The sequence below is a fragment of the Macaca nemestrina genome, chromosome 5, assembly GCF_043159975.1.
Source record: "Macaca nemestrina isolate mMacNem1 chromosome 5, mMacNem.hap1, whole genome shotgun sequence".
Classification (NCBI taxonomy): Eukaryota; Metazoa; Chordata; class Mammalia; order Primates; family Cercopithecidae; genus Macaca; species Macaca nemestrina.
In genome coordinates, this window is record NC_092129.1 from 181,220,217 (window position 1) to 181,362,111 (window position 141,895).

The 141,895-nt window shown below is 45.9% G+C and overlaps 3 protein-coding genes and 1 long non-coding RNA gene across 19 annotated transcripts; 2 read left to right on the plus strand and 2 right to left on the minus strand.

Moving 5' to 3' along the window:
• Positions 1-1,276: 1,276 nt before the first annotated feature.
• LOC105487313 (N-ribosyldihydronicotinamide:quinone dehydrogenase 2) lies at positions 1,277-20,826 on the minus strand. 6 transcript variants are annotated; one of them, XM_071097721.1, is made up of 8 exons: positions 20,634-20,788; positions 18,260-18,377; positions 14,966-15,065; positions 13,026-13,117; positions 7,410-7,540; positions 4,798-4,911; positions 3,480-3,581; positions 1,277-1,559 (listed from the first exon to the last, which is right to left on the minus strand). In XM_071097721.1, exons 4-8 carry the CDS (start codon positions 13,030-13,032, stop codon positions 1,383-1,385), a joined length of 531 nt encoding a protein of 176 aa, XP_070953822.1. In that variant the 5' UTR covers positions 13,033-13,117; positions 14,966-15,065; positions 18,260-18,377; positions 20,634-20,788; the 3' UTR covers positions 1,277-1,382. The 6 variants fall into 6 exon arrangements, with proteins under 6 accessions (XP_070953822.1, XP_070953817.1, XP_070953820.1 ...); XM_071097716.1 differs by lacking the exon at positions 14,966-15,065 and adding an exon at positions 10,196-10,360 and having other exon boundaries at positions 20,634-20,786; XM_071097719.1 differs by lacking the exons at positions 14,966-15,065; positions 18,260-18,377 and adding an exon at positions 10,196-10,360 and having other exon boundaries at positions 20,634-20,826.
• A 14,970-nt stretch (positions 20,827-35,796) lies between these two features.
• On the plus strand, positions 35,797-72,625 carry LOC105487418 (serpin family B member 6). Of its 10 annotated transcripts, none has more exons than XM_071097723.1 (8): positions 57,485-57,586; positions 59,613-59,727; positions 60,653-60,827; positions 64,345-64,491; positions 65,296-65,413; positions 66,813-66,955; positions 71,717-71,872; positions 72,088-72,625. In XM_071097723.1, exons 3-8 carry the CDS (start codon positions 60,663-60,665, stop codon positions 72,487-72,489), a joined length of 1,131 nt encoding a protein of 376 aa, XP_070953824.1. In that variant the 5' UTR covers positions 57,485-57,586; positions 59,613-59,727; positions 60,653-60,662; the 3' UTR covers positions 72,490-72,625. The 10 variants fall into 10 exon arrangements, with proteins under 10 accessions (XP_070953830.1, XP_070953829.1, XP_070953832.1 ...); XM_071097725.1 differs by lacking the exon at positions 57,485-57,586 and adding an exon at positions 57,775-57,883; XM_071097724.1 differs by lacking the exon at positions 57,485-57,586 and adding an exon at positions 57,905-58,014.
• A 1,322-nt stretch (positions 72,626-73,947) lies between these two features.
• On the minus strand, positions 73,948-75,183 carry LOC105487312 (uncharacterized). The gene is made up of 3 exons (XR_011624127.1): positions 75,058-75,183; positions 74,483-74,591; positions 73,948-74,237 (listed from the first exon to the last, which is right to left on the minus strand). It is a non-coding gene; the product is annotated as an uncharacterized lncRNA (long non-coding RNA).
• A 33,026-nt stretch (positions 75,184-108,209) lies between these two features.
• LOC105487311 (serpin family B member 9) lies at positions 108,210-126,492 on the plus strand. Of its 2 annotated transcripts, none has more exons than XM_011750758.3 (7): positions 108,210-108,328; positions 111,430-111,607; positions 115,863-116,000; positions 117,315-117,432; positions 119,221-119,363; positions 120,756-120,911; positions 122,143-126,492. In XM_011750758.3, the coding sequence occupies exons 2-7, from the start codon at positions 111,440-111,442 to the stop codon at positions 122,548-122,550; spliced, it is 1,131 nt and encodes a 376-aa protein (XP_011749060.1). In that variant the 5' UTR covers positions 108,210-108,328; positions 111,430-111,439; the 3' UTR covers positions 122,551-126,492. The 2 variants fall into 2 exon arrangements, with proteins under 2 accessions (XP_011749060.1, XP_011749061.1); XM_011750759.3 differs by having other exon boundaries at positions 108,258-108,332.
• Positions 126,493-141,895: the final 15,403 nt, after the last annotated feature.

A 141,895-nucleotide genomic window follows, 5' to 3' on the forward strand; every position in this document is an offset into this window, starting at 1 on the left:
CCCAGCTGGGGCAACAGAGTGAGACCTCACCTATAAAAATAATAAAATAAATCTTAAATAAATGTTAATAAATAAAATATGGCATCATAATCTTAGGGGACCACTGTCACACGTGCAGTCCATCACTGATCAAAACATCATGCAACACATAACTACATGTGTTAATTGGCTGTTCAATTGAAACTTCATAGTCATAATGTAAATTTAAAAAACAAGAAGAAGAAGAAAATTAAGAAACAGGCCCAAACATGGCAATAAAACAATAGCTATGAATAGATTAAACTTTTCTATGAAAAAATAGAAACTCTCAAGTTCAGTCATAAAATAAAAAAACTAGCAAATCCAGCTCTATGCTCAGAGAATTACCAGAAAATAAAATTACATGAAGCTTGAATATAGGGAGATGGAAAGATATTAGACAAATATTAAAGAAAATCTGGGTCAGGTGTGGTGGCTCACACCTGTAATCCCAGCATTTTGGGAAGCCCAGGTGGGAGGATTACTTGAGGCAAGGGTTTTGAGACCAGCCTGGGCAACACAGTGAAACTCTTGTCTCTTTGAAAAAGAAAGAAAAGAAAAGAAAGAAAAGAAAATCTCAGTGCCTGATGGTCAGAATAGAATTCAACATAACAAGCTCATTATTAAAATATTTGATCTGGCTGTATAAAATTCAGAAGACACTCATTCATGTACTTCATTAAATATTTCTAGTTTGCTAAAAATAGAATTACCCTTCAGCAATCCCATTACTGGGTATCTACCAAAAGGAAAAAAAAAATCATTCTACAAAACGACGCCTGCCCTTTATGTTCATCACAGCACTATTTACAGTAGCAAAGACATGGAATCAACCCAGGTGCCCATCAACAGTGGACTGGATAAAGAAAGTGTGGTACACAGACACCATGGAATACTAGGCAGCCATAAAAAAACACGAAATCCTGTCCTTTGCAGTAACGTGGGTGCAGCTGGAGGCCATTATCCCAAGCGATTTAACACAGAAATAAAACCAAATTCCCCATGTTCTAATGTGTAAGTGAGAACTAAACATTGGGTACACAGGGGATCAATAGACACTGGGAATCCAAAAGCGGGAAGGGAGGAAAGGAAGTGTTGAAAAACTATTGGGAACTATGCTCATTATTTGGGTGATGAGATCAATAGAAGCCCAAACCCCAGCGCCACACAATATTCCCCTGAAACAGTACCGCCCATGTACTCCTTAAAGCTAAAATTAAAGACAAACAAACAAACAAAATAGAAAGAAAAAAGTATCTCCAGGTAGCTATGTTGTAATTTTATTTCATGACAGCACCGTCTTCTCTTTGCCTGCGCCTGGATCTCCTAGTGTGCTGCTTACGTGATGCCCACGTGCCACAGAGTTATTGCCCGAAGTACCAGGGGGCCGTGCAGGGGATGGGCTCCTCCTTCCAGATGGTCTGCAGCCTCTGGGACCATGCAGCCACCATCTCCTTTCTTTCTTCTTCGGATGCAATTTCAGGAGCAAAATTGATCTGAGGGGCAAGGACTTTAAATCCACAGAAGTGTAATGTGCCGTGCTAAAGCCACAGGGGAGGAAAAGAACTCATTAGAAACTACACCTGTTACATACCATTCAGTTAAATGATGTAAGGGGGGAAATGGTGTGAAACAAACCTTCAAAAAATCATGAAACAACCTTAATGTTACAAGGCAAGTGAAAGCTAAACTTCCCTATGGCTTTAGGATGCAAGCCTTGCATAAGAGCAGTGAAGAAGCTGGGGCAGCTGGAATTTCCAAGTTCTATTTTTATAACTGCAATTAACCTACAATCCTTGCAACTGATTCAGACACCAAACATGATAGTTCTGCTTGATTGGGCAAATTATGGTACATTCACACTATAGATTATTCCAGAATGAGGTTATTCTAGCTGTAATGTGTACCATGGAAGTTTGTTCAAGATATCTGTTAAATGAAAACAACAACGAATTTTAAGCAGTATTTACGATATACCATAAGAGCAGTAAACGTAATAAACCTATAATAAAAATTATGTATGTGAGAAAATATATAGGCCTTAAGAAAATAAATCAAATGATTTAAAGTGATTCTTTCTGAGGTGGGGGGATTAAAGGGACTTTCTCTTTTTATATTTCATATTGTCTCTTTTTGTTTGTTTGTTTGCCATAAAATGTACTTCTGCAAACTGAAAAAAAAGTAAGGATTTTTTTTTAAAAGCAAGAAGAATTTGAACTTGGCTAATGACACATAAGAGACCCGTTCGCCTGTGAAGAAGCAAGGTCAGGCTTGTAAATTATGATTTCCTTCAGTAGACTGTAAGTAATTGGAACCACATACTTTCTCCTTTCAAAGAGGATCACTTTTTTTTCTAAAAATATCACACTCAGCCCTCTGCATTACGTCCTTTAAAACCCACACCCTCACCTAGGCCTGCCCTGTCAGGTGAGGAGTGAGAGGCCCACACACCACTTTTTACATTTTTTTTCCCCTCAGGCAACATGATTTTATTTATTTATTTATTTTATGACTCAGCATGAGAGTTTCCATTTTTTCATAGAAAAGTTTAATCTTTTCATAGCTATTGTTTTATTGCCATGTTTGGGCCTGTTTCTTAATTTTCTTCTTTGTCTTGTTTTTTAAATTGACTATGAAGTTTTAATTGAACAGCCAATTAACACATGTAGTTATGCGTTGCATGATGTTTTGATCAGTGATGGACTGCATGTGCGATAGTGGTCCCCTAAGATTATAATGCCATATTTTATTTATTAACATTTATTTAAGATTTATTTTATTATTTTTATAGATGAGGTCTCACTCTGTTGCCCCAGCTGGGTGCAGTGGCATGATCGTAGCTCACTGGGCTCAAGTGATCCTCCTGCCTCAGCCTCCCTAGTAACTGGTACTACAGGCACATGCCACCATGCCTGGGAGGTGGGTGTGGGCTGGCTCCATAGGCCCCTTGCCCGTATGGGGGTTGGCATGGCCAGCAGAGGCCAGCATGCGGCCATCAGAATGTAGGGCCTGGGGCACCACTTGCCAGGGTGCAAGGGCAGTGCTGCTGTCACCAAGCACTGGCAGAGCATGTGGACAGCTTCACCCGCACGGATCACAACACGCGCAGGGCCACCTGGGGGCTTCTCTGCTGACCAAGAGCAGACATCAGGCTAAGCAGGCTTGGCTTAGCTTCTGCCCAAACTATATCAAAAGCTGTCATTAGGGCACATTTTCCCTATCAGTCAAGCTTTTCAAATCTGTCAAGTAAAACATTTTTAAAAGGGTCAAAATGTTATAATTTTCTGTATCCAGGGGAGTCCAAATGGTGTGGGGCATCACGCTTCCATCCCATCTCATCTCACCCCTCGGGGAGCTGAGGGCATGTATGTGTGTGCATGCGTGTGTGTGTATAGATGTGTGCATCTGTGTCTGTGTGTGCGTGTGCCAACTAGCAAGGGATCCACTTGCAGCTGGTCTACCTGGAGTGGCCACAGGAAGTATCGAAAATCCCCATTGACTCCCGTCTTCGTGTACATTTCGGCCGTGCCTCCTGTGGTTACGGAAAGGAGCGCTAGTTTACCCTGCAAGGGAGAAAGCAGATGCATTTGTGTGGACTCCAGAAGAGGAAGGAAATGTTACTGAGCCTCCAGCACACGGGCTTAGCACAGCCAGCAGGGAACATGCGTGTGGGCACCCTCCACTCCCATCCATAGGTGACAGTGACATCCCAACAGGAGGAGGAGACAATCCAAGTGAATGGACCAAGCCAACACAGAAGCTCTAACATGCCCAGGTTGCTGGTGGAAACCAGGTTTCCATGACGCCATGTGTGATGGATACAGCCAAGGCACTGACCATAGGACAAGGTTCCCAGCACACAGGGCCGCTCAGTAAGTGGTAGCACCATTCGTGGTCCAAGACACATCTTGGTTACTCAGTATGTTTCCCTTACATGCATTTATTTTCTGAAGATTTTAGAATTTAAAAATCATTCCTTTTTTTTTTTCTTTGAGAGGGAGTCTCACTCTGTCACCCAGGCTAGAGTGCAATGATGTGATCTCGGCTCACTGCAAGCTCCACCTCCCAGGTTCAAGACAGTCTCCTGCCTCGGCCTCCCAAGTAGCTGGGACTATAGGCACCTACCACCATGCCTGGCTAATTTTTGTGTTTTTAGTAGAGACAGGGTTCCATGTTGGCCAGCCTGGTCTCGAACTCCTGGCCTCAAGTGATCCACCCTCCTTGGCCTTTCAAATTGCTGGGATTACAGGTGTGAGCCACTGCACCCGGCCTTAAAAATCATTCTTTTAGTAAGAATTCATAGCTACCACGTGTTGCACATCTACCAGGTTCCAAGCTCTCCTCACCCTGCCATGTGGGTGTCACAGGACCTTGGTCTCACAGCAGGCACATGATGCTCAGGGGAGTGAACGTGTGCCAGGCCAGGGCTGGACTCTGCACCAAGAAGGAGGTACTCCCTCTGGAGCCAGGGCTGACCGCTGGGTTGCCCACATAAGGTTGCCCAGGTCCCCCGTCACCTGACACCTGGCCCACTCCCTTGTTTGCCATGTGCGTGGTATGCTGTGGATGTGTCTGCAGCCCCACGAGATAAAAAGCTCCACGACTTCAGACATGACGCCATGCGCACTGCGTGCAGCACATGGTGCTTTGTACATAGTGGGAGCTCAATGAATATTTGCTAAGAAAAGAAAGCAAACTAGAAATATAACTTGATAGAAGATGCATCCCTCCGTCCCCTCACTCCAACTATCCACAGCGATCCTTTTCCAAGAGCCGTACCTGGAGCAAACCAGAATCGTAGAATCCTGGGATGTCGAAGGCAAAGCCCCGGCACAGCACCCTATCCATCCAGCCCTTCAGGATGGCCGGCACGCTGAACCAGTACAGCGGGAACTGTGGGCGACAACACCAAAGAGAAACTGAGGCTGCGGCTCACCTCAGGTTTCCTAGTTTAGTCTATCTGGTGATTTGGAATGAAGCCCACAGCCCTCCTCTTCCCTGGCAGCTGGGCAGGTGAGGGTAACCCATGTGGTCAGCTCTGAAAGGTGCAGTGGGGACGTGAGACGGGAAGGGGATGACAGTGGTCCTTGTTGCTGTTACAGGTAGCTCTGCATCCCCCAGTGATGACAGCCCCTGATGCTGGCTCCGGGCAGGCAGGGAGGGGACGAGGAGCTCTGCATGACGCTGGCATTGGAGCAGCAGTCTCTGACTAAGCCAATCGAAAAGAATGGTGGGGAAAAGCATGCCCTTTCCCCTGCCTGGGGCATGTTGTTAGCATCTGGGAGTCGGACTGAGTTAGGTGCTAGCAGCTACGGATTTTGACACCAACTAAAGTCATTTTGACACCAACTAAAGTCATATGTTTGTATTCCATAGACCAGCAGTAAGATCTCCCTATCCCATAGATGCCCTAACATTACATCCAGTGTTGCCGCCTGGGAAGGGAAATAAACATAGGCAATCATCTGTTATCAAAGGTGGAAGCCAATGTCTCGTGTGCTTTCAATAGAAAACTCACGACTTGGCATTGAAACCCAGGCTCCACAACCTGCTGTTGTGTGACATTGGCAAGTTACTTGACCTCCTTGTGCCTCCTTTTTCCTGATTGATCAAATAGGGCTACTAATAGTTCACAGCTCACAGCATTCTGGTGAGGATTTGAGGACACACCACAGTGCCCCAAACAGAATAAAAGCTCAGTGAGTGGTGGGCTCTGATATTAGTGGTGTAGTAGTGATGAATGACATTTTTATTAATGTTGAATAAAAAAATAACTTATAATGCAGACCCTCTGGACAAAGTATCAGAAAAAAAGAGAAGGTAGGGAAATGGAGTGAAATGAAGTGAAATAAAACAAAGGCCATTATAGAAAGGCCAGGTCTTAGCCTACCCAGCCACCGGGTTATGGGAGTGGAGTGGGAGCGAGGAGGAGAAGCGGGCTCCATGTGGCCGGCCGACCCGAGGGGGACAGGAGAAGCAGGGCAGAGAGCTCAGTGTGGTTCTGCTGGGACCACGTGCCCCAGGATACAGGCCCGTCGTACTGGCATGGTATTAAAGCACAGATGGTAAACTGCATGGTCACCCAGGCCTGAGGACTATGAGTCCACCCACCTGTAATTAGGACGAAGAATATCCTGCACTTTGGCCAGATTAGCAGCTCACGGTCACTGAGTAAAGAAAGGGCTGGTGTCAGGAAAGGGTGCACAGAGGCAAGCCTGGGTAGGGATGAGGCAGCCCTCTTCCCGCACATGCAGGTTGCTTTTCTGAAGGCTTGGGAACCTCATCATTCTGGACATGTGGTTTTGTCTGGAAAGTGGTCACATGCCCCTTATCCCCTGCCTTGCACTCACATGGTGGGTTCATGAGAACAGTGCTCTCGTTCTCCCACCTATTCCCCATCCTCAAGCAGGGTTGGAAAACAGACACGATCTGAACCAGTCAGATCCCATGCTTGGAAATTCTGGATCTAGGGGATCCAGTCCCTGGCATGCAGTGAGAGAGAACAGAGCCAAGAGGCAGAAAAGAGCAGATGGAAATCCAAGGATGAGAGCAGCTACAGCTCTGCCCTTGGGATCCAGGAGGCCCAAGTGACCAGAGCCCTTATAATAGATTCCCCTTTCTTTCTAGTTGGACAGGAATTTCTGTCAACCCAACCATACCCTCAAAGCTCATGTGTGTACTCTGCTGCCAGGCTTCCACAGTCACAGCCATGCCTGCACACCTTCCTTGCAGGGTGGGAAGTGGCCTGATAAGTGAGCACTCCTGGAGGCCATTTTGTGGGGCCAGTTCACTCTGCAGTGGCATCACCTCCTTCTGAACACATACAGGAAGGTGGCTGGGTTGGGGGTGAAGCAACCACTGAGAGGATAGAAAGCAGAGATGTTCCTCTTAATGATCAGGATATTTAAGTCAGGCTATTTAAGGAGATGCATTTGGCCTGATTTACCCTGATAAACATTTGTGCATAGAAATGTGGTTCTCAAGCAGCCCCAGAATGTTTCAGGGCAGGAACTGGAAGAGAAGGGAAGCAATGAGACTGGCAGGTTTCAGATGATTCTTGGACCACTGGGCTAATGGAAAGATCCTTCATTCCTATTTACATGGCAGTCGGGATTTGGAGTGAGTGATATTGGCTACATGGATATCTTTACCCCATTAGGTAAAGTGTTAAAAGTAGTGTTACAACTAGGTAAAGTGTTTAAAGTAGTGTTGTAACTAGGTGAAGTGTTGTAACTAGGTGTTGTAACTAGGTTATAATATTTGCTCAGTAAGTGTGCAACTGTGCTAAAAGCATTGATGCCACTTCTAGAAGCAGCACAAAACTCAATATTCAGAAAGAGTTTGTACATAAGATGAATCTGATTCAATATATTAATTGGAGGAAAACAAACCTGAAATATCACTAGGTCAGCCTCCCGAACCTTTTTCTGCTCATCAGTGATGTCGCTAGCCAGAGACTTTTGCTTGTAGGCTTCGTAGGTTTCCACTCCGTAATTGAAAACCTCAGGATTAGAAAGAGCAGCTGTGGGGGAAGAGACCAAACATTCTCACTTCTAGGTGGGCATCCACAGCCCATCCCAACCATCCCAGTAGCACTGTGTATACTGGACTCCTCAGAGCAAGTCAAAGACTTGCTGCAACCTGACCAGAAGCTGCACCCCGGGTCCAAGCTAGGGAAAGAGAAGCAGTCTGGGAGGGCCACTGACTGAGCTCTTCCTACCTAGCAGGTGCTGTGCTCTACACACATCACCTTTCTTCATAACAACTGGTGAATCTGGTGTATTTCTCAATTTACCGGAGAGCAAACTGAGACCTAAGAGAGGCTGGATGTCCTGTTCAATGCCAAGCAGGTCTAAAAAAATAACTCTACACTTTAATTTCATGCTCACCTCCACATTTTTTAGTATTTGTGTCTCGATTTACGTATTTTATATTGTGTATCTCTAACTCTTAACAGGTCACCGTAGTGATTATTGTTTTTGATAGCTTTGTCTGTTAGACTTAATACTAGCAATGAGTGGATTGCACACAACCTAATAGTATTAGAGTGTTCTGTGTACTTACTTTTACTAGTGGGTTTTACATCTTCAAATGTTTTCTTTTTGCGCATTAGTGTTTTTCTTTCATATTGAATTCCCTTTAGTATTTCTTATAAGGTGGGTCTGGTGGTGGCGAATTCTCTCAGTTTTTCTTTGTTTGGGAAAGACTTTCTCTCTCTTTCAGAGTTGAAGGCTAGATTTTCTGGGTACAGTATTCTTGGTTGACAGTTTTGTTCTTTCAGCACTTTGAAAATGTCCCACTCCCTCCTGGCCTGTATGTTTTCTGTTGAGAAGTCTGTTGCCAGATGAACTGGAGCTCCTTTATATGTTATTTGCTTTTAGGATCCTCTTTTTGTTCTTGGCCTTTGAGAGTTTAATAATTATATGCCTTGGGGTAGTCCTATTTGAGTCAAATCTGTTTATTCTATGACCAGGATATTTGTCTCTTTCTCAAGTTTCGGAAAATTTTCTGTTATTATTTCTTTGGATAAGCTTGCTATGCCTTGCTCTTGCTCTTGCTCAGCTCCCTCTTAGGCACCAATCGTTCTTCGATTTGGTCTTTTGAGGTAATTTTCTATATTTTATAGGAAATCTCCATACCTTTTTCTTTTTTATCCTCTGTGTATTTTCAAATTGCCTGTCTTTGAGCTCACTGATTTTTTCTTCTGCTTCATCCATTCTGCTGTTGAGAGCCTCTAACGAATTTTTCAGCAAATGTATTTCTAGTTTCAAGATTTCTGTTTGATTTTTTAAAAATTATTTCAATCTTTTTGTTCAATTTAGCTGATACATTTCTGAATTGCTTTTCTCTGTCATCCTGAAGATTACTGAATTTCCTTAAAAGTGCTATTTTGAATTCTTGGTCAGAGAGCCCAAACAGTCCCATCTCGTTAGATTCAGTCACTGGTTCCTTGCTCTGTCTATGTGGAGAGGTTATGGTTCCCTGTTTACTGTTATTTCTTGTGGATGACTTCTATTTATTTCAGTCTTCTATGTCTGACTTGTTTTCATTTTTATTACATATATTTGCTTAGAAAGTCTTTGCAATTTTCGCCGGGCGCGGTGGCTCACGCCTGTAATCCCAGCGCTTTGGGAGGCCGAGGCGGGCGGATCACAAGGTCAGGAGATCGAGACCACTGTGAAACCCCGTCTCTACTAAAAATACAAAAAATTAGCCGGGCGCGGTTGTGGGCGCCTGTAGTCCCAGCTACTCGGGAGGCTGAGGCAGGAGAATGGCGTGAACCCGGGAGGCAAAGCTTGCAGTGAGCCGAGATCGCGCCACTGCACTCCAGCCTGGGCGACAGAGCGAGACTCCGTCTCAAAAAAAAAAAAAAAAAAAAAGAAAGTCTTTGCAATTTTCTTATTAAATTTCTTTTTTTTTTTTTCCTCTACTAAGTCATTGCCTCCTTTTTGGCACTAGATAGTGGTTTATACCTGGGTTTGCCTCTGCTCTAGTAACTGTTCTGAGTAATGCCAGTCCTGAATATGAGAGGTTCCAAAGGGGATAGCATGGTAGTGTGGGAAGGCTGGCTAACAGTTCATGCCCAGGAAACCTGCTGAATGTACCTCCACAGTGTGGTGCTGCTGAACAGCCACTCTGGTTTGGCATCTCCTCTGGCTAATTTACAGATGAGAGTTTCCAGGGCTGGGGACGATACTCCCATCTCCCTCCTTTGTCTCCGGCTGTTGTCAGGGATATTTCTTCCTTTAGGCACTCCTGATGTTTCCCGTGGGTTGAGGCAGGAACAGGTCTCCTTCCTGCCTGTTTCTGGGAATCCCAGAAAATTGGGAAGCTGATTGTCCACCTTGATCTCTTTTTCCAGTGTAGAACCTCTGATGTGGGAGGAAATTTCCCACACAGTTGGTGCTGGGTAGTTTGTGAGGAGGGGTGTTGTGGATATAATAGTCCAATCTCTTACTGTCTGCTTGCAGTTTTTTCACTTATGTGGTCTTGGGAACTACTTCATCCTCATATTTGACTTCTGGGATATTGCTGGTGATCATCTCAGTGCTATCTATTTGTTTTTGGAAAGTGAAGCTAGCTTGCTTCTATAATGCCATTTTGCAACTGGAAGTCAACATGAAGTAAAAAACATAAAGATGGTTTTTACAAATAGAGCATTTATCCCATGACTCACCAGTGATATCTTTCCTTGTGGCCCTCGGCTCAAAGTTCATGGCGTATAAATCAGACACTGTGACCGTGCAGCCCTGCCTGCTCAGTTCATCTACAGCCACATTCTTCAAGGATCCGTTGAAAGACCTGGGTTCCTCGTGCGCATAGACAATGAGTACTTTCTTCCCTAAATCAGGGTAAGAAACAGTTCCTCTTGAAGAACAACCTCTCTCTGTTAAATTCAGTGGAGACTAAGATGCAAATTGAACATTTAGGTGTGTCATAGTAATTGAAGCTAAGAAATAGCAAATTTTCTTTTCTTTCTCTCTCGCTTTTTTTTTTTTGAGACAGTCTCGCTCTATCACCCAGGCTGGAAATGCAGTGGCATGATCTCAGCTCATTGCGACCTCTGCCTCCCAGGTTCAAGCGATTCTCATGCCTCAGTCTCCCGAGTAGCTGGGACTACAGGTGTGTGCCACTACGCCCAGCTAATTTTTTGTATTTTTAGTGGAGATAGGGTTTTGTGATGTTGGCCAGACTGGTCTTGAACTCCTGGCCTCAAGTGATCCACCTGCCTTGGCCTCCCAAAGTGCTGGGATTACAGGCATGAGCCACCGCACTTGGCCAGAAACACCAAACTTCCTTTTCTTTTCTTTCTTTTTTTTTTTTTTTTGAAACAGAGTTTCGCTCTTGTTGCCCAGGCTGGAGTGCAATGGCACGATCTCAGCTCACTGCAATCTCTGCCTCCCAGGTTCAAGCAATTCTCCTACCTCAGCCTACTGAGTAGCTGGGATTACAGGCATGCACCACCAAGCCTGGGTAATTTTTTGTATTTTTAGTAGAGACAGTTTCTCCATGTTGGTCAGGCTGGTCTCGAACTCCCAACCTCAGGTGATCTGCCCACCTCGGCCTCCCAAAGTGCTGGGATTACAGGCATGAGCCCCCGCACCTGGCCCCAGAAATACACTTTCTAATAGGTAGCAGTTTTAAAGTAATGGGCATTTAAAAATCCAGTTATTCATAGCTCAACATCACTTGAGATTACCAATATACAAAAATACAATGGGTCAAATTATATCTCCTCAAAAATACCACCACTAAATCTTCTAAAAGACCAACTTAATTTGATTGTGCTCTATAAGAAGGTTTAGACCAGCTCCCTAACATCAAAATAAAGAACAGCTGGAATTAATCTTCCATGCTAACCCACATTTACACATATCAGCTACAGGCACCTTTCGGTGTGGCATGGTTCTGCGTCCATCTCCCCCGGTCCATCAAAATCTGACACCTAAACAAAACATGAGGAATCAGACCCGCTGGTCTCGCGGGAAGGCAGGGCCACATGGAGCCCATCTTTCATGGTGATGCTGATAACAAAGAGGACTCTAGGAATAGAATCAGGCCTTCCCGGCACTGGCTGTATCGTTCACACCAATACTGCTTCTGGAGCAGTATTTTCCTCATTGTTAAGAGTCTCCAGGATTATATACTGACTTCCTCTGGGAGGCAGCCTGGTGATTTGCTTAATTAAATTTACCCTGGTAACCTTTAAGAGGATGTTAAACTCTTGATTTAAATTTTTCATAATGAGATTTAAGGAGAAAATACACATATCAGTTTGAAGCAACGGGTTTCAGGGCATTGAGCTGGCCGCAAAGGTTGAATTCTGTAAGTCAGATTAATGGTTAACATTTTAATTTCACTTTCTCAGACTCTTATTTCAATAAAGGAACTATACTCAGGGGCTTCACAGGAGAATAGATGCACATGAAATACCTACACCAGTGGTTCTCAACTGGGGGCAGTGTTGTGCCTGCCAGGGGACATTTCTCAATGCCTGGAGACATTTTGGTTTGTCACAGTTAGTGGGGGAGGGGTGCTATTGGCATCTGGTGGGCAGAGGCCAGGGATGGTGCTAAACATGGTGCACAGGATAACCCCCCAAAACATAGGATTATCTGGCCCAAAATGTCGGTAGCGCCAAGGTCGAAAATCCTAATCTACACTATAATGTATAGTATAAGGTGAATCCGTGTGTTCTAACATGAAAGGCTCTCCATGTTATAGCGTTAGGTGAAATTAAAAAGTTGCAAGATGGTTTGTTCGTGTATATGTGCATGATAAGCAGTTGCAAAAGTAAAGATAGAATCCTACTGAATTTTTACCCAAGGTGCCTCCTGGGGTTCATTCACTTGAGCCCCTGCTATGGCCCAGGGATAATTACAGGGCCTGGAGGCACAGCCAAGACAGGATAGGCAGGGCCCCACTTTTGAGGAACTTACATTCTGAAGGCAGTCGAAAGGAACAAGAAAACAAGTGAGAAAATAGAAAACAAAATAATTCCAGACAGTTTATACACTTCCATGTGGCTTGGATTTTTTATGACAATGTATTCAATTTCTGATTAAGAGTCTAACTCCTGAGCCGGGCGCGGTGGCTCACGCCTGTAATCCCAGCACTTTGGGAGGCCGAGGCGGGCGGATCACGAGGTCAGGAGATAGAGACCATCCTGGCTAACACGGTGAAACCCCGTCTCTACTAAAAATACAAAAAAATTAGCCGGGCGCAGTGGCAGGCGCCTGTAGTCCCAGCTACTGGGAAGGCTGAGGCAGGAGAAAGGCGTGAACCCGGGAGGCGGCGCTTGCAGTGAGCTAAGATCGTACCACTGCACTCCAGCCTGGGCGACAGAGCAAGACTCCGTCAAAAAAAAAGAGTCTAACTCCTACTTGGAAGGTCAGTGTGGGAGGGTCACTTGAGCTCAGGAGTTTGAGACCAGCCTGGGCAATACAACAAAATCCCGTCTCAAAAAAAAACAAAAAAGGTCTTACTCCACAACAGTGAATCATTACCTGCCATGGCGTAAGAAGATGGATTCTTTCCCTCTGATTTGGTGGGTGGCTGGGGCTTTCATGTACAGTCTCTCTTCCGCGAGCCCAGATGTCTGAAAGACAAAATGAATCCAGAGGAGGTGGGGAGAGGTACAGGTGAGGTCGGCTGTACCACATCCAGGCGTCACTGCTGCTCCCTGACAGACATGCAAACACATCAGAGAAAGCCCTCTCAAGAGAGGCCAGGAATCTTCTGGAGACTTAGGACTCAGAGGACAAGCCATGCAGGATGTCAGAACCCACTTTTTTTCTTTTTTGAGAGGACTCCGAAACTTCCATCCAGACAGTCATACAGCAAAGGACCTAGGAAATGAGCCACGGTAGGAAGCAGGAGTTGAGCTCCTTGGCCTTCCTGCCTTCCCCAGTTTTCCCTTCAGATCAAGCAGAAGGCTGGGGGATCAGCGAACCGCCACACGGGCAGCCTGCACTCCTCGGCTGGTGCCAGACACCGGTGGGTCAGCAGTGGCAATTATTGGCCCTTCCCCTCACTTGAAAATAACGGGAGTTGGCTTAGACCCAGGCTCTAACCAGAAGTCTCAGAGATTCTCCAGGGATGCAGTGGAGGCCAGAGGAGACCCCCACGTCCGACAGACTTGGTGCAATTTCCAGCTCTGCCCGTTGTAGCTGTGGGCCCTGCAGCACATCCCTCCACCGCTCTGTGCTTCAACTTCCTCATCAACAAAGTCACAGCACGGCCCAGAAGAGTGAGGGAGAGACAGTTGCAACGTGCGGTGGCTGGCACACAATGGGGCTACGGAAAAATGTGAGCTCTCCCCAGGGGGGCCTTTGGCCTCACCCCCTCCTGGCCATCTCTGAAATTCTGGCTTCCTTCTGGGAGAGACAAGGAACCTCCAACAAACCCACTCTCCCTACCAGAAAAAACAGCTCAGATAAAACTTAACAACAAAAAAGCAAACAACTCAGTGCAAAAATGGGCAGAGGGCTTGCATAGACCTTTCTCCAAAGAAGATGTATGAGTGGCCAGTAAGCCATGAAAAGATACTTAGCATCACTAATCATTAGGGAAATGCAAATCAAAACCACAATGAGATCCCATCTCACACCCGTTCGAAAGGCTATTACTACCAAAAAACCAGAAAATAGCACGTGTGGGTGAGGAGGCAGAGAAATTGGAACCCTGTGCACCGCTGGGGAAAGGTCGAGTGCTGCAGCTGCTGTGGAGCTGCTGTGACCCCAAAAATTACAATTAGTAAGTTAGAATTAACATGTGACTCAGCAATTCCATTTGTTACTCTGAACCCAAAAAACTGAAAACAGGGTCTTGAAAACCACTTGCCCACCCATGTTCAAAGCAGCATTTTCCACAACAGCTAAAACATGGAAGCAACCCGAGTGTCTATCAGGACATGAATGAAAACAGCCAGAAAACTCTACCCTTAAAAGTGGTTAAAATGAGGTCAGGCACCGTGACTCACACCTGTAATCCCAGCACTTTGGGAGGCCGAGGCAGGTGGATCACCTGAGGTCAGGAGTTCGAGACCAGCCTGGCCAACATGCCGAAACCAAAAATACAAAAATTAGCTGGGTGTGTTGGTGTGCACCTGCGATCCCAGCTACTCAGAAAGCTGAGACAGAGCGAGACTCTATCAAAAAAAAAAAAAAAAAAAAAAAGCAGTTAAAATGGTAAATTTTATGTAAGATGTTCTTTACCACAGTAGGAAAAAATGGGATAAAAAACGAAACAATGCAGAGAGTGTGACTAGGGCTTAGTGTGAGGACACGCATCCTGCGTATTGTGTCCAAATGACAATGTGAACCTATCAGTGTGTCTTCACAGCAAAACAAAAAGCACAGAGACACACAGAAGTGGTGCTTGTCCACACCAGGACTAGAATCTTGAGCAGGGCCTGAATGAGCATCTTCCAGGGCCTGCTCTCTACCTCCAGCTATCCAGGAGCGCAGGCATAGGGCTGGGGTCTGCAAAATACTGCAAGAAGTGAGGTGGGTGCAGAGGAGTGGGCTCCACCCAGGCCAGGTGCCCTGTGGACATAGAGGAAAAGAAGTTACATCATTATGGCTGAAGCTGAGTTGGGGGCAGGCATGAGACTTAACAGAGTGGGGCACTGTCACCCCTCAAGGAGTCAGACAGCTCTGATCACTCCAAATACCCAAAGGTGAGTTCAAACCCTTCCCCGTTTTCTTGACTTCACTGGACAGCTGGGAACCTGCATCTTTGGTGACTGAACATCCTCACTCTGGTTCCCTAAGGACAGACTCTGAATTGATTCCAGGAATCCATGCGTCCAGGGAAACACTACACTTCCTAGGCTGCCTTGCAGTTGAGATGGCCAGTGAGGTGTCAGCAGAAGTGACAGGCAGGGCTTCCGGGAAATACCCTCAAGAAGCTAACTCAGCTGGGGCTGGGAGGTGTGGAGCTAGTTCCCTCCAGCTTTGTCCCTGGCTCTCTTCCCAGCTGGACTGTGGGTCGTCCTGGGGATGGAGGCTATGCACCAAGGACAGGGAGCAGAAATATCAAAGAAACCTGGATTTCTGAGGCTTTCTTGGGGCTGCAAGATGGTGGTGGTTTGTCAACTGCAGATATTTGTGTTTATGTATTTTCCACGCAGGAACTTCTACAATGGCACTGAGTCTGTAGGGAGGGCTATGGCCTGTCAGTCTGAAACTGCATAAGGGCTCTGGGCACTGGCTTTGTGTCCAAGCACCGCGCTGTGTTTAAGGCAATCACAGCACCGGAGAATGTGGGAGAGGTCACATTCATCCATTCAAAGTGCAGGGAGGTTCCTATTCTGACACCAGCAACACTTACAAGAATGAACTTAAAGCTGGGCAGTGAGGAAGGAAAGGAAAAAGAAAGTTTATGAATACAGGTGGTATTGTTTGAACCGGTCAGTTGCACTGTAAATCACAATAAAATATCACTAAAACAGAAGAGTTGGCCTCCCTGAGGATGAGGCCTTTGGGTCTCTAGGCATTTGCCAGCTCTCCTAGCCTGGGGCAGGGGCACCTGCACAGCCCTCTGCTTTCCCTAGAATTACCAGCAGCGAGCATACGTCAGGGAGACACAGCTGTCTTAGCACTGAGGCTGAAACCCTGGATGTTCTTGGGAGGGCACTGATTGTGAAGAACAAGCTACTTTCTAGTCTCTCGAGGTCACTCCTCAAAGCCTCCCGATGAGGCAAGTTTATAAGATCCACGCTCCCGGAGCCAGCAGTGACACCCACGCTTGGCAGTGAGAAGTAGGACTGTAACTTACAGGGTGAGCCAAAATGGCAGGTCAGGAAAGGGATTATCTTAAAGGAAAACGAGAGGAGAGTGAATGACCTCATCATTAGCTGGGAGGCTCAGGAGTGCCCTGGTAGACAGTCACTGCCTGGAGGTGACTTTGTAGAAAGCAAACTTTGGCTGTCACAGCGCACAGGGAGGCCTGGCACAGCCTAGGGAAGCAGAAGTCTGGTCGGTGAGGCCGAGGAGGAGGGGCTTTCTCCTGACCCCACGGGCGTGGCTTGACCAGGCAGCTCAGGGGTTGGCCACCTTCTCAGGTTGCTCTCAATCTATCCGGAACCTGGAGAGAAGGCGGCTGCCCCTGGCGCACACGGTGGAGGGACCCTGAGGCCAGCAGGGAGCAGGTCTAAGGTGAGGCAGGTGTTCTCAGGTTAAAAACAGGGGAAGAATCTGAAGGATAATTACGGACAGGCCCCCAGGAGGAAAGGTCAAGGTGGAGGCGAAACTGAGATTGGAAGGTGAGTATGGAGCCCGGAGTCACAGAGGTTCCGGAGCAGGTGACGGTTTCTGAGAAGCTCCAGGCTCTTCAGGAGTTCTGTGAAAGCCTCTGGAGTTGGCCGGGCGCGGTGGCTCAAGCCTGTAATCCCAGCACTTTGGGAGGCCGAGACGGGCGGATCACGAGGTCAGAAGATCAAGACCATCCTGGCTAACACGGTGAAACCCCGTCTCTACTAAAAAATACAAAACACTAGCCGCCGGGCGTGGTGGCGGGCGCCTGGAGTCCCAGCTACTCGGGAGGCTGAGGCAGGAGAATGGCGTGAACCCGGGAGGCGGAGCTTGCAATGAGCTGAGATCCGGCCACTGCACTCCAGCCTGGGCGACAGAGCGAGACTCCGTCTCAAAAAAAAAAAAAAAAAAAAAAAAAAAGAAAGCCTCTGGAGTTGACTCTGTTACTAGCAGTGACAGTTCCTAACCCATACACACGTTCGTTCAGTTGGACCCCTCCTGGCAGAAGGGCTCACCTCTGGGCAGGTGCTGGGGCCACAAGACAGATAAGAAGGGAACTTTGTACTTTTTGGGCAGAGGGCAGGGGTGGGCAAGAAACAATAAACAAGCCAGCAAAGAAAGTGCCACAGAATTCCAGGTGGCGGTTAAGTACCAGAACCGTGGTACCTAATAGAGATAAGCAAATAAAGTACTCTAATGGACCAAACAGCAGGGGAATGTTTGCTATTTTAGATAAGTGGTCCAGGAAGGTGTCTCAGAGCAGGGACCGGTGACCTGGAACCAGCCACGCAAAGATCTATAAACAAAAGTCCAGGTAGATGGGATAGTAAGTTCGGGCCTGAGATGGGTGCTGGTTTCAGGTTCAGGAAACAGCAAAAAAGTCTGAGCTAGGCTCAGTGGCCTATGCCTGTAATCCCAGCACTCTGGGAGGCTGAGGCAGGAGATCACTTGAGCCTAGGAATTTGAGACCAGCCTGGGCAACATAGTGAGATCCCATCTCTACCAAAGATTTAAAAAAATTAGCCAGGTGTGGTGGCACATGCCTGTAGTCCCAGCTGCTCAGGGGGCTGAGGTTAGAGGATTGCTGCACTCCAGCCTGGGTGACAGAGTGAGACTCTGTTTCAAGAAAAAACAGAAAGTAAAAGAAAAAAAAAAAAAGCCTGTTTGGCTGAACTATGGTTAAAAAAAAAAAAGAGTTGGGTGGTGGTAGATGCAGTCAAGGAGGCGGGAGGGGTCTGACCCCTCCTAGGGTAGGGGTGAGATTTTATTCTAAGCCTGACAGAAAGACCTTGGAGCCTCTTAAGCTAGAGAGTAATATGGAATGATGGCCAGTTGTGGTGGCTCACACCTGTAATCCCAGCATTTTGAGGGGCCAACATGGGGCGATCACCTGAAGTCAGGAGTTTGAAACCAGCCTGGTCAATGTGGCAAAACCCCATCTCTACTAAAAAATACAAAAATTAGCCAGGTATGGTGGCACGTACCTGTAGTCCCAGCTACTTGGGTGGCTGAGTCAGGAGAATTGCTTGAATCTGGGAGGTGGAGGTTGCAGTGAGCCAAGATTCTGCCATTGCACTCCAGCCTGGGCAACAGAGCAAGACTCTGTCTCAAAAAAGAAAAAAAAAAGAGTGATACGAAATGATTTACCTTTGTAAACGTTGCCGGTGTTTCTGCAGCCTGGGGGAACACCTTATCCTGATTCCCAAAGTGATTGCCCAAAGACATGTTGTTTGTATGAAATGCTTCATTTTCCCTCTTCTAGACAGCGCATCCATTCTTCAGTGTCCCCAGCTCACCACACCCTATTGTATTCCTTGGCCCAGTTTACATGTTTACATCATATGCCTGGTGGCATGTGAGTCTGTGACTTCTGTCTCCATCCCCCTAGTGGTTAAGAATAAGAATCTGAGGTCCAAGAGCACTCAGCTCTATTTGAGTGACTCAGCTCTATTTTCTATACTATTTGAATTAGTAGAGAAAGACTCCAACCCAGGCTCTTGACTTGCAGTGCGTCACTGTTCACTTCACCCCAGGCACTTCCCTTGGCACCCCATCCACAGCAGTGACAGTTCTCTCCCTTGTTATAAACTATGCACCTACCCAGGCCTACAGGAGAAAAGAGCCATGTGCTTATTAAACTGTACATACCAGGTCAAATGGGCTCTGATATTTTTGATGTGTACGTTATTTGATTTTAATCAGCATGCAGAAGTTATTTTGTAATGTTTTCACTTTATTTCCTGTGCCTCTTTCCATGTGGACAAGTCCCCCTGCTGGGCATTCTAACAGACAACACTTCACAGTGTATTCAGTGTGTATTCATGCTGTAGCTAAACCATTGCCTGCATACCCTTGTGTGCCCATCTTCCTATTTCTGGGACCTTAGGTTATTTCCATTTTTTTCCCAGCCCTATAAACAGCACAGCTAGAAGTGTTTATTATCTAATACACATTCCTTTTCATGTATTTCTTTGGCTGAGATCTTCGGAGATTAAACGTTAAACTGATTTATTTTTTCACAGATTAAAGGTTAAAGAAGCTGATTTTTGGCCGGGCGTAATGGTTCATGCCTGTAATCCCAGCACTTTGGAAGGCGGAGGCAGGCGGATCACTAGTCAGGAGTTTGAGACCTGCCTGGCGAACATGGTGAAACCCCATTTCTACTAAAAATACAAAAAATTAACCGAGCGTGGTGGCGAACACCTGTAATCCCAGCTACTCAGGAGGCTGAGGTAGGAGAATAGCTTGAACCTGGGAGGCGGAGATTGCAGTGAGCTGAGATTGCGCCATTACACTCCAGCTTGGGCAACAAGAGCGAAACTCCGTCTCATAAAAAAAAAAAAAAGAAAAAGAAAGAAAAATGAGTTCAAGACCCGCCTGGCCAACATGGCGAAACCCCTGCCTCTACTAAAAATACAAAAATTAGCTGGGCATGGTGACGGGCGCCTGTAATCCCAGCTACTCGGGAGGCCGAGGCGGGAGAATCGCTTGAACCCGGAAAGCAGAGGTTGCAGTGAGTGGAGATTGCCCCACTGCACTCCAGCCTGGGCAACAGAGTGAGACCCTTCTCAAAAAAAAAAAACAAAAAAAAAAAACAGGGCCGGGCGCGGTGGCTCACACCTGTAATCCCAGCACTTTGGGAGGCCGAGGCGGGCAGATCACGAGGTCAGGAGTTTGAGACCAGCCTGACCAACATGAAACCCGACTCTGCTAAAAATACAAAAAATTAGCCAGGTGTGGTGGTGCGTGCCTGTAATCCCAGCTACTCAGGAGGCTGAGACGGAAGAATTGCTTGAACCCGGGAGGCGGAGGTTGTAGTGAACCGAAATCGTGCCACTGCACTCCAGCCTGGGCAACAGAGCAAGACTCCATCTCAAAAAAAAAAAAAAAAAAAAAAAAAAAAGCTTATTTATTTTTTTTCAGAGAGATTATAGGTTAGAGAAGCTGATTTTTTTTTCCCCAGACTGCCACAATATCCTTGACAAAGGCAGAGCAAAACAGTGGTTCACCTGCACCTTCAGGGCAGCGCTGGGCAACGCACGGGCCTAAACCCCGGTACCCGCTTTACAGACTGACCTCGGGCCCGCTGATTCCTACTTGTACTGTGACTATGATACCAGCACCCGCTCCATAGGGTTGACGGCAGATTCAACCAGACGATTGGACACCGGGGCCCTGCGTGCGGGCGCGTTCAGTTACAGCCAAGTACGATCCTATGTTCAGAATGGTTCCTGGCCTGGGCGCGATGACCCACAGGGCCATATGTCCGGCCAGGTGAAATCCCAGGGAGCGTTCTGGCCCTCCAGTCCGGGAACTGTCCCTCCCAAGTCCCCCGGTCCCCGACCGGGGATCACTCACCCTCCGACCAGCGCACGCCCCAGTAGGAGCCTCAGGGCTGGGACCCGCGTCTCCCCAAGGACCGCTCTCGGAGTTGCCCCAGGTTCCGCCCGCACAGGGCCGCGCACTCGCAGACGCCTGGCGGGCGGAAGCGCTGCGACTGCGCCCTCGGGGACCAGGGACACGCGCCAACCCAAGCAGCCCAGAACCCGCCCCGAGACGCGGGACTGCAGGCGTCTTTCCGCAGCACGCCTGCTGCACTGAGGCCCCGCCCACTCCCGGTCCCGCCCATGATCCGCGCCCCGCCCCTCCCCCGCCCACACCCCATAGCACCGCCCACACCCCGCCCCCACAGCACCGCCCACGCCCCGCCCCATAGCACCGCCCACACCCGCCCCGGAGCCCCACCCACACCCGCCCCGGCGGTGCACCGCCTCGCTCCACGCCCTCCCACGCCCAGGCCCCGCCTCCACGCCGGCGTCCCGCCCCACCCACACCTCGCCCCGGCCCCTAAGCTCTGTCCACTCCCCGCCCCTGAGGTCCGCGCGGGGCCTCGCCCCGCGATCCAGGATTGAGGAGGACCCTACTGGCTTCCAGGGAGGTGGAAACTGAATTGATAGAAATCCAGCGCGGGGACGCTGTGCCGAGAAGAGGGACGCCCCTGCCCTGCGCCTCCCGCTCCCCATCCCTGGCAGGTATCCCGGTTACACAATGAGGGTCTGTGGTGCAAAAGAAAGAATGAGCCACTGATACACTCATCAGCTTGCTCGGATCTCCCAGGGAGTTAGGCTGGTGAGAGAAACCAGTCCCAAAGGTCACTCACCGACGGCGCCGCTGGTGTACTGGTATTATGCAAGATGCTCCCCCAAAGGTCACACACGGATGGTTCATTTCTCCAAAAAACAGAGGAGAGAAATGCAGGACTTATTAGCGGTACCCAGGAGTTAGGGAGGCGGGTGCGTGTGGCTATAAAAACGCAACCCAGGGGTTGCCTGTGAAGGAATCTGTGTCCCGCGGAATGCAACACGCCGTTGGGATACTGGACCGTCCTTTGTGAGATGTCACCATCGGGAGAAACCGGATAAAGGGCGCATGGCTCCACAGAAAAAGTTCAATTAAAGGAAATTGGTTTAAGGCCAAAGAAAGGCCTAGAAAATGGGAAGTCTTGGAACCAGAGCCAGTGGGGGGTTGGGGGCGGTGTTGGGGAACAGTTTGGGCCGATTGTCTTTCTCCAGCGCTTGCTGGATTCTGCCACCCCATTTGGCAGCCACCTGCCACTGTGACCTCTCCAAGTCCCTTCTCCAAACTCTATACCTTGATTTCTGGTGTCCTAGAAATAGAGACCAGAAACATTGATGTCCCACTCCAACAATAGAGCAGAAGGAAGGAAGGTTTCCCCTGTGTTTAGAATGTTCCTAATGAAAATAACTGCAACTGTTGATTGCACTTCCTGAGAGTCGTTGGGACTTTCCCTCTCATATACTTACTGGTTCATTCGTTCGTTCATTTTGCTTTAACTCACAGTGGAACTGCCCATCCTAAGGTGTAGTGCTGGCATTGGTCTATGTATTGATGATGTTCTCCTTGTCTTCAGAGGTGAGAATGTGCCCTCTCTCTGAGATGCCCTCTTGCCCCTAAGCTCCCCAGCGGGGAACAGGCTGCCTTGTCTCGTGAGTCCAGATCCTGGGAGCAGCTTTCATTTACGAATGCAACGGCAGGTCCTGGGAGCATTGGCGCCTGCGCGCCCATCATGCGAGTCTGTGACGCAACGTCACCACCTTGTGGCAGCGAGGAGAGATCACAACGTGGACTGAGCAAGCTGCTCCCTGCTTGGGGTTGGAAGCTGGACTGTCCTAGTTCCCTGGGTCTTTTGAATAGTGTAAGTTGAACGGTGGTAGATTCCAGGACAGTTCAGGAGGAGCCCATCGTCAAAAGGAAAATAACAGGACTTCCTGCTAATCTGGTATTGGAGCTGAGCAATTACTGCAAACAAATGAGATGTGACCATAATTGCATCCTGAGTTTAAGGAGGAGGTCATGCTACTAAAACGAGATAGTCAGCTCCAACGACGAACATCATATCTGGGTGTTTCCAGATTCTCACTTTTCATTTAATCCCCAGCCTTAGTGGAATGCAAGAGTCGGAGTCGGCATTCTGGGCAGGGAGGCAGCTGAGGCACGTACACATCTCTTCTTCCCAACACCCCATGTTTCTAATTCTGGATAAAATGGACCATAATGGTGCTAAGGTAAGGCTAAACTAGCTGAGCCACCTCCTGAAGAGGTCATTGCTTTTGTTTTTATTTAATGAAATTTATTTTCCTTCTCTACCAGCATCCCCATCCCTTTGGAAAACTGCTTCTTCATAACAACATAAAGGTTTTTGGATTTTTTGTTTTGGTTTGTGGGTAGCAAAATCTGTATAACATGGAATTTACTATTTTCACCATTTTAAGTGTACAGTTCAGTGACATTAATTACCTTCAGAGTGCTGTGCAACTATTACAACTATTTATTTCCAAAGCGTTTTCATCATCCCAAATAGAAACACTCGGGTCGGGCGCCATGGCTCATGCTTGTAATCCCAGCACTTTCGGAGGCAGAGGTGGGCAGATCACTTGAGGTCAAAAGTTTGAGACCAGCCTGGCCAACATGGTGAAACCCCGTCTCTACTAAAAATAAAAAAATTTGCCAGGTGGTGTACACCTGTAATCCCAGCTACTCAGGAGGCTGAGGCAGGAGAATTGCTTGAACCCAGGAGGTGGAGGCTGCAGTGAGCTGAGATCGTGCCACTGCACTCCAGCCTGAATGACAGAGACCCTGTCTCAAACAAAAACAAAAACAGGCCGGGTGCGGTGGCTCCCACCTGTAATCCCAGCACTCTGGGAGGCCGAGGCGGGCGGATCGCGAGGTCAGGAGATCGAAACCATCCTGGCTAACATGGTGAAACCCCGTCTCTACTAAAAATACAAAAAAAATTAGCTGGGCGTGGTGGCGGGCGCCTGTAATCCCAGCCACTCGGGAGGCTGAGGCAGGAGAATGGTGTGAACCCAGGAGGTGGAGCTTGCAGTGAGCGGAGATGGTGCCACTGCACTCCAGCCTGGGAGACAGAGCAAGACTCCGTCTCACCAGAAAACAAAAACAAAAACAAACAGAAACACTGCACTTATTGGATAATAAATCCCCATTCTGCCCTCCTTCCACTCCTGGTAGCCTCTAATCTACTTTCTGTCTCCATGAATTTGTCTATTGCATATATTTCTTATAAGTGGAATCCTACAAGATGTGGCCTTTTCACTCCACTTATTTCCCTCAAAAACCTTGTTGCTGAGTTTCATCCATGTTGTAGCATGTATCAGAAGTTCATTGCTTTTTATGGCTGAATAATAGAAAAATGTGTATACCACGTGGCCAACATGGGGAAACCCAGTCTCTACTAAAAACACAAAAATTAGCCGGGTGTGGTGGCGGGCACCTGTAATCCCAGCTACTCGGGAGGCTGAGGCAGGAGAATTGCTTGAACTCGGGAGGCGGAGGTTGCAGTGAGCTGAGATCGTGTCATTGCACTCAAGCCTGGGCAACAAGAGCAAGACTCTGTCTCAAAAAAAAAAAAAAAAAAAAGGAAAGAGAAAGGAAGGAAGGAAAAAAGGAAGGAAGGAGAGAAAGAAAGAAAGAAGCAACGAAGGAAGGAAGGAAAGAAGAAAGAAAGGAGAGAAAGAAAGAGAGAAAGAGAGAGAGCGAGAGAAAGAAAGCAAGCAAAGAAAGAAAGAAAGAAAGAAAGAAAGAAAGAAAGAAAGAAAGAAAGAAAGAAAGAAAGAAAGAAAGAAAGAAAGAAAGAAGCAACGAAGGAAGGAAGGAAGGAAGCAACGAAGGAAGGAAGGAGGGAAGGAAGGAAGGAAGGAGTATATACCAGGCATTGTTTATCCATTTATCCACTCATCTGTTGTTTGACTATTGTGAATAATATTGCAATGATTATCGGTGTACGAGTATCTGTTTCAGTCCCCGTGTTCAGTAATTTTGGTTATACACCTTGGAGTGGAATTGTTGGTATTACAACAATTCTATGGTCATTCTATGTTTAGCTTTCTGAGGAACAGCCAAACTCTTTTCCACAGTGTCTACACCATTTCACATTTTCACCAACAATGTACGCAGGTTCCAACTTCTCTACATTCTCACGCACATTTGTTATGTTTCTTTTCTTCCCTCTAAATTATAGCCATCCTTGCTAGTGGGAAGTGGTATCTCATTGTGGTTTTGATTTGCATTTCCCTAAGGACTAATGACTTTGAGCATCTTTTCAGGTGCTTACTGGCCATTTGTATACCTTTCTTAGAGAAATGTCTATTCAAGTCCTTTGCTGACCATTTAATTGGGTTGTTTGTCTATTTGTTGTTGAGGTGTAGGTTTTTCGTTTGTTTTTTGAGACAGAGTTTCACTCTTGTTGCCCAGGCTGGAGTGCAGCAGCTTGATCTCCACTCACTGCAACCTCTGCCTCCCGGGTCCAAGTGATTCTTGTGCCTTAGCGTCCAGAGTAGCTGGGATTACAGGAATGCGCCGCCACACCTGGCTAAGTTTGTATTTTTGTATTTTTTAGGGACAAGGTTTCTCCATGTTGGTCAGGCTGGTCTCAAACTTCCAACCTTAGGTGATCCACCCACCTCGGCCTCCCACCACGCCCGGCTGAGTTGTAGGTATTCTTTGTATATTCCGGATGTTATCAGATACAGGATTTGCAAATATTTTCTCCCATTCTGTAGGTTGTCTTTCACTTTCTTGAAAATGTCCTTTGATATAAAAGTTTCACATTTTTTATGAACTCCAATTTACCTATTTTTTGTTGTTTCTTCCTGGGCTTTTAGTGTCTTGTGTAAGAACCCATTGCCAAACACAAGATCATGAAGATTTACTCTTACGTTTTCCTCTATATGACTTTAGTTGTTATATTTAGGTTGTGAATTATTTTTCACATATGCTGTGAAGTAGAGCCCAACTTTAGTCTTGCATGTGGAAATCCATTTCTCTCACAGCATATATTAAAGAAACTATTATTTCATCAATGAATGGACTTGGCACTCTTGTCAAAAATTCATTGGCCACAGAGGTATGGATTTATTGAGGATCCCTTGTACATCTCTTGCGGCTTTCAAGATTCTCCCTATGTCTTATACAGGCATATCTGCCTTATTCTACTTCTCCTTATAGGACTTCCAAAGATGTTGCATTTTTTTACAAATTGAAGGTCTGTGGCAATCCTGTGTCAAGCAAGTCTATCTATATGTGATCAATATTATTATCAATTATTATATTGTGAGTCCTCAGAAAGGTTACATAATCTGTTGACACCTCTAGCATGGGGTGGTGACACATATAACAGATACTGACACCCTGTCTGTCACCGAACTGTGTGTGGATTGATCAAAGCAATCCTTGAGTGAGTCTAGTTTCCCCTCTGGTAAGACCTACCTAAATGGAGAAAAAATATTTTCTCAGCATTTACATTAATCTAGATTTAGATATAGTTGTCCTCCTGTATTTGTGTGTTCCATATCTGCTGATTTCTGTTGATTCAACCAACCTCCAATGGAATATATTTGAAAAAAAAAAAAAAAAGCAAAACAACAATAGAAAAATACAAATAAAAAAATACAGTGTACCAACTATTTATATAGCATTTACATTGTATTAGATGTGTGAGATTACAATGGAATCTAGAGATTATTTACAGTATATGGGAGGATGTGCAAAGGTTATGTGTCAATACTATGCCATTTTCTATCAGGGATTTGAGCATCTGTGGATTTTGATGTATGTGAGGGGTCCTGGTCCCAGTCCTCCATGAATACCCAGGATTGACTACATATTTTTGGATGTTAAACCACCTTGCAGAACTTAAAAAAAAGTTATCAAGTAAACAATCTTCAGGTGAAATAGTCCATATCAGTACCATCCTTCAAGTATTAGTTGTTTATCAGTCAGATTACTAGTAAGACTGACATAACTTTGATCAGACCATGTTTCTGAACAATTCATATGCCTAAACTGAACATTAGTTTCTCGTTCTCATGCAACACAGAGCCTGTTTTTCTTTGCACATTGTCTGATTTTCATATGTGCTTGACACAAGTTCCTATGGCTTTACTAGTGTGTAGGATTTTCAACTGTATCACAGGACTTGGGAATATGGAGAGAATGGCAGGGCACAGTGGCTCACGCTTGTAATCCTAGCACTTTGGGAGGCCAAGGCGGGCGAATCACGCGGTCAGGAGATCGAGACCATCCTGGCTAACACAGTGAAACCCCGTCTCTACTAAAAATACAAAAAAAATTAGTCAGGCGTTGTATCGGGCGCCTGTAGTCCCAGCTACTGGGGAGGCTGAGGCAGGAGAATGGCATGAACCCGGGAGGCAGAGCTTGCAGTGAGCCGAGATCGCACCAGTGCACTCCAGCCTGGGCCACAGAGTGAGACTGTGTCTCAAAAAATAAAAAATAAAAAAAAAGAAAGAAAATGGAGAGAATGGAAAATGTAAGAAGGAGTGTAGACACTAAAATCTTAGACTCAATACCCTTATAACACATGGCCTTCTTCTAAGGAGGGTAGGTTCCTGTCTTAGTCTGTTTTGTGTTGCTGTAAAGGAATACCTGAGCCTAAGTAATTTATAAAGAAAAAAGGTTTATTTGGCTAATGGCTCTGAATGGTTGGAACGTTCAAGGTTGGGCATCTGCATCTGGTAAGGGCCTCAGATGCAGATGCCCTACTCATGGTGAAAAGCGAAGGAGAACTGGAGTGTGCAGAGATTACATGGCAAGACAGTAAGCAAGAGAGAAAGGAGGGAAGTCCAGGATTGTTTCTAACAACCAGCTCTGGAAGAAATCACTCACCCCTGAGGGAGGGCATTCATCTATTCATAAGGATCTGGCCCTGCAACCTACTCACCTCCCATTAAGCCCCACTCCAACACTGGTGATCAAATTTCAACTTGAGGTCAGGCTTGGTGGTGCTCACCTGTAGTCCCAGCTACTCCAGAGGCTTAGGTGGGAGGCTTGCTTGAGCCCAGGAGTTCAAGGCTACAGTGAGTCATGATCACACCACAGCACTCCAGCCTGGGTAACAGAGCAAGGCCCTGTCTCTATGAAAACAAGAAAAAAGATGAAACAAATTTCAACATGAGGTTTGGAAGGAACAAACATCTAAATCACAGTAGTTCCTGACCTGAAGCTATTGTCATGTTATTGATGTATATAATTTAGAAATATGTCACTAACAGTCAATACTTAGGTCTAGAAAACTCTTAAAGTGGCCAAAGCAAGTGCTTTGAAACCAAAGTGGCATTAAAAAAATAAAAAATAAAAAAATCTACTGTTTTTCTTAGAAAGTCTTGAAACAATGAGCTATAGAGATCCTGTCTTATCTATACAGCTAGAGAGCATAACAAATTTTACTTTTATCACAAATAAATTTTGTCTTAATATGACTTTTATTTATATTTATCTTTTTACATTTCAAAAACACTATGTTATTCATTTGAATGACTTATAATTCTTGAGTTACCTGGACACTGTATTGTCATTGTCAGTTATTATATTTCGCATGCATTACTTAGTAAAGAAAAATTTTTACCAAGGCCTGATTTCTCAGGCATATTGATATAACATATAATTAAAGGTGTTGTTGATAAACAAGAAGTTTCTCAAGAATATTATTTGTTTGTTCATAAATTACTACGGTAAAATTAAATCCCTCTTTTCTGCTGACTATTTTTAAAATACTTAGGCTGATATTAATGAAAAAACTGTGAAACCCAAATGAAGCCTGGAGTTAATAGTAATGTACCAGTGTTGGGATCTTAGTTTCCACAAATGTATCTATTTTACTTTAATATCTTTAAGATGCAGAGCACTCCCACAATGATTAGGAGACACACAGGATAGAAATAGTTTATTACTCACAGGTCCGGGGGTACATGGCATACTTGGAGGCCACATTCACGGAAATCGGGGAGTGCAGGCAGAGAGACCAAGAGAGCAACCCATGGGCCAACACCTTTATTGGGTCCAGGGTGCTATCCCAACAGGTTTCCCATGGGGAGTTTTATTTGGTCGTTTACAGCAAGCAGGCATGAGTTCCAGGAGGCTGCACAGTGACTGAGTTGTGGGCCCTCCGTCATATCTGCACATTCTACATGGGGTGTGAGGGTCAGTGTGGCCAATAGGTTGTATGCAGCTGTGCCATAGGGAAGTGGTCAACAGGAGGTAGTTGTATGAGGCAGATATCTGGATCTACCACGTAAAAGAAATGGGAGAAGGTGGAGAACCAGCAACTTTGTCCAGGGTGATTGAGCCTTGATTTTGGTATGGGAAAGTCCAATGTATATTCAAAATGGATGGGGAGGCAACCTGACATAAGAATTCACAACACTACCATGGTAATATGTTACCATTGGGGAAACTGCGTTAGGGGTATATGGTAACTACCTGTATTATCCAACTTTTCTGTGAATCTAAAGTTATTCCAAAGTAAAAAAAAAAAATTGTATTAAAAATAACTATTATAGGGCTGGGCGTGGTGGCTCACGCCTGTAATCCCAGCACTTTGGGAGGCCGAGGCGTGCGGATCACAAGGTCAGGAGATCAAGACCATCCTGGCAGTGAAACCCCGTCTCTACTAAAAATATAAAACATTAGCCGGGCGTGGTGGCGGCGCCTGTAGTCCCAGCTGCTCGGAAGGCTGAGGCAGGAGAATGGCGTGAACCCAGGAGGCGGAGCTTTCAGTGAGCCAAGATTGTGCCACTGCGCTCCAGCCTGGACAACAGAGACTCCGTCTCAAAAAAAAAAAATAATAATAATAATAATAATAACTATTATAAATAAAAGTTTAGTGACACTAAAATCCCTGCTTTAAAATATCTTGTGAGCTAGCAGAGTACATTTCTAACTTATATATGCTGTTAACTATGAGAAGATCTCCCCCAAAATCATGTTTTTCTAATTTCTTATAAAAATACAAATACAAACCTGCTTATTGACTGCATCTCATTAGCTGTTATTCTTTTGGACTGATTGAATTATTCTAAGTTGCTTTTCCAGTTTCATCTAATAAAAAGAAAGATTGGATCAGACATGAACGGTGTATAAATTAGTACAAGAAAATCTCTTTTCTGAATCAAATATTGATCCTACAGTTTAGGATTTTATTTATTTGTTTAATTTATTTTGAGACAGGGTCTCATTCTGTTGTCCAGGCTGGAGTGCAGGAGCGCCGTATCTCAGCTCACTGCAACCTCCGCATCCCGGGCTCAAGCAATTCTGGTGCCTCAGCTTCCTGAGTAGCTGGGACTACAGGTGAGCACCACCATACCCGGCTAAATTTTTTATTGTATTTTTAGTAGAGACAGGGTTTCATCATGTTGGCCAGGCTGGTCTTCAACTCCTGGCCTCAAGTGATCCACCAGCCTCAGCCTCCCAAAGTGCTAGGATTACAGGAGTGAGCCACCATGCCCAGCCTAGTTTAGGATTAAACAACGGTTCTATGCCTTAATGCCAGATATAGAACATAGTAATAACTATTTTATTACAATTTATGTAATTATTTTAATTATTTTATGTCTTTAAGAAACATTTTGCCTCTGTCACATCTCACATTACAATGGCAAAAAAATTCCTTATGTTTGTGTTCTAACAAATTAAAAGTTGTGTGTCACTGTGAATTCAAAAAGAGAATCGGGTGACAAGTGAACTGGGATCATGGAAACCAAATCAGAATAAAGCGAGCCCGGCACAATACTATCTTGGAGGCTGACCAGTTAGAAGGTCTTAAACATAATCTATTTTAAACAAACAGTAAAGGGAAAAAGATTAACCTAGAAGCCTCAGATCATTAAGATTCAGTCAGGCAGGCATTCCCTTAAAAAGTGTTTACTGGCCGGGCGCGGTGGCTCAAGTCTGTAATCCTAGCACTTTGGGAGGCCCAGACGGGCGGATCACGAGGTCAGGAGATAGAGACCATCCTGGCTAACACGGTGAAACCCCGTCTCTACTAAAAAAATACAAAAAACTAGCCGGGCGAGGTGGCGGGCTCCTGTAGTCCCAGCTACTCGGGAGGCTGAGGCAGGAGAATGGCGTGAACCCGGGAGGCGGAGCTTGCAGTGAGCTGAGATCCGGCCACTGCACTCCAGCCTGGGCGACAGAGCGAGACTCCGTCTCAAAAAAAAAAGTGTTTACTGAGCACCTTCTCTGTGTCAGTCACTATTTGGGGCATAAAGGACTCACTTCTCAGCAAAAACAAACTCTCATTCCCTGGTCTCCTTGAGTCATGGAGCTGGCAGGCTAGTGAGAAAACCGGGAACTGGTGCAAAGAATGACTGCGAAATAAATTGTGGTCACCTTGAAGACACATGCATGCGTATGCGGGTGAAGCTTTTTAAATAAAGAAGCTTTAAGTGGGGGAAATTACACGATTACACGATTTCTTCCCTTAGTGCAAATATATACAGCCTGTCTTTTTGAAAGGGTCACGGTAGATGATTATGCTCTGTTAACCTCATTTGTTGTCAGGGAAAATTAAAACTATTTAAGGGTAGTGTCAGCAGGAATCTTGGTTCCTGCCAGTTTTGTTGTTTGTTAGCATATCTTCCTTTACAGGTAGCATGGTTTCATTTTTGTAAAAATGCTGCATAAATATAGCTGGGTCTGTTACCCATCGTAGTGCCTGCTGATTTCTCTGGACCGACTCTGCTTTTGTTGCCCCATGCGATAGCATATGTGACAGAGCTAAATCCCTACTCATCTTTAACTCTGCTTATTTTCAGGAAAAAGAATGCCTGGGTTCTGAAGTCCCTTTTTAGGACGAAACCAGCTGAAGCTGGCGAAATCCAAGATGGCACCTCTGAAGAACCTCTGGCTTCATTATCATCCTGTTTTCACGCTAAGTGACACTCCCACCAGCGCCATGACAGTTGACAGTCGCCGTGACAACGGCTGGAAGAGACCAAGAAGGGACAGAAAAAAGGGGTTCCTTGATTCCAGGAAAATCTCCGTCCTTTCTCAAGAAAAGCATGAATATTCCCCCCCTTGCTCTTAATGCCCCGCCCCTTCATTTAAGGCAACTTACGCCTTTAACTTCCCAGCTCTCACAAGCTAAGCTGATTTCAGATCGTCTAGTTCCACAGCCATTGAATAAAGCCTGAACTGCTTGATACTCACTTTCAGTTTCGTGTATTGGCCTCACCACACAACAGGAAAGACCCCCTTTTGGGATAACCGGGACTCCCAGTAATATTTCCATATATACATATCTTAATATATGCAAAGACGTCTGGGGGACAACGCAGAAGTCTGTTTCATTCTTTACTTTCTATAATTCTGGATTGCTTGAGTTTGTTACAAGGACACATGTTACATTTGCAACATTTTTAAACTAAAGTGTATGCATTATAGAACAGTCCTCTGGGCTGAGCTTGGACTTCAAGTGGAAAGGCTTACCTTTGCAGAATTAAAAACAGCATCGAAACATTCTGTGGCAAGAAGTCCTGCGAGTCTTCTCGCCCCAGCCCGGTTTCCCGCAGGCCTCAGCCTCATCCCCCAAGGCCCCATCCTGAGAGCCCGCAGGCCCCAGCCTCATCCCCCAAGGCCCCATCCTGAGAGCACGCAGGCTCCAGCCTCATCCCCCAAGGCCCCATCCTGAGAGCACGCAGGCTCCAGCCGCGTCCTCCCAGGCGTGGCGAGCCGGGTGGAGGGAGCGCTCCGCCACCCGGGGGCAGTGCGGCGCCGACCGCGGGCTGCTGGCCCGTCCCAGGGCACCCAGGCGCGCTCCGCTGCAGAGGGCCGGGCGCTGAGGGGCGGGCCCTTGCCAGGCAGCAGGTGCTCCCGGCGCAGCTGGGAGGAAGGAACGCCCCCGGGAGTGGGCGGCGGCCGAGGGACCCTGGAACGGTCCTCCCCGGCGGAGCGCCCCGCAGCCCCCGTCACCCCGCGCGGACCGGGGGTTGGGGTTGGCCTGGGGTCTCCCACTCCGCGCAGGAAGGAGCCGCTTGGCAGCGCGGGCGGTGCCTGTTGCTTTCAGAATCCCCAAACCGCTTTTGTCTGGGTGTAGCTCAGCTCACATCCCCGATGCAAGTCTCTCCCCGCTCGGCTCCGCCTCCCTCTCGGTGACTCATCCCACACCGAGCCCTGCGACTCACCCTGTCGCTTTCTTTGTTCATCCAGGAGCGCGGCGCCATCTCTGAGCCCCGCCTCCCCTACAGTGCTCTGTGCTGAGGTCGCACGTTCTCTCCTCCCTCTCCGGGCTGGGGAGGCGCAGGTAGAGCTCCCTGGCTCTTGGCCCTTCCCAGGCCACCAGGCAACAGCAGCCTCCGCCTTCGTTTCCCTTGGTCACTTCAGGCGCATGCTTGGAGGATTTTAGCATCTGACTCAGCTTCCCCGCGGTCCTTCCCTCCACCAGCATCCAGTCACGCCTCTGCAGCCTTCAGTGTCCCGGAGAGGACTGACCAATCTGACCATCAGATCCTATCCAGCCCAATTGGAAGGCCACTGCGGCTCAACAGTGGCCACCCACTCCTGCCCCACCTGGAGCCCCAAACTGCTCAGCTCCTTCTCTAAAACTCTCCCCTCTTTTGTTTGTTGTGAATAACTCTCTTCCCTGGTTCTTTGCACACCTCTCTGGCCTCTCCTTGTCTCTTTCTGGTTATTTTTTTCCCTATTCTCCCTTATGCACTGGCCTTCCTGGGGGTCCCTGCTCTCCCTGCAAAACCTCACCACACCCATGACTTCAGCTATATCCATTTCACCTCACGTTAACATCTGGTGCCTAGACCTCTCTCCCAAGCCTTTCACACTATGCCAAAAAGGAAATGCATTTTCTCCTCTAAATTTGCTCACCTTCCTGTTTTCTCAATCTTATTTATTGTCACAGCCATTCCTCTGCTGGTCCAAGTCAGCAGTCTGAGAGTCATGCTAGACTCCTCCTTCCTTATCTACCCATCCACCAATCCCCAAGCCCTGTCTATCCTCCTTTTTTTTCAGTCGGAGTCTTTCTCTGTTGCCCAGGCTAGAGTGCGATGGCACCATCTCAGCTCACTGCAACCTCCGCCTCCTGGGTTCAAGTGATTCTCCTGCCTCAGCCTCCTGAGTAACTGGATTACAGACGCGTGCCACCACGCCCAGCTAATTTTTGTATTTTTAGCAGAGATGGAGTTTTGCCATGTTGGCCAGGCTGGTCCTGAACTCCTGACCTAGTGACATGTCCACTTCTGCCTCCCAAAATGCTGGGATTATAGGCATGAGCCACTGTGCCTGGTCATCTATCCTCCTTTTTTTTTTTTTTTTTTTTTTTTTTTTGAGACGGAGTCTCGCTCTGTCGCCCAGGCTGGAGTGCAGTGGCCGGATCTCAGCTCACTGCAAGCTCCGCCTCCCGGGTTTACGCCGTTCTCCTGCCTCAGCCTCCTGAGTAGCTGGGACTACAGGCGCCCGCCACCTCGCCCGGCTAGTTTTTTGTATTTTTAGTAGAGACGGGGTTTCACCGTGTTAGCCAGGATGTTCTCGATCTCCTGACCTCGTGATCCGCCCGACTCGGCCTCCCAAAGTGCTGGGATTACAGGCTTGAGCCACCGCGCCCGGCCTATCCTCCTTTTTAAATAGCTCTGCCATCTGTGCCTGTCTCCCCTGACAGCTCACCCTCACCCTATTTGTCCACGTTGCTGCAGAGTCGTCTTTTCCATACACCAGGAGTCCCCAACCCCCGGGCCACAAACTGGACTGGTCTGTAGCGTGTTAGGAACCAGGACACACAGCAAGAGATGAGCCACCAGCGGGTGAGCTAGTGAAGCTGTATCTGTATTTGCAGCTGCCCCCATTGCTTGCATTACCACTAGAGAGCTCCGCCTCCTATCAGATCAGGCAGCATTAGATTCTTACGGGAGCACAAACCCTACTGTGAACTGCACACACCAGGGATCTAGGTTGCGCACTCCTTATGAGAATCTAATGTCTGATAATCTGCCATTGTCTTTGTCACCCCCAGATGGGACCATATACTTGCAGGAAAACAAGCTCAGGGCCCCCACTGAAAATAAAGTGCACAATAAGTGTAATGTGCTTGAATCATCCCAAAACCATCCTCTCCCGTCCATGGAAAAATAGTCTCCCACAAAACCCGTCCCTGGTGCCAAAAAGGTTGGGAGGGCTGCCATATATAACTCTAATGATGAGACCATGAAGCTCAGAATCCTCCAGAGGCTCTCCACTGCCTGTAAGATGAAATAAAACTTATAGGTATGACTTATCCATAAGTGCCCAGTCTAAACTGCCTCATATTTAATTATATAGTAAGCTATTTGTTTCCTTAAACATATGTATTTTGGCCCATTTCCCAGTCTCCTAGGTAGGAATATGCTCCTGTGTCACCTGGCCAGCTCATGCTCTTTCTCATTCTCAGCTCAAGTGTTAGGGACTGTATGATACCCTTCTTGATTCTCCCAGTCAGATGTATTGTTGCCACTTTTTCTTATCACTTATCCTTTTATCCTTAGCACCATTAAAGCAAATATCACATCATATTTCACTTGTTTGCACATCTGTCTGCCATCTTGAACCTAGGGACCGTGTTGCCTGTCTTCATGTCCCCAGTCCCTAGTGTAGCTCCCAGCCTATAGAGAGTGCAGAATAAAAGTTTGTAGAACGAGGCTGGGCGCGGTGGCTCATGCTTGCAATCCCAGCACTTTGTGAGGCCAAGGTGGGCAGATCACGAGGTCAGGAGTTTGAGACCAGCCTGACCAACATGGTGAAACCTTGTCTGTACTAAAGACACAAAAAATAACAAGGTGTGATGGCACGTGCCTGTAATCCCAGCTACTCAAGAGGCTGAGGCAAGAGAATCGCTTGAAACCAGGAGGTAGAGGGTGCAGTAAGCTGAGACCGCACCACTGCACTCCAGCCTGTGTGACAGAGTGAGACTCCGTCTCAAAAAAAAAAAGTTTGTAGAATGAATGAAACAGTTAGTCACACCACAGTTAGTGAGTCCTCGTTACTTCATCAAGGCTGGGTATTTTGTGTAATAAAGTTATTAAAGCTGATAAGCAGAGATCAAGTTACCCAAAGAATAGCACTGCCCGTAATCTAAAGAACTTTGCCCTCAGGTTGCTTAGGTAACGGGAAGGAAAAGAACTTCCCTCTGTTCTTGGGCGGATCTTACATTGCTTTTGGAAGAGGTAATGGACTTGGGAAAGAAAGGAGTATGTGTATTGAAGGAATGGTTAGGTGGGAGGAGTCAGACAGGAAGGCTGCAATAGCCCGTCACTCAACCCTGGCTGCTTTATCATTGGGGCTCAGTGAACAGATTATCTGTTTTCATGGTAAGAGGTTGGGGTTCTCTACTTCAGGTGGGCACTGAGAAAGTGAATTGCTCGCCTTTGTTTAAAAATAATGAAAATGGGCCGGGCGCATTGCTCATGCCTGTAATCCCAGCACTTTGGGAGGCTGAGGCAGGTGGATCACTTGAGGTCAGGAGTTTGTGACCAGCCTGGCCAACGTGGTGAGATCCTGTCTATACTAAAAATACAAAAATTAGCCAGGCATGGTGATGGTCACCTGTAATCCCAGCTACTAGGGAGGCTGACACAGGAGAATCGCTTGAACCCAGGAGGCGCAGGTTGCAGTGAGCCGAGATCTCGCCACTGCAGTCCAGCCTGGGTGACAGAGCAAGACTCTGTCTCAAAAACAAACAAACAAAAAACCAAAAATAATGAAAATGTCTGCCCACCCTTCACTAAGTAGACATAATGAAAATGCATATCTTGTGCCCTCTTTTGCTTTTATTCCGTAATACCCAAGCCCACGTTTTGGAATTAAGCCCCACACCCTTTGTGTGAAAGCCACGCGGCTCTTCAAAGGACCCCTTTAGGGGGAGCATTAAGTTTGCCCAAGGAGGCACCCTTCTGGGTCTTCAAGGCCACCTGGCTGCAATGCAGTCCAATTCCAGCCTGTGTCTCCCAGAGCACCCCCTGTGCCAGGGTGGCAGGTTCCGAGGGGTGTGTCCACCATGGCACCAGACACACACCTGTAATGTGTGTCCATGTGAAGAGACCAGCAAACAGCCTTTGTATGGGCAACAAGGCTGTTTGTTTTACCTAGGTGCAGGTGAGCTGAGTCCAAAAAGAGAGTCAGCAAAGGGTGGTGGGATTATCATTAGTTCTTACAGGTTTGGGACAGGTGACGAGTTAGGAGCAATGTTTTGCAGGCAAGGGGTGGATCTCACAAAGTACATTCTCAAAGGTGGGTAGAATTACAAAGAACCTTCTTAAGGGTGGGGAGAATTACAAAGAAGCTTCTTAAGGGTGGGGGAGACTACAAAGTACATTGATCACTTAGGATGGGGCAGAAACAAATCACAATGGTGGAATGTCATCAGTTAAGGCTATTTTCACTTCTTTTGTGGATCTTCAGTTACTTCGGGCCATCTGGATGTGTACATGCAGGTCACAGGGGATATGATGGCTTGGCTTGGGCTCAGAGGCCTGACATTCCTGTCTTCTTATATTAATAAGAAAAACAAAATGAAATAATGGTAAAGTGTTGGGGCAGTGAAAATTTTGGGGGGTGATATGGAGAGATAATGGGCAATGTTTCTCAGGGCTGCTTCGAGCAGGATTAGGGGCAATGTGGGAACCTAGAGTGGGAGAGATTAAGCTGAAGCAAGATTTTGTGGTAAGGGGTGATACTGTGGGTTAGAAGAAACATTTGTTGTATAGAATGATTGGTGATGGCCCGGATACGGTTTTGGATGAATTGAGAAACTAAACGGAAGACACAAGGTCCAAATAAGAGAAGGGAAAAACAGGTATTAAACGACTAAGAATTGGGAGGACCCAGGGCATCCAATTACAGAGTGCCCAAGGGGGTTCAGCGTAATTACTTGCTTGGTTGGTGAGTTTTTGGGCTCTATCCTTGACCCTCCTTTTTAAGTAGGAGGCTGAGCTTGGTGAAGTGTGTTTTTAAAAGACCATTAGTCCATTCTACCTTTCCTGAAGATTGAGAACGGTAAGAGGTATGAAGGTTCCACTGAATACGAAGAGCCTGAGAAACTGCTTGGGTGTTTTGACTAATAAAGCCTGGTATGTTATCGGACTGTATAGAGGTGGGAAGTCCAAACCGAGGAATTATGTCTGACAAAAGGGAAGAAATGATCGTGGTGGCCTTCTCAGACCCTGTGGGAAAGGCCTCTACCTTCCAGTGAAAGTGACTACCCAGACCAAGAGGTATTTCAGTTTCCTAACTTGAGGCATGTGAGTAAAGTCAATTTGCCAGTCCTGGGTGGGGGCAAATCCCTGAGCTTGATGTGTAGGGAAGGGAGGAGGCCTGAACAATCCCTGAGGAGTAGAATAGCAGATGGAACACTGAGAAGTGATTTCCTTAAGGACAGATTTCCACGATGGAAAGGAAATGAGAGGTTCTGAGAGGCAGGCTAGCGGCTTGTAACCTACATGGAAGAGGTTATGAAATGATGATATTATAGAGTGGGCTTGTGAGGCTGGAAGGAGATATTTTCCTTTGTCCAAGAACCATTTGCCTTGTGTGGGAAGAGACTGATAGATGGAAGTTTCAGTGGGGGAGTAGGTGGGAGTGGCCAGATGAGAAGGAGAAAAACTGCCGTGAGGGATAGAAGTTGGAATGCTAGCTGCTTTTTTAGCTACCTTATCAGCATAAGCGTTGCCCTGAGCAATGGGATCTGATGCCTTTTGATGGCCCTTGCAGTGAATGACTCCAGCTTCCTCTGGAAGTAAAGCAGCCTTGAGAAGAGTTTTTATCAAGGAGGCATTAATGATGGAGGACCCTTGCATAGTGAGGAAACCTCTTTCTGCCCATGTAACAGCATGGTGGTGCAGGATATGGAAGGCATATTTACAGTCAGTATAAATATTGACGTGTAGTTCCTTTGCAAGAGTGAGGGCATGAATTAAGGCAATGAGTTCGGCTTACTGAGAGGTAGTAGAAGGGGGCAGAGTGGTAGCCTCAATGATAGATGTGGAAATACCATAACATAGCCTGCCTTTGCTGGTGAGTTGCAATCAGGACTGGTGGAACTGCCATCAATAAACCAAGTGTGATCAGGATGAGGAACAGGAAAGAAGGAAATATGGGGAAATGGAGTGAATGTTAGGTGGATCAGAGAGATACAGTCAAGGGAGTGGGGGCCAGCCTAAAACAGTAAGGTCAAGTTGGACAGAAAGGCTACAGGGCATGGTCCCAGCTCTTGTGTAAGGATTTTGATCCTGTACTTTGGCTCTGTACTTTGGCCCTGTACTTTGGCTGTGTGAAATGAAAAGGGTTGGGATGAATTAGGGAGAGCTAGTGTGGGGGCAGCTTCTAGGGCTGTTTTTAAGGAATGGAAAGAGGAGTGGCAAAAGGATTTAGGATCTGTGGGGTCAGCTAGGTTTGCTTTTGTGAGTTTACATAATGGTTTAGTCAGGATGGTGAAACTAGGTATCTGAAGGCGGAAGTACCTAACCATGCCTAGGAAGGAAAGGAGTTGTTATTTTGTAGAAGGGGTTCAGGTTTGGGAGATTAGCCAGACATGATCAGCAGGGAGAGCACGTGTGTTTTCATGAAGAATTACGCCGAGACAGGTAACAGATGAGGAAGAAATTTGGGCTTGACCGAAGTAATGGGGGCTGTCCCTGAAGCCTTGTGGCAGTACAGCCCAGGTAAGTTGCTGAGGCTGATGGGTGTCCAGGTCAGTCCAAGTGAAAGCGAAGAGAGGCTGGGATGAAGGGCGCAAAGGAATAGTAAAGAAAGCTTGTTTGAGATCCAGAACAGAATAACGGGTTGTGGAGGGAGGTATTGAGGATAGGAGAGTATATGGGTTTGGCACCATGGCGTGGATAGGCAAGACAATTTGGTTGATAAGGCGTAGATCCTGAACTAACCTGTAAGGCTTGTCTGGTTTTTGGACAGGTGAAATGGGGGAATTGTAAGGAGAGTTTATAGGCTTTAAAAGGCCATGCTGTAACAGGTGAGTGATAACAGGCTTTAATCCTTTTAAAGCCTGCTGTGGGATGGGATATTGGCTTTGAGTGGGGTAAGGGTGATTAGGTTTTTATGAGATGGTAAGGGTTGCATGATCGTCGCCAAGGAGGGAATAGAGGTGTCCTATACTTGTGGATTAAGGTGGGGAGATACAAGGGGAGGATGGGAAGGAGGCTTTGAACTGGGGAAAAGGGCAGCAATGAGGTGTGGCTGTAGCCAAGGAATAGTCAGGGAAGCAGATAATTTAGTTAAAATGCCTCAACCTAATAAGGGAACTGGGCAGGTGGGGATAACTAAAAAGAAGTGTTTAAAAGAGCATTGTACAAGTTGACACCAGAGTTGGGGAGTTTTAAGAGGTTTAGAAGCCTGGCTGTCAATACCCACAACAGTTATGGAGGCAAGGGAAACGGACCTTCGAAAAGAAGGTAAGGTGGAGTTGGTAGCCTCCATACTAATTTAGAAGGGGACAGACTTACCTTCCACTGTAAGAGTTACCCAAAGCGTCTGTGATGGTCCAGGAAGCTTCTGAGGCGATGGGGCAGCGTCAGTCTTCAGCCGCTAAGCTGAGAAGATCTGGGAAGGAGTCAGTCAGAGAGCCTTGGGCCAGAGTTCCAGGGGCTCTGGGAGTGGCTGCTGGGCGAGTTGGACAGTCTGATATCCAGTGGGGTCCTGTACAGATGGGACACGGCTTAGGAGGAATCCTAGACTGCGGGCATTCCTTGACCCAGGGGCCAGATGTCCGACACTTGAAGCAAGCTCCTGGGGGAGGAGGTTGTGGAGGAAGCCCTGGCAGCTGCGGTTCAGGCGTTTGGAGTTCTTGTGTCCTGGAGATGTGGCTGGGGTTTGTCTCACAGTGGAGGCAAGGAATTGCAACTCAGAAATACATTGCTACTTGGCCGCCTCTACTCTATTATTGTACACCTTGAAGGCGAGGTTAATTAAGTCCTGTTGTGGGGTTTGAGGGCCAGAATCTAATTTCTGGAGCGTTTTTTAATGTCAGAAGTAGGTTGGGTAATGAAATGTATATTGAGAACAAGACAGTCTTCTGGCCCCTATGGGTCTAGGGCAGTAAAACATCTAAGGTTGTTGTCAAACGGGCCATGAATTGGGCTGGGTTTTTACATTTGATGAAAAAGAACCTAAATGCTAACTGATCTGGGAGAGGTCAGATAAAGAAAAAGGAGCATTAACCTTGACTATGCCTTCAGCTCCAGCCACCTTTTTAAGAGAAAATTGTTGGGCAGGTGGGGGAGGGCTAGTCTCGGAAGGAAACTGTAAGACAGACAGGGTGTGAGAAGAGGAGGTGATAAAAGGATTATAGGGTGGAGGACTGGAGGCTGAGGAAGAATTGGGACCTGGCTCGGCCTGGCGAGGAGCAGCCTGGGGAGGAGGGGAGAGGTCAGATGGGTCCATAGAAAAGAAGGATTCAAAGGACTCAGAGCTTGGGATGGAGACTGAAGGAGAGAAAGAAGGAAGATTTGGGACGAGTGGCATTGGGGGCAGAGACTAGGGAGGGACCAATGGGTAAAAGAATGCCTGGACGTCAGGCACCTCAGACCATTTGCCCATTTTTCGACAAAAATTATCTAGATCTTGTAGGATAGACAAATCTGGCCACTTGGAACTACTGTCCAGTTTGTATTGGGGCCAAGCGGTATTGCAGAAGAAAATAAGGCATTTAAGTTTTAGGTCAGGTGTGAGTTGAAGAGGTTTTAAGTTCTTGAGAACACAGGCTAAGGAAGAAGAAGGGGGAATGGAGGGCGGAAGTTGCCCATAGTGAAGGAAGCAAGTTTAAAGAGAAAGGTAGAGACACGGAGAAGGGGGTGGGTGAGCAGCCCTGGGCTGCAACATGGGTGAGCAACCAAAGCAGGCATCCCTACAATTGACTTTCCACCAAGGGAATGTGGGTGAATGACCAGGGCAGGTGTCCCATGGTAATCTAGAGACACCAGAGTGTGGGTGAATAACCAGGCAGGCGTCCCTGTAGTGATTAAACACCAAGAGAAGGCTGCCTTCCTGAGTCCATGACCGGCGCCAGAGTTTTGGGTCCACGGATAAAATGTGTCTCCTTTGTCTCTACTACAGAGGAAAAAGAACTGGAATTGGAAGGACAGGGAGACTGAAGGATAGTGAGAGAGAGGCTGGAGAAGAGAGTTAAAAGACCGCTTACCCGATTTGAAATTGGTGAGATATGCCTTAGGCTGGTTGGTCTGAGGACCCGAGGTCGTAGGTGGATCTCTTCACGGAGTGAGGGTGAGGACAGGGGACTGGTCTCCAGAAGGAGTCCCTCTGACCCCGGTCTTCGGCACCAAATGTCACACGCGTCCGTGTGAAGAGACCACCAAACAGCCTTTGTGTGAGCAGCAAGGCTGTTGATTTCACCTGGCTGCAGGCGGGCTGAATCCGAAAAGAGAGTCAGCAAAGGGTGGTGGGACTATCATTAGTTCTTACAGGTTTTGGGATAGGCGGTGGAGTTAGGAGCAATGTTTTGGGGGCAGGGGGCGGATCTCACAAAGTACGTTCTCAAGGGTAGGGAGAATTACAAAGAACCTTGTTAAGGGTGGGGGAGATTACAAAGTACATTGATCAGTCAGGGTGGGGCAGAAACAAATCACAATAGTGGAATGTCATCAGTTAAGGCTATTTTCACTTCTTTTGTGGATCTTCGGTTACTTCTGGACATCTGGATGTGTACGTGCAGGTCACAGGGGATATGATGGCTTAGCTTGGGCTCAGAGGCCTGATAACACCAGCTGAATGTGGCCTCGTAATTGCTGAGCCCTGTTCGCAACATTTTTGTTTTCATGTTTACTTTTTCAGTTTTAGGAGCTTTGTTGTCACAGGAGCTTTGTATCCCTGGTCAAAACTACTCTGGTGAAGCTCTCTAGGTGACTCTAACTTGGCACAGGAGGAGCAGTTTTCCTGAGTTCCTCATGCAACTTGACCCCACTCCCTTCAGCAAAGTCCTGGGAGCTCAAGGGAGGCTGCCTAGTCAGCTGCAGCCCATCCAACGCATTGGGGACCTGCCCACTTGGCTCTTAATTTGCATTTTGAAATGTCACCTAAGTGATTTCAGACCAGATAAGAAGATGAGCTTCTCTTGTTATGGAAAAAGGAAGAGAGACAGAGAGAGAAACCTCTATTTTGTTATTTAGCTATTCCTCAAATTCTTATGACCAGTGATATTAAAAAAAAATCTCGGCCGGGCGCGGTGGCTCAAGCCTGTAATCCCAGCACTTTGGGAGGCCGAGACGGGCGGATCACTAGGTCAGGAGATCGAGACCATCCTGGCTAACACGGTGAAACCCCGTCTCTACTAAAAAATACAAAAAACTAGCCGGGCGAGGTGGCGGGCGCCTGTAGTCCCAGCTACTCAGGAGGCTGAGACAGGAGAATGGCCCAAACCCGGGAGGCGGAGCTTGCAGTGAGCTGAGATCCGGCCACTGCACTCCAGCCTGGGCGACAGAGCGAGACTCCGTCTCAAAAAAAAAAAAAAAAAAAAAAAAAAATCTCTAGAACAACACAATTATTTACATTTAACTCAGATTTTATTTTTATTTATTTATTTATTTATTCTTGAGATGGAGTCTCGCTGTGACACCCAGGCTGGAGTGCAGTGGTACAATCTCAGCTCACTGCAAGCTCAGCTTCCCAGGTTAAAGCGATTCTCCTGCCTCAGCCTTCCAAGTAGCTGGGATTACAGGTGCCCACCACGTCTGGCTAATCAATTAATTATTATCATTTTTTGAGACGGAGTCTCACTCTGTCACCCAGGCTGGAGTGCAGTGGTGTGATCTTGGCTCACTGCAACCTCCACCTCCCAGGTTAAAACGATTCTCCTGCCTCAGTCTCCTGAGTAGCTGGGATTACAGGCACACACCACCATGCCTGGCTAATTTTTTTTTTTTATTTTTAGTGGAGATGGGGTTTCATCATATCGGCCAGGCTGGTCTCAAACTCCTGACCACAAGTGATCCACCCGCCTCAGCCTCCAAAAATGCTGGGATTACAGGCATGAGCCACCACACCTGGCCTTAACTCAGATTTTAAATATGAGAGTGTCAATTTGTAGGGGTGGAAGAGGTGTGACACCTCTCCTCACACACTGTGTGGGTCACAGCCAAGGCTCCTATCTCAGAAGATACAGTCCCACCTCCAACTCCAGTTCGCCTTCTCATTCATCCCAAATAAGTCTCTTGAAAGAGAATTCTAAGATGACTTTCTCCATGTGTCTTCAGGCCTGGATCGGACTCAGTTTTTGCTCATCCCACCTACCGTCCCTTGGTAACTAATGACTTGGGAATGAGAAATGCCGTTTTCAGTTCTGACTCTCCTCTTCCTCTTAGCACCAGCAGCAGATGCTGACCTGGTTCTCTGTTTCTTCTGTCTTCTCCTTCTCTGTCCTCTTCACTATGTGCTCTTTTCAAAGTTGTCTTTTAAAATGTTTGTTGCTGGACCAAGGAGTTTCTCCCCCAGCTTCATTTAGCATCAGTAACTCTTACCTTTGTTGTAATTTCTCCCTGACCTCTGGACATCTTCGCCTACATGTTCACCAGCACTCTAAGCCCCTTTTGACTCAAACTGATTATTTGACCCCTAGGTCCGATCCTCCTCCCTCTATATACTCTCTTTCATGTATCCAGTTCTCTGAGTTAGAATAAATACAAACCATCTGGAACTCTGCCCTTCTCTCTCAAAATCCACTTGGTCAGTATAGCCTGTGATTTCTGCTCCCTAACTAGCTCTCTGTCTCACAGGCATCACCATTGCCAGTGCCTGGCTGAGGCCCAAATTACCTGTGCTCTGGGCTCCTGAGGCCAATTTCTAACCAGCCCCCTGCTGTCACTGTCTTCTGCACCCTGCCCATCCTAAGACCTGATGCTGAAGTTGGGAAGGAAGAAAAGAAGGAAAGTAGCGGGTGTGGTGGCACATGACAGTAGTCCCTACTCTGGAGGCTGAGGCAGGAGGATTGCTTGAACCCAGGAGGTAGAGGCTGCCACAAGTTATAATCACACCACTGCACTCCAGCCTGGACTATGGAGTGAGACGTGGAGGTCGGAGGGGAGGGGGGAGGAGGAAAAGAAGAAAGGATGGAAAAAAGAGGGCAAGGAAGGGAAAAAAGAGAAAGCAATCCTCTCCTCTTATTAAAACCCTGTGCTGGTTCCCCAATGTCTGAGGGATAAAACCCAAATTTCCTAGAATGGCACAAGGACTCTTTCCCAGCCCATCCCTGACACACCATCCAGCCCTACCCAGCCTCCCTGGGGGCCCCTCCCCAGCCCATACCCTTCTCTCCTCTCTTAAAGCACACTCACCCTTTGCCCCCGTGAGCTGTCACACTGCACCTTTCTGTGGCCTGTGGTAAAAAATAAATGAATAAATAAATAATTTGATGATCCATGATACTTATTAAAACACAGTAAAGAAGTCTTTATTCAGGACCAACTCGATAGGGTTAGAAACTGTTGTAGTGCAGGAGAGAGATTGGACTTAACCAGAAACGCAGCCTGAGGAAGTGGGGATTTACAGCCAAGGAAAGGGTGGGGTCAGTGGATGGAAAATGGGTGAGGAGACACATCAGGAGTCAGGGGGATTCTGGCTAAACCGGCCTCACCGGATTCTTGCGGAAGGCAGGTCAGGGGGATCAGACAGCCCCTGGGAGGTGGGGGAGGATGAGGAGCCTGATCAGATACCAAGGGTGATTGTGAAAGAAATCAGGTACATTCCTCCATATATCTCCCAACTCCCTGAGCCCAGCACAAACACATTCCTCCATATATCTCCCAACTCCCTGAGCCCAGCACAAACACATTCCTCCATATATCTCTCTCAACTCCCTGAGCCCAGCACAAACACATTCCTCCATATATCTCTAACTCCCTGAGCCCAGCACAAACACATTCCTCCATATATCTCTCAACTTTAGAAAAACACCACCTGGGAAATCTTAATGTTAACCAATTGTAATGCTGTAACCAAGAGAATTACCTTGTTCCCCTGTAACTTTACATATCCTGTTTACATCGGGCTATAAAAAGCAAGCACTCGCATTGTTCGGGGCCCTCTTGTATGCTGTGGAATGGAGGGACCAAGTTCGAACTTGCAGTAAAAGATCCTTGCCGCTTGGCTTTGACTCTGGACTCTGGTGGTCTTCTTTGGGGGAACAAAAGGTCTGGGCATTACAATTGCACACTGAAACTGGGGAGTTCTTTGCTAAAACTAGATTTTACATGGAAGTGCACAGGTAGACCTAATAGAAGTTTCAGAAACCTGGCTAATGGGCCAGGCGCAGTGGCTCACGCCACCAGCACTTTGGGAGGCCAAGGTGAGCGGATCGCCTGAAGTCAGGAGTTCGAGACCAGTCTGGCCAACATGGTGAAACCCCATTTCTAGCAAAAATACAAAAATTAGCCGGACATGGTGGTGCATGCCTGTAATCCCAGCTACTCCGGAGGCTGAGGCAGGAGCTTGAACCTGGGAGGCAGAAGTTGCAGTGAACCAAGATTGCACGATTGTACTCCAGCCTGAGTGACAGAGCAAGATTCCATCTCAAAAAAGAAACCTGACTAATGTTTGACCAACCTAGGAATCTTTGTCACTTGCTTGTTCTTTCTCAACTCTGGAAAATTACTCTTCCTATGAGTCTGAGCTCAGCTGATGCCCCAGGGAACACATCCTGAGGCCCGCAGAGCCGTTCTTCCAGGCTTCCGTTCTCACAGGTGCTTGCGTGCCCGGTTAGAGCAGCCACATGCCCTTCTGTGGGCACAGTGCCTTTCCCAGCCATCTGAGCTCCTGAAAAAGGAAGGACCATGCTTCCTGCAATTCTATGTCTCAATTCTCTGTGATCTGATACAATGCTCATGCAACAAAGATTAGTGCACGAAGTTATGGGGAACTAGTCACTAGTTTGTCTCATATGATTTTCCAGCTCTGTTACTTAGTGAGGGAGGGACCTCAAGTATATGCATTTGCTGTGGGAAGGGTTTACAAATTCCAGGCGTAGGAGAGTGTGGCCTGGTTACATTTCTGGGTCTTTCACCCACTTCAATGAACTACTTGAGTTGTACGAGTGAGAGAGACAAGTCCATGCTGGACTTGTCTCAAAATTCCAGGGAGCAGGGAGCAAAGCCAATATTCGGCCTAGATTGAAGGACCGTGGCTTTACCTCACTTCCAGGTCTACTCTCACAGGTAAGGGAAGAAAGGGTCTAGCACTTAGTCCCTGCAAATCTGGAAGGAAGGCTGGGGAGCGATCACCCACAAAATAAGTCCCAGTGTCTCTCAACCCTCCACTAAGACATTTCAGAAAATAAGGCAGGTTGTTTGCTTCGGTACTAGAAAACTCTGGAAGGAAGCTGGGCTCTTTGCAATAAATGCAGGAGCAGTGAGCGTGGTGGCTGCTCTCACAAGCTAGGGATGGTGCAGGGAGCGGAGCTTAGGGTCTTCCCCAGCCTGACCTTGCAGAGGAGACACAGAGAAGCCTGGGGCCTGCTTTGTGGTTGGACGCTCACGGCTGGTGAGAAGCAGAGCGGCCTGTCAGCAGCCCCTGAAGTGTTGTTCCAGAAGCTTTCCTGGGGCAGAAAAAATCGGGACCTTAGTCTTCCAAACACTTTTCTCTTAGGAAAGTGGGTCACCACCTCTCAGAGGAAGAGAGTGAATCTTGTATTTGCCGATTGCCTGTGGTCTCATCCGATCTCTGTTCCTTGTGTCTTGCACCACTTTGAACAGCATCTTATTTTAAACTCTCCTCCTTGACTTCCTTACACTGGCAGGAGAGGTTACATGAATTTTGTCCGTATTCACGGCCTCATAGCAGGTTCTCTGCTGCCTGCCTGCTAGGTGTCCTTTAGAAGTGATCCATGCTCCAGTCAGGTTTACCAAGCGGGTCTCTGGGAGTGGTTGCTTTTTTTTTTTTTTCTAATGGGCCCTCAGATATGAGAGCTACAAAGTGTTACCAGACAGGGGTCCCAATCCAGACCCCGAGAGAGGGTTCTTGGACCTCTCACAAGAAAGAATTTGGGGCAAGCCTACAGAGTAAAGTGAAAGCAAGTTTATCAGAGAAGTAAAGAAACGAAGGAGTAGCTACTCTGTAGGCAGAGCAGCAGCAAGAGCTGCTCAGCTGACTATACTTACAGTTATCACTTGATTCTATGCCAAACAAGGGGTGGATTATTCATGAGTTTTCTGAGAAAGAGGTGGGCAACTCCCAGGACTGAGGGTTCCTCCCCTTTTTAGAGCATATAGGGTACCTTCCTAACATTGCCATGGCATTTGTAAACTGTTCTGGTGCTGGCAGACTGTCTTCTAGCATGCTAATGCATTATAATTACTGTATGATGAGCAGTGAGGAGGACCCAAGGTCACTTGGGTCATCATCTTGGTTTTGGTGGATTCTGGCTGGCTTCTTTACCTCAAGCTGTTTTATCAGCAAAGTCTTTGTGACCCCTATCTTGTGCTGACCTGTTATCTCATCCTGTGACTAAGAATGCCTAACCTCCTCCTGGCAATGCAGCCCAGTAGCTCTCATATTTGATGATCCATGATACTTATTAAAGCACAGCCTTATGTGACCTACCTGTATTCAAGATGGAGTAGGTCTGGTTCAAATGCCTCTGACAAAAGTATAGAAACACTGCTGATTGGTATTGCTATATGTCATTTGGATAATTTTTCTGTTGTTCCTAGGAAACATTGCAATGTTTACTACTGTTGATGAAAAGAGGTAAACTCTGTAAAACATTTGAAAAGATTTATTCTGAGCCAAATATGAGTGACCAATGACTCCTGACACAGGAAATCCCCAACCCTAGGAAATCCTGAGAACATCTGCCCAAGGTAGTCGGGCTACAGCTTGGATTTATACAATCTAAGGAAACATAAGACATCAATCAATACATGTAAAATGTACGTTGGTTTGGTCCAGAAAGGCAGACAACTGGAAATGGGGGCTTCCAGTTCATAGGTGAATTCAAGAATTTTCTGGCCAGGTATAGTGGTTCATGCCTATAATCCCAGCACATTGGGAGGCGGAAGCAGGAGGATCAATTGAGCCCAGGAGTTCGAGACCAGCCTGGCAACATAGTGGGACATTGTTTCTACAGAAAATAAAAAAATTAGTCTGGCATGGTGGCATGTGACTGTAGTCCCAGCTACTTGGGAGGCTATGGTAGTAGGATTGCTTGAGTCTGGGAAGTTGAGGCTGCAGTGAGCCAAGATCATGCCACTGCACTCCAGCCTGGGCAAGAGAGTGAGACCCTGTCTCCAAATAAATAAATAAATAAATAAAATAAAATAAAATAGAGCTCTAATTGGCAATTAGTTGAAAAGGGTTATTATCTAAAGATTTAGACTCAGTAGAAGGGAATGTCTGGGTGTCTGGGTTAAGATAAGGTGTTGCAGAGACTAAGGTTCCTGTCATGCAGATAGAATCAATAGAAGAGAATGTCTGCATTAAGATGAGGAATTGTGCCTGGATTCCAAAGGCAGGTGTGTATAATGAGAATGAGGCATGTTTGGCCTCACTTTTCATCATGGCCTGAACTAGTTTTTCACACTAACTTTAGAATGGCCTTGGTGGAGAGGTCCATTTAGTTGGCTGGGGTACTTATAATTTTATTTTTGGTTTACATTATCTATAAGGAAAACAAATTAGGTGTAGGTAGTTGCCTAGGAACTTATGTCCTCTATTGGAGGGCAGGGGTTCTAGCTCTGGACCAATCTCAATGTTTGCATTGTAGTTGTATGATAAATATTCAATTAACCAAATAGAGTGAACTAGGATGTTTTATCCATTAGGGTAAGTTTTTTACTCATCTCTGGCCCCAGTTTATTGTTTATTTACCATTTAGACACTGAGCCTTCCTTGGTTCAATTCACTGTGACCTAGTTTTTTTAAAGTATTGCTAAATAAATTCAAATCCATCTTTACCATTAACATCAAGGTAGAAATGCTCTTTAAGTTTTACCAGTCTGTTAATCCATGAAATTCTGAGAAATTTACAAGGAGAATGATAACATTACATAATGTAAGTGTCACGGTGAAATAGTCACAGTTATTCAGGAGAACTCCTTTTCTCCCTTTTTGTGTTAGAGCTGATATGTCAGCAGAACAGAATGTACTCATTCACAGCGATCTCTTAGTTGCTGTTCTTTGATTTGGTCATGGGTGAGTTACAGTGCGGTGTTCTTACACCGAACCTGATTTGTGTTAGATGAGCTGGTTTGTGGGTTACACATTCTTTTTGAATGTGTTTTTGTCAATCTATGATTTCTAACATTTGAAAGGGGAAGTGTTTCAAAAAATAAAGTGGAGCAATACAAAATATTTACTTGCAACAATCCCAAATTCAAAAGTAAAATGAGATGTGTTTAGTACCCATGACCAAGATCCCTAGTAAATCTTTTTTATTTTTATTTTTTTAAGCTTCAGGGACACATGCTAAAGCTGGCAAATCTCTATTTCCAATTTCCTGATTGTAAATTCAGACTGTCTTGTAAACAGCTGTAAACTAAAAATAAAACTCTCAGCTCTGCAAGCATCTGAATGGACCCCTCCTCTTGGTCAAGGGCATTCCAAAGTTAACCTGAAAAACTAGTTCGGGGCATGATGGGAAGAGGGGGCAGGACTTGCTTTCCTCCCACTGGAATTCAGACACAACTGACCAACATGAACGTTAAAATAGAGATCTTAATACTAGTGAAACAGCTGTTTTGTTTGTTTGTTTGTTTGTTTTTTGTAGCAATCAGACACCAAATTCCAGCCTGGCCCTCATATAGCATCACATGACAAACAGCAGGCCCTGAAAGAAATCAAAGTATTTTACCCCAAAATATATTTATTTGGCATATTTTGAAATTGGCCCTGCAAAGCTGTCTCTTGTGGGGGAAATCTACATTTTGTAGAGAATCCTTTCCCTTTTCCAGGTCTTTTTCCTGATCCAGGAGAGAATTAACTGTGAGTCTGGCACATTTGAAGTCTGATGAGAGACATTTACAATCTGTCCTCTCTGAAGCCTGCTACTTGGAGGCTCTTCATCTGCGTAATAAGAACCTTGGTCTCCACAACCCCTTATCATAACCCAGACACTTCCTTCAACTGAATTGATTCCAGGTCTTCAGATGAACTCTTTTAAACCAACTGAAAATCAGAACATCTTTGAATCGACTTATGTCCTGGAGCCTCCCCACCTGCTTATAGTTGTTTCACCTTTTCAAACCGAACCAATGTACATCTTATATGTACTGATTGATGTCTTATGTCTCCCTAAAACGTATAAAACCAAGCTGTACCCCAACCACCTTAGGCACGTGTTTTCAGGATCTCCTGAGTCTGTGTCATGGGCCCGTCCTTAACTTTGGCAAAATAAACTTCTAAATTGACTGATACTCGTCTCAGATACTTTCTGGTTTACACACCAAAAAGGCTTTGTTTACTTTTCTTTTACATGGAGTACTGAAGTCCTTTCAAACCAAAACTGAACTAGTCCCCATCCAAAGAAGTTTGAGAAAAGAAAATGTCATGCTCTTGCTAAGTAAAACCCATGTGTTTTCAGTCATGGTTAGCAGCAGGGACCAATGAAGCTGGTGGGAAAGAAAAAGACTTTTCCTGAAGGCAGGTCTTTGTTATGACATCTTATGTATGAAACGAATTTTCTGAACATTACACCAATGAATCACCGAGTTCCATGGAATAACGATTGTGAGCGTGATCCTCTGCAAACAGACTATGACGCTCCGCTCCTGCCTTCAGCTCTCTGGTTTCCTCTAACAGTGGCATTAACCTCTCCTCCAGCCACCACCTGGCACTGAGATAGCTTAGAGGCACCCTGAACTCAGTTTTCAAGACAGCTGCCTGGGACATTTCCTGAGTGAAGGCCCAGTCCCTGAAAAGTTCTGAGGAAAACTAAAATGAGACTCAGAAGTCCACTGATTCACCCCTGCTCATCTTTCCTTCCTCACTCTGGGTCCAGAGAGAGGGCGAGGCTCTCCACCGGGAGGTTAGCCCCAAGGGTACATTGCGTGATTGACCAATTCCCTATTAAATGAGAAAGAGGAGAAAGAGAAAAAACATAGAAGAGCCTGAATGTTACCTTTAGAACTTCAGGCGTGAGGCTCCGGAGATGGGTTTTCCAGGAGAAAACCATCTTTTTTTGGAGAATGCCGGCATCCCCTCTCCTTTCCCCTCTGAAAATGGCTAAAGAGGGGGAAAAGTGGCCTGTATGCATTTCCAGTGGTGCCACATCAAACTGCTTTTTCACATTTGATTATAGACAACGAAAACCCAGGCCTTTGTCCCACGAGCATCAGAACCACTCATCGGAGTAGTTCTCCAACTGTGCACTCATCTATTACTAAAAACCTGGTTACTTTTGGTTTGATTGCTTTTCATTATAAGCCTGTTAGAATACGATGTAATGAAAATGTCATAAACATGTACGAAACAACTTTTTGCCAGATATGTCTCTCTAGGAGGATGCTGAGCCCAGAATTATTAACCTATGTAATTTGGAAATAGTTCTTCAACCTAATTTAAATCCAGGCGGGACGGCAGAGAATGCCAGACTACAGAACCCCTTCCTAGGTCTCCCTGCCCAGTAAACCTATTTTGAGAAGAAGCAATTAAGTTACGAACAACTTGCCCTTTGGTGAAGCCAAAAGGGCTTCACCCTTTCATTTTGTAGATACTAACACCACAAGTGGTCAAGCAATTTGCTCCATTGAAGGTATCAGCCAATGCAATCAAATAAGAGAAAACGATTAGAGGGATGAACATTGGAGAAAGAAGTACAACTATTTCTATTTATAGGTGATATAGTATAGCTATAGATGACTTAAAAGAATCAATAAAAAATACAAATAGTAGGCCGGGCGCGGTGGCTCAAGCCTGTAATCCCAGCACTTTGGGAGGCCGAGACGGGCGGATCACGAGGTCAGGAGATCGAGACCATCCTGGCTGACACAGTGAAACCCCGTCTCTACTAAAAAATACAAAAAAACTAGCCAGGGGAGGTGGCGGCGCCTGTAGTCCCAGCTACTCGGGAGGCTGAGGCAGGAGAATGGCGGGAACCCGGGAGGTGGAGCTTGCAGTGAGCCGAGATCACGCCACTGCACTCCAGCCTGGGCGGCAGAGCGAGACTCTGTCTCAAAAAAAAAAAAAAAAAAAAAAAAAAATACAAATAGTAAAAAAATTAAGTAAGGAAGCAGGTTATAAAGTTAATACATAAAAACAATTAATTTTCTCATCCACAAACAAAAGCTAGTTGGAAAATATAATGGAAGAAACTTGCTTACATACAATACCAGCGAAGAGATAAAATAACTAGGAATAAACTAAACAAGAAATGTGCAAATCTTTTTTTTTTTTTTTTTTTTTTTTTTTTTTTGAGACGGAGTCTCGCTGTGTCTCCCAGGCTGGAGTGCAGTGGCGTGATCTCGGCTCACTGCAAGCTCCGCCTCCCGGGTTCACGCCATTCTCCCGCCTCAGCCTCCCAAGTAGCTGAGACTACAGGCGCCCGCCACCACGCCCGGCTAGTTTTTTGTATTTTTAGTAGAGACGGGGTTTCACCATGTTAGCCAGGATAGTCTCGATCTCCTGACCTCGTGATCCACCCGCCTCGGCCTCCCAAAGTGCTGGGATTACAGGCTTGAGCCACCGCGCCCGGCCGAAATGTGCAAATCTTACATGAACAAAACTTTAAAGGAAAAGGGAAAAAAATTATATGAATGAACAGAAAGACCCAGCATGTTCTTGGCTAGAACAACTAAATCAAAGTACAAATGTTGGTTTATAACAGGGTAATATGTAAATTCAATATCTTTCTAATAGATTACCAACAAGACTTATTTTTATTTTCATTTTATTTTTTATTTTTATTTTTTGAGATGGAGTCTCGCTCTGGTGATCCACTCATCTCTGCCTCCCAAAGTCCTGGGATTGCAGGCATGAGCAACTGCACCTGGCCTGCTTGACTATAGTTGAATTTTATTTTTTAAAATTTTTATTTTTCTTGAGACAGAGTCTCACTCCGTCACTCAGGCTGGAGTATAATGGCACCATCTTGGCTCACTGCAACCTCTGCCTCCCAGGTTCAAGCAATTCTCCTGCTTCAGCCTCCCAAGTAGCTGGGATTATAGGCACACGCCATCAGGTCCAGCTAATTTTTGTATTCTTAGTAGAGATGGGGTTTCACCATGTTGGCCAGGCTGGTGTCGAACTCCTGACCTCAAGAGATCCACCTGTTTTGGCCTCCCAAAGTGGTGGGATTACAGGTGTAAGCCACCATGCCCCACCAACAAGATTTTTTTTTTTCCAGAGCTAGACAAGTTGACTCTTAAGTTTGTATGGGAGAGGCTGGGGGTAGTGGCTCACACCTGTAATCCCAGCACTTTGGGAGGCTGAGGAGGGCGGATCATGAGTTCGGGAGTTCGAGACTAGCCTGGCCAACATGGTGAACTCTCATCTCTGCTAAAAATACAAAAATTAGCTGGGCGTGGTGGCATGTGCCTGTAATCCCAGCTACTCGGGAGGCTGAGGCGTGAGAATCGCTTGAACTCAGAAGATGGAGGTTGCAGTGAGCCGAGATCACACCACTGCACTCCAGCCTGGGCGACAGAGTGAGACTCCATCTCAAAACAAACAAACAACTACAAAAAAGTTTGTATGGGAGAAAAAGCAGCAAGGATAGACAGGAAAATCTGAAGCAGAAGAGCACTAAGGAGAACGCACTGTATGAGATATTAAATCATATGAGGAAAACTCTAAAATTGAAAGAATCTGACCAGTAGAACCAAATTGAAAGTCCAGAATCAGACCCAAGTATAAGTAGCTCTTTGATACATAACATATGTGGCATGTGAAGACATTAGTGAAAATATGGTTTTTCAATAAACAGAGGTGGAAAAACTGAAAGTCACTTGAAAGCGAGTTAAAATTGGATCTATATCTCCCATACACCAGAATAAACTTTTTTTTTTTTTTTGAGACGGAGTCTCGCTCTGCCGCCCAGGCTGGAGTGCAGTGGCGTGATCTCGGCTCACTGCAAGCTCCGCCTCCCGGGTTCCCGCCATTCTCCTGCCTCAGCCTCCCGAGTAGCTGGGACTACAGGCGCCCGCCACCGCGCCCGGCTAGTTTTTTGTATTTTTTAGTAGAGACGGGGTTTCACCGTGTTAGCCAGGATGGTCTCGATCTCCTGACCTCGTGATCCGCCCGTCTCGGCCTCCCAAAGTGCTGGGATTACAGGCTTGAGCCACCGAGCCCGGCCCAGAATAAACTTTAAATGGATCAGCAATCTAAATATAAAAAATAAAACTGTACAAATACTAGAAGAAAACATTGGTGAACTCTATAATCTAGAGGTTTTTTTTTTTTTCCTAAAAGATACTGCTCCTTGTGAATAGAGAAAGTTTTTCTATGACTCAGAAACAATAAAGGAAAAATCATTAAAGTTGACTACATTAAAAGAGTGTATGCCAAAATCACCAGAAGCAATGTCAGAAAACAGACGACAAGCTGGGGGAAATATTTGCAATTTATATCACTAAAGACTAATTAAGCCACAACTAGGGAGGGGCGTGTGGTTTGCTACTGGCATCCACTTGGTGGATCTCCACCAGAGATTTTGTGAAACATCTGTAATGCCTGGACAGACCCACAACCACAAGTTATGGGGTTCATGCAGTCAGCAGTGTTGATGTTGAGAAACTCCGCCTTAGGGTAAGGACAGAAGGAGTAAAACAGCTCGAGTTCTCAAAATTGAATTCATGTAAAATACCTGGCTAGCATTTTCCCTACTTCCATTGACGCTAGATGTTTCTGTTTTCCAAGGCTGCTCCATCTGAGATGGCAGATGGAATGGAGTTTTTACACTTCCTTGGCTAACCTGTCAGTACCCTGGGGTCTAATCCCTATGGGCCTGGAGAGAACCAGAAGTCCTTAACACACCGCTCGATAGTACACACAATTTATTTTTAAATTAAAAAAATATATATCTATATTAGTTTTTTATTTCCACAGGTTTTTGGAGAACATGCAGTATTTGGTTACATGGCAAGTTTTTTTTTTTTTTTTTTTTTTTTTTTCTGAGGTGGAGTCTTGCTCTGTTGCCCAGGCTGGAGTGCAGTGGCATGATCTCAGCTCACTACAACCAACCTCCGCCTGCTGGGTTCAAGCAATTCTCCTGCCTCAGTCTCCTCAGTAGCTGGGTCTACAGGCGTGTGCCACCATGCCTGACTAATTTTTTTGTATTTTTAGTAGAGATGGGGTTTCACCATGCTGGCCAGGCTGGTCTTGAACTCCTGACCTTGTGATCTGCCCACCTTGGCCTCCCAAAGTGCTGAGATTACAGGCATGAGCCACCCCACCCTACCAAGTAAGTTCTTTAGTGGTGATTTGTGAGATTTTGGTGCATCTATCACCTTAGCAGTATACACTGAACTCAATTTGTAGCCTTTTATCCCTCACTCCCTTCCCAGCCTTTTCCCCCAGGTCCCCGAAGTCCATTGTATCATTCTTATGCCTTTGCATCCTCATAGTTTAGCTCCCACTTATGAGTGAGAACATACAATTTTTGGTTTTCCATTCCTGAGTTACTTCACTTAGAACAATGGTCTCCAATCCCATTCAGGTTGCAAATGCCATTAATTCATTCCTTTTTATGGCTGAGTAGCATTCCATCATATATGCACACTACAGTTTCTTTATCCACTCTTTGATTATGGGCATTTGGGTTGGTTTCATGTTTTTGCAGTTGCGAAGTGTGCTGCTAACATGTGTGTGCAAGTATCTTTTTCGTATATTGACTTATTTTCCTCTGGGTAGATATCCAGTAGTGGGATTGCTGGATCACATGGTAATTCTGTTTTTAGTTATGGAAGGAATCTCCACACTATTTTCCACAGTGGTTTACATTTCCATCAGCAGTGTAGAGGTGTTTCCTTTTCACCGAATCCACGCCAACATCTATTGTTTTTTGAGTTTTTGCCTTTTGGTGATGGCCACTCTTGCGGGAGTGAGGTGGTGTCACATTGTGGTTTTGAGTTGCATTCCCTAATCATTAGTGATGTGGAGCATTTTTTCATATGTGTGTTGGCCATTTGTATACACTCTTTTGAGAATTGTCTATTCATGCCAGCCGACTTTTTGATGGGATTGTTTTTTTCTTGCTAATTTGTTTGAGTTTCTTGTAGATTCTGGATATTACTGCTTTGTCGGATGTATAGATTGCGAAGATTTTCTCCCACTCTGTGGGTAGTCTGTGTACTCTGCTTGACTATTCCTTTTGCCTTGCAAAAGCTCTTTAGTCTGCTTTTTTTTTTTTTTTCCTTTTTTGAGATGGACCAGGCTGCAGTGCAGTGCAGTGGCACCATCTCGGCTCACTGCAACCTCTGCCTCCCGGGTTCAAGTGATTATCCTGCCTCAGCTTCCCCAGCAGCTGGGATTACAGGCACGCGCCACTACACTCGGCTAATTTTTGTATTTTTAGTAGAGACGGGGTTTTGCCATGTTGGCCAGGCTGGTCTGGAACTCCTGACCTCAAGTGATCCGCCCGCCTCGGCCTCCCAGAATGTTGGGATTACTGGGGTGAGCCACCGCGCTGGCCCCTGGCTGGCTTCTTTGCCGCAAGCTGTTTTATCAGCAAAGTCTTTGTGAGCTGTATCTAGTCGGCTCATTTTTAAATGCGTGCTCTGCACTCCCCAGTGAATGGCCGTGTATCAGGAGCTGGCCCTTTTCTGGAACCAGGCCAGCATTCAGTCTCTCTAGAGGCACCAGAAACACGCCGCTGGGGCCCTGAACCAGTCAAAGCCAAGGCCTCCGGGCAGGGTGGGGTTGACCCGCGCGTCCCGCCCCGCCTCTCTCTCAGTGCTCCGGGCCCGGGACTCCGCCCGCCTCCCCGCGGGTATTTGAGGTCCGGGGTGGCTCCGGCGTCTCTACCCGCCGTTCCACTCGCTCCCCGCCCTGGGGTAAGTGTCTGGCTTGGGGGCCGCTCGGACACGCTGGCTTGGGTTTGCCGCTCCCAAGTCGGGAAAGCCGGGGGCGCGAGCGTGTGTGGCGGGAGAGGGAGTGGGGCGGGGCAGAGGGCGGCGGGGCCGGGAACGCGCGTGGGTCAACGGCGCGCGGGGACGCGGGAGCCCCGAGAATGGGGCGTGGCCGCGCGGGGCTGCGACCCTCGCCGTCCCAGCAGGGCGGGAGCCCGGGCGAGCGTCCGGCTTGGGTTCCCTTCCGGAGCCTCGCAGCTGCGGAGGACGGCGACGCGGCCGGTGAGTCGTGCGTGGCCGCGAGCTCGGCCGGTGACGCCGCTGACGCGGGGACCCCGGGCGCACAGGCCCAGCGCCCACAGAAGAGGCGGCCGGCGCGGGATGGGGGCGGCGCAGAGCCTCCCGGGCCACAGGTGACCCCCGTGGGCCCCGCGGCCTCCGTGACCCCTCGCCTGCTCCGCGACCCGGAGGACGCGTGCTCAGTCTTGGGGCGCCGAGTGTCGGGAGCCCGGCGGGAGGCGGAGAGAGGCCGAGGGATCGGCGCCGAACGCTGCCATCCGGCCCCCTGCGTGTGTTCCCTGGACTGGCCGTGCTGGGCTTGGCCAATTCCGCAGCCCTTTCCAGGTCGCCCAGACCTGTGGAGACAATCGTGTGGTCCAGCCCGGATCTCCTTACCGCTCAGTGTTTGAATTAAACTTCCTACAGGCAAACTATTACGAGCTTTGATGTCTTCAAGGCAAAGAGGAAACTTTAACCACAAATTGGCATTTAAGTTACTTTCTTCCTCCTTTTTTTTTTTTTTTACCTAAAGTTTGGCTTTGGAAAACTGAGGTACAGAAAATTAGTAATTAATGTTCACATGCTGTCTGAATACTCAGATGCGAGGGGGCACCTGAGTCCATTTTTTGGGCACTTTTGCTTTCTGGGATGCCCTTGTGCCTAATGACAGGGATACGCCCTGCAGCTGCCTGCATCCTTTCTGGTGTGGGTCAGGCCTGATGAGATGAGATCTGATGTGTTCAGTGACCTTCTAGTTAAGGTCCTGGGCCGGCCTTGTATTGCTGGGGCTGTTATGTGTGCTGGGATTAACACCAATGACTGCTGTTATCAGCATAGATGGCTTGTGTTCTCATTGCAGGACCGTATCTGAGTAATTGCATCCATTGTGATGTGGTGCCACCAAAGAGAAAAGTTCTTTGGTCATACTCGACTATGTAAACTAAGTATTTTAAGTTAAGGCCAGTTCCAATGCATTTTATTACAATTCAGCATGAAACAGTTAACACAGACCAGTAACAGTAGAGTGAAATTAGAATGAACAGAATCAACATTCTTTTCCATATATGTAATCATAAGGGCACCCAAGCTACTGCATCTGCGGTCCTTGCACTCCTTGGCTTGAGGCCCCTTCATCTTCAAGGCCAGTGGAGGGGCCTTTTGCTTTATTCTTTGCATTGCTTTTTCCCGTGAGATCTCCCACTGCCTCCCTCTTAGAAGGACACCTGTGGTTACATTTAGGGCCAACTGGACCACTCCAGGATAATCTCCCATCTCAAGAGCCTGAATTTAATCATGCCGCACAGTCCCTTTTGCCATGTAAGAGGGCATTCACAGGTCCCAGGGATTAGGACCCAGGTATCTTTGGGGCACTTGTTCAGCCAACCCCAGCTATGAATGTAAAGGCATGCATGGTGGAGAACTGGTTAATTCAGCATCTCCTCACAGGGCCTTCAGTAGGCACCTCCTTCCCTCTCCTATGTGCTCCAGGAAATATCTGCTCCAGCTTCTCGCCTTCCTTGTTCTGTGGGTTCCCACTCACTGCTCAAGTGAGTCACTGGGACTGTCTTAGAATGCTGGCATTCTCCGAGTGGGACATATTCATTTGGTAAACATTTGAGAACTGTGTCAGAGCAGGCAGGCCCCGCATCCCTGTATTCCCACGTCCCCTCCTCCCCAACCTGACTGCCTGTGGGGTCCTTACCTGCCCCTGTCCTCTCACCTGATTCTGCAGATTCTTCTTGAGCAGTAGCCCAGACAGGGCGTTGGCGCTGCGTTTCAAGCCCAGCTACTTCTTAGCTTCACTTCTGTCAACTTCACCTTCTCTCTAGTGCAGAGGGGCATTGAAGGTAGGTCTCTCTAAGGACTTACTGGGCTTTAACACGTTGTGATTCTGTGATTCCGACTTGCCTGAAGATACCCAGCTCCCCCGCCCCGATGATCCAGCTGTATTCCTGCTCTGGACCCTGCTGGGGCTGCCACACCCCCTGCACGGCGGGGCTAGAGAGATGTGTGCAGCCTGACCCTACCCCTGCGCCTGTCTCTGAAGGTGGAGATGGGCACGCCCCCATAGCCCGGGAGGCAAGGTGGTGCCCTGAGTGTGCTGTGAGTTCAGGAGCAGGAAGGCCTGGCTTGTGGCAGCAGGAGGTCTCCAAGCGTGGTCTAAGATTGGGGCTTTGCCACCTGCAGGGATTTCCTAGAAGGAGATCCAAGGGTCAGGAGGCATTTGAAAGGCTTTCACGCATCTTTGTGTGTGGCTTGATTTATCTTCTTTTATTTTAAGGCTCTTGTTACCCTGAAATGGGGTTCTCTCTCTCATTATAAACACATTTGGCCATCTTTTCTTGTGTAACTGTCAGTGAATTTATCATTTTGAATATTTTTCAAATTAAAACAGTACATTTAAGCCCACAAAACACACCAAAGAATACAAACGCAGAAGCCAAAGGCAATACCCTTCTGTAATTCCATCCCAAGAAAGTGACTCCGGGACAGGGTGCCTCCTCCCGCACTTTCTCCGTGTACGGGCAGGTGTGCAGGGAGGAGTCCTCACAAAACGGGGCTGCATTACACATAGAACTCTTGTTTTCCACACTTAACATTAGAAACACACACAATAATTTGGAGGGTCCTAAAAAGAAACACCCAGAGTTCTGTGTGTGTGTCTGTTTGCCCACCGAACCACAGCGTCGGTGGTGACTATCAGTAAGGCGTGTGAGATGCAGTCCCGTGGAAGCTGTGCTTATGTGATTCTGATTTTAAATCTTGTTCCAGGTCTGCCATCATGGATATTCTCGCAGAAGCAAATGGCACCTTTGCCTTAAACCTTTTGAAAACACTGGGTAAAGACAACTCGAAGAATGTGTTTTTCTCACCCATGAGCATGTCCTGTGCCCTGGCCATGGTCTACATGGGGGCAAAGGGAAACACCGCTGCACAGATGGCCCAGGTACAGCTTCAGGGCAGCCACGGGTGCTATTAACTGTCAAGTGAGCTGCTCCTCCACATTCCAAATCGCAGAGGGATTGCTGGAGACGGATGACTGTGCAGTATCGCAGGGTGTGGATGGAGAGTGTGCAGGGAAGGGCATGCCGCCCATGCTGGAGCACCCTGGGGACAATACCCTCACTGACCCATAGGGGTGGAGAGGGGGTGCCCGATTCAGGGGAATGAATGATTTCATCATCACATGGCTTAGCTTGTTCATGAGTTTGTAGATGGTTGTAAAGTCACAAGGTTCAGGTTGAGTCCTGTGATGATCTTTGGATGCTGTCATCTGGTTTTTGGTTGTTAGGGGTCTTTATTTTCTCGTTTGCGTGTAAACCCTTCTTAGAATGGCATTTGTCAGCTAAACATGTTTTCAGTAGTGTTCTGGTTATTTGAGGTTGTGTAACCAGCTCTCCCAGCTCAGCAGCTTTCCTGGTTGTTGAATCCGGGTGGATTGAGTGGTGCTTCTGCACCACTTGGCACTGGGTGGGTCCCTTGTGGGGCTACGTCTGCAGGGGCTCAGTAGGGGGTTGGGGCGTCTTCTCTGTGGCCTTCTCCACTGGGGCCTTCCACACGCTTCCTTCAGCAGGGTTGCCTGGGCTCCCGCAGGCCAGGCGGCTGGGTTCTGAGTGGAAGTGCTCCCAGAAGACAGGCTTGAGACAAGGGCCTATCAAGCCTCCACGTGCGTCCTGCTTGCCAAGGCCCCAGTGCTAAAGGCAGGCGCATCTCTGCGTCTGAGGGCTGAGCGAGGGTGTGCACACCAGAGACGTGGCTGGTTGGGGCCACCCATGACTGCTGTGGTCTGCCCTCTGGACCTGGTGGTTCCCTGGGAGTCTGAGATCCAGGTGTGGGCAGGGTTGGTTTCTCCTGCAGCCACTCTCCTCGGCTTGTAGACACTGTTTTCTCCCTGTGTCCTCACGTGATCATCTGCGTGTGTGTCTGTGACCTCATCTCCTCTTTTTATAAGGACATGGGTCCTGTTGGATTAAAGCCCAACCTAATGGCCTTGTTACCTTAATCCCCCCTGTAAAGGCCCTCTCTGCAAATGCAGTTCCATTCTGAGACACTGGAGTTGGGACCTCAGTGTGTAAATTTGGGGGGACACATGTAGCCCATCACAGTAGGCGTGGGAGGCATGTGGCCATCACTGCACTGTGGCAATTCCCAAGCTGAGCCGGGCACCTATTGTCCACCCCTCAGCCCTGGCTGCAGGGCGTTCCCTGATGAGCCTTGATGAGCCTTCACTGCAGCTTCCGGGAATTGTCCCTTGTCCGCTGCTGCCCCGGCCATGCTCTGCCCTCTGTGTCCTGCTGTCGCTCTTGGCAGCTCCTTTCCTGTTCTGTAAGAAATGGCCCGTGCTTGCTGCACTCCCAGCCTACCTCCCACCTGTAGGACGTGGGCACCCAGAGGCCTCCCTGCACTTTGAGCCGTCTCTCCCTTTTAGTCCAAGCTGTTCCAAGTGCTTGAAAACCACTGTGGGATTTCTATCAACTTAGAATTCTGCTTCCCTGGACAAAAATGCCCCCCTGCCCCCACCCCCATCCTGAGTGCTCCGTGTTGGGTTGGGAGTCAGGGTGCCACGGGAGAGCCTGCCAGAGGGTCCGTAAGATGCTGCCTGAATCTTCTAAGTTTTAACAAAGTGGATTTGGACCTCACCCTTAAGGCCAGTGTCTGGGATTTGATCTTTGCCCTGAGGCCATCTCTTTTAGAATCTTTTGCCAGCTGGAGAGGTTGGGAAGAAGAAACATTTTTATTCTCCACCTAGCACATCCTGGATTGGAAACAGTTCCTTTAAATTCTGCTTGAAAATGGAACAGTTCCTTCTTTTCATCTTTTTCTTCCCATGTGTTATCCTAGGCAGCAAAAAGAAGCCAGGTTCATCCTGGACCCCTTAGCCAGATGCTGGAGTTCACAGGGGAGACACCCCATCTTCCCTGTCACTGCGGGTGACCTTCTTTCTACTTCTTCAGCTGGTACACACACGGCCCCCTTTCTCCAGCCTCCAGGAGTCATTTCGTCCTGTCCGTCAGGGTCTGGCTGGGTCCAAGGGCAGGGCCACATGTTTTAGGTTTTGGTCATGGCAGAATTCCACTTCGGGATGGCTGCATGTGTCACCTGTTGCCACAGAACAAACCATCCCAAACTTAGTGGCTGGAAATGACAATGATTGATTATTTCTCAGATTCTGTGGCCTGAGTGGGCAGGACTGCTCCCAGGAAGCAGTGCAGGTCACTCATACAGCTGTTCCAGTGGACACCTGGCCTGGAAGGTTCAAGAAGGCCTCTCTCACCCCTGAGACCTCGATTCTTTTTTTTTTTTGACACAGAGTTTTGCTCTTGTTGCCCAGGCTGGAGCACGATGGTGTGATCTCGGTTCACTGCAACCTCTGCCTCCTGGGTTCAAGCGATTCTCCTGCCTCAACCTCCCGAGTAGCTGGGATTACAGGCATGCACCACCACGCCAGGCTAATTTTGTATTTTTAGTAGAGATGGGGTTTCTCCATGTTGGTCAGGCTGGTCTCAAATTCCCGACCTCAGGTGATCCTCCGGCCTCGGCCTCCCAAAGTGCTGGAATTGCAGGTGTGAGCCACCGCGCCTGGCTGGAGGCCTTGATTCTTCAAACAACTCTCCCTACAGGTGGTGGCACTTTCTCCAGGGCTTTCCATGTGGCCTTCAGCAGGATAGCTTGGACTTCCTTCTTTCATGGTGGCCAGGGTAGAGAGTGAACATGGCAGCTGGCAGGCCTTTTAAACAGGGCCTAGGCCTGGAACAGCATCACTTCTACTGAATTCTACCTACTGTATCATTAGTCAGAGCCAGTGACAGGGCCATTCCAGACCCACGGGCAGGAGGGAGCCTGCCCCTTCTGACGTCAGGAGCGGCCTGCGTTTGCATAGATGGGAGGTCTGGTTGGCACCCTTGTTTGCCACCAGACTCCAAGTACTGAGCATCAGGAGACTGGGTTTGTGGAGGGCATTGCAGCTCATGCCAGCACTGACAGGGTACAGGGAGGGGCTTTCAAGACCCTTCTGGCCTTTAATCTGATGGATCTTTTTTTTTTTTTTTTTTTTTTTTGAGAGGGAGTCTCACTCTGTCGCCAGGCTGGAGTGCAGTGGCATGATCTCAGCTCACTGCAACCTCTGCCTCCTGGGTTCAAGTGATTCTCCTTCCTTCACTTCCTGAGTAGCTGGGATTACAGGCATGCACCACCAGGCCTGGCTCATTTTTATATATTTAGTAGAGATGGGGTTTCGCCTTGTTGGCCAGGCTGGTCTCAAACTCCTGACCTCAGGTGATCCGCCCACCTTGGCCTCCCAAAGTGCTGGGATTACAGGTGTGAGCCACCGTGCCTGGCCTTGGATGGATCTTTTAAGCAGTAGTAAGGGTCTGGATGGTTGTTAGGCTGAGTTTGGGGTTGCCTCATTTCCTGAAGTCAGAGCATACAGGAATGATGTGTTTTCATTCTGTTTTTGATTTCAGGTACTTTCTTTCAATAAAAGTGGTGGTGGTGGAGACATCCATCAGGGCTTCCAGTCTCTTCTCACCGAAGTGAACAAGACTGGCACGCAGTACTTGCTTAGGACGGCCAACAGGCTCTTTGGGGAAAAGTCTTGTGATTTCCTCTCAGTAAGTCATACTTGCTGTTATTCACTAAAGAAAGAAAGGTGGCCAGGTGGTGGGGGCTGGGGTCCAGCAGGAAACGTGTGGCTCTAAATGCCACTATGCCATACGTAAGCTTTTGTAATTTGTTTCTTTTCACCTGCCAATATGTTTTAAATTCTCTGCATTTCAGTAAGGTAGGTCTACTTCGTGCTTTTGAACTGTCTTGTCAGCATCTTGTCAGGCAGCTCCTTGATGCATGGCTGCTCCCTTAAAGGATCCAGCAGTTGGTGAAGTTTGTTTGATATTCAGAGACTGATTCAACTTAGGTTTTTTTTGTTTTTTTTTTCTGAGTCAGAGTTTCGCTCTGTTGCGCAGGCTGGAGTGTGGTGGAATGATCTCAGCTTACTGCAACCTCTGCCTCCTGGGTTCAAGTGATTCTCCTGCCTCAGCCTCCCGAGTAGCTGGGATTACAGGCGCCCGCCACCGTGCCCAGCTAATTTTTGTAGTTTTAGTAGAGACAGGCTTTCGCCATGTTGGCCAGGCTGGTCTCGAACTCCTGAGCTCACATGATCCACCCACCTCGGCCTCCCAAAGTGCTGGCATTACAGGTGTGGGCCACAGTACCTGACCTTGACTACGTTTTTAAGCTAGGATTAAATATAGCTAAAGCTAGGAAGTTGTATTTCAGGTTAAGTCCTCATATTTATTTGTAAATTATGTATGTCAATCATAAAATTATAGATTTTCTGATTTGGTGCAATGAAGAAGGAGGCCGTTGGTGTTCATCATTTTTGTAGCCAGGCAGTTACGTCACTCTGTCTATCCTAGTCTTTTAGAGATTCCTGCCAAAAATTCTACCAAGCAGAGATGGAGGAGCTTGACTTCATCAGCGCCGTAGAGAAGTCCAGAAAACACATCAACTCCTGGGTAGCGGAAAAGACAGAAGGTGAAAATGTATTGCTTTCTACTCGTAACAGCATCTGAACCCATTTTATTGTCAGTTCCTTCACAAGACTTCACAATCTTCACAAGATTCTAAACAGGAATGATGTTTTTTTTCTCTGAATAACTGCAAACTTAAAAAATCTGCTTCTGAAATCAGTTGCCATTATTTGACATTTTGGAAATGCTGGATGTGTGCTGTTGTCTCTGGCTTCTCCCTGCGTTCTCAGCGTACCCGTGATGTCTTTCAGTATTTGGTACACCTCTTCTGGACCAATCCACATTTCAATTTTGAGGAGGGGGTTCATGTTAATATAGTTTTCCCTTTCATAAGTAACATAAAAGATTCAGTATGGATCTCAAGCTGCCTCGCTCTTGGGTAGTACGGTCTACAGTTTTCATGCATTGCGTGGGACACCGGGTCATGCCCTGGTCTATCTACGGTTCTTAATTTAAACATTTTTTTTTTTTTTTAGAGACAGGGTCTCCCTCTGTCACCCAGGCTGGAATGCAGTACCACAATCACAGCTCACTGCAGCCTCAATTCTTTTTCTTTTTTTTTCTTTGAGATGGAGTTTTGCTCTTATTGCCCAGGCTGGAGTGCAATGGTGTGCTCTCAGCTCACTGCAACCTCTGCCTCCCAGGTTCAAGCGATTCTCCTGTCTCAGCCTCCCAAGTAGCTGGGATCATAGGTGTGTGCCATCATGCCCAGCTAATTTTTGTATTTTTAGTAGAGACGGGATTTCACCATGTTGGCCAGGATGATCTCAATCTCTTCACCTCGTTATCCGCCCGCCTTGGCCTCCCAGAGTGCTGAGATTACAGCCTCAATTCTTGGGCTCAAGAGGTCCTCCTGCTTCAGTTTCCCAAGTAATTGGGACTACAGGTAGCACCACCATGCCCAGCTAATTTTAATAATATTTTTTTAAAGAGATGAGGCCTCACTATGTTGTCCAGGCTGGTCTCAAACTCCTGGCCTCAAGTGATCCTCACACCTCAGCCTCCCAAAGTGCTGGAATTATGGGTGTGAGCCACTGTGCCTGGCCTAACCTGTTCTTTAAGCTTATAAAGAACATCTTTTGACTGCCCACCTTTTTGACAATCCTTTAACTTCCTGTCTTTAAGTCATAGGCACCCACGACTGCTTCCTATCTCGTGTTATGAACTCATCCTGCATAATTAACATGTATTTGTTCACTTTGTGTGTTTTATTCAAATGGTGATGTTTTTCTTATCAGAAGTTTTTGTTGCTTTGCTTTCAGGACACGCATCCCTTTATATTTGGGGTACAGTGGAACTCTCTATCCGTGCACTTGACTGCTGAAGAGGGCCTCAGCCGATTCCCGGTGTGTCCGGGATCAGCAGCCGCTCCTGCCTAACGTGGTCTTTAATTCTCTGCTCAGGTAAAATTGCGGAGTTGCTGTCTCCGGGCTCAGTGGATCCATTGACGAGGCTGGTTCTGGTGAATGCTGTCTATTTCAAAGGAAACTGGAATGAACAGTTTGACAAGGAGAACACCGAGGAGAGGCGGTTTAAAGTCAGCAAGGCGAGTAAGGTGCCGTGACGGGTGACGGGGGCGACTCCCGGAGCAGCGCCTGCGTTCACACGAGCGTCCCGGACTCGGGGCCCGCCTGCCGAGGGCCTCCACGGGCCCTTTCCGCCCCTGCCCCTGCCCCTCCTGTTTGCCATCCATCGGGTGGCCGCTGTCCCTGGGCTCCTGGCATCCCCCCTGCCACCTACAGGGCAAGTCTGAAGCTGCAGCCCCCAGGCTCCATCAAGGTCCTCAAGCTCAGACTCCAGATACGGTGTGCCGTCTTCTAGCGGACATTTCCCCCGGTCTCTAGCGTCATTCTCACCCGGACCTACACGCTTCTTTCTCTCCGGCGGCGTCCCGGGAAGCCCCGGGCCAGCCCTCCCGCCGCGCTGCACACGGCTCCTCCGCGCCGCTACCGCGCCTCCTGCTGGCCGCCGTGCCACACTGCAGGGGCGGAACCACTCTCCCTGCTGAATTGAGGCTGAGCAGGGAGGACGTCTGACAAGTGCCAGACACGTAGCTGGTGCCTAGTAAATGCCAAACCAATGAGTGATATTCAGTCTTCTCTTGATAGTAAGGATAAGTACAGATTTTTGTTTTAAAACAACCAAACCGGCCGGGCGCGGTGGCTCACGCCTGTAATCCCTGCACTTTGGGAGGCCGAGGCGGGCGGATCACGAGGTCAGGAGATCGAGACCATCCTGGCTAACACGGTGAAACCCCGTCTCTACTAAAATACAAAAAATTAGCCGGGCGCGGTGGCGGGCGCCTGTAGTCCCAGCTACTCGGGAGGCTGAGGCAGGAGAATGGCGCGAACCCGGGAGGCGGAGCTTGCAGTGAGCCAAGATGGTGCCACTGCACTCCAGCCTGGGCGACAGAGTGAAGACTCCGCCTCAAAAAAAAAAAAAAAAAAAAAACAAACAACCAAACCAACCATGTAGATAGACACGGAGATTAACCACCTCCAGCTTGGAAGATGTCATTTGCTGATGGCCCTTTATCTTCCTCTCACTGAATCCACTTTATTGTCTCTGGTTTTGTTTATCTTTCACTATAGAAATTTTTGAACATAGACAGAGTAGACAAAATATATTAATTACAGTGTATTCTTGATCATTGACCACAGTTAGATCTTCCAGGCTAACTTGAACTTGAGCCTTCAGTTTCTCAAGAAATTAATTTTCATTGTCTATTCTCCTTGCAATTCAGAAAGAATTATTTTCTTTCAAACTTTTGTTCTGAAATGAACTGTCCTATTTTCCCCTGGCAAAAATTATTTCTCTCTTTAATCATTAACAAGATGTACAAGGGCTTTGTTTGACTACAGGTAACAGAAACCGCAGTTCACCATGGTTTAGTTCCTAGGAGCTCATCTCCCCTACCAGGAGGTCTGGAGGCAGGTGAGACCTGGGCTGGTCTGGCACCAGCTGATGATCCCAGGGAGTCTGCTCTGCCATCCTCAGCATGTGGTCCTTCTTCCTCATGGTCACAAGATGGCTCAACTGGCTTCAGCAGTCCAGGTGGCAGGGACGGGGAGGAGCAAGGGGAGGAGAGCCTAAACCTTCGCCTTGGTGGTTCTGCCTTTCAGAAAGGGAAAGCTTCTTTCTATATGGTGTAGGCCAGAGCTATAGGTCCCGTGGGTTTGGGGAGATGTGGAATCCTGCCGGGCTTTCTGAGCTCTGCAGTGAAGAAGGATGAAGAAGGGGCTGCAGTATTGAGTGTCCCTCCAAGGGAACAGATTTTGAGTTGACACAGATTCTTAATTTCATTTACTTCTATATAAAATGGAACTTGTCTACATAATTGTGTATTTAGTGAATCATTCAGTCACTAAGGTTAGATCTTTTTATATTACAAGATTGGAGGCTTTGGACCCTGAAGCGGTGCAGGGAGGAATTACTGAAGGCAGGGGTCAGCAAACTCCAGCCTACAGCAAAGCCAGGCCACCACCTGTTTTTTTTTGTTTTTTGTTTTTTGTTTTTTGTTTTTTTTTGAGACGGAGTCTCGCTGTGTCTCCCAGGCTGGAGTGCAGTGGCGTGATCTCGGCTCACTGCAAGCTCCGCCTCCCGGGTTCATGCCATTCTCCCGCCTCAGCCTCCCGAGTAGCTGAGACTACAGGCGCCCGCCACCACGCCCGGCTAGTTTTTTTTTTTGTATTTTTAGTAGAGACGGGGTTTCACCGTGTTAGCCAGGATAGTCTCGATCTCCTGACCTCGTGATCCACCCGCCTCGGCCTCCCAAAGTGCAGGGATTACAGGCTTGAGCCACCGCGCCCGGCCACCACCTGTTTTTTTTAAAGTTTATTGAAACACAGCCATGCTTATTTTTTTATTTTTATTTTTGTTATTATTATTGTTTTACTTTTATTTTTCCAAGACAGAGTTTCTGTCTTGTTGCCCTGGCTGGAGTGCAATGGTGTGATCTCAGATCACTGCAGCCTCCGCTCCCAGATTCTCCTGCCACAGCCTCTTGAGTACTGGGATTACAGGTGTGTGCCACCACGCACGGCTAATTTTTGCATTTTTAGTAGAGATGGGGTTTCACCATGTTGGTCAGGTTGGTCTCGAACTCCTGACCTCAGGTGATCCACCCGCACCGGCCTCCTAAAGTGCTGGGATTAGGCGTGAGCCACCGTGCCTGGCCCTTGCTTATTTACTTACTTATTTCCTCCTGTAACAGCAGTTGACTCATTGTCACAGAGACGGTATATGTAGCCACAAACCAGAAAATAGTTCCTGTCTGGTCAGTTACGGAAAAAACATGCCTACCGCTGGCCAAGGAAATGAGTGGGGCCACCGAGGCCCGGAAGACTGCTCTAGCCAAAGGCTAAGGGCCAGCCCAGGTGAGCCTCTACCACGTGAAAGCAGAAAGCTGCCGCTGCAGTGTATTTTGATTGTTCAATTTAACACAGAAGAATGTGCTACACCAGAGACTGGAAACCATGCAGCATCTTTGACTGTGCCTGTTGCAGGGTATTTACTCAACTCACAGGAGCAGCTTGGAGTCAGGAAATGAGAAGGATTGGTGGATGGGGTGTGGTTCCTGGCCTCCGGCCTTTCTCATTGGCTGGCTGGGGTTGGTGACCAGTGCAGTTTTTTCTGGTGAGATGTGTAAATGTTGCCTGGCCTTTTCAGCATCCCAGCTCATTAATTCATTTATGCATTTATGATTTATTCAGCAGAGGTTGACTGAGTGCCTTATTTTTATTTTTATTTTTTTTTTGAGATGGACTCTCGGTCTGTCTCCCAGGCTGGAGTGCAGTGGTGCAATCTTGGGTCACTGCAACTTCTGCCTCCCAGGTTCAAGTGATTCTCCTACCTCAGCTTCCCAAGTAGCTGGGATTACAGGAGTGCACCACCACACCCAGCTAATTTTTGTATTTTTAGTAGAGGTGGGATTTCACCATGTTGGCCAGGCTGGTCTCGAACTCCTGACCTTAGGTGATCCGTCTGCCTTGGCCTCCCATAGTGGTGGGATTACAGGCATGAACCACCATGCCCAACCTGACTGAGTGTCTTCTGTGCATCAGGCATGGTGCTAGGTATTTTTCAGCCATGCACAAAACCAGCAAAGCATGCTTGCCCTGGTGAAGCTTATGCTTTCTTGGGGGAGAGACAGCAAGCATAAATAAAATAGGAGTGTATTAGACAGTGGTAAATGCTACAGAGATATACCAAGGGAGGGGATAGGAAGCTGTTTTTGGGGTGGGGGTGTAGCGTCAGGTAAGATGATCAAGGACAGCTTCTCTGCCAAAGTGATTTTTGAACAAAGACCATAAAGAGGCAGAAGTTCACTCTCCAGGTATTGGAGGACAAGCTTGCTGTGTAGAGATGAGATGAACCGGGTTTGCTGTCAGTGCAGTGAGGAGGCCTCTGTGACTGTAGCAGATAAACAAAGGGAGAGGAAACTGGGCTTAGCTCCTAGAAGCTAAACCATGGTGACCTGGGGTTTCTGTTACCTGTAGTCAAACAAAGCCCTCGTACATCTTGTTAGTGATTAAAGAGAGATGAGCTATCACAATTCCAGGTCGTCTTAGGGACTTTCAGCTCCTGCTCTGGGTAAACGGGGAGCCAGGGAAGAGTGTCCTGCCAAAGAACCATGTGATCTGACTTAGGTTCTACCCGGTCCCTCTGGCCGCTGTGCCGGGAACGGTCACAATCATATTATCACAATATTCCAGGGCTAGGCTGGCAGCGGCTGAGGCAGAAGGAACAGGTCAGATTTTGGTTATGTTTTCGAGATAGAGCCAATATAATTTACCAGTGAGTCAGACACAGGCTGCGAGAGAAAGACAGGAGTCAGGGCACTCGAGGGCTTTTGACCACTGGACGGCGACGCTGCCCTCAGCTGAGATGGGCGGAGCTGTAGTAGACAGAGCTGACCTGAAGGATCTACGGAGCGCCACATTACAGGTGGCATCGGGAGTTTCTTTTATGTCCAAACGTAGGTGTCAGGTGGGCAGTAAAATGCAGGAGTCCCAAGGACAGGGCAGAGGCCCAGGCTGGAGGTAAATTTGGTGTGATATTGTGTTTAAAGTCATGAGGCTGAGTGAGAGCAATGAGAGGAAAGACGTGTCGGGTTTGGGCCCCAGGCACGCCGGTTTCTGGAGGCTGCGGTGATGAAGATGGCAGAGAAGGTGCTGCCGTGTGTTCTGGAAGCTGGGGAGAAACCGAGCTGCATTCCTCCCTGCAGAGAGTGGCCGGCTCCGACAGGTTTGTCCCATGTGTCAGTGGGGTCTTGCTTCAGCTTAATGTTTATCTGTTTTCTTTGTAGAATGAGGAGAAACCTGTGCAAATGATGTTTATGCAGTCTACTTTTAAGAAGACCTATATAGGAGAAATATTTACCCAAATCTTGGTGCTTCCGTATGTTGGCAAGGAGCTGAATATGATCATCATGCTTCCGGACGAGACCACCGACTTGAGAACGGTAACAGCTAAGCTGTGAGAGAGGCGTGCTAGCGAGGGAGCTGCTCGCGGGTGTCTGCCGTGGCTGCTTTCCCCACTTCGCGGTCAGCCATTTAACACCAGACCGCTGCTGACCATAGCCACGCTGCCACCGGTGTCCGGCATCCGCAGCACAGCACAGGGCCCTGGTGGGCAGCAGCACCCTAGGTCTTAAAGTCTTCAACTGTCTCCCTCTAGGTGGAGAAAGAACTCACTTACGAGAAGTTCGTGGAATGGACGAGGCTGGACATGATGGATGAAGAGAAGGTGGAGGTGTCCCTCCCTCGGTTTAAACTGGAGGAAAGCTATGACATGGAGAGCGTCCTGTGCAGCCTGGGCATGACCGACGCCTTCGAGCTGGGCAAGGCAGACTTCTCTGGAATGTCCAAGGCAGACCTGTGTCTGTCCAAGGTCGTGCACAAGTCCTTTGTGGAGGTCAACGAGGAGGGCACGGAGGCCGCAGCCGCCACAGCTGCCATCATGATGATGCGGTGCGCCCGATTCGTCCCCCGCTTCTGCGCCGACCACCCCTTCCTTTTCTTCATCCAGCACAGCAAGACCAACGGGATTCTCTTCTGCGGCCGCTTTTCCTCTCCCTGAGGACAGGGCGGCCTCTGTGCAGCCCCTCTCCTTTCTGTCCCCTACACTCCACAGTGTGCCTGCGACCCAAGTGGCCTTATCCGTGCCGTGGTGGCAGTTCAGAAATAAAGGGCCCGATGGTGGGATGCCGCATTTACTCTGTGTGTTTGTGTGCCCGCGTGGGAGATGTTTCCTAGGATCTGAAATGGCTGCTCTGGGTCTGGGTCACGTTAGGGCGGCAGTGACCACTTAGCTCACCCCTGCCTGGGGAAGGTGTTGCCCACCCCCCACAGCCATGGGGACCCCATGACTTCACTGTGGGCAGGCAGCTGCCATTGAGGGCGGTGGTGTGACTTTTCCTGGGCTCAAGAAGATAAATGGTGCTTCTCTGTCTCCTCTACTCAGTAGTGGAGTCTCATCCCACTTCTAGGGAGAGAATGGGGTGAAATGGGGTGCTGCAAGGAGGTGCGGGGAGCTCAGTTCCAAAACTGCCACAAGCTCTCCGGAAGCCTGCACGGAGGTTGGAGGAGCAGGTGAGCCAGACGAGGGTGACAGCAGTCCCCTGCCCTGTGGGTGTTTCTGCTTTCCTGGGGACTGCTGGGTCACATGCCTATTCACACACACACACTGCCCACTTCTGAAAATGTCAAATGATGGTTGTGTTCCCTTTATAGTAATGGAGTTTATGGCGACTTCACGAGTCAGCACCAGATACCTTTCTGTTTCACTCAAGTATTACAGACAGAAAAGACAGCTAAGGTTTCTGGGGCCATTTGTGTTAGTTGCTGGAAATGTGATCCCTGCACCCAGCCATCCAGGAGCAGAAGGACGGGTCAGGCTCCAATGGAGGAGCCACGCAGTGTCCCAGGGAGGCAGGAAGGACTTCTTTTGCAGGCAGTGGGAGCCTGCCCCTCCTTTACCTGGTGCAGCTGTGCTCCCACTCTTCCTGGTCCTCTTTCCCCTTAGTGTCCAGGCTGGGGTGACAGATGGGACTCAGGAGCAGCAGGAGATGTGGCAAGGATGAGTGGGACAGCAGGGGAAAGAAAGGCTGGGTAGTGCTGGTTTTGTCCCTCACACTCCCTGCTCTGCACACCATTATTGTTGGTTTTTTTGTTTGAGGTGGAGTCTCACTCTATTGCCCAGGCTGGAGTGCAGTGGCGCGATCTTGGCTCACTGCAAGCTCCACCTCCTGGGTTCAAGCGATTCTCCTACCTCAGCCTCCCGAGCAGAGTAGCTGGAGGCTTCATCTGCAGAATAAGACCCTTGGTCTCCACAACACCTTATCTTAACCCACACACTCCCTTCTACTGATTTCAAGTCTTTAGATAAACTTTCAACCAATTGCCAGCCAGAAAATCTTGGAATCCACCTATGACCTGGAAGCCTCCCCCCGACCACCACCACCTTGGGCACATGTTCTCAGAATCTTCTTGGGCTGTGTCACAGGCCATGGTCACCCACATTTGGCTCAGAACAAATCAAATACTTTACAGAGTTTGACCGTATTTCAATTTTATTGCATATATTATATTGCATATGAGTTTAACTCATATTTTATTATGAGTTGTTAATCTCTTACCGTGCCTAATTTATAAACTTTATCATATATATGTATAGGAAAAAAACCACTGTATATATAGGATTTAGTACTATCCATGGTTTCAGCCAGCCACTGGAGATCTCTGAACATGTCCTTTGCAGATAAGGGGGGAACTGCTGTGTACTTCCATATAATGTGCTGCATGTGAAGTGTAGCCAAAATGGGAAATCTGAAAATGAAAGGGGAAAATGAACACAATTAAGGTTTTATTTATTTACTTTTAGAGATGGGGTCTTGTTATGTTGCCCAGGCTGGCCTCAAATTCCTGGGCTCCAGCAATCTTCCCACCTCAGCCTCCCAAGTAGCTGGGACTACTGGCATGTGCCACCACGCCCAACTTGGGTTGTTTTATTTTTTTTTAATTTATTTATTATAAATCATGTTGGCTATAATTAAAAACAACACATTATATACTTGAAAATGACTAAGAGATTTGAAGTGTTCTTGTTAACGACGTGTGTCTGCAGCTATCTGGAGGAACTCGGGAGTGGCGACTTTGCAGCAGTCTTGGTCCTTTGTACTTCTGAAGGAAAGAACTCAAATGAGAGACAGACAAGGGTTAAAGCACAAGGGAACGTTTATTTTAAGCAATGTGAGAGTTTATTGGAGAAAGTAGGCTTGGAAGAGGGTCAAGCAGGAGATCTGAAAAATCAGGTGCTTCTTCCGCTTCAATTTTTTTTTTTTTGGACGGAGTCTCACTCTGTCGCCCAGGTTGGAGTGCAGTGGTGCAATCTTGGCTGACTGCAACCTTTGCTTCCAGGGTTCAAGCGATTCTCCTGCCTCAGCCTCCTGGGTAACTGGGACTACAGGAACATGCCACCTCGCCCGGCTAATTTTTTTGTATTTTTAGTAAAGACAGGGTTTCACCGTGTTAACCTGGATGGTCTTGATCTCCTGACCTCCTGATCCACCCACCTCGACCTCCCAAAGTGCTGGGATTACAGGCGTAAGCCACCACCCCGGCCTGCTTAGATTTTTATACCCCTTACCCTTTTCCAGGCTCTCTGTCTCTGCTCTTCGTTCTTCCCCTGGGCGGGCTGTCCCTCAGTTACTGCATGCCCAGTAGCCCTGCCAGTAGGCGCAGGATGCTTGGGAGGAGACGCAGGCGCAGTAGAGTTACTGAAGTCGTGCGCATGCCCATTAGACGCAATTCTCCCTTACTGGTCGAGCGCCCCTAGAGGAAAGTCATATACCGGGTAAATGTCACCCTTTGCTATTACTGCACATGCTCAAACCCGTGTCTGGGACTGTGGCTTGCTCACTCCAGGTGTCTTCTGTCTGTTGCAAGACTCCTGTTATTCCCAGCGCCAGTCATGGGCCACTTATTACCCTAGAGAGATAGTTTTATGCCCTTCTGTCCCCGTCCCAATGAGAACCAGACCGCTCTGGGGTCCCTCCTTGTCCTGCTCATTATTTCGGAGGGACAGATTTATAATTGTCAGACCGTGGCTTGACAAATGTCCAACATTCTTGGGGACCCTCGCGTGCCCTGCTCACGTCTAACCGCCTACTCTGACATTGTCATCACACACACAAAAATGCAGATGAGGTAACGCATATGTGAATTAGCTTGTTTTAGCCATTCCACTGATATGGAAGGATGTGCTCCCTTTAAATGACATGGAGGGGGGAAAGGGCGTGGTCCCTGGCTAGGGCTCCAACCCTGGGCCTGTGCCCATGGACCTAGTTGAGGACAGGCATTTTGTTTTCCTACCCAAATGTTGCATTTCTCAAGACCACCCTGGCCTGCCACGCCCCTACCGTGTGCCTGTAAAACCCCCTGAGACCCTAACAGGCAGACACACAGGTGGCTGGACATCGAGAGGAGCACATCAGTGGAGGAATACATGAGCGGCTGGACGTTGAGAGGAATGGGACGCACTAACAGGCACTGGCATGCAGGCAGGCCATCGGCCGGCAGAACAACGTGGAGTTTGGCTGGGGCAGGCGGAGGAGAGCCTGGGACGCCAGGCTTACCTTGCACTCATTCTCCAAGCCCACATGTGATCCGATTCTTCTGGTACATCAAGGCAAGAACCGGGGATACAGAAAGCCCTCTGTCCTTGCGATAAGGCAAGGGCGTGACTGAGCTGGTTAACACAAGCCGCCTATGGATGGCTAAAAGAGCACCCTGTAACACATGCCCACTGGGGCTTCAGGAGGGTGAACATTCACCCCTAGGCACTGCCGGGGTTGGACCCCACAGCCTGCCTGTCTGTATTCTCCCCTAAAGTTTGGAGCAGCAGGGCACTGAAGAAGCGAGCCACAACCCCAGCACACGCTCTGCAAGGGGAACAAGGGAATTTTTCCCGTTTCACTACCATGTATCCATATATCAAAACATCACATCGTATACCCTGACATATACAATTAAAAGTCTATACAATTTTTACGTGTCAATTTTTTAAAAATTAAAAAATTGTTGACTGCCAGAGCAATTTTTATTAAAGAGGACCTAAAAATAATTCTTGTCAAATATTCTTTAAAAATACATTTTTTCCAAAAGATTAAATTCAACACATCTATTTTTTAAAATCAAAAAGTTTAAAAATATGTTGACTATTGAAATATTTTTAAAGTACAGAATAATTATTTGCTATGGAATGAATTGTGCTCCTCTCTCCTCCACAAATTCATATGTTGAAGCCCTAACTTCTAATGTAATCGTGTTGAGAGTTAGGGCCCACAAGGAGGTAATTTAGGTTAAATGAGGTAATAAAGATGGGACCGCAATCTGATGTAATTTGTGGCTTTATGAGAAGAAGAAGAGAGATCTCTATCCATCATGTGAGAACACAGTAAGAAGGTAGCTGTCTGCAAGCCAAAAAGAGAGCCATCACAAAAACCTACTGTGCTGGCATCCTGATCTTGGACTTTCCAGCCTCCAAAACTGTGAGCGAATACATTTCTGTTGTTTAAGCTGCCTAATCTATGGTATTTTGTATGGCAGCCTAAGCTTACTAAGACAGTATTCTTGGTGCATATTCATATACTGTAATTCATCCCTTAGCTGAATCTACCTTTATCAAACATCGCTGGTATTTTTCCTCAATAAGGTATTTTTCAATAGGATCTTATTAAGAAAATTTTTATAAAATGCACTTTATTGTCAATAAATGTAAAATTACTATCATGGTCAATTGACTCTTGTCTGTTGACCATAGGTCCTGTGTGACCTATGCAGCCATGCAGGGCTCCTCACTCACAGGGACACAAACTTGGATGGATGTTTTACTGTCATCATTTTGAAATTATTTATAGTTTTTGAACAGAGGATCCTGCATTTTCGTTTTGCATTGGGCCCTGCAAATCATGTAGCTGTTCCTGCTGTTAGACTATGACATTTTTATGGAGGAAGCATTCTTCAGGAGCTGAGAGATGTGGTAAGCCCAGAGCAAATTCTGACAAACGAAGAACTGTCTCAATTCTATTTTTTCTTATATTAAAATGTACAAGTATTTCAGTCTGAATATTTCCACAGTTACAATCTTTTTGCCTGCATACAATGTGTTTCTTTTCCAGATACTTTTATCAGACAAAGCTTATGAACTGACTTACTTAAATAATCCTTTTGAAGTTTTCACCAAATTTTTGTGCAGTGAACATTTTGGACATCCCGGTTTCACTGCATTCTAGTATAGCCTATACATTTATCCAATTGAAAATAGGAAGCCCATCTAAAGATTCTTCCTCCAAATCAAGATATGCCAAAACTCAATTATAGAATTTCAGAAAGTTAAGTCCTATATACTATTAAGCTGATGCTGTTTAATTAGTTTCTCCTTTGGTTTCGTAGAACTTTGAATATCTTCCTGTTTGCAAATTTTGTTTTCAATGATTTCAAGTAACTAAAAGCTTCCAAAATTAAATTTTTGGGGGCTTCACTCTGAATATTTTGACTAAATATTCCTAACTGATTTTAAACAAAATGCACCTGAAATTTAGAGGACTCAGTTCAAAGAAGGTTAATAACATGATAGAACTTTTAGGCTGATTTAGAATCGTGCTCCAAAAAAGCACACACAGCTGCATTCCAATTGCTCGTGGGCAGCAAAGAGGAAAAGCAGGCGCTGCCATCAATACATCACCAATATCATATCGTATTTGTATTTATCAGCAGCTTCATCACAAATATTTTGTAGTTGTAACTATATAAAGGAAATTTGTAAATTTTGGTAACTATAAATGCTATTTTAAACAGAAGAATATTGCAGCTTCATTAATAAAATTCAAAATGTGTGTTCGTCTTAACCAACTCCAGGGTTGTGACTCATCAAAATTTGATTTACATGACTCTATGAAAATCTTCCCTGATACACATTTTAACTACATTTTTTTTTTTGAGATGGAGTCTCACTCTGTTGCCCAGGCTGGAGTGCGGTGGCGCCATCTTGGCTCACTGCAAGCTCGGCCTCCCCGGTTCACACCATTCTCCTGCCTCAGCCTCCCGAGTAGGTGGGACTACAGGTGCCCGCCACCACGCCCGGCTAATTTTTTAGTAGAGACGGGGTTTCATCATGGTCTCGATCTCCTGACCTCATGATCCGCCCGCCTCGGCCTCCCAAAGTGCTGGGATTACGGGCCTGAGCCACCGTGCCCGGCCAAGTAATTTTTTTTTTTTGAGGTGGAGTCTCACTCTGTTGCCCAGGCTTAACTAAATTTTTAACAGCATTTATTCACAACATATTATATATTTTCCCTGTAGGAAAGGGAACTTCTAAAAGCTTATTTTTAATTCTATCCATGAATTAGATGAAAAACTTACACTGCTTTTTAATTGGAAACATCTGATGAAACTTACTTGAACAAAACAAAAGATTTTCTTCTGCTAATGGAGTCAATGCTTCCATGTATTGCTTTACTTTTTGAAAATGACAGAAATTAACTTCAAATAACAGTCATTTGATAAAATGAACAGCCTGCTTTACAAACTAATGTATAAATATATCCTCTGCAATGTACTTGATAGATTGTTATCTTTGGACAGAAATTTCTTTCTTTCTTTTTTTCTTTTGGAGACAGAGTTTCACTCTGTCACCCAGGCTGGAGTTCAGTGGCATCTATCTTGGCTCACTGCAACCTCCACCTCCCAGGTTCAGGCAATTCTCCTGCCTCAGCCTCCAGAGTAGCTGGGACTATAGGCACCTGCCACCACACCTGGCTAATTTTTGTATTTTTAGTAGAGACAGGGTTTCACCATATTGACTAGGCTGGTCTCAAACTCCTGACCTTGTGATCCACCTGCCTCGGCCTCTCAAAGTGCTGGGATTACAGGGGTGAGCCACCGCGTCTGGCCAGAATTTTCTTAAAATAACTTCTAACTTTTGAAGGAGGTGCTAGTACTTCCTTATAGATTAGCATCGTATAGTTTTTCCATGGTCAGAAATAGCACTATGGTACCACTGGTGGGTGGTAAGCAGCAACATTTTGTGCACACTAAACATTCCACCTCTTGTGATATGAAAATTCAGTACTTAATTTTTGAGCTCACTGTTTGCTAAAAGGATTTATTGCAAAATTAAAGTATAGCCAAACAAGCTGGGCGCGGTGGGTCTTGCCTGTAATTCCAGCACTTTGGGAGGCCAAGGTGGGTGGATCACCTGAGGTCAGGAGCTCGAGACCAGCCTGGCCAACATGGCGAAACCGTGTCTCTACTAAAAATATAAAACATTAGCCAGGCATGGTGGCAGGTGCCTCTAATCCCAGTGCTCGGGAAGCTGAGGCCGGAGAATCGCTTGAACCTGAGAGGCAGAGGTTGTGGTGAGCCGAGATGGTGCGACTGTACTCCAGCCTGAGTGACACAGTGAGACTCTGTCTCAAAATAAATAAAATAAAGTTAAAAAGTATAGTCAAACAATAAAATAAATAAATGGCTGTAGATTTTCCTATATAATGAATAACAAAACCACTGTAGCAAGAGAGTTTGGGCTTTTTTCTATAATAATTTATAGCTTCTATTTCCACTATTAAATATGCCTCTATTTTATAGAACCTCTATTTAAATATGCCTAATTATAGTTTAAACTACGTACCTAAACTATACTTTTCCACGTTTCCAACTGACCCTGCCAAATGATGACTTCTCAAAAGCCACAGCATGAGCCACGTTACAACCAAGTGGCTCTCAGGGGAAAGCAGTCCTGAATAATTATCTCCTCAGTACTAGAGTCCAGAAGGACTTAGCTGTCCCTAGCTGCTTGTGAACAAGGATTAAGTTGTTTTATCAGCGACTGAGTTCCTTATGTCCTGTCCTTGAAGGGGGAGACTTCTGGAAAGGATCAGACTCAGAAGTTGCCTGTCAGATTTAACCACAGATTAAAGTGAGCATCCTACGCCTGTGAGTCACCTACCAATTTATTGTCTCTTGGCTCCAGAGCCTCCTCACAGGACACATCTGCAACCCTGGAGTTGCCATTACTTCGCTGGATGACACAATGCTACGCTTCGTCACTAGAGGACGCCAGTGAGACACTGCCAGGAAAGCCCAGTAGGAAGACACTGTCCTTCCAGGTTCTGGTCCTCCTGTGACCACTCAGTGCAGGGTCCAGCAGCCCACACGGACCATCTCCAGCCACATTCTCATTCTTTCTCCACGCAACAGCCTTTTCTGCAGTCACAACAGCTGCAACCTCAGGCAGCTGTGTCCCTACGTGGCCTTTCGCTTCTGCACATGGCTCTGGCAATGGCAGACAGCTCCTGGTGGCCCACTCTGACCCATGGACTCTGCCAGCGGCAGCTGCATGTTTCTGTGGCAGGTGCATCCTCTTCAAAAAGATCTGAGTCTCAGCCCGAAGTGTGTGCAGGGTGGGGGTGGGGTGAAGTTCTCCTAAGACTTTAGTCTTTCCTCATCCACTCTCATTGAGCCTACGGGTAACAGCTGCTCCTTTTTCGCATGCTACTTTGTGCCCCTTTTCTTAACTAACAATCCTTTCTATTCTCCTCTGTTCACATAACTGATGTGGCTGTGTCTCCTGAGTGGACCCTGACAGGTGTAACTGTAGTGGGAGCTCACAGCACAAAGTAAAGGCCTATCAACCCTCCTCCTGTAGCTGTTACTAACAATACTTCATTGAAAATGAAAAGCCTGTGACAAATGCTGACCCAGGCAGGACACCAACGCAACAGGTATAACTGGGACTGTCCCAGACAAGCCAAGTTGGTTGTATGGTCATCCTACTGATATGCTGTATTCCAAGAGGAGATGAGGATTATATTTCCTATTTAATTTTCCTGTCTGCACTGCATCCAATCAAAGCACCCCATAAAGGAATGGATACATTTAGAAGACAAACAGGCCTCCCTAACTGCCACCCAACTCTTTGTCATTTAATCCTTCCAGGTAATGCCCCTGGAATTAATAGGGCTTCTCATTCAACAAGGCACTAAGGAGACGCTAATGGCAGCTTCCAGGTGGGATCATGTCTGAAACACTTGCTTCTCTCACCAGCTCCTTCAAACAGAAAAACCCGACAAACTAATCAATGTGATGCTTTTCGAATTGAGGACCACTGGGTTTCACACATTCCCGGGTCAGCAAGCATTCTCCGGCATTTCTCTTGAGTGACCTGCTTTCATTTGCTAATGTTCTCTAAAAAGAAGGTTCGTTAATTTGATATTTACCTTTTTTTTTCTTTTTGAATAGCAAGTATTCAATAATACTTGCTTTTTTTTTGGAGACAGAGGCTCACTCTGTCGCCCAGGCTGGAGTTCAATGGCATCTATCTTAGCTCACTGCAACCTCCGCCTCCCAGGTTCAGGCAATTCTCCTGCCTCAGCCTCCAGAGTAGCTGGGACTATAGGCAAATGTAATGATCTGTTCTGTGAAAAGTGGCTGTTAGTGGGATACCTAGAAAATATTTTTGAAAAACTACAATTGATTGCCCTTGTGGGTAAAGATGCATCTTATCATGAGTAAGAAAAGAACTGCTTTTTGAAAGAGTGTGGAGTGATCATTTTAAAACACGTATTTGGACGTTTTTCTTTCGCTTGTTAAATGACGTTATTGCTACAAAACGATGTTAAAACTCATATACTCATTTTTAACACTTGGAAATGTAATTTTATAACCTTTAAAAGACTCTTCCAAGGGCTGGGCGTGGTGGCTCAGGCCTGTAATCCCAGCACTTTGGGAGGCCGAGGTGGGCAGATTGCCTGAGCTCAAGAGTTCGAGACCAGCCTGGGCAATACGGTAAAACCCTGTCTCCACTAAAATACAGAAAATTAGCCTGGCGTGGCAGCGTGTGCCTGTAATCTCAGCTACTTGGGAGGCTGAGGCAGGAGAATTGCTTAAACCTGGGAGGGGGAGGTTGCAGTGAGCTGAGGTTGCACCACTACACTCCAGCCCGGGTGACAGAGCGAGACTCCATCTCAAAACAAACAAAAAGCTCTTCTGAAAAGAAGAGGTTTGGTTGGTTTTAAATAATTTAAAATATAAATATATATAATCTTAAATATTATAATTAGACGTAGATTGGCCATCAAACATCAAGGCTTAGTAAACTTTTATCAATGTTTTTACTTTATTTAAATCAACCCATATAATGCCAGTGCTTTGGGAGGCTGAGATGGGAGGATTGCTTGAGTCCAGGGGTTTGAGCCCAAAGTTAGCTATTGTCAGGTAAGCAGGAGCCCAGGAGAGCCAGAATAATGCCATTTTAAGTTCAGCTTCATTTTGAGACTAACAAGACACATTCCTTTCCAGTCACCACCCATAGTCATAAGATATTTACACTTAAGGAAACGGCTTAAAGACACCCACAGGGACAGAGTCCTACAGCAAGAGAAAGTCAAGATGTCCCAATGCCCACAGCAATATATGCTTTCAAGATAATAATTATTGTTATTGTTTGAGACAGAGTCTTGCTCCTTCCCCCAGGCTGGAATGCAGTGGCATGATCTCAGCTCACTACAACCTCCGCCTCCTGGATTCCAGTGATTCTTCTGCCTCAGCCTCCCTAGTAGCTATGACTACAGGCACATGTCACCACACCTGGCTAATTTTTGTATTTTTTAGTAGAGACAGGATTTCACCATGTTGGCCAGGTTGGTCTTGAACTCCTGACCTCGTGATCTGCCTGCTGTGGTCTCCCAAAGTGCTGGGATTACAGGCGTGAGCCACCACGCCTGGCCACTTTCAAGATAATTATATTTATGCTTTGATGTATGTACACACTAACAAAACAAAAAAACAAAAACAAAAAAAAACCAAGGAGAGTTTTCTTTAAATCAACAGAATAATAAATTTTGTCATGCTGTCAGCCTACCCACACATAGACATGGCTTAGCTTAGCTTTTACATAGACAAGACCTGCTATATAAGAAAAACTTAAAGATGAGTCCCTCGTTTTGCTTTCTGAGGATGCTGTACTCTGCGTCTGAGTAGCTTTCAATGAACAATGTCTTCTCATTGCACCCTGAGACTTGCCTTGAATTTCTTCCTGCATGAGTTCCAAGAACCTCTCCTGGGGTCTGGATCAGGATCTCTTTTTCTAGTAACACTATGATCGCACACAGCACTCCAGCCTGGGCCACAGAACCCACTCTTGTGGGTTTGAGTGTAATTCTGTGTTGTGTGTGTGTCTGAGAAAGTGAGTGTCTTTTTTTTTTTTTTTTTTTTTTGAGATGGAGTCTTGCTCTGTCACCCAGGCTGGAGTACAGTGGTGTGATCTCAACTCACTGCAATCTCCGCCTCCCAGGTTCAAGCAATTCTCCTGCCTCAGCCTCCCAAGCAGCTGGGACTACAGGTGCGCACCAACTGCAGTGGTGTATTTTCAGTAGAGTCAGGGTTTTGCCATGTTGGCCAGGCTGGTCTTGAACTCCTGACCTCAAGTGATCCACCCGCCTCGGCCTCCCAAAGTGCTGGGATTATAGGCGTGAGCCTCTGTGCCCAGCCAGGTGAATGTCTTTTGTGGGTATCAGACAACGGGATTGGCTCCTCTCAAGTGAGAAATTCCAAATGAATTTTTGTTTGCAGATTGATCAAGCCCAGCCAATGGAGACAGGAAGCACCCAGCTGCTTCGGTTTGGACACTTGGGGCTTGTTTGTTGCTGCATCAGTTGGATTGTGTTTTGGTGATTGTTTGGTGTGTGTCGATACAGTCCTGGGAAATTTGAATTTGATAAACTGATGTTCTTTTGTAATACTTTGGAATCTGGAGTTTGCTGTTGAATGAGAAAGTGGGATGGAGGTCCCTGTATGCAGGTGTTTACGTGGCTGTTCTAAGCGGGGTTGGACCTGGTTAGCAGGTTTCAGGTGTTGTTCTTCTGTGGAGCTGTTTGCCCCCAGTGTTCTTTAGAGTCTGAGGAGGTTTTGGCCTTTAAAAATCAAACTGTCATGAAAATTGCTTTATTCAAAATCTCGGTTCACAGCCTTCATTGGATTACCTATCCAGGAAAAAAAAGTGTAGCCATGGAAACCAGTGAGTTTGTTTTTACCTATCCAGGAGAAAAAAGTGTAGCCATGGAAACCAGTGAGTTTGTTTTGCTATCTCATGACTAGAGTTCTGAGGTAAAAGCTATTGGATTCTTGTTTATGTGTGTGTATATATGTCTAAATGTGTTTACATATGTACATTTATTATGTCATATGTCGCGTCTACCAAACTGGCTTATAAATGAAAGAGTGCTCAGAAGTAAATCCAAAGTATTTTTTTCAAGTTTATGTGACTTAAAAAAAAATCTTTACTAAACAAGCTGGCTTTCAAATATCTTCAGAATTGTCAGCATACGTTTCTGCCTGCGTTTTATATTTGTCTCTACTAGATATTTGGAGGTGTCATAGCTTGATATAGAGGGTTATAAAACAATAAACCCAGCCAAAATGAAATGATCTTGGTTTGTGTGCCGTTTTTGATAAATAAGACTAATTTAATGTTGTTAGCTAAATCTTCTGAGTTATTGGCAAAAATATCCAAATATTTAACTTTAAGGTTCTTACTTCTGTGAATGCCTGATGTTCACTGACTGTTAAAAAAGTTATTAACAAGGAAATTACTAACTTTAAATGATGACTAGCTGTGTCTAACATCTCAGTTTTCAGAAGTCATCTAGGTAAACTGTTTACAATGAAATAACTGAGTACATGTATATAGGATAAATGTTGCAAGTGATCTTTTTTGTAATTTAAAATCTTAAAATTATTTTTGATGCTCATTGGATGTCTGGAACATTTCCAATTAAGAAGAGGTTATGATGTGGGCAAACATGTTTCTTTTTTTTTCACATATACTTGTCTTTTCATTTTATTTACAAAATTAATATATAGTCCTTTATTTACAAATTTGATACATGGTTTTTTTGTTTGTTTGTTTTTACTATACTTTAAGTTCTAGGGTACATGTGCACAACATGCAGGTTTTTTACATATGTTTCCATGTGCTGTGTTGGTGTGCTGCACCCATTAACTCGTCTTTTACATTAGGAATATCTCCTAATGCTATCCCTCCCCCTTCCTGCCACCCCACAACAGGCCCTGGTGTGTGATGTTCCCCTTCCTGTATCCAGGTGCTGTCATTATTCAATTCCCACCTATGAGTGAGAACATGCAGTGTTTGCTTTTCTGTTCTTGCCATAGTTTGCTGAGAATGATGGTTTCCAGCTGCATCCATGTCCCTACAAAGCACATGAACTCATCCTTTTTTATAGCTGCATAGTGTTCCATGGTGTATATTTGCCACATTTTCTTTTTTCTTTTTTTTTCTGAGATGGAGTCTCGCTCTGTCGCCCAGGCTGGAGTGCAGAGGCATAATCTCGGCTCACTGCAAGCTCCGCCTCCCGGGTTCCTGCCATTCTCCTGCCTAGTCTCCCGAGTAGCTGATACTACAGGTGCCCACCAGCATGCCCAGCTAATTTTTTGTATTTTTAGCAGAGACGGGGTTTCACTGTGTTAGCCAGGATGGTCTCAATCTCCTGACCTTGTGATCCACCTGCCTCGGCTTCCCAAAGTGCTGGGATTATAGGCGTGAGCCACCGCGCCCAGCTGTGCCACATTTTCTTAATCCAGTCTATCATTGATAGACATTTGGGTTGGTTCCAAGTCTTTGCTATTGTGAATAGTGCTGCAATAAACATACATGTACATGTGTCTTTATAGCAGCATGATTTATAATCCTTTGGGTATATACCCAGTAATGGGATGGCTGGGTCAAATGGTATTTCTAGTTCTAGATCCTTGAGGAATCGCCACACTGTCTTCCACAATGGTTGAACTAGTTTACAGTCCCACTGACAGTGTAAAAGTGTTCCTGTTTCTCCACATCCTCTCCAGCACCTGTTGTTTCCTGACTTTTTAATGATTCCCATTCTAACTGCTGTGAGATGGTATCTCATTGTAGTTTTGATTTGCTTTTCTCTGATGGCCAGTGATGACGAGCATGTTTTCATGTATCTGTTGGCTGCATAAATGTCTTCTTTTGAGAAGTGTCTGTTCATATCCTTTGCCCACTTTTTGATGGGGTTGTTTGTTTTTTTCTTGTAAATTTGTTTGAGTTCTTTGTAGATTCTGGATATTAGTCCTTTGTCAGATGAGTAGCTTGCAAAAATTTTCTCCCATGCTGTAGGTTGCCTGTTCACTCTGATGGTAGTTTCTTTTGCTGTGAGGAAGCTCTTTAGTTTAATTAGATCCCATTTGTCAATTTTGGCTTTTGTTGCCATTGCTTTTGGTGTTTTAGACATGAAGTCCTTGCCCATGCCTATGTCCCAAATGATATTGCCTAGGTTTTCTTCTAGAGTTTTTATGGTTTTAGGTCTAACATTTAATTCTTTAATCCATCTTGAATTAATTTTTGTATAAGGTATAAGGAAGGGATCCAGTTTCAGCTTTCTACATATGGCTAGCCAGTTTTCAATATGGGGAAGCATGTTTCTAAAAATTGTTGTGGGGAAAAGAGAGAGAGATAAGGTTGTTACTGTGTCTATGTAGAAAAGGAAGACATAAGAAACTCCATTTTGATCTGTACTAAGAAAAATTGTTTCTGCTTTGAGATGCTGTTAACCTGTAACTTTAGCCCCAACCCTGTGCTCACAGAAGCATGTGCTGTGTTGAATCAAAGTTTAATGGATCTAGGGCTGTGCAGGATGTGCCTTGTTAACAATATGTTTGCAGGCAGTATGCTTGGTAAAAGTCATAGCCATTTTCCATTCTCAGTTAAACCAGGGACACAATGCACTGCAGAAATGCAGGGACCTCTGCCCAAGAAAGCCTGTTTTCCCCACACTGAGACAGCCTGAGACATGGCTTCGCGGGAAAGGAAAGACCTTACCATCCCCCAGGCCGACACCCGTAAAGGGTCTGTGCTGCGGAGGAGCAGTGAGAGGGAGGCCTCTTTGCAATTAAGAGGAAGGCTTCTGTCTCCTGCTCCTCCCTGGGAATGGAATGTCCTGTGGCTAGAGGCGAGATATGCTTTGTTATTCTTTGCTACACTGAGATGTTTGTGTAAAGTGAAACATAAATCTGGCCTACGTGCACATCTAGGCACAGTACCTTTCCTTGAACTTATTCATGATACAGATTCCTTTCCTCACATGTTTCCCTGCTGACCTTCTCCCCACCTGTTGCCCTGCTACACTCCCCTCACTAAGACAGTAAAAATAATGATCGATAAATACTGAGGGAACTCAGAGGTCGGCACCCGTGCAGGTCCTCTGTATGCTGAGTGCCTGTCCCCTGGGCCCACTGTTCTTTCTCTATACTTTGTGTCTTATTTATTTTATCAGTCTCTCGTCCCACCTGACGAGAAATACCCCCAGGTGTGGAGGGGCTGGGCCCCTTCGAATTGTCAAATGGTTCTCATCTATAAAATGCTAATATCTGATAGGCAGCTTCCTAGGTTCTCACTATAATTGAAGGTTACCGAGGATAGGAATTATAGTTAATATATAATTCTGTATATAAAATGTGCCAAAGAAGATGTGTTCTTAGTGAGATAAAGAATAATTTTGTCTGATTTAGAAGTTATCTAAAGGTTAATTCAAATTATGGACTTGAAGAGGTTATTTATGAAAAGCGTAGTAAGGAACGAGTAAGTAGGGAAGAAAGATGGGAAGAAAGTTATGTATGTGAAGATGTATTTTTGTTAAGGAAGGTTATAAAGAAAAATAATAATTTTGTATGAGAAAGGATCTTGTATGGTGAATTTTTGTCCTAAAGTAAAATGACTCATTATTAAAAAATAGAGAGAAAATTTAGGACAAAATGGAATATCCAAGGATGTCATAGATGGTCTGTTTAAATCACATGTAATTTTTTTCTGTTTCTGTGTCTGTCTTCATGCACATACCAAAAAAAAAAAAGTTGAAAAAGTTTAGGTAAAATATTCTTTAAAACCTGATATAAAATTGAAGACGTTTGGCTAATTAATATTGTTCATAGTTAAAGCTCTTAGTCTTGATGTAGGCAAAATAAGAAATATTACAAAGAAATACATTGCCAGTGTGGCAATTCTTTTTAAATGTAGTTAAGCATGAAGCCAGATTACGGTGGAGCCAAATTTCACACACATGCTTGCATTGCTTCACACTATATTTGCAATTCTGCATAGATAGTACTAGCACTAAAGTAATTACTGGTTACATACCCAAAGTGAATTCCTTAATTGCACAAAATATATCATGTTACTGATAGACTTAAATACATTGAATTGTATATCAGGAACAAAATATCCATTATGTGTTTCTTTAAGACACTGGTTAACACTTTAGCCTCTAAGATAAACTGAGTAGGAGAACAATTGAGCTTAGTTTCCTGTTTATTTCCTTTTGCTTCTAATTTTCATTTACTTGCTGTTTGTTCTCCTTTGGGTTTTACATATATATGCATATATAAAACCATTGATGTTTTTAAGTTTCCAATGGAAGTCTTTTATTTTGTTCTATAAATAGTCATTTTGTTTCCTATGCATTTCCAACAATTCATCATTTGTTTTATTTATCTAAAATTCCTAAGCCCCTTTGGCAAGCATCCAAGAATTGATAAACGACATCAGCCATTTAAATTTTGGTTGGTTTTGCTTGATGATGGGGAAAGTTACAAGATCTTTAAGGCTCCTAAAATATATAAAGGCTCCTAAAATATAAAAAAAGACTTATTTTTGCAAGTTCTGCACATTATAATAGCACATTATTTATTTTGTTACTTGAAGAAGTGGGTGAGAATGAAAATATTTAAATGGTGTTTATTTCCAAGGTAATTCAATTCAGTCAATAATTTCAGGTGGTTTCAGATCTTTCCTTTAGGTATTGAGGAAACGCTGGATATGCATACAACATTTTAATGTTCAGGAAAGATTGGCTGTATCCTTAATGAAATTGTATTGCTTAGGATTTTTCTGAAACTAATTTAGTTTGTTGACCATTATTAAAATTTTGTCATATTGGCCATTATTTAGTTGTGTTGACATTCACTTGAATTAAGTAGTAATAAAAAGGTGAGACTTTCTAGTGACTTTTGATCTCAAACGGTTTATCACTGATGGGCTTGCACTTGGAAAAAATATGTATAAGTGTTGCACTGGTTTGAAGATCTTGGTGGTGAAAGTTACTTAATTGGTTCTCAGTACTGTATCTAGGAACCAATCTTGGAAATATGTGATGATGCACTTTAAGCATACCTGAAATGAAATTACTGTGTGCTTGCTCTTATCTCGTTTTGGCTCTGTTGTATACTATTTAAGTGAAAGGAGCTTATTTATCCTCATTGAATTTCCAAAACCGATATTTGCATTTACCATTTTTTAACGATGGAGAGAAAAGACAAGGTAGTTGTTTTGATACGTTTGGCATAGGACCTATCACTTTTGGATACTTTGGGTCACAGTTCTGTCACTAGAAGGCTAGCAACTAGATACATGCAATGAGTAACCTAACTACTTTAATACAGTGGTTTGGAGCGTGCAGGCAGTAACTACTGAATGCCAAATCACGATATTTTAATTTGTGACATGTTAGAATGATAGAACTTTCTGTAGTCTAAATAATATCCCTTTAACTAATCCTTGTGCTGTTAAGTTACAGGTCTTTGACTCCGGGGTCTGAAAAAGACACCAACCCCTGCTAAAGTTTGAGCACTGATACCTGTCAAAGCCTCATCTTCAGACCCTCAGATTGGGGAAAATATGACAATCAAAATGAACTGCTTTTGTGAGACACAGGGCCAGAAATTAATACTATTCAACCCCTCTAGGCCCAGGGACTATTGCAGAAGAGCTGAGCCTATGAGACTGTAAGGGCCAATTCTGAGGGATAACATTAGTTCTATAAATTAAACATTAATATCAAAAGCGCACTGGCACAAGGCTAGCATCTAGGCCCATATGTCTGAATAACAGGGTTTCTTGGAGCATTGATCTGTTCGTTAATAGAAAATCATAAAAGGTTATAAAAAGTATATGGTAATCTTACCTTATGGTCAAATTGATTAAAATTAGATTCGTTTGTAAGGTTTTATCAAAATTAGCTTTAACATTAATAATACACCATACAAAGGTAAAATTCTGATTTTCTCTTTTGATCAAAATATTTGTGTAATATTAGTGAGAGATAAAAGATTTTTGTATACCTTTTATGTAAACCAAAGGGAAAAAACGGAGGGGGAGAGGCAGATTGAGTTGGCCTCATGCTGTGTTTATTAGGTTTTATTGTTTGGGAAGCTGAATCTCCTCTCCATCAAAAGGTAAATGTTTTTGTTTTATCATTTTGGCTAAATAAATGACTATTTTATAGTGACCTGTGGTTCTATTTTGTGATATCAAGTATCTTTTTTTTTTTTTTTTTTGAGACGGAGTCTCGCTCTGTCGCCCAGGCTGGAGTGCAGTGGCCGGATCTCAGCTCATTGCAAGCTCCGCCTCCCGGGTTCACGCCATTCTCCTGCCTCAGCCTCCCGAGTAGCTGGGACTACAGGCGCCCGCCACCACGCCCGGCTATTTTTTTGTATTTTTTTTAGTAGAGACGGGGTTTCACCGTGTTAGCCAGGATGGTCTCAATCTCCTGACCTTGTGATCCGCCCGCCTCGGCCTCCCAAAGTGCTGGGATTACAGGCTTGAGCCACCGCGCCCGGCCAGATATCAAGTATCTTAACACTGATATTTGGCAAACTTTCTAACAGCAAAATTTCAAGTTCTAAATTCAGTCTTTTTGACCTCGAACTGACTTTTTTGAATATTAGATTCCCTAAAGCCCAAGAAAGACAATTTAGGCTTATTTCTTATGTTAGAATTATTCAGAAAGCATTGTCAAATCCGAGGTGGTGTTTAGCTTCCTTTGGGTTATATTTGTATAGATATGTTGTCAATATGCGTTCCAGGATTGTGTAAGATTCCTAAAATTCTGATCTGTCTTAGTATATGTTGTCAGTAAGAATTATGATTATTATGTTAAATTGTTGTATGCCACAGATATAACCAAATGTCATTGACAACTGTATCTTTACAGCTGTCTTAAGACTTTTGTCATTCACAATTGTTGTTTTGCTTTGATCCTTCTCAAAAAGTGACTTCTAATCGGCTATAGTCCAGGGTTTTCTTCTTTGGAGAAGTTCATGAAAAGAACTCTTGAAGGCAGGTTGCTGTTAACTTTGAAGATTGTACCATCGGATTAGAGAGGATATTTCCGGGGTACTAGTTGAAAGGCTGATGTGCTTATAAAGATTGCTAACTCAATATGAAGCGGAGCAGGAGTTGATTGCATGGATTGAACTAACGGAGGACTGAAATAATTTTTTATGGCCTTTTCTGTTTGTTTGTTTGAAGCATTGCTGATTCTTCAGAGTCTGGAAAACATTTTTCCTTTTGAGCTATTTATAGCCTTTAACAATTGAGAAGATTATACTTTTGTAAACTAAAATTAAGGCATATTGTGTTCTCTGCCTAATTTCTCCAGAATTTGTAATTCATTGATGAATATTCTTAATTCATGGCAATGCGTTTGTTTGCATAACTTCAATTCGAATCTGTTTTCTTGTATACTGGGACGCAGTGGAGGAACTGGCTGTTTTCCCAGGGCTTTGACGGAAACGGCCTTGTGAGAGGTTCCAGTCAGTCCAATCTAGGAGAGCCTATGTGCACAAGGATTCTTGCTGTGCTTTGTGTGGGTAACCAGGCCACCTGTACGGGACTGAAGTTTCTTTTGCCTGTAGGTTGTTCCTGCTGTTACTTGTCTTTGGTGGAAGTGAGGCCTGGAGAGAGAAAGATTGTGTTTCAGAAGAAAACCCTGTATTAAGTTAACCTTTGATTTCTGGGTGGCCACATGGTCACCCCTGGTATGGAGCTGCCCACAATGCCGCTCCTCAGCATGAAGCAGCCAGAAAGATCGACAGCCAGATTCCCCAGGGTTGAGGAATTGATCAGTAGAAAAGTGGGACTGAAACCGACCAAGAGTCCCACAGACAGGTTTTTTTGTTTGTTTGTTTGTTTTCGTATTTGTTTTATTTTTGTTTTTATTTTTTGTGTAAACATGGAAATTGACCCTCTGATCATAAATCTTGAAACTTGTATTTGTTTTATCTGAATTCCTTCCTCAAGAAAGGACCCCTAGGCCTCTCAGAAGGTATCAAAGGACTGAAACTGATCAGACTGCTGTATGCAAACAATCAGACACCAAACCTCTGGTTCATCATGATTGCTTCTTTATCCCTCCCGAGTTCCTGTTTCCCATACATAGTCCATTTTTCCCTGCTATGTAAACCCTTAGTTTTAGTCAGTCGAGGAGATATTTTGAGATGGATCTCCCATCTCCTTGGCTGCAGCACCCAATTAAAGCTTTCTTTCTTGGCAATGCTTGTCTCAGACATTGGCTTTCTGAGCAGCGAACAGCAGGATCTAGACTCAACCCCTGGTGTTTCAGTAGCAGCAGTGATGGTGATGGTAGTGGCAGGAACCTCCCAAGTGCTGGAGTCTTGGAAGTGTGGGTGCCATGGGCGAGCTAGGACTCCAAGTGAGCTTAGGGAAAGGAAAGGAAGCAGACTGAGGCCTGAGGCAGGCACGGGGGAGTGGAGGGAAAGCTCCAAGTGCAGGGGTCACAGGGAGGAACTGCTGGAGAGGAGGAGTCACAGGTAGGGAGGAGCTGTGGGCAGGGAGAAGCCTTGGGTGGGGAGGAGCTACTGGCATGGAGTTGCTGTGGGTGTGGTGGCTGGGGAGTGGCCATAGCAGTAGTAGGAACAGCACCGGGCAGGGTCCGCCAGCTGGGCAGCAGGCAGCGAGGATGGGCTCATTGCTCAGACATGACGTGCGGGCCCCAGGTAGCAGGGGCAGTGGGTCTTGTTGCTCTGGGTTGGTGTGGGCCAAGGTGTCACCGGATAGGAGGAGGGAAAGTCCTGACATGCTCACCGCCCACAGTCTACAGCAACCGTCTCATGTTTGTAAGCCAAAAGTAAAATTCTAAGCTTCCCAACCATCCGAATGGACCCCTCCTCTTGGCATGGACATTCCCAAGTTTACCTGAAAAACTAGTTCGGGCCAGGATGGGATGGGGGAGCGGGACGTGCCTCATTATACCCTCCTTTCTTTTGGAATTACTGATAGAACAGATTCTTTAAATCTGGTAAGAAACATTTACTTGGCCAGGCACCTGTAATCCCAGCACTTTGGGAGGCCAAGGTGGGTGGATCATTTGAGGTCAGGAGCTCAAGACCAGCCTGGCCAACATGGTGAAACCCCATCTCTACTAAAAAAAAAAAAAATACAAAAATTAGCTGGACATGGTGCCTGTAATCCCAGCTAATTGGAAGGCTGAGGCAGGAGAATTGCTTGAACTCAGGAGGCGGAGGTTGCAGTGACAAGATCGTACCACTGCACTCCAGCCTGGGTAACAGAGTGAAACTCCGTCTCAAAACAAACAAACAAACAAACAAAAACATTTATTTTACTTTAAATCTGATTTTAAAAAAATTTACAATCTATTTTCTCTGAAGCCTGCCACCTGGAGGCTTCACTGTGTGACCAAACCTTGGTCTCCACAACCCCTTATCTTAACCCAGACATTCCTTTCTGTTGATTTGTAAAATCTTTGGACCTGCTTATGACCTGGAGGTCGCCACTCTGAGTTGTCCCTCCTTTCCGGGCCAAACCAATGTACATCTTACATGTATTGATTGATGTCTCATGTCTTCCTAAAATGTATAAAACCAAGCTGTGCCCCAACCACTTTGGGCACATGTTCTCAGGGTCTCCTGAGGGCCGTGTCATGGGCCATGGTCACTCATATTTGGCTCAGAATAAATCTCTTCAAATATTTTACAGAGGTTGACTCTTTTGGTTGATATGTTGCTACTGCTTTTTTTTTAAAAAAAAATCTTTCATCTTCCTTCTTCATTGGCAGCTCCCCTCAGCTGGAAACACGCCTCTTCCCTGCTGCCCTCGTGTGGCGTCCAGCAGCCCCCTCCCTCCACATCTCACTTCACCAGGGGCTTTCCTGACCTCCCCCAACCTTCCCTCTCAGGCTGCCGCACACTCTCTCAGGTACCCAGCCAACTTCAAATGTTGGACATTCTCCTGAATTGGGTGGATTTCTTCTCATGGGTCTCCACTATAACCTCCAACTAATTTCCTCCACTTACATAGAACTTCCTGGCACAGGGATGCAGGTGGCATCCGAGGTCTCTCTCTAGAACTGGCACTCATGCCAACGCCCTACTGTTCCTGGAAAGGGGTCCTGAGACAGACCGTAAGAGAAGGTTCTTGGATCTTGCACAAGAAAGAACTCAGGGTGAGTCCATGGAGTAAAGTGAAAGCAAGTGTATTAAGAAAGTAAAGGAATAAAGAATGGCTACTCCATAGGCAGAGCAGCCCCAGCGGGTGCTGGTTGGCTATTTTTATGGTTATTTCTTGACCATATACTAAACAAGGGGTGAATTATTCATAAGTTTTCTGGGAAAGGGGCAGGGATGTCCTGGAACTGAGGGTTCCTCTTCCTTTTAGACCACATAGGGTAACTTCCAGACATGGGTAACTTCTTGCTGTGGCATTGGCATGCCATGGCACTGGTGGGAGTGTCTTTTAGCATACTAATGCATTATAATTAGTGGATGATGAGCAGTAAGGAGGACCAGAAGTCATGTTGTCACCATCTTGAATTTGGTGGGTTTTGGCTGGCTTCTTTATTGCATCCTGTTTTTACTTATGTTTTGAGACAGGGTCTCACTGTGTTGCCCAGGCTAGAGTGCAGTGGCACAATCATGGCTCACTGCAGCTTCAACCTTCTGGGCTCAAGTGATCCTCCCACCTTGGCCTCTTGAGTAACTGGGACTGCAGGCGTGTGCCACCACGCCTGGCTAATTTTTAAATTTTTGTTGTTGTTGTCGTTGTTGAGATGGGGTTTTGCTATGTTGCTCAGGCTGGTCTCAAACCCCTGGACTCAAGAGATCTACCTGCCTTAGTCTTCCAACGTTCTGGGATTACAGGTGTGAGCCACTGCACCGGACCCTGCATCCTGTTTTATCAGCGGGTCTTGGTGACATGTATCTTGTGCTGGCCTTCTGAGAAGGGCTAAATACCTGGGAATGCAGCCCAGTAGGTCTCAGCCTCAAATTACCCAGCCCCTGTTCAAGATGGAGTTGCTCGGGTTCCAACTCCTCTGACACTACCTATATTTACATTGGATTATCCTGGGTTGTCTTTGCTTACAGGTGCAGCTGGGATGTCCCACGTGCCTCCAGTGGAACACCCCCACTCCCATGGGGCTGCCCTGGGTGTAAATGTTGCTGGAGCCTCTCAGAGCAGTCCCCGCCTCCGCCTGCCCCCTGACCTGTGCTAGTCATGGCAGCAGCTCGTGTCCTAATTCTCCAGCTGCATCCCGGCAGCTGCAGGTCTATGGCCGCGCACTGCTGACAGGCGCCCTAGCTTTTCCACACCAGACGGCCGTCCATACGATTTCCCTAAAACTCCAAAGTAACTGCATCCAACATTTGTTGAAAAGCACTCATGACTCTCCAGACGACTCCAGATAGAGTTCAGATGCCTGAAGCCGGCTGCCCTGCCAAGAGGGTTCCTGGGAAGTTTGGGGTTTCCCGTGGGTCTCACCACTGCCCCTCTGACAGGAAACAGCAGACCTTGGCTCCCCCAAAGCTGGCTCTTCCTGCTGCAGGCGAGCGTGTGGCTGACCCACAGTGGCAAATTCCTGTATGCACCCTCCCCTCTAGTGTGGGCTCCAGATCATGTTCTTCCCCCACAAAAATATGAGGGAAGGTCTGTATCAGTGCCCTTGGAATAAACTCATCGGCAGGAGTGTGTGTGGGGAGAGAGGAGTGCAGACGCCTTGTTTTTTTATGTGTAAAAAGGAAACTAGTTTGATGCCAATGTATGTATTTACTTATTTATTAGAGAAGGGCGTCTCATTATACTGCTCAGACTGGATTTGCACTCCTGGACTCAAGTGTTCTTCCTGCCTCAGTCTCCAGAGTAGCTGGGACTACAGGCTTATCCTACTGCACCCAGGCTGGAATTTCAATTTCAATTTCAATGGCTGGAAATCAAACTTTTCCTATTGCAGTATGCTTATGGTGCTGTAGTGTTGTGGCGTGGGCACAACCAGTATTGTTTTGTATGCTGTTAGAATGAATGCCTTCCAGATTTATTGGGAGAGGTCCATCCACGTCCAAAGTTCCAACTCTCTTACAATCTTTAATGTGCAAACGGGAGTGGAGTCCCAAGAAGAACCTGAGAGAGGCGGAGAAGAGAGTCACCCTGTTGTCTCCCTCCAGTGTCAGCCTAACCATCAGTGTGAACTGGAACACACCCCCAAGGTGCACTTATGTGTGAGTGTGTGCATGTGTGTGTGTCATTGCTGTGGGGTAGATAATGACCAGTACCTACAGGCTGGAAAGGAAAGAGGCGAGGAAGTGAGAGGGAGGAAGAGGTAAGACAGGAGAGGCCAGAAGTAAGTGACTGTAAGGAATTAAGAGCAATTTAATGGAGAGTCAACATTGACGAGTACTCCAGTTCATTCCTTTGCCTGTTCGGACAGGATGATTACACACACACACACACACACACACACACACACACACACACACTCCAGCCTAGGTTTATGACTGCCTCACCTGGATGGCAAAGCTCCACTTGCAGGTAGAGTCAAATTCAAATGGTATTTGGGTCTCTGTCATCTCTGTTTTACTTACTTCTCTTCCTCATTGAGTCTCTTTAGCTGCTGCCATCCCTGGTGGGCCAGTGCCTCTAGTGTGAGTATTTCTTCTGGCTTCCTAGCCTTTTACTTCCTTCAAGAGTAAGGTGAGATTGAGCGTGGCAGAAGCAGCCTGGACACAGACCAGACCCTGCTGTGCTGGGGACACGACAGATACCAACCTTCTAGCAGCCGCTGCCCTGGAAGGCTCCCGAGAGGCTTGATTATTTGAGGACAATGCATGAACTTTCACATTTTGTTCTAGGTCATTATGTGACCTATTATGTGTAGGGTACTCTTGTGCAAATATCACTATGATGGCATTTTCTTGGCTGACATTTTCACTCATTGAAATGAAAAAGAATTTGCACTGATTGGGCTGTTGGTTATTGTGTATTTAAAAATGGCCTTCACACCTTTTTTAAGTGTGAGGCACTCCCTTTAAAAAAAAATATTTTAGCAGGAAGCTAAAACAAAACATCTAACAGTGGAGGTGCACTCTTTGAAATAATTGCCTCCCATCTCCCGCCCCATCCACTCAGTTCCTTTTTCCTCCCACCGTGCCCCTGAGAGACTCAGAAGACCCCTGCTAAGGCTTAAGGGAGTATAGCCTCCCAATGCAGGGTGAGGCACTGTGCAGTCCTCTGGGGATCTGGAAGAAGGAAGATCAGGGGATGATACAACTGTTTATAAAAGTCAGCATGTGCATGATGATCCTTATCTCTGCGTGGAGTTTTCCATAATTCTTGCTTTGCGTATTTTCTAATTTTCCAAATGGGAACATATATTTCTCATTAAAAAATGTGAGCAAAATATACATGCATATGAAAAAAAGAGAGGATAACATAATATAGAAATATAGCTTGCAGGGTTATTGGATTGTGGATGATTCGTCTCTTCATTTCCTAAAACGTCCTCAATAGTAACAGCAAAGAGACTTTGGGAGACAGAGGCACATGGATGAATTTTAATGTTTTCTTGAATAGTGACCCAGCTGAAGAGAATACCTACCATTATTAGGTAAGGCTTAATAGAAAGATATGATTAGACCAGGTGTGGTGGCTCACACCTGTAATCCCAGCACTTTGGGAGGTCAAGGCAGGTAGATCCTTTAGGTCAGGAGTTCGAGACCAGCCTGGGCATCATGGCAAAACCCCACCTCTACCAAAAATACAAAAATTAGTTGGGCGTGGTGGTGCAGGTCTGTGATCCCAGCTACTCGGGAGGCTGAGGCAGAAGAATTGCTTGAACTCGGAAGGCAGAGGTTGCAGTGAGCCGAGATCATGCCACTGCAGTCCAGTCTAGGTGATAGGGCAAGACTTTGTCTAGGAAAAAAAAAAATGAATGTTGGACTTACAAAAATTTGCTAAAATTATATTAACTGATAGTAACTTGTAGTAACTTTTGATTTAGTAATGAAGTTTCTCTCAGGCACATCTTCTCCTTCTAGTTTCCGGGGTACACATGGGTGATCCAGCCGCTCTCACATGGAGGCACGCCTCCTGGACCTGCCCCAAGAGATGCATCGGCTGGCTGCAAATCAACGCCTCCAACTCAAGTTTCCACGTGGGATTTGGGCTTCATGTTTGATGTCTATGCCAAGGCTGCCCTGGACAGCTGCCTCGCCTAGTTCCAGCAACTCCGGGGGAGATGGTACCTCTCTGTGAACTCTCCCTGATTTAAAGTAACCGTCTCTTCAACATAGACCATATTTTACATTTCAAATGCACCCTTCAGATTTGGTGAAAACTGTCCAGCTGTTTCACATGACATGGTGACAGAGATGTAGTGTTTAGTTTTATTTTTTAGAAATGTAGCTTTGACCGGACTCACACCTGTAATGCCAGCTCTTTGGGAGGCCGAGGCAGGTGGATCACCTGAGGTCAGGAGTTCAAGACCAGCCTGAGCAAGATGTTGAAACCCCATCTGAACTAGAAATACAAAAATTAGCCTGGTGGCGCATGCCTGTAATCATAGCTACTTGGGAGGCTGAGGCAGGAGAATCACTTGAGCCTGGGAGGCAGAGGTTGCAGTGATCTGAGATTGCGCCACTGTACTCCAGCCTGGGCGACACAGTGAGGCTGTCTCAAAAAAAAAAAAAAAAAAAAAAGAGAGAGAGAGATATAGTTTTTATTTACAGAGAATTACATTCTTTATTCACAGAATAGTGGTTATAAATTTTATTAGTGACACCAAATTGAGAAGGAGCTAGCAGCAATCAGGGGATTTTATGGAATGATCAAGGATGCAGGCTGTGGAATCAAACCACAGTTTCCAGCCCTGACTTCACTGACAGCAACCACCTTGGAGATCTGGGACAAACTCAGTCTCCTCATCTTGGTGGGTTCTCACTGCAGGGCCTCAGTGTGTGGTAGTGAGGGTTAGCTGAGATGCACGTGAAGAACTTAGGGCAGTGCCTGTTTGCACTAGCGGCGGGTGCAGCCAGCTGGTCTCTGAGGGTGCCTGTGAGCCCGGCAGCAGTCCTGTTGCTGAGGCCCCGTACTGGCTACTCTGTGACTAAGTCAGTGTATTTGTTTCCCATTGCTGCCATCACAAACTACCTCAAACCTCAAATGGCTGAAAACAATCCAGCTTTACACCATACAGCTCTGGAAGTCGGAACTCCAGAATGGGGCAGCTGGGCTGGTTCCTCCCAAGGCTCCGGGGAGAATCTGCTTCCTGGCCTTTTCCAACTTCTAGAGGCTGCCTGTGTTCCGTGTGGCTCCACATTGCCCTGACCTCTGCATCTGTCCTCACATCTCCTTCTCTGGATGTGACCCTCCTCCCTCTTTCATGAGGACCTGTGATCACACTGAGCCCACCCAGATGATCTGTAAGAATGATTTGTGATCCTAATGTCTAAAAATGGAGTGGCTTCTGTCATGTGTGTAAACCAAAAACAAAATTCTAAGCCCTCAGTCATCTATACGGACCCCTCCTCTCAGCAAAGGCATTCCAAAGCTAACTTGCAAAACTAGTTCAGGCCATGATGGGAAGGGGAGCCGGACATGCTTCATTATACACTCTGCCCTTTTGGAATTACTGATAGAGCCAACGCTTTAAGTCTGGTAAGAAACATTTACAGTTTATTATCTCTGACACCTGGTGCCTGGAGGCTTCGCCTGCATGATAAAACCTTGGTGTCCACAGCCCCTTATCATCATCCAGACATTCCTTTCTACTGATTCAGAAAATCTCTGATGGACACACCTGGGGAAAACCATAAAAACAGCAAGGAACTGACACTGCCAGAGGCATCTTGAGAATTCCTGCCTGTAGGAACTTAGATGCCACCTCCGGATGAGACAGCGGCTGCCCAGAGGCTGTGTGTGAGAGGAGTGTCTGCTGTGCTAGCCTTCTGAGCCACTGCTTGGGTTTGCCATTCCCCTCATTACTGCTTTTAGTAATCGGATCATGTCATTCCCATCACTCACGGGAAAATAAACAATGAAAAAACATTGTATTGTGAATGTGTGCTTGATTGGGTATATGTGAGTCTCTGGCAATAAACCATGTTTAAGCATTGCACATTGGTTACTGGGTCATTGTGAAACCTGACTTTGATCTTAGTTAGCACACAGGCCACACAAGAACCCGATTACAGTAACAATTAAAATGAACAAAATACCAGATAACCAGCACGTCTCCCATCTCAAGATTCTTAACCAGAGTGATCACATCGGCAACATCCCTTTTGCCATGTAAGACAGTCACCGGTTTTGGGGATTAGGAGGTAAGACATCTTTGGCAAGGGGCATTATTCTGCCGGCTACACCCCAGTGCCCACTGACTGGGGACAGACGACTAGGTGGCCATAGAGGGCTTGGTTGATGTGCTCCTGATCCAGACCTTCCCTGATGGATGAATTCAGGTGCAGATGGCACTTTTTTTTTTTTTGAGACAGAGTCTCACTCTTTCACCCAGGCTGGAATGCAGTGGCGTGATCTCAGCTCATTGCAACCTCCACCTCCTGGCTTCAAGTGATTCTCCTGCCTTAGCCTCCCAAGTAGCTGGGATTACAGGTGTGTGCCACCACACCTGGCTAATTTGTTGTATTTTTAGTAGAGACGGGGTTTCACCGTGATGGCCAGGCTCGTCTTGAACTCCTGACCTCAAGTGATCCACCCGCCTCGGCCTCCCAAAGTGCTGGGATGACAGATGTGAGCCACCGTGCCCTGCCCAGATGGCACTTTTGCCATTAGTTTATAAAGGAGGAGGGTGATGAGAGCAACTCATGAAATGTGTTTTTCTTGCCCCTGAGCATCTCCTCTGCCATGGCCATGGTCCTCATGGGGACAGGTGGCAGTGTACCTATCACATGGGGAGAATGACGGCAAGTTTTCTCCTGTGTTTCCACAGTGGGGCCTTTTCATACCTTCACATCAGCCAGTGAAAGCTGGGGTGGCCTGTAGGTGGCAGGAAGGACCTCATGATAGCAGAGGGCAGACATGGATAGAAAGGTGAACTGTGCAGGATGAGGAATCTCCATCAAGTGATGAAGTTCTTTTCTCTAGACAAAAGCATCCATAAATCATAGCAAAATTGCATCTTTGATAAGTAAGGTAAAGCTATTCCACAAAAAGACAAAGAATTTCAATTTTATGTTTTAAACTTTTGCTAAAAAATGTGTTTAAAATAGAATTGCAGCTGTCAATGAACATTCCGTAAAATGGGTTATTTTTAGTGGATGATAATGAATACGTGAAAAAAGAGAAGAAAAAACACAAATGCGAACGTGTATCTTCTGGAGCGTAGAGGGCAAATATATTCTGACTGCTCCAAAATGGATGATGAGGACGATAAGTACAAATGAGGTAGTGACTACTGCTTTAGGGAAGCAGTCCTTAACCTTTTTAGTCTCAGGTTTGTTCAGTAATCTGGGGAAGTGTCTCGGCGCGTTACCACCTGTGCACTGTTGTGCAAGTCACATTAGCGGTATCTGGCTGACCTCTCCAACTGCATCCACAGACCCCAGCTGAAGATCCCCCTGCAGCTGTTTCTTCCAGCTTCTGGTGGAAGGGCCTTTGGGCTAAGGGTGGGAGGGAGATAGAGGAACAACCTTCATTTTCACTGTGGCTTGACACTTAAATCATAGTGTTACCTAGAGAACTTCTGTAAAATTACTGGTGAAACATTTTCAGTTTGGTGTCTGCTCTTTCTTTGTTCCTGGGGCCATGTTAGATTTAAATCTGAAGACTTTTTTTTTTTTTTTCTGTTCTGTCTTCCTCCTGTTATCGAGGCTTCCTAGCATGAATAAATCTGCCAGACCCATGGTTCTTACCTAGGGGGCAACTGTGCCCCAGCCTGGAGGACATTTGGCAATGTCTGGAGACATTTTTGCTTGTCATTATTGAGGGGTACGTGCTCCTGGCATGGAGCGGGTGGAGGCTAGGGATGCTGCTGAACATCCTACGTTGCACAGGACAGTCCTCAGTGCAAAGAATGATCTGGCTCCACATGTCAGCAATGTGTCGGTTGAGAAACCCTGCGCTAGACAATTAAATCATTTCACTATAGGAGCCTACCTAATTTTCTGTGTAGAGATTCATTTGGAGGTCCCTCTTTAGGGGAATTAAGAGGGCAATGTTCAAAGTTGACGTTGCTGTTTAGTATTACCAGGCACTTTGTTTAAACAAAGAGAAAGATGTTCACCAAGACTTCCAGTCACTTCCCATTGAAGTGAACATATCTTAGAATTGCTGACAGACTTTGGAGAAAAAACATGTTTTAGTAAGTAGTACAATCAATGAAAAGGAAAATAAAAGAGGAACTACAGAAGAGTAGAGAATACACATAATTCTACTGCCGTCACATGTACTTAGAATTGCACTTGTGTAATTATAATTTTGACTTTTTTTTTTTTTTTTTTTTTGAGACAGTCTCACTCTTTTGCCCAGGCTGGAGTGCAGTGGTACGATCTTGGCTTACTGCAACCTCCACTTCCTGGGTTCAAGCGATTCTCCTGCCTCAGCCTCCTGAGTAGCTGGGATTACAGGCGCATGCCACCACACCTGGCTAATTTTTGTATTTTTAGTAGAGATGGGGTTTCACGATATTGGCCAGGCTGGTATTGAACTCCTGACCTCAAGTGATCCACCTGCCTTGGCCTCCCAAAGTGTTAGGATTACAGGTGTGAGCCACTGCGCCTGGTCTAATTTTGATCTTTAATATTGCTTCTAAATTACATCTCTCTTGTTTATTTTTTGATAACTCTCTTCCAATGTCAATTTCAATACGTCCATTCTCCTGCACCCAAATCTGCTTCTCTTCCTTAAACCCTGTCTTCCAGCATGCAGCACAAGGCTCAGCCATCCGGGCCTCCTCCCCCATCTCACCTCTGGGTGCTGGACTGGTTTCCTTTCAAGGCCTCTTACATTTGCCCCCTTTCTGAGTCATCTCTGCTACTGCCTGGGTTCACAATCCCCCTTCAGCTTCTACACTACCATCTTAACTGCCTCTTAACCACTCTCTCCAAGCCCAGCCTGAAACCTCCCCTTATCTCATAAGCCCCCATTACTGACAGAATAGTTTTTGTAAATAAAACATCTGTTCATTAAACTGAGGCTTTAAATTTGAGTAGCTTCTATTTACTTAAACATGTACTTACAGTCCAGAAAAAACCCTTCCATAACGCAATACATGAGGTTCAAACACATTCCACCACGTAGCATGCAGGATGATGTTATTTGAGATCCGTGAGCTGCCTGGGGTGATCCTGGCCACCTGACTGGCTGGATTCCAAGGGTTCTTGTGTAAGATCCAAATACATCCCTGTGATCACTGCTGCCGGGGACTGTCCTGTGGAGGTTGCCTGCTCTGGGCTTAAATCCCACCGGGGCAGATTCTGGGCCCTTTGGCTGGATAAACACCAGTGATCCGAGGAATCATTTTTGAACATTGGCCTGCTCTCTGACTATTGTAATTGGAGAATACTGGGGACACAGGGGGCCACCGGCCACCTTTCTCGTTGCCTAGCCCCTTCTCCCATCCACATCCTCTTCTGTAGAAGCAAGATTGTTTGAGAACAGGAATCCGGGCAGAGGATGGGAGCCTCGTGCCAAGCCCATTATAGCTGAAACCAGGGGAGCACAGAAGGGAGTCGGCTCTGGGCTTCAAAGTATTGCATATAGGCCTTTTCGATTTGACCTCAACATACATTTCAGGGCTCCTCTCCTGCTGCTGTGTTCTTCTTATCCCCCTCCCGACACACGTACTCGAGCACATAAACACACACACACCCTCCAGACCCTTCCAAGTCCATCTTCAGAGACCTTCCTTGGTCCCTGTTCTCTCCAGCCACCTCGATGATGCCGTTTCCCTGTTCGCCCGCTTGTAGATCTCTATTTCTTGATCATCTAATCCCAGTATGAAGCCTCTCAATCATTCAACAAATGGGCTTCAACAAATGTAGTTGTCTCTTGGTATCTGATTGATTCCAGGATCCTAGTGAACACTGAGCTCTGTAGATGCTCAGGTCTCTAATATAACATGGTGTAGTGTTTGCATATAACCTATGCAAATGTAACCTGTGTAACATCCTCCCATATGCTTGAAATCATCTCTAGATTATGTATAATACCTAATACGGTGTAAATGCTGTACAAATAGCTGTTATACTGTATTGTTTTAAAATTTGTATTATTTTTTATTGATGTGGTTTTTTTTACTTTTTTTCCAAATATTTTCCATCTGCAGTTGGTTGAATCTGTGGATGCGGAACCTGCAGGTACCAGAGGCCAAATGTACAGTGTGCTAATATAAAAATTGGTAAAGGAGGGTTAGGCTGTCCTGAAGCTCACAGTCCAGTGTGGGAGACAGAACATTTAACAGAAAGTCCCTATGGAGCTTAAGTGTTGGGCTGGGGCGTTCTGGGGGTGTTCAGGGCACCTTGGAAGTACCTCGGTGTGCTTGCCATCTCTCCCTCAGACTGCAGCCCCCTTGGGCCAGATACTGTCTCTTCAACTTGGTACCAAGTACTCAGCAAGTGCCAAGCCAAGCGCAGGGCAGGCAGCCAATTATTTTTTGTTAACTGAATGCGTAAGTCTTAGAATGGAGCCTGACCGTGTCACATGTATGGTAGGAACATGTTGGAGGCAGGGAAATGTTTTCAAGGTTGTGGACACCTTTGCAGAGTGAACAGGGCCACGCTCCATATCCTGCTTTCTCCAGGCCTTTAAGGAAGTGTGTCAGACGCCCACAGGCAAAGCTGGAAAACGTGGCCTTTGCTAAAGATACAGAAGAGCCCGGAGACGCACAATGGCTGGGTCATTGGTGGTGAGGGACTTTATTTGCAGTGGATTTGGAGTTAGGAAGGAAGTTGCTGCTGGGCGGGTCCTCCCTGTGTCCTGCTGCGGCCCAGTGATGGAGGTCTGCTTACACGTTTGCCAGGTTTTCAGGCCAGCAACAGGATTCTGTTATTTCTCTAGTGCTTGTCTGATCATGAAGTAGTGATTTTTGAGAAATCCTTGGACCTGGTGTGAGGATCAAAGACTCCCTTCTTCTGGACAGTGTTGGAAAATCCTGGAAAAATGCTTCCTCTGGGGCCCTGTGTATCTTCCATCTGGGAAAACCGTTAAAAGCAATTAGGTAAAGAAATATTTTTGTGATATGTTGTGACTTTCTTAAAGTAATAAAGTAGAAGAGATTTTAAATGAAAAATATACACAATTGCAAAATCTCTTGATTCTTAGCTATTTCTGAACAGATTTCATGCCCCCCGTATAACCTTTTGTTGGGGAAAGAGGAGAAAGGAAAGGAAAAACTAAAATCACTTTTGTTTTCAGAGTTCTGTTTTTTTTATCCTTTGCTAAACCCATTTTCCATGGTTGGTCATATGATTTGGATTGAAAGGACTTTTCCTCTGGCCTTGGAGCACGGAGGCAGCTAATATGTTTGCGCAGTGGTTCACGCCTATAATCCCAGCACTTTGGGAGGCTGAGGCGGGAGGATCACCTGAGGTCGGGAGTTCGTGACCAGCCTGGCCAACACGGTGAAACCCCGTCTGTACTAAAAATATAAAAATTAGCCGGTTATGGTGGCGCATGCCTATAGTTCCAGCTACTTGGGAGGCTGAGGCAGGAGAATCACTGGAACTGGGAGGTAGAGGTTGCAGCGAGCCAAGATCATGCCACTGCTCTCCAGACTAGGCAATAGAGCAAGACTCCATCTCAAAAAAAAAAAAAAAAAAAAAAAAGTACATGAATAAATAAATAACAGCTTCTTGTTTAATCAGTTTTCTCTATCGTTATAAATTCTGTCTCATTGACTTATTCTTTAATCTTTATTATTTCTTCTTTTCTACTGATTTTGTGTTTGATGTATTTATACTGTTTCTAGTTTTTGAAGGCAGAAACTGAGGTCACTGATTTGAAGCCTTTCTCCTCTCCTAATAGAGGCATTTCATGCTGTAAAATTTCCCCAAAGTACTGATTTAATAACATCCTACAAATTTTGATGTTTTAATTTGCATTTTTTATTAATTTCAAAATACACTCTAATTTCCCTTTTGATTTTATAATACTTTTATAAGTATTTTTCAGTTATGAAAATAAATAAGTACTGATAAATGCTACCTGGAACCATCAAGAATGACCCTTGAAAACATTCTGCTCAGTGAAAGAAGGGCAGTCACAAAAGACCACATATTGTAGGATTCAATTTGCATGAAATCTCCACAGTCGGTCAATCCACAGGGCCAGAAAATAAATCTGTGGAGTACAGAGCGTCTCCCAGAAGCCAGGGGTTGTGAGGAGGAGGAAATGGAGAATAATTGCTAATGGGTATCACAGTTCCTCTTAGGGGGAAGAAAACCTTCTGGAGTTAGACAGTGGTGAGAGCTGGACAGCTTTGTCAACATACCAAGAACTATTGAATTGTATGCTTTAAAAGGACGAATAATATGGTCCGTGAATTGTCTTTTAATAAAGGTCTTATTTTAAAAAACAAGCTAGGCACCTAGGGTATAAAATTGAAGGAGGCTGTGATTCTCAGGGCCACGCAAAATGCAGGGCTGGCACCTATGAGTGTGGCCCTCCTGAAATGTTGTGCCTTAGGCACCTGGCTCTCCCTAATTCAGGCCCTCAGGAGAAAGCCCTAATTCTGGTCAGTTCGCAACAGGAGGACACGGCTTCTGGGAGACACTCGGTGCTCCAGAGAGAGGCATTTGGTCCGTTCTCTTCCTCTGGACGTCACGGTGCCGACATGAAATGCTTCCAATTGCGTCCAGCCTAGGATGGAGCGGGGTGGGGAGGATATCTGGTGACATTACGAACTGCTGCATCAACTCCCCCGAGTCCCTGCCTCTGGACCCCCGAGAGAGGACACAAGGAGTGTCCGGAGCCCATGTGACTCAGTGTCTCTTCCCATCACTTCGCGGGAAAATGGGGCTGCTTACACCGCACCGCAGCCCAAGCACCTGTGGCTGGAGAGGGGCTCGGGCGCCAGGAGTGAGGAGCCTGGTTCTGGGCCCGGGACCGGTACTAGTTAGTGGTGGGACCTGGAACAAATGGTACTAGTTAGTGGTGGGACCTGGAACAAACGCTTTGGTTCTAAGTGAATCCCTCATATTCATGACAAGAGGCGTGGAACACAGACCCATGGGGCCTTCCCACTGGAACATGGAGCTTGGCTGTCACCCGACCTTCGCTTCCTGAGGTAGAAAAGCCCAGGGTTCCAGGCTCTGTCTCCTTTCCCGCAGACCCCTTGTTTCTTGGCGCGGAGGCCCTGGGCCCCGCAGGCTCCCACCCACTTCTCTGGGCTCAGAACTTCTCTGGGTTCAGAACCCGATCCCGAAGCGGCAGTGGCGCTGCCGGTGGCCGAGGCCGGGCGCGCGCCTTGGGGACCTGGCGGGCCTCAGGCTGGCGGGAGCATTCGCGGACCTCGCCCTGGGCCGGGAGGACTGGGGGACCCTGGCCTGCCCCTTCCCCTAGCCCTGACCTCGGCCACCACGCGCGCCGCCCCCGCTGGTCCCGCCAGGCTCCGCCTGAAAGCAGAAAGCGTGGGAGGCGCCCGACCCTGCGGTATAAAAGCGGTGCCCGCAGAGGCCCTAGTGGGAGTCCGCGGCGAGCGCAGCAGCAGGGCCGGGTCCTGCGCCTCCGGGATCGGCGTCCAGGCTCGGAGCGCGGCACGGAAACGGCGGCGGCGCTGGACCAGGTGGTAGGTGCGGGCGTCCCCGCGCGGGGCCGGGGTGGAGCACGGGAGTGGCGAGCTTCAAGACCCGGCTGCCACGGAGAGGTGGGACCGGAGGGCAGGAGCGGTCGCTCAGCCAAGAGCCCCGGAGAGGCGGTGCCTTCTCGGTGGGGTCAGCAACGGTCTCCGGGGGTGCCCTGGAGCGCGCAGCCGGCCTCCGCCTTGGCGGCCCACAGCCAGCGCGGGCCATTCCCTCTCCGAGGCCTCCTCGCTGCCCTTGCCGGGCGGAAGCCCTGCTTTGCAGCCTCCTCCCCACCTGCCGGCCCTGTTTTCTCACTGCTCCTCTCTGCTCTGGGAGCCGCAGGATGACGTCTGTCCTGCTTCTTCTCTGTCCTTTAAAGTCACCAGTCTCGGCCGGGCGCGGTGGCTCACGCCGGTAATCCCAGCACTTTGGGAAGCCGAGGCGGGCGGATCCTTTAAGATCAGGAGTTCGAGACCAGCCTGACAAACGTGGTGAAAACCGGTCTCTACTGAAAATGCAAAAATTTGCCGGGCATGTTGGCGAACGCCTGTAATAATGTCAGCTACGTACTGAGGCAGGAAAATCACTTGAACTCGGGAGGCGGAGGTTGCAGTGCGCTGGGATTGCGCCACTGCACTCCAACCGGGCCGACAGAGCGAGACTTCCTCTCAAAACAAAAGTAAACAAAAAAATCCCCAAAAAACACAAAAAACCCCACCACCAACAACAACAAAAAAATAAAGCCACCAGTCTCGAGTTCCAAATCCGAGCACTCTTATCCATCCTAATTCTTTCAATAATTCAGCGAAACGGTTGGGGTCCGTCCTTCCCCGGATCACTCCTCCAGGGACTGTGAATCCGCGGAGCCAGGCTCAGCCGTCGCCTGCAGGGCCTGCGGTCTGTGGGGACGGCCAGCAAGATGAGGAGTCACCTTCGAGACGAACGGTCGTGCTGGGGAGGGTTGCGCCGGCGGGGTCAAGGGAACCTCCTTTAGGGAGGGAGGGAATCAAGCCTCCGGGCCGCGGTGTTTGAGGGTGAGTAGAATTAATCCCGTGATGGACATGGGGCCTTGTAAGGGGGACCAGGAGTTTGTGAAGAGGTGACTTTGGGAGGGGTTCAGGATGGCCAGAGGTGGAGGCTGTGACCTGAGCGAGGCTGGATCAAGGGAGGGGGCAGGTGGAGAGGAAACCGTTCTTTTTTTTTTTTTTTTTTTTTTTTTTTGAGACGGAGTCTCGCTCTGTCGCCCAGGCTGGAGTGCAGTGGCCGGATCTCAGCTCACTGCAAGCTCCGCCTCCCGGGTTCACGCCATTCTCCTGCCTCAGCCTCCCGAGTAGCTGGGACCACAGGCCCCGCCACCTCGCCCGGCTAGTTTTTTGTATTTTTAGTAGAGACGGGGTTTCACCGTGTTAGCCAGGATGGTCTCGATCTCCTTACCTAGTGATCCGCCCGTCTCAGCCTCCCAAAGTGCTGGGATTACAGGCTTGAGCCACCGCGCCCGGCCGAAGAAACGTTTTAACAAGGTGGCTTTGAGCGGATCCTGAGGGTCCCGGGAGATTTAGGACGAAGGACAAGAGGATTAAGACACGGCTTTCTGAGGATGTTGTGTGGCTGTGGCCCGGTGGTGGCTGGGGGAAGTGGGTTGTGTTCATTGTCCAAGGCTCTCCAGTGCTTTGTGTGGCATTTTGGGGAGCACAGATGAGGTGTTCTGACAATGGGGAGTGGCTCTAGGAGACCAGAGGCTCGGGAGGGGGCCTGGGCACTAGGCCAGGCACAGGATCCAAAGTGGAAAGAAATGTGGACACAGAGTGCAAGCCTTGGGGATGGGTGTGGGGGACGAGGGGGATGGAAAGGGGTCAGGGAGGTCTCCCAGGCTCACCTGGAGGAGTGAGGGTCTCATTTCCAAGGGCACTGGGAACTGCAGCCTGGGGGTGGGGGTTCATTTGGTTTCAGACCTGTGGCGAAGAGACCCACCCCCTCACATTCACACTTTGGCCTCCAGTGGCTTCACAGGCACCACCCCCTTGTTCTCGCCTGTTTTACTCCTCACCTTGGGCTGTTTCTTGCCTTTCCATTCTGGCGTTCTGCAGGGATCAGTTCCTTCCTCTCATGCACAATCTACACTCATGGCTTTTGCTGGGAGTAATGAGTAAAGCTCCCAAATAGATGTTTCTGAGTTAGCAAGCACATTAAAACCAAAACAAAACGAAGCCAAAACAACACACAATTGTCTAAGTCCCACTTTCAGTGTTCAAGGGTCACATGATGTCCAGAAGCTAGTGATGGGCAGGAGCTCTGAATGGAGTTACTGGGATGTCAGGCCGTGTGGGCCTGGGGCAGGCTGGCTGACTGGGAGCAGACTGGTTCCATCCCAGCTGTCCAGTACACACTCACTTGCCTCTGTGGATGACAGTTCCTTGCCTCACAGCTGTCTGTCTCTGGGTCAGAGTCAGCCTCTCAGTGTCTTTTGTGTATCAGCTGAATGACAGGGAGGCCACAGGCTGGTGCCCAGTTGAAAATCTCACAGGGACTCTTTGTAAATGCATACAAGAATAAGAAAAGCATTTTCCTCCTCCTCCCTGAGCCCATTCTCTTCCTCAGATGGGACAATCAGGTCCTTACGGAAAGAATTGGAGTTCACTACTCCCAGCGCTCCCTCTCTGTCTCTCTCTCTCTCTCTCTCTCTCTCTCTCTCTCTCTCTGTGTGTGTGTGTGTGTGTGTGTGTGTGTGAGAGAGAGAGAGAGAGAGAGAGAGAGAGAGGGAGAGAGGGAGAGAGAGCTCTGCAGGCGAGCCAGTTCTGTTGCTATTGCTGGTTTGAGCTGCTGCCATCACCACACTTAGCTAATTACCTTAATATTTGCTGGTCCCCAGTTGAAAATCTCACAAGAACTCTTTGTAAATGCATGCAAGAATAAGAACAGCATTTTCCTCCTCCTCCCTTAGTTTTTGGCTGGAGACTAACAGAAAATAATTTTTTCTCCAACTTGAAATACTTATGAACTTTGAGAAGAAAACAAAAAGTACGATTCCAAAATTGCCCTGTAGTAAGTAGGTCAGTAACATTCAGGGAGTGTCAAAACTGCATTTCTCTTTATTCTTCACTTCCAGGCCCCGCATCATGGAAACTCTTTCTAATGCAAGTGGTACCTTTGCCATACGCCTTTTAAAGATACTATGTCAAGACAACCCCACACGCAACGTGTTTTGTTCTCCTGTGAGCATCTCCTCTGCCCTGGCCATGGTTCTCCTAGGGGCAAAGGGAAACACCGCAACCCAGATGGCCCAGGTAAGCTTGCCTGTGTCCCAGGAGCAGGGACTGGCCTGGGCTGCGTGTTCTGTCACCAGCATCACACTCATACTCCACAGCCACTGAGAAAGGAGGGCAGGACCGGGGCCCGAGTATGCACTGGCCATTTCAGGGAGGCGGGGGTCCACTGGGGAAGAAGGGGGGCAGGGCAGGGAGGCAGGAACTCTGCTCCACCGAGATTTATTTGGGGGAAACTTTCCTCCGTTAATCCCTTGGAAAAGACCATCCAAGCTGTCTTGTCCTGGCACGGAATCTTTGTTTAGAAAATGATACTGAAATTATTTGAAACATAAGTTGCAAAGACCTACCTCTTTTTTGCCGCAAGAGACTGTAACCATCAACTTTCATTGGTAAGGAGGGTTAATACCTGTTTCAAGCTGTTTCTGTACCAACAGCTCAGGGAGGGCATCGACAGAAACTTGCCAGAAGGATTCCAGGGCAAGTGCTTAGTTACCGCTGCACACCGTGCAGGTACTGCTCAGCTTAGTCTCACCAATGCTCAGAGAACCTCTGAAAATGACTCAAGATCAGTGCTTGTCCCCAGACGTTTGTGGAAAGGAGAGGGGACATACACCTGAGATGAAACTGAAAGCTTGCATCATCCCTGACCACAGGCCCCTGGACACGCCTTCATCATGGGAGTTGTCCTTTGTTCAATATGACTCTTTTTTTTTCCTTTGATGACACTTTTCAGTAGTGAATTACTCATTTTAATAATTTCCCAGCTCATTGTGTGAAGGAGGGAAGGTTTATGTATAAAGGCTACCAGCCTTAATAATAAGCACAGAGAAGCTCTCTAAAATATATACATTTGGAAAAAGGGCATTACAATGAAAATACGCATGCCATAGCAAGCTATGTGTGTATTCAGGGAGGTGAAATAACACTAAGATTTTTAAAGGAAAAAGTAAAGAGGATTACATAATCCCTTTGAAATAGTTATTTTTGGCAAAAAGATCAATAACGAAGGTGATGCCAGTGTGAGATTGGATGGGGAGTTCCTGGGTAGACATCCTTGTACAAGTATTTTGTTGTGTAAGGCTGTGATGGCCTTTGTGCAAGAGTGTAGTTTTTTACGGAGTCCTTTGTGATAGTTTTGTTATCAGGCATTCAAGCGTGAGAACCCTCTCTTCATGGCCTTCGCTGTCTCTGTCAAAGTTTTAGTTTTAGTTTTAGTTTTTGTTTTTAACATTAGTGACTCCATTTTGGTTCTGAGGTTCCTTATGCTTAAATCTTATGATCTTTTTCTATATTTTAGACTCACTGATAAACCCTTATAGGAAGCTTTTTTGAGAGCACCAAAATTGTTTGGGTACCGTCTTAGGTGTGACACGGAGCTCTCCATGGCTCCAGTGTTCACCTGGATACTCGTGAGACACCAGACATACTGAGTACACATTGCTACCTGTAACATGAAGGGAAGCATTAATAGCAGCAGAAATATTTTAAAGAATTATTTATTTTTCCTTCATTATATAACTGGTAAAAGTCCACTATAAAATTAAAAAAAAAAAAAAAGTAGAAGGGAGGAAAAAAAATCCTTATGGATCCATCACGCAGAGACAACCACCCTTGATAATGTAAAGCATCTTCCTCCACTCTTATTTCCCCATTTTCTTTTTCTTTCTTTTTTTTTTTTTTTTTTTTAGACAGAGTCTCACTCTGTCGCCCAGGCTGGAGTACAGCGGCACGATCTCTGCTCACTGCAAGCTCCGCCTCCTGGGTTCACACCATTCTCCTGCCTCAGCCTCCCGAGGAGCTGGGACTACAGGCGCCCGCCACCTCGCCCGGCTAATTTTTATTTTTAGAGACGGGGTTTCACCGTGTTAGCCAGGATGGTCTCGATCTCCTGACCTCGTGGTCCGTCCGCCTCAGCCTCCCAACGTGCTGAGATTACAGGCGTGAGCCACCACGCCCGATTCTATTTCCCCATTTTCACTTGACATTTTGTACTTTGGTGATTATATGGTATCTTTACTTTTATAACTGTTTTTTCAGCTCATGTGAGGATTTGGTGAGACAGGCCATGTAAAGCAAGTCTCAACATGTGTTGGCTGTGAATAGTAATAGTGGTGTCACAGCCTTGGGTGAAATTTGTCTTAGCTTTTGGTTTTGTTCTATTTTTGACAGGGTTTCTTATCAATAGTCTATGAGCTGTCTAAAATAAATTTAGCAGCTTCCTCTTTTTTCTATGTTATAGGACAGTGTGTATTGCATGAGAAATAGAAATTGCTTGAATATTAGAAAAAAAATCCCTCAAAAGATCATCTAAGCCTTTTTAGGAGTAATTCTCGCTCTCTTTTTTTTTGTTCATTCATTGTGCATTGTGACTGATTGATAGATTCTGTGGGTTTTTTTTTTTTTTTTGAGATGGAGTCTCGCTCTGTCACCCAGGCTGGAGTGCAGTGGTGCTATCTCAGCTCACTGCAACCTCCAACTCTGGAGTTCAAGTTCACGTGATTTTCCTGCCTCAGCCTCCCAAGTAGCTGGGATTACAGGCACACTTCACAATGCCTGGCTAATATTCATATTTTTGACTGGCGTTTGGTAACTTATAATCTGTACTTTACTGAAAATAATTATATAGCGTTTTTGTTTTAACATTCCCATTGTTTATATTGCTGTAACCTCTTTTTCACATACAACTTTCCTTTGGAGTGCTTTTTTTAATATGTGGTGGGTGGTTGTCTGTTATGTATGTATGTGTGTTTTCTTTTAAAGAACCAGCTCTTGGATTCATTGATCATTTTGTGTTTGTTCCAAAATTCCTTAGGAGTTTTTCTGTATCTTCTCTAACATAATGATGTAAAGTTTTAGCATTTTATTATTTTCTTGGTAATATTGAAAACAATGCTATGTTTTAACTTTCTTTGGCCGAACTCTTTGGTCTAATATATATCACCCATATTTTGATTATTTTCTAAATTATGTGTCGTATACTTATTTAGAAGAATATTGTTTGTTTGTTTTTTGAGGAAGAGTCTTGCTCTTTTGCCCAGGCTGGAGTGCAATAGTGTGATCTTGGCTCACTGCAACCTCTGCCTCCTGGGTTCAAGTGATTCTCCTGCCTCAGCCTCCCAAGTAGCTGGGATTACAGGCATGCATCACCACACTTGGCTAATTTTTGTATTTTTAGTAGAGACAGGGTTTCGCCTAGTTGGCAAGGCTGGTCTTGAACTCCTGACCTCAAGTGATCTGCCCGCCTCGGCCTCCCAAAGTGCTGGGATTACAAGCATGAGCCACTGTGCCCAGCCTAGAAGAATATTTTAAATATTTGTTTAGAAGAGGGATTTTTTTTTTTTTTTTGACATGATCTTGCTAGGCTGGAGTGTGGCAGCTTGATCACAGCTCACTGCAGCCTCAAAGTTCCGGGCTCCAGCAGTCCTCCCACCTCAGCCTTCCAAGTAGCTGGGACCACAGCACACACCATCATGCCCAGCTAATTGGAGATGGGATCTCGCAATGTTGCCCAGACTAGCCTCAAACTCTTGGACTCAAACAATCCTCCTGCTTTAGCCTCCCAAAGTGCTGGGATTACAGGCTTGAGCCACTGTGCCTGGCTTGGAAGAGTATTTTAATTGTTACTTTGAAGAGTTAATTATTTAGAAAAGTGTTTTCAGTAATATTTTGTATGTCATTTTCATTTTGTTGGCATTTTGTTTATAATGTTGATTATTTGTTACTACATTGAAGTTAGAGGATATAATCTATATAATTTCTGTATTTCAGAATGTATTGAGACTTTGAGACTTTTCTTATGGTCCAATATGTGTTATATTTTTTGAAATATTTAAGTAACACACACACATATAGTCACTATAGGGTACAATTTTAATAACTGTGTTATTGTCTTATTAATCACATTGCTCATTTAATATCCTTATTTCCTTTTGAGGATTCTGATGGTTGTATTTCTGTCTATGTTTCCTTGCATTTTTTCTGCTTTTAACTTTTTAACTGCATCTTTTTTGTTTTTCTATAAATTTTAGAGGTAATTTTCCCACCACTTAGGGCACATTTATATTTTCCTTTGGATGCCAGATTTTATCACACCCTCTTTTATGAGCTTTTCTCACCCTTGTCATTTTTTTTCTGTTACTCACCTTTAAACCAGCGAGATCCATTCAGGCAGGATGGCTACATCTTTTACTCGCCTGTTTTCTGTCCCCTCTCTCTCCTTTCCCCATCCACCAAAGAGCTATCTTGATAACTTTGAAATTATTTCTCACAACAGGCACTTTCTTTAAACACAGAGGAAGACATTCATCGAGGTTTCCAGTCGCTTCTCGCTGAAGTGAACAAGCCTGGCACACAGTACCTGCTGAGAACAGCCAACAGGCTCTTTGGAGAGAAAACGTGTCAATTTCTCTCAGTAAGTTGAATCAATAGAACAATAAAAGTTGTATTCAACATATCTGGTGATACAGAGTCTGGGAGAAAGACCCTAGAGAAACTGAGAAGCTTACATTAACCAATTAAAAAAATTGTACTTTTTTTTTTCTAAGATGGGGTCTCACTATGTTGCCCAGGCTGGTCTCAAACTCCTGGTCTCAAGTGATCCTCCTGCCTGCTGGGATTGCAGATGTGAGCCACCATGCCCAACCTAAACTTCCTTTCTTTCTTTCTTTATTTATTTTATTATTTTTTTTTTTTTTGGAGACGGAGTCTCGCTTTGTCACCCAGGCTGGAGTGCGGTGGCCGGATCTCTGCTCACTGCAAGCTCCGCCTCCCGGGTTTACGCCATTCTCCTGCCTCAGCCTCCCGAGTAGCTGGGACTACAGGCGCCTGCCACCTCGCCCGGCTAAGTTTTTTTTGTATTTTTAGTAGAGACGGGGTTTCACTGTGTTAGCCAGGATGGTCTCGATCTCCTGACCTCGTGATCCACCCGTCTCGGCCTCCCAAAGTGCTGGGATTACAGGCTTGAGCCACCGCGCCCGGCGTTTTTTGTATTTTTTAGTAGAGACGGGGTTTCACTGTGTTAGCCAGGATGGTCTCGATCTCCTGACCTCGTGATCCACCCGTCTCGGCCTCCCAAAGTGCTGGGATTACAGGCTTGAGCCACTGCGCCCGGCCACTTCCTTTCTTTAAAGACCACAATTCTATAATTACACCTTGCATTAGTATTCCAAAAGCAGTCTCTACTTTTCTTTTTTTTTTTTTTTGAGACGGAGTCTTGCTCTGTCACCCAGGCTGGAGTGCAGTGGCCGGATCTCAGCTCACTGCAAGCTCCGCCTCCCGGGTTTACGCCATTCTCCTGCCTCAGCCTCCCGAGTAGCTGGGACTACAGGCGCCCGCCACCTCGCCCGGCTAGTTTTTTTGTATTTTTTAGTAGAGACGGGGTTTCACCGTGTTAGCCGGGATGGTCTCTCGATCTCCTGACCTCGTGATCCGCCCGTCTCGGCCTACCAAAGTGCTGGGATTACAGGCTTGAGCCACCGCGCCCGGCCCCTACTTTTCTTGAAAGGTAAAATTGAAAGGTAAAATTCTCAAGTTCATTTCTGGTTATTCAGGGTCCAATGCATACCTATTCACAAACTCTGATAATTTAACATATCTTAATATGATCACTTTTAAAGAGTTGTGTGTATTCTTTTTATTAAAAAGAGATAACATATTTAGAATTTTTGGAAGTTTGTTGACATTTGTATTTAGCAATGCAGGCTCACTGAACGTTTTCTCTCCAAAGACGTTTAAGGAATCCTGTCTTCAATTCTACCATGCTGAGCTGGAGGAGCTTTCCTTCATCAAAGCTGCAGAAGAGTCCAGGGAACACATCAACACTTGGGTCTCAAAGAAGACGGAAGGTCAGAATGACAAGTTATTCCACCCTCCTCCCAACCCCTCCTCCTGCAGCTCTTCCTATTCCTCCTTCCCTCCTCTTACATCCTCCCTCCTCCTCCTCTCCCTCCTATCCCTCCTTTTGTCTCTCCTCACCCACCTCCACCTCTCCACTCCGGCCCCTCTAATTTCACGGGTGTTTCAGATGGTCAGAGTAGTGTTGACTGGCAGGGCCTCCTGGCATACTGAACCTTGATGGACTCATAAAGGTTCTGATCAGACATTCAGGTTTTCAACAACAGAGATTTACTTTTTTCTATTCTTCCAGGACCAGAGTAGCTGATACAAATGTCCAAAGAGGGCCAGGGATGGTGGCTCTCGCCTGTAATCCCAGAAATTTGGGAGGCCAAGGTGGGCATATCACTTCAGGTCAGGAGTTCAAGACCAGCCTGGCCAACATGGTGAGACCCTCATCTCTACAAAAATACAAAAATTAGCCAGGCGTGGTGGCCCACGCCATCTGTAATTTGGGATTACAGATCCCAGCTACTTGGGAGGCTGAGACATGAGAATCACTTGAACCCGGGAGGCAGAAGTTGTAGTGAGCTGAGATCACGCCACTGCGCTCCAGCCTGTCTCAAAAACAAAAAACAAACAAAAAACAAATGTCAAAAGAATCTCAGGCCAGGTTTCCAGTTTAATAACTTACATTAAAATATACTCTCCCTGGCCTGTGACATTCACATGTCAGGTGACTCCATTGTCTCTGTGAGGAGATTGATGGACAGACCTTGCCTGAGGTATACACTTGGGCTGCCTCTTCCTAGGTTCTGGGGGACCTCCATCACCATCACCTTTACCTGCTAAGGTCACTTCTGACTTTTCATGTCTTCCACTTAAGCTCCTTTAGTTTGTCTTGCTAAGCCTACATTTGGTTGGTTAACTGCAGACCCTCTCTCAGGGCTGATCAGTTCCACAGACTGAAAATATCCTCCATTTGGGGTTGCACCTTATTCATCCACATTTCAGAAAGTGACATGTTCCAGTCTTGGCCTCCAAGACCAATGATGGTCTGATGAACGATGCAGACTCCTCTGCACCAATGATGCTTAATACCACTAGGAACATTTCTATTTCTGTGAATAAATGAGACAGTAAAGACTGGGAGATGTTCTTCACTTAAAGTCTCAGCAATTGTTCCCCCATTCCTGCTTGGAGTATTTGCCACGGATGCTCTCTTGAGGCAGCGAATTAGCAGAAGTTCATTGAAAAAGTACCACTTGATCTCCAGGGAAAGAAGGGGGGATCTTTGCTTGCCCACATTCTCTTTTCCAGAGACGTCTGGTGCTTTGTTGAGGGGATTCAGCAGGAAGATCTCCTCCAAAAGCTTCTAGAAACTCCCCATGTGCCCAATGTCAGCTCTTCCCGCTTTGAGCCATCCAGTTTAGAACTGGGTGTGATCAGGAAGGGTTGGGTCAAACACTCCATTTAACCACGTGAGACAAACACCCCTTCAGCCTATCACATTTCCTGCTGGTCTTGTTCTCCAACCTGGTGTAATTTTTCTACTTTCTACCAACCTACTTTCCTCGAGGGACTTAGGTGTCTTTCACCATCCTCAACTTGGTGGATGTTCTCAAGGCGTCGGTAATCATGAATGCCACTCACACGTGCTGTTTTTATTTCTGTACGTAACAACCCACACTCAGCAAATTTGAAAACAGAAGTTTGCTTCTCAACTGGTCACCCAGGATCATCGAATACATCAGGTTCTTACAAAAACAACTGAATGTAGTCTCTACTTTTCTTGAAAGGTAAAATTGAAGAGTTGCTGCCGGGCAGCTCCATTGATGCGGAAACCAGACTGGTTCTTGTCAATGCCGTCTATTTCAAAGGGAAGTGGGATGAACAGTTTGACGAAACGTACACAAGGGAAATGCCTTTTAAAATAAAGCAGGTAGGGGGACGCTTTTTAACATCCTGCTACTTTGATGAAGAAGTTGAATGGAAACATTTAACTTTGTAAAATCATAAGTGACGTAAGTGTAAGCCAAAAGGAATTTGAAACTTAAAGTATTTCTGAATGAATTTATTAACTCAGTAGAAGAAAACTGAAGGAATAAAAGATATTTGCTGCATATATATATATATATATAATATATATGTAGTGTTTTATTACTGCTCTTAACTACCTTTGATAATTTCTTATAAACCATTGCTGCCACCTATTTTTGGAAACTAAAGATCTTCCTTTAAGCCCAATTTACTTGGCTAGAAAGCAAAAAAAAAAAAAAAAGTGTTAAGGTGGTGTGATATGTGGGAGTGGGAGTGAGGGGCAGTATAGGGCAGGGTAGAAGGAGAGAAGGTGAAAACATATGTCTTTAGTTATTTTTAAAATTAAAGTAAGTTTTGATTTGAATTGTTAACTATCATTAATTCAGTATTTCCAGCTTTTTAATATTAAAACTTCATGACAAAGACCTTAGTTTTGACATTGAAGTAAAACTTAATTAAGGCAGGCATTAGAATAATTTTCCATAATCCTCCAGCCCCTAAAAAGATACCATTTTAATGCAATTAGAAAACGAAAGCAGGTAACCCTCCCGCATTTTTTGTAAGGTGTACTTGAACTTGAAAAAAATTAGTTCTCTAGTTGCAAAGGGTGGGAGGAGGAGAATTCTTCTAACCTTGGTTTTAGAATGATTTTAATTTTTATAATAGATGACCTGTATCAATTTTTAAAAGTGAATTTAGTAAATGTAATACTTTGCTGAACTTCTGTGTGCATATGCCTCTTCTGTATTTTAAAAAAGTTATTTCCTTAGAGTATCATAATTGAAAAGGTTGGGTTAAAATAGATTACTATATACGTAGGTCGTAGGTCATCACTCTTTCTGAGAGAGTGTACCCATTTATACTCCCTGTCATGCTGTTGTGGAACTATAAGTTTGATCCCACTTTATGATTTTTTTTCTCATATGTTGGTTTGGATAAATAGGAAAAACAATACACATTTTTTTCTAATTAAATCAAAACAACTTTGTATTTAATTTCATTTGATTATATTGTTTTCTTAGATCTATTTGCTGAGCACAAATTAATGAGAAAAATATTTCTCCTCTGGAAAATGCAGAGTATCACATTTTATTTTGCAGAATAAAAGCTTTCCCAGGGTAGTACTGTGCTTGCAGTGATGATAGGAAGGAACTGGTTGCCTTTTTGTGTGTGTGTGTGTGTTAATTGAGGCATGAATGTGGCGGTTTCCATCACAGGTGCTGGAAACACTATCGGAGGCAACTGCAGCTCTTTTGAAACTTTTAATTGCCTCTTTTAATAATCCTTCCCCCAGGAGGAGCAAAGGCCAGTGCAGATGATGTATCAGGAGGCCACGTTTAAGCTCGCCCACGTGGGCGAGGTGCGCGCGCAGCTGCTGGAGCTGCCCTACGCCGGGGAGGAGCTGAGCCTGCTCGTGCTGCTGCCTGACGACGGCGTGGAGCTCAGCACCGTAAGACCCGGGCGGGAAGAACCCAGGGACGCCTTTGCGGGCAGAACTCGAACGCCACTTGCACCTCTTGTATTTACCTTCCGAGTTGGCCATGTGGCAGACGCACACTGTGCAGGCACTTGGCGTTGGGTTCAAACTTTGGTTCAAGGCTGACTTTTCCCAATATTGTCTGCGTGATCTGCCAAATTACACATCTCAGTCCTCTGTGTTTTCATCGCTAGAAGGGGTAGGGGCGGTTAAAATGCCTTTTAAAATAAATCCGGTAGGAGGAAACTTATAAAAATCCTGCTAGTTTGATGAATGGCAGACTTTTAACTGTAAAAGCATAAATGACAGCTTAGGGTTATTGCCCGGTAGGGTTATGATGAGGATAAACTGTGGCTAATTCAGGTAACAAGCTTACCACCTTGCCTGGCAAATAGTAAACTCTCTACAAATGTGATCCGTTATTATAATCATCATTCTTAGCATTATGCTTTGAAAGTCTAAGAACCTGAAATAGAGAATGAGGAAGTCTTAACTTTCACCTAACGAGGCTGGGAGAGGGGATCGTGGCATCCGGGGAGGTGTGAAGTCCAGTGCTCAGAGGGTGGGACCAGAGACAGCCTCTGATGGCACATCCAGGCACTCCGCTTCCTTTCAGCATGGATCCCTGCGGTGAGAGAGTCACCCATGGCAAATGGCAGGCAGTGGAACCCCATGACTTAAGAGGTCTGTGTGTGCAGCAGCCATTGGCTCTGCCTCTGCCCACCTGCCTGACTGTAACCGCTCTGCTCAGGAAACTATGCAGAATCTCATCTGGGGCGGATAATCCTGTTGGAGTGGCTCACACTGAGAACCCTTTCGTTTCCAATCCTTTTCTTTACTAGCAATGGTTTGTTGTCTTTAAAAAGACTATGTTTGAAAAGCAAACATAGTCGCCTGGGCATGGACGCTTGTCACAATACAAGGTGTCTCTGGAGTTGCTGGGTAAGGAGAGGACAGCCACAGCCTTCCTGCCTCTGGCTGCTTGGTGTCTCTCCCCCTTGTCAAGGAAGTGGCGCATGGGATGGCACATGGGACATAGGACAAGTAGGAGCGCTCACACGCTTCTGGCAGATGAAGGGGCCAGTGATCCTATGTGGACAAACAACACCTACGTGCAAGAGGAGGAAGGGGACTGTGTGAGTGCCTGTGTGCTTGTAGATGTGCACTGAAGTCGGAATCTTAAAGTCTATTTCTGGTATTTCAGGTGGAAAAAAATCTCACTTTTGAGAAACTCACAGCCTGGACCAAGCCAGACTGTATGAAGAGTACCGAGGTTGAAGTTCTCCTTCCAAAATTTAAACTGCAAGAGGATTATGACATGGAATCTGTGCTTCGGCGTTTGGGAATGGTCGATGCCTTCCAACAGGGCAAGGCTGACTTGTCGGCAATGTCAGCGGAGGGAGACCTGTGTCTGTCCAAGTTCGTGCACAAGAGTTTTGTGGAGGTTAATGAAGAAGGCACCGAGGCAGCAGCAGCCTCAGGCTGCATTGTGATTGCAGAGTGCTGCATGGAATCCGGCCCGAGGTTCTGTGCTGACCACCCTTTCCTTTTCTTCATCAGGCACAACAGAGCCAACAGCCTTCTGTTCTGTGGCAGGTTCTCATCTCCATAAAGGGTGCACTTACTCTGCACTCAGCCATTTCCCTCTTGCTGTGTCCCCAGACCCCCACTACAACTCCAAGAGGATGGGCCTAGAAAGCCAAGTGCAAAGATGAGGGCAGATTCCTTAGCTGTCTGCCCTCATGATTTGCCAGCATAAGTTCGTGATGCTTTACACTCAGCTCTTCCATACTGACCACTCATTTATCCTACTTAATCAGAATCTTGAGAAAATAGACCATAATGATTCCCTGTTGTATTAAAATTGCAGCCCAAATCCCATAGGATGGCAAGCAAAGTTCTTCTAGAATTCCACAAGCAATTCACTCTGGAGACCCCGTGCTTTCCTGAGACCTCAAATACATGCCTTAACCCACTGCCTCAGTGGTAATAAATGCTGCTAGATATTGCTACTAGTTTATAGATTTCCTGGTGCTTAGTCTTTTAAAAAAGGTTTTGAAGTGCACACGTATATTTTGTCTTCTTTTTTTCTTTTTGACATCTACCAATAACCAACCACGCACCAAACACTGCATTTGGCACTGGGGATGCAAAGGGGACAGAGCTATTCTCCTTTTACACCTGGTCTTCAATTCTGTGCCCAACTTACATAGCTTTGACGATGACCAGGTTGGACTCTTTAATGTCTTTCAAGGTATGATGTAATCCTCTTGTAGGGATCACATCTTTCTTTATGATACTGTATTTCTCTACCTCTAAGTCTTAACAGTAAAAATCCCATTCAACACTTAAAGCTCATTTCAAATTCTTCTTTGAGAAGTTTTTCCTTTCTCCACAACCAGATGTACAAATTTTTCACTCGGAGGGCACTTTTTTTTTTTTTTTTTTTTTGAGACGGAGTCTCGCTTTGTCTCCCAGGCTGGAGTGCAGCCGTGCGATCTCGGCTCACTGCAAGCTCTGCCTCCGGGGTTCACCCCATTCTCCTGCCTCAGCCTCCTGAGTAGCTGGGACTACAGGCGCCGCCACCACGCCCAGCTGATTTTTTGTATTTTTAGTAGAGACGGGGTTTCACCGTGTTCGCCAGGATGGCGGGCACTTCTTTCTTGGTAGTTCTTTTATTTTTATTAATCTCTGTATCCTTAGATAGTCCTCCAACAACCAAGGGTTGGGACTCTGTCTTACATATTTGGGTGCCCCTCATAGTGCAGTAATAAGTAAGTGGGTTATATATGAGCTGTGTAACTTATTTTTTATTTTTATTTTTTGAGACAGAGTCTCGCTCTGTCGCCCAGGCTGTAGTTCAGTGGCCGGATCTCGGCTCACTGCAAACTCCGCCTCCCGGGTTCAGGCCATTCTCCTGCCTCAGCCTCCCGAGTAGCTGGGACCACAGGTGCCTGCCACCATGCCCGGGTAATTTTTTTGTGTGTTTTTAGTAGAGACGGGGTTTCACCATGTTGGCCAGAATGGTCTCGGTCTCCTGACCTCGTGATCCGCCCGTCTCGGCCTCCCAAAGTGCTGGGATTACAAGCGTGAGCCACCGCGCCTGGCCTGTAACTTATTTTTTTAATGGCTGGATATCACTTGAGTTTATTGTTTTTTAAGAATTTTTTTATTGAGGTAAAATTCACATAACATAAAATTAACTATTTTAAAGTGAGAAGTTCAGTGCCGTTTAGTATTGTTAACAACGTTGTGTAACCACCACCTTTATTTAAAGTTCCAAAAAAATTTTTCTCCTCTAAAAGGAAACCCCATCCCATTAAGCAGATAACGCTCCATTTCTTCTTCCCTCCAGCCCCTGGCAACCACCAATCTGCTTTCTGTCTCTATGGATTTATCTGTTCTTCATATTTCATATAAATTGAATTGTTTGAGACCTTTTGTGTCTGGCTTCTTTCACATAGCACGAGTTTCTGAGATTTATTTACATAAGAGCATGTATCAACACTTCATTTTTATGGCCAAATAATATTGTACTATGTGTTTATAGCACAATTTATGTGTCCACTCATTCACTGATGGACGTTGTGTAGTTTCCTATTTTTGGCTATTGGGAATAGTGCTGCTGTGAATGTTTGTGTACCTGTGTTTGTTTGAGTGCCTATTTTGCATTCTCTTGGGTATACGTCTAGGAGTGGAACGGCTGGGTCATATGGTAATTCTATGTTTAGCTTTTTAAGGAACAGACAAACTGCTTTCCACAGCAGTTGAACCATTCTGCATTCCCACTAGCAATGGGAATGTACTTACTATTTTCCTTTTCCTTTTTTAAAAAAATATGTTATAGCCATCTTAGTGGATGTGAAGTGGTATCTCATTGTGTTTTTTATTTGCATTTCTTATGTAATGAGCTAGAAAGTAAAGTACAAACTAGATGGGACATCCAGTCCCTTTGATAGATAATGCTGAGTAAAAAATGAGATGAAAGATGTTTGTTTGTTTGTTTGTTTTAGACCAGGGGTGAAAGTTTATTAAAACTTTAGAGGAGGAGGAATGGAAAGAAAGTGAAGTACACTTGGAAAAGGGCCAAGTGGCCAAGTGGACATCTTGGAGGTCAAGTGCCTGGTTCAGTTATTTTATTTTATTTTTTTTTGAGACAGGGTCTCACTCTGTTACCCAGGCTGGAGTGTAGTGGCATGATCTGGGCTCACTGCAATCTCCTTCTCCTGGATTCAAGCAATTCTCTTGCCTCAGCCTCCCAAGTAGCTGGTATTACAGGTGCCTGCCACCACACCCGGCTAATTTTGTATTTTTCAGTAGAGACGGGGTTTCACCACGTTGGCCATGTTGGTCTTGAACTCCGGGCCTCAAACAATCTGCCTACCTCGGCCTCCCAAAGTGCTAGGATTACAGGCATGAGCCACTGAGCCTAGCCCTAGCTCAGTATCTTTTGATATTATGCATATGATACATAATATGATACATATCATACATAGTATGATATTATGTATCATATGTGGATACTTACTTATTGCATTTCTTTCATTAGTGGTGAAAGTGTTTTATGCATTTATTGGCTCTTGAATTTCCTCCTCTATGAATTGTCATTCACACACCTACTTTTCTACTCGGTTTTTACATATCTTTTTGCCTATTAAAGATATTATCCCTCCGTCTTATATTTTTTCTCATTCTTGTATTGCCTTTTAAATTTTGTTACGATGTTTCATTAATAAACAGCATTTTGTTTTCCTCTATAATCAAATCTAGATTTTTCCCTTTGTGATTTCTGACACCACTTCCATTCTTACAAGTACTTTTCCATTCATAAACTAGTTAAATAAAAGTTATTTTTTCCTCTAAACTTTTATTTTTGTAATGATTTAATTCACATGGAATTTGATTTTGTGTTATTGACATTCAGGAGAAAGCATAATTTCATTTATTTCTTAATAGCCAATTTCTGGATATTATTTGTAAATCTATTTTTCCCTAGTGTTCATTCCTATTTTTCCATCTTTATTTTTCTAAGTGAACTTTAGAATAATTTTTTAATACTCCAAGTAATTTTTTTAACTTGTTGAGAGTTTTTTGGGGGGAAGGGTTAGCATGACATTAAGCATATAAATTACTTGGGTAAATTGATGTATTTACAATGTTTAGTCATCTCATTAAGGAAAATGAGAAGAGTCTCCATTTATTCAAGCCCTTTTGTTATACTACTTTTATTAAGACCTTTTTTTTGAGTTTTTTTCAATATAAATCCTACACATCTTTTTTTTTTTTTTTTCTTGTTATGGTTATCTCTAAATTTTAGTAACAATTTTAAACAATAGCATTTCCCCCGACCTGATTATGGATGGCATATAAGTAAACCATTGACGTTTATACATTTATCTTGTGCATGACCAATTTGGTATATTCTTTTGGTAATTTAAGAATTTTCAGTAAATCATCTTGGAGTTTCTGCTATATGATTTTGCAATAGGCAAATGATCTTTACTATGTATGTAATGGTATATGCAAATAAGAAAGAGGACATCCTTCTAACTGATACGCCTCTAGTGTCTGTTTTTTGTTTATTGTTTTGTGTTCGTCTGTTTTGCATTACCTAGCCATTATGAGACAACGTACAATGGTTTGGATGTTTGTACCCCCACATTTCGTGTTGAGACATGATCCCCAATGTTGGAGATGGGGTCTAATGGGAAGTATTTGGATCATGGGGGCAGGTCCTTCATGAATGGTTTGGTGTCATCTTCGAGGTAATGAGTGACTTCTGGCTTTATTTGTTCCCCTGAGAACAAAAAACCTGACCCCTGCCCTCTGTCTCTTGCTTTTGATCTATTGCCTTGTGATCTCTGCACATGGCAGTTCCCCTTCACCTTTTGCCATCAGTGGAAGCAGCCTGAGGCCTCACCAGAAGCAGATACTGGTGCCATGCTTTTTGTACAGTGTGCAGAACTGTGAGCCAGTGAATTACCCAGCCTTGTGTGTGTGTGTGTGTGTGTGTTTTATAGCAACACAAATGAACCAAGACACAGAGTGCACAATCATGACAGAAATTCTTGTTCTGCTGTGTTTTAATTTAGAGATTGATAATATCCAGTGTTGGTGAGCATATGAGAAAACAGGCATCCTTACCTTGTGTGTGGAAATGTGGATTAAGGGTTTTTGAAAGGAAGTGGGCAGCCTTTCCATTTTAAATGGACATTCTTTTTGGGCCAGCATCTCACTTGGAGGTGTCTGATCTGCATAAGTATTTGCATACATGCTTAGATATGTTGAGGTTTTCTCTGTAGTATTTGTAAAGGCATTTTTGTAGGATTATTTAAAAAATTGTGGTAAAGAAAAACAAAATTTACCATCTTAACCATTTCTAAGCATACAGTTAGCATTATTTTTGAATAGCAAAAAAGGAAAGAAAAAGAAAAAAAGAAGGAAAGAAGGCAGAGAGGGAGGGAGGGAAAAAACAAAGAAAATGAAGTGGAATTAATTCAATTTTAATTTTCCTTCAATAGGAGAATAATTTAATTGTAGTGTGAACTATGCAGAATTTAAAAAATCACAATAGGTTCAAATGCACTTATTGTAAAAGACCATGAAAAATTAAGTGAAAAATGTAACTTGCAATGCAATGTGTATAATATGATCTCATTTATATGAATGAAACCCTGTATATGTACATTCATATATGTGAATCTATGGGAAGAGGTTTAAAAGGTGACACTTTGCACTGCTAACAGAGGTTGTCTCTGAGATAGGTTTGGGGAAGGAGATATGGGAAAAAACCTTCCATTTTTTGCCTTCTATATTTCTGTAATATTTAAAATTTTAACAAGGAAAATCTAATTCTGTAGTCTGCACATAATCTAAAGAAAGAAGAACTCCATTATACAACCACATGTCTAATACTAAGTGACATGGTATTGAAATTGAAATAAAATCCATATAAATGGGTTTTGAAAATATCTTTTTATCCTTGGTTTTTATAAGAGTTTTTAATGAGAATGGCAATTGAACATTGACTTCCTCTTTTCATGAGTAAAGTCTATTTCTGCTTTTCTTTTGTTTAAGAGCTGTTTTTATTTCCTGTTCTGTGAACTGACTTCATATACTTTGCCCATATTTTTCTTTGGGAGTGTAGGTCTACTATGCATGAATGAGTAGAAGCATTTTATGTATTCAAGGAATTAAGCCGAGCACAGGGGCACGTACCTGTAGTCCCAGCTGCTCGGGAGGCCGGGGCAGAAGGACGGCTTAAGCCCAGGAGGCTGTAGTGTACTGTGATTGTGCTTGTTAATAGCCAATGCACTTCAGCCTGGGCAATGTAGTGAGGCCCCCATCTCTTAAAAAAAAAAGGTAAGAAAGAGATTAGCCTTTTGTCTGTGAAATGAGTCATAAATATATGCATATATTGTTATTTGTATTTTATCTTGTTTACAGTGTTTTCACCATGTGAAATTAAAAAGAAGAGCTTTTATGTAGTCAAATGTATGAATCTTCTAGCTTCCAGGCTGTGTGATTGCTTACTTCTTACTCAGCCAACTCCAATCTGGTTTGTGCTCCACCACGACACTAAACAAATGGTCACCAACACCCTCCTTCTTCCTAAGTTCAATAGAAACCTGATTTTTCAGCAGTATTTGACCCTTTTGGAGACTTCTTCTCTAAGAAATACATTTTGTTTTGGGTCCTGATCTTCCTTCTACCTTCCTGGCCTCTCTTGCTCAGTCTCATTGTCCTACCCTTTCCCTGGCCCATGCTGTAAATATTGCTATCCCTTGTGGGGCTGGCCTGAGTCTTCTTTCATCCACTTTCTCCAAAATTGGTCTGGCCCTCATCCATGGCCTGACTGCCAGCCCAGAGCTCAGATCTCTCTCCTGAGCTGCAGACCCAAATCTCTACTTGCTCATCCCACCCTTCCATTTGGACACACAACAAGTATCTCTATCTCAATGTATCCAAAGCCAAGATTATTACCCACCTTCCCAACACACCTTCTTTAATTTTTCAGCTCTAGGACTGGATGCACCAAAGCAGGAATCGAGTTCACTTTATCAGCTCTGCATACTGGACACCTCACCCACTGTCTTCTGCTCCTTATGAATTATCAGTTGCATTAAACTGAAAGGCAAGACAATCCGTGCAGTTACCCAAGCTGGACTATAGGACACCTTCTTCCGCCTGTCACTCTGTCACACAAATTTAAATAGCACCTTTTGAGACTGCCTATAGGTTGCCTATAGCAATCACTCAGTTGATTCCTACACATGTATTCTCACTTGTCTTCCTTCCTCTTCTTGCCTCCTCCAACCCATTCTCCACATTCCTTGCAGAGAAGTCTTTCCTGAAAGTAAATCTAGGTAATCCTAGCTGCTGCAACATAAACCTGCGGTCTCAATAGTGTAACACAATAGAAATCTATTTCTTGCTCACATAAAATAAAAAATGATTGTTTCAGGTGGTGATTCAGAGACCTAAGATCCACAAGCATTCACCAATGCCTTCTAAGGATGCTGCAGAAGAAGAAAGAGTGTGGAGGGCCATGCCTGGTGTTGGCCCACATCACACCTACCTGCAGGCCACTGGTGAGAACTCAGTTTCAGGTCCACACCTGATTTCAAGGAGCCTAGAACATGTGGTCCAGTGCCTGCCCAGGGAGAGAACCTGGGTCTTACGACGAGCCTTGGTAGTTTCCCATTGCTTTGAGGATAAAGATCACACTCTTTTATAGGAGATAACAAGGCGGCTCCTGATTTAACTGGCTCTCCTCTCCCACCTTTGCCATTTCTCCACTGCAGCCCTTCACTCCAACCTCACTGAACTATTTGGAGTTTCCTGATGATTCCATACTCTCTCTCACCTCTGGGCTTTGCATTTTCCAACTTCTACCTGGAAACCCCTTCCTTTCCACTCTTTCCCCTCCACCAGTCTCCAGTCCCGCACCCCATATCACTGGCTAACCCTCACATGATCGTGAACTTGAGGGCAGTTTTCCCATAGCTGTACCCTCCACACCTAGCACCAGGATAAGTGGCATCACTTACGAGGCCCAAAATGCAAATGACAGGCCCATTGTTAGAATTTTAGGACACCAACAGCAGCGCATCAACTCCAGGGTGAGCCCTCCTGAGGGTGAGGTCTTTGGGAACTACACAGATCACAGGCTTCTGAAGCCAGCTCTGCCTACGAAAGGCTAATCACACAAGCCAAACATCCACTGTGGCTTTTGTCATTGACCTAAGGTTTGAGATAACATCCAACTTTCTAATTCTTGGCTGGAAAGAGAAAGAGAGGCCACATTTTTTTCTGAATAGTGTTGCAACAGGTTTTGTTTATTTGTTTTATTTTTCCATAAGTTGTCAGGAGTACAGGTGGTATTTGGTTACATGAGTAAGTTCTTTAGCAGTGATTTGTAAGATTTTAGTGCACCCATCACCCTGAGCAGTATACACTGCACCATATTTGTAGTCTTTTATCCCGCGTCCCCCTCCCACTCTTCCCCCTCAAGTCCCCAAAGTCCATTGTATCATTCTTATGCCTTTGCATCCTCATAGCTTAGCTTCCACATATCAGTGAGAACATATGATGTTTGGTTTTCCATTCCTGAGTTACTTCACTTAGAATAATTGTCTCCAGTCTCATCCAGGTCACTGCAAATGCTGTTAATTCATTCCTTTTTATGACTAGTAGTCCATCATATATATGTATATATACACATATACATATATACACACATACATATATACATATATACACACATGTATATATGTGTGTGTGTATATATATACGTGTGTATACATATATATATATATCACAGTTTCTTTATCCATTCGTTGACTGATGGGCATTTAGGTTGGTTCCAGGATTTTGCAATTGTGAATTGTGCTGCTATAAACATGCCTGTGCAAGTATCTTTTTCGAATAATGACTTCTTTTCCTCTGGGTAGAGGGAATCCCACTACCCAGTAGTGGGATTGCGGAATCAAATGGTAGCTCTACCTTAAGTTCTTTAAGGAATCTCTACACTGTTTTCCATAGTGGTTGTACTAGTTTACATTCCCATCAGCAGTTTAGAAGTATTCCCTGATCACTGCATCCATGTCAACATCTAATGTTTTTTGATTTTTTGATTATGGCCATTCTTGGAGGAATAAGGTGGTATTGCATTGTGGTTTTGATTTGCATTTCCCTGATCATTAGTGATGTTGAGCATTTTTTCTTTCATTCATTGTTTTTTTTCTTGAGATGGAGTTTCACTCTGTCACCCAGACTGGAGTGCAGTGGCGCAATCTCCGCTCACTGCAACCTCTGTCTCCCAGGTTCAAATGATTCTCCTGCCTCAGCCTCCCGAATAGCTGGGATTACAAGCACATGCCACCACGCCCGGCTAATTTTTGTATTTTTAATAGAGACGGGGTTTCACCATGTTGGTCAAGCTGGTCTTGAACTCCTGACCTGGTGATCTGCCTGCCTCGCCCTCCCAAAGTGCTGGGATTACAGGTGTGAGCCACCACGCCCAGCCTTGAGAATTGTCTATTCATGCCAGCCCAATTTTTGATGGGACTGTTTCTTTTTTTCTTGCTTATTTGTTTGAGTTTCTTGTAGATTCTGGACATTAGTCCGTTATCAGAGGTATAGATTGTGAAGATTTTCTCCCATTCTGTGTGTTGTCTGTTTACTCTGCTGACTGTTCCTTTTACTGTGCAAAAACTCTAGTTTAATTAGGCCCCAGCTATTTATGTTTGCTTTCATTGCATTTGCTTCCAGGTTCTTGGTCATGAAATCCTTGTGTAAGCCAACGTGTAGAAGGATTTTTCCAATGTCATCTTCTAGAATTTTTATAGTTTCAGGTCTTAGGTTTAAGTCCTTAATCCATCTTGAGTTGATTTTTGTATAAGGTAAGAGATGAGAATCCAGTTTCATTCTCCTACATGTGGCTAGCCAATTATCCCAGTGCCATTTGTTGAAAAGGGTATCCTTTCCCCCACTTTATGTTTTTGCTTGCTTTGTTGAATATCAGTTGGCTGTAAGTATTTGAGTTTATTTCTGGATTTTCTATTCTGTTCCATTGGTCTATGTGCCTATTTTTATACCAGTACCATGCTGTTTTGGTGACTACAGCCTTACAGTATAGTTTGAAATCAGGTAATGTGATGCCTCCAGATTTGTTCTTTTTGCTTAGTCTTGCTTTGACTATGTGGGCTCTTTTTTTGGTTCCATATGGATTTTAGAATTGTTTTTTCTAACTCTGTGAAGAATGATGGTGGTATTTTGATGGGGATTACATTGAATTTGTAGATTGCTTTCGACAGTATGGTCATTTTCACAATATTGATTCTACCCATCCATGAGTATGGGATGTGTTTCCATTTGTTTGTGTCATCTGTGATTTCTTTCAGCAGTGTTTTTTTAATTTATTTTTTGTTTCTTAGTTTTCCTTGTAGAGGTCTTTCAACTCCTTTGTTAGGTATATTCCCATTTTTTTTTTTTAGCTATTGTAAAAGGGGTTGAGTTCTTGATTTGATTCTCTGCTTTGTCGCTGTTGGTGTATAGAAGAGCTACTGACTTGTGTACATTAATCACATATCAGGAAATACTTTTGAATTATTTTATCAGTTCTAGGAGTTTTCGGGAGGAATCCTTCAGGTTTTCAAGGTAAACGATCATATTGTCAGCAAACAGTGACAGTTTCACTTCTTCTTTTTGATTTGATTTGATTCTCTGCTTTGTCGCTGTTGGTGTATAGAAGAGCTACTGATTTGTGTACATTAATCTCATATCCGGAAACACTGCTGAATTATTTTATCAATTCTAGGAGCTTTCTGGAGGAATCCTTAGGGTTTTCAAGGTAAACAATCATATCATCAGCAAACAGTGAGTTTGACTTCCTCTTTACCGATTTGGATTTCCTTTATTTCTTTCTCTTGTCTGATTGCTCTGGCTAGGACTGCCAGTACTATGTTGAGGAGGACTAGTGAGAGTGGGCATCCTTGTCTTGTTCCCATTCTCAGAGGGAATGCTTTCAACTTTTCCCCATTCAGTATTATGTTGGCTGTGAGTTTGTCATAGATGGCTTTTGTTACATTAAGGTATGTCCTTTGTATGCCGATTTTGCTGAGGGTTTTAATCATAAAGCGATGCTGGATTTTGTCTAATGCTTTTTTGCATCTATTGAGATGATCATGTGAACTTTGTTTTTAATGATGTTTATGTGATGTATCACATTTACTGACTTGCATATGTTAAACCATCCCTGCATCCCTGGTATGAAACCCACTTGATCATAGTGGATTATCTTTTCAATATGTTGTTGGATTCAGTTAGCTGGTATTTTGTTAAGGATTTTAGCATCTATGTTCATCAAGGATATCAGTCTGTAGTTTTCTTTTTTGGTTGTATCCTTTCCTGGTTTTGGTATTAGGGCGATGTTGGCTTTGTAGAATGAATTAGGGAGGGTTCCTTCTTTCTATCTTATGGAATGGTGTCAAAAGGATTGGTACCAATTCTTCTTTGAATGTCTGGTAGAATTATGCTGTGAATCTGCCTGGTCCTGGACTTTATATGTTGGTAATTTTAAAATTACCATTTTAATCTCGCTGCTTGTTATTGGTCTGTTCAGGGTATCTAATTCTTCCTAATTTAAGCTAGGAGGGTTGTATTTTTCCAGGAATTTATCCATCTCTTCTAGATTTTCTAGTTTATGTGTGTAAAGATGTTCATGGTAGCCTTGAATGATCCTCTGTATTTCAGTGGTGTCAGTTGTAATATCTCCTGTTTTGTTTCTTAGTGAGGTTATTTGGATTTTCTCTCTTCTTTTCTTGGTTAATCTTGCTAATGATCTATCAATTTTATTTATCTTTCCAAAGAACCAGCTGTTTGTTTCATTTATCTTTTGTATTTTTTGTTTTGTCTTGTTTCAATTTCATTTAGTTCTGCTCTGATCTTGATTATTTCCTTTGTTTTGCTGGTGTTTGGGTTTGGTTTGTTCTTTCTCTAGCTCCTTGAGGTGTGATCTTATATCATCTGTTTGTGCTCTTTCAGACTTTTTGATGTAGGCGTTTAGGGCTATGCTCTTAGCACCACCTTAGCTGTATCCCAGAGGTTTTGAAAGGTTGTGTCATGGTCATTCAGTTTGAAGAATTTTTTAAATTTCCATCTTGATTTCATTTTTTGACCCAAAATTCATTCAGGAACAGGTTATTTAATTTCGATGTATTTGTGTGGTTTTGAAGGTTCCTTCTGGAGTTGATTTCCAGTTTTATTCCACTGTGGTCTGAGAGAGTGCTTGATATAATTTCAACTTTCTTAATTTTATTGAGGCTCATTTTATGGCCTATCATATGGTCTATCTGGGAGAAAGTTCCATGTGCTGTTGAATAGAATGTGTATTATGTGGTTGTTGGATGAAATATTCGTATATATCTGTTAAGTCCATTTGTTTTTGTTGTTGTTATTGTTGACTTTCTGTCTTGATGACCTGTCTAGTGCTGTCAGTGGAGTATTGAAGCCCCCACTATTATTGCATTGTGGCCTATCTCATTTCTTAGGTCTATTGTTTTATAAATTTTATAAAATTGCTTTATAAATTTTGGAGCTCCAGTGTTAGGTGCATACATGCATAGGATTGTGATATTTTCCTGTTAGACAAGGCCTTTTACCATCATATACTGCCCCTCTTTGTCTCTTTTTTTTTTTTTTTTTTTTTGAGACGGAGTCTCGCTCTGTCGCCCAGGCTGGAGTGCAGTGGCCAGATCTCAGCTCACTGCAAGCTCCGCCTCCCGGGTTCCCGCCATTCTCCTGCCTCAGCCTCCTGAGTAGCTGGGACCACAGGCGCCGCCACCTCGCCCGGCTAATTTTTTGTGTTTTTAGTAGAGACGGGGTTTTGCCGTGTTAGCCAGGATGGTCTCGATCTCCTGACCTTGTGATCCGCCCGTCTCGGCCTCCCAAAGTGCTGGGATTACAGGCGTGAGCCACCGCGCCCGGCCTCTTTGTCTCTTTTAACCACTGTTGCTTTAAAGTTTTTTTGTCTGATATAAAAATAGCTACCCCTGCTCACTTTTGGTGTCCATTTGCATGAAATGCCTATTTCCCCTTCCTTTACTTTAAGTGAGTCCTTATGTGTTAGGTGAGTCTCCTAAAGGGAGCAGATGGTTGGTGAATTCTTATCTGTTCTGCAGTTCTGTGTATTTTAAGTGGAGCATTTAGGCCACTTACATGCAATGATAGTACTGAAATATGAAATACCATTGCATTCATCATGCTCTTTGTTGCTTCTGTACTTTTTTTTTTTTCATTTTTTGTTTTTGATTTTTAACTTGTATTTTTGCTTTATAGGTCCTCTATGATTTATGCTTTAAAGTGGTTCTGTTCTGATGTGTTTCCAGGATTTATTTCAAGATTTAGAGCTCCTTTTAGCAGTTCTTGTAGTGGTGGCATGGTAATGGCGAATTCTCTTAGCGTTTGTTTTTCTGAAAACAGCTGTCACTTTCCTTCACATATAATACTTAGTTTCGATGTATACAAATTCTTGGCTGATAAATGTTTTGTTTCAGGAGGCTGAAGATAGGTCCCCAATCCTTTCTAGCTTGTAGGGTTTCTGCTGAGAAATTGGCTGTTAATCTAATAGGTTTTCCCTTATAGGTTACCTAGTGCTTCTGTCTCACAGCTCTTAAGATTCTTTCCTTCTTCTTAACTTTGCATAACCTGATGACAATGTGCCTAGGCGATGATCTTTTTGCAATGTATTTCCCAGGTGTTCTTTGTGCTTCTCGTATTGGCATGTCTAGGTCTCTCACCAGGCTGGGGAAGTTTTCCTTGATTATTCCCCTGAATATGTTTTCCAAACTTTTATAATTGTCTTCTTCCTCAGAAATACTGATTATTCTTAGGTTTGGTCATTTAACATAATCCCAGACTTCTTGGACGCTTTGTTCATATTTTCTTATTCTTTTTTCTTTGTCCTTGTTGGATTGGGTTAATTCGAAGACCTTGTCTTCGAGCTCTGAATTTCTTTGTTCTACTTGTTCAGTTCTATTGCTGAGACTTTCCAGAGCATTTCGCATTTCTAAAAGTGTGTCCACAGTTTCCTGAATTTTTGATTTTTTTTTTTCTTTAAGCTATCTATTTCCTTCAATATTTGGATTTCCTTGCATTGGGCTTTGCCTTTCTCTGGTCCCTCCCTAATTTAACTTAATAACTAACCTCCTGAGTTCTTTTTCAGGTAAATCAGGGATTTCTTCTTGGTTTGGATGCACTGCTCGTGCACTAGTGTGATTTTGGGAGGGTGCGGGGTGTTGATGAGCTTTGTTTTGTCATATTACCAGGGTTGGTTTTTTGGTTCCTTCCCATTTGGGTAGGCTCTGTCAGAGGGAAAGTCTAGGGCTGATCGCTATTGTTCATATTTTTTTGTCTCATGGAGTGTTGCCTTGGTGTAGTTTTCTCCACCTTTTCCTGTGGATGTGGCTTCCTGTGAGCTGCACTGCAGTGATTGTTGTCTCTCTTCTGGGTCTGGCCACCCAGCAAGTCTAACTGGCTCTGGGATGGTCCTGGGGTTGTCTGTACAGATTCCTGTGATGTGAGCTGTCCATGGGTTTGTCAGCTGTGGCCAGCACATGTTCTGGTGGAGATGGCAGAGGGTGCAATGGACTCCATGAGCGTGCTTAGCTTCGGTGGTTTAATGCTTTATTTTTGTGCTGGTTGGTCTCCTAACAGGAGGTAGTGATTTCTAGAAAGCATCAGCTGTAGTAGTGTGTAAAGGGACCAGTGGTGGGCAGGGCCCTAGAACTCCCAAGATGATATGCTCTTTGTCTTCCACTAACAGGGTGGGTAGGGAAGGACCACCAGGTGGGGGCGGGGTTAGGCGTGTCTGAGCTCAGACTCTCCTGGGGCAGGTCTTGCTGGGGCTGCTGTGGGGGATAGGGGTGAGATTCCCAAGTCACTGGAGTTGTGTACCTAGGAGGATTAGGACTCCCTCTAGCTGAGTCATGCAGGGGTCAGGGAAGTGGGGAAAAAGCTGGCACTTACAGACCTCACCCAGCTCCCATGCAAACTGAAGGGCTGGTCTCACTCCCACCGTGCCCTCCACGACAGCCCTGCATCTGTTTCCAGGTGACAGGCAAGATGGGTTTGAAAACTTGCCTCAGGCTTTCCACCTCCCAGCTGAGAAAGAAAAAGGCTTTAGTTCTTCCCCTGCCCGCGGAGTCTGCAGGCTGGATTCGAGCCCTCTTCCGAGTTCTGGCCAGGAAGCTTCTAGTGGGTTTCAAATTGTTACAAAGTTCAGCTAGAGAAATCCTTCTCCCTGTGGAGTTTTACCCCCTGCTCCTCAGGCCGCCCTCCCAAAGGATCCCGGTGGTGCCAAGCAGGAATGGGCTGCTAGGGGACCCAGCAAGCTCCCAGGGCCTTACTGCTGCTTCCTCTCCCTCCGTTTTTCCCTCAGCTCTCTAACTTGGCTCTGCTCAAGGTAGAGTTGGAAACTTCTCCGCAAACAGACCTTCAGCTTCTCCAGTGGGAGTGTGTGTTCGGGAGACGAGGTTCTCCCTTTCCCACTTCCACAGTTGGGGCACTCAGTATTTGGGGCGTCTCCCGGGTCCTGCAGGAGCAGTCTGCTTCCTTCAGAGGGTCTGTGGGTCCTCTCAGGATTGCTGGTTTGTTCTTGCAGTTGATCTGGAGCTAAAATTCAATGTGAGTCTCTGCAGGCTGCTCTGTCCAGAGTTGCAATCTAGTCCTGCCTCCTGTTTGCCATGATCCTGAAATCCTCACAACAGGATGTTAAAGTGAGAATCTTTCTGTTTCAGTTTTGCCCCAAACACCCACACAATGGATATGTCATAACAGAAAGAAGGACAAAGCCAAGGCCATTGACCTGTCAGTCCAGGGCACGGTCAGCAGTTCATGGAGAAATATGCTGAGAGGCAGAGTCCTGAGCTTTGTAAAGGCTGGGAAAAGGCAGCTTCTGGTGGCTGTGTCCATAAAACATCTAACTCTAGTGCTCTGGTTGGGGCAGAACCAAGTTCATTTGTCATCAGTGTGTCAGGTGTGGGTGCCTGGCCTCCGAAGGTCACTTGAGGCTCAGGGTCCAGCTGTCGCTTGCGCCAGGGTGCCACCAGGAAGCCTGACAGAGTTGCCCGAAGCCTCCTAGCTCTATTAGCGCACCGGCCTCCGAGCTGCCCTGACCCCGGAAGAGCAGAACCCTTAGCTGGAAGGCTTAAGAGGGAGAGAGGGACGCCAGGTGATTGCTTTGGCTTTAGGTCACCTCTGCCGCGTGTCTCCCCAGGGATCCCAGGACCCTAAGTTTATTTTGCCTTTGGAGGAGGGCAAGGAAAGACCAATGGTTCTAGGGCTACGGGAAGGACAGGGGGGCAAAGGGAGGGTGTAGCTGACCTCCCTCCCCTTGTGCAGATTGTAAAGGAATGGCCCAGATCCTCTCGACCTCTCAGATGAGCGGATTCAGAGAAGCTTTTGACAGAGTACTGGCAAAGACATTTTTCACAAAAGAGCTGTAGAGGTGCTCATGCCCATGGCGAGCGTGGGTGTGAGAGAGGGCAGCTTTTCAGCTTTTCCACTAGGCCACCGGGAGTCCTCCCCACCTGTAGCCTAGGCTGGCACCGCCCCCCCCGGCAGAGCGAGTTGGGGGGTGTGTGGGTGGGTCCCCTGCAGCACCCACCGTCCACGGTCCCCGGCCCACCCTGGCCGCCCACCCATGCCCACCCGGCGGCCACGCTGCTCTGCCGGGAAACTGAGCGCTGCAGGCGCTTCCTCTTGTATTCTTCAAACAGAAATGTGTCCCAACTGCTCGGGGGGTTCTGGCCAGGAGGGCGGGGGGAGGGAGCGGGTAGCTGGGATCTCGGAAGCGGGACTTCTCCTGGGAGGGTTGGATCCCGGGACACCACCCAGCAGTATCCCCGGTGGGGAATGCCTGGAGTTCAGCCAGGTTTGGCCAGGGGTGATTCCTATTTACTTATTTGAGCTGCTCTTGTCCCCCAGGCTGGAGTGCAATGGCGCCATCGCGGCTCACTGCAGCCTCTACTGGGTTCAAGTGGTTTTCCTGCCTCGGCCTCTAGAATAGCTGGGCTTCTGGATGGGGTAGGGGACTTGGAGAACTTTTCTGTCTAGCTAAAAGATTGTAAATGCACCAATCAGCACTCTGTGTCTAGCTAAAGGTTTGTAAACGCACCAATCAGCACTCTATCAAAACGGACCAATCAGCACTCTGTAAAACGGACCAATCAGCACTCTGTAAAATGGACCAATCAGTTCTCTGTAAAATGGACCAATCAGTTCTCTGTAAAATGGACCAATCAGCAGGATGTGGGTGGGGCCAAATAACGGACGGAAAGCAGGCCACCCCACCTCCCTCCCCAGCAGTGACAACCAGCTTGGGTCTAATTCTGCTTTGTGGAGTCTTTGTTTTTTTGCCGTCTACAATAAATGTTGCTGTCCACTCTTTGGGTCTGCACTGCTTTTTATGACCTGTAACACTCACGGCCAAGGTTTGCAGCTTCACTCCTGAAAACAGTGTGGACCACGAGCCCACCAGAAAGAAGAAACTCGGGACACATCTGAACATCTAAAGGAACAAACTCCAGACACAGCGTGTTTAAGAACTTTTAATGTTCACTGCTAGGGTCTGTGGCTTCGTTCTTGAAGTCAGCGAGACCAAGAACCCACTGGAAGGAACCAATTCCAGACACAGGAGTGGCTGGGATTGTAGACTCGCACCACCACGCCCAGCTAGTTTTTGTATTTTTAGTGGAGACAGGGTGTCCCCATGTTGGTCGGGCTGGTCTCACTCCCGACCTCAGGTGATTCGCCCACCTGGGCCTCCCAAAGTGCTGGTATTATAGGCGTGAGCCCCTGCCCCTGGCCAGGATGTGATTTCTTCCCAGATCTCTGGGTGGCAGAACGGGGGGCGAGCAGCTTGGCGGTGGGGACGAGCTTCCCCCAGAGCCCTGTGCGGCCCTGGGCAGCGCAGCGCAGCGCTGGAGCTGGATGCAGCGTCCACCCTCGCAGAGAGAGGCTGGAGGAGGGCCCGAGAATGGGGGAGGGGGAGGGGAGAACGGGGGCGGGGGAGGGGGAAGGGGAAGGGAGAACTGGGGACGGGGGAGGACATGAGCCGCTGCCCTAGGGCTGCCCTGGCATCTCCAGCCTGCCTTGCCCGAAGCCTCCTAGCTTTATTAGCGCGCCGGCCCCCGAGCTGCCCTGACCCTGGAAGAACAGAAGTCTTAACTGGAAGGCTTAGGAGGGAAAGAGGGACGCCAGGCGATTGCTTTGGGTTTAGGTCACCTCTGCCGCGTGTCTCCCTAGGGATCTCTGGGACCCTAAGTTTATTTTGCCTTTGGAGGAGGGCAAGGAAAGACCAATGGTTCTAGGAATATGGTGTATACCTAGGATTAGAAAATATACATAGTGTGAAACTGGATGTGTAACTGGGTGTGTAAATGTAGGTGAACCAGCAGGGATGGCTCATCGGTGTCCATGGTCTTACGGGCGTGGTTCGATTCCTACTTACTGAGCCCAGTCGCCAGAGAACCCCGGAGTAGAAGCGGGGAGGGTTAGGGTGGGGAGACCATGAGAGCCACGATGTGATGTCCTGGCATGAACAGTGACTTTGATATTGAAGCTGTGTCACCTGCGGGGAAGACTGACTTACGGGCCAGCATTTCACAAGTATGCACTGGTATTGCCTCACTGGCTGTTACCATCAACATTTCTTCCAACTGGCCAGTGCCCAGGATACTTTTACTCTGGGGCTCCGGTCTGTGACCGCCTCCCACCTCCTAGGAGGCACCTTTTCCGAGTTGGTGGAGCATCCCAGGACACAAGCTGAAGATGAGAGCCCAGAGTTAGGTTCCCAGGGAAGAGCCCTGTGTGTCTCTGGCCAAAGCCTGGGGAAGCGGAGCCCTCAGACAGGCATCAGCTCATCAAAGCCATCCAGGAGGACCAGGATGGAGGCCAGCGCTGGGAGGAACACAGGTCCTGGACAGACAAGGATGGGGAGAAATGCTGGGCTTACCTAGGGGAAGGAGAAGAAGGGTCTGGGCATGGAAGGAGGCCAGCTGGGGTTTGCCAGAGACCCTGGTCTGAGAATGCTCTGCCAGGGACTGAGCAGAGCTGTAGAACGTCCCCACCGAGTGGCCTGGAATTCCCGAAATCAAGATCCCCTGGGAGTGTTTTGATGACAGCTGTCATGCTACCCGACGTCAGTATGGGTGAGACATGGCATAGCAGTTAGGTGTGTGAGTTCTGTAGCCAGAGGGCTTGTGTTTGGCCCTTATTCTGCCGCTTACAAATTAAACCTTCTTAGATAAATGACTACAGCTCCCCACACTTGATTTCCTCATCTGGGAGGATACCCCAAAGGCGTTGTATTTAGAATTAGGGTTGTGACATACTGTACTTAGGCAACAGCACATGGACCGTAGTAAGGGCTCAACATAAAAGTTTGTTATTATTATATACTTTTTTTTTTTAAATTTTTAAAAATTGAGACAGGGTCTTACTCTTGTCACCCCAGGTAGAGTGCAGTGGCACAATCTTGGCTCACTACAGCCTCTGCCTCCCAGCTCAAGCGATCCTCCCATCTCAGCCTCCTGAGTAGCTGGCACTTCAGGCACACACCACCACGCCTGGCAAGTTTTTTGTATTTTTGGTGGAGACAGGGTTTTATCACGTTGCCCGGGCTGGTCTCAGACTCCTGAGCTCAAGCGGTCTGCCCACCTTGGCCTCCCAAAGTGCTAGGATTATAGGCATGAGCCACTGCACCTGGCCTAGTTTGTGATTATTTTAAATCAGTTTAATCAGATTGCTGTCTTCTTAATGTGCAGTTAATGCTACAGAGAGTGGAGAATGAAATTTTCTGGGAAGGTGGTGAAGAAAAGAAGGAGGAGAAGGAAGAAAAAGTAGTTAATTAATGAGTTAATACAGGTGTTTGGGGCAGAGGCGATGGTTCTGGA

Excerpts from the sequence above, each read along its gene's own strand:
- LOC105487313 (XM_071097719.1), bottom strand. Across the intron at positions 3,582-4,797 it reads ACGATTCTGGTTTGCTCCAG|GGTAAACTAGCGCTCCTTTC; the intron begins GTACGGCTCTTG and ends TCTCCCTTGCAG. Across the intron at positions 1,560-3,479 it reads ACTTCCTGTGGCCACTCCAG|CACGGCACATTACACTTCTG; the intron begins GTAGACCAGCTG and ends CTGTGGCTTTAG.
- LOC105487418 (XM_071097722.1), top strand. The coding sequence starts at position 57,983 with ATGGGGGCGGCGCAGAGCCTCCCGGGCCACAG. Across the intron at positions 60,828-64,344 it reads CCGCTGCACAGATGGCCCAG|GTACTTTCTTTCAATAAAAG; the intron begins GTACAGCTTCAG and ends TTTTGATTTCAG. Across the intron at positions 65,414-66,812 it reads GGTAGCGGAAAAGACAGAAG|GTAAAATTGCGGAGTTGCTG; the intron begins GTGAAAATGTAT and ends TTCTCTGCTCAG.
- LOC105487311 (XM_011750758.3), top strand. The coding sequence starts at position 111,440 with ATGGAAACTCTTTCTAATGCAAGTGGTACCTTTGCCATACGCCTTTTA. Across the intron at positions 111,608-115,862 it reads CCGCAACCCAGATGGCCCAG|GCACTTTCTTTAAACACAGA; the intron begins GTAAGCTTGCCT and ends TTCTCACAACAG. Across the intron at positions 117,433-119,220 it reads GGTCTCAAAGAAGACGGAAG|GTAAAATTGAAGAGTTGCTG; the intron begins GTCAGAATGACA and ends TTTTCTTGAAAG.